A 144,179-nucleotide genomic window follows, 5' to 3' on the forward strand; every position below is an offset into this window, starting at 1 on the left:
ATTGCAAAACTTCAATCAAATGAGATTATCCAAGCAATTAGTAGAAAAAAACACTTCCTCCTAGGACTGTTTAGAATTTAAAAACAAGAATAGAAATAACATCAACAGATACAATGGACATACTTCAATCTTATTAGGACCTCTTCAGCAAAGCATACTCTACTCAGCTTGCAAGAATAAATAATCTCTCTCTCTCATATACATATATATATATATATATATATATATATATATATATAGAGAGAGAGAGAGAGAGAGAGAGAGAAAAAAAAAAAGAGAGAAAGAGATAACAATGCTAGTTTCAGTGAGCATAGTCACATGACTCATGATCCGGAAGAAGGGGCCAATTAGTCCCAAAACCAATAATCATGTTAGTTGCTGTTTATCCCCCAGATCAGCTCCATTCAACCAAATCTATGGTCCAAGGAGTTCCAACCATGACCATCCTATTCTTTTATGTTTCAGACCTACCTCCAGTTTCAAGACAGAAACTAACAACATATCAAGCCAAAACGGTGCCTTGATGTGATTGCTTGACCTTGCTTGTTAGAAGTAGCAGCTAAATCTCCTTCAAATCACATCCTACCATCTCCAGGCCACCATCTTCATGTAATGTAGGTGAAGACAAGTCAATCAAGCAAATGTCAATTATTGAAACTAGAGTGATTAATAGTAAAGAGAAAACAAAACAATGACGGTAATAGTCAGGAATACCTCACCACATTTACTATATATATATATATATATATATATAAATAATGATAATAATATTAGGGATAAAAAATCAAATTTACAGGTAAAAACTCAATTAAATTCAATTTATCAAAAATTGTTTTCTCTAAAATTATATCACCATCATCATCATCATCATCATCATCATCGTTTAACATCTGCTTTCCATGCTAGCATGGGTTGGATGATTTGACCGAGGGCTGGCGAACTAGATGGCTACACCAGGCTCCAATCTGATCTGGCAGAGTTTCTACAGCTGGATGCCCTTCCTGACACCAACCACTCTGAGAGTGTAGTGGGTGCTTTTACGTGCCACCGGCACGAGGGCCAGTCAAATGGTACTGGCAATGGTCTCACTCAAAAGGTGTTTTTTACATGCCACCTGCACGGGAGCCAGTCCAGCGGCATTGGCAACGATCTCGCTTGAATGATTTTCTAATGTGCCACCAGCACAAGTGCTAGAAGGAGACGCTGGTAACGATCGCGCTCAAATGGTGCTATTTACGGGCCACTAGCACAGAAGCCAGACAGCTGCTCTGGCAATGAACACACTCGGACAGTGTTGTTAGTGCTCCACTGGCACAGGTGCCAGTCATCGAATATGGTTCGATTTCGATTTCACTTGCCCCAACAGGTCTTCACAAGCAGAGTTTAGTGTCCAATGAATGAGAGGTTGGCACGGGTGCCAGTCGTCGGATTCAGTTCGATTTCGATTTCAGATTTCAAATATATATATATATATATATATATATATATATATATATGGGAGAATATACGAAAAAACAACAACAGACGAGGACAGGTGGTGTAAATAACAAAAGGATGTATTAGTATGACGCTCGGGAATACGGAAAGTCTTTGACGTTTCGAGCTACGCTCTTCAACAGAAAGAATACGGAGACAAGGAGAAAAACACAGAGAAAAAAAATTGAATAGTGTTCAGTCAACGGTCAATCATATGTATATATATATATATATATATATATATATATATATATATATATATATATAGGGTACTGTTCCATTGTTGATAGGTTCAACACAAAAAGTACTCCATCCAATGAGAGATAAGAATAATTTAATAAACACACGATTTATAAGAGTTACTTTAGGTTTCATGCTCTTTTTGAGAATGAACAATTGCATAATGGAGGGTAGCATGCTATACGAACACATTTGATTATTGTACAATCTGAGCAAAAAACTTATAGTTGCTCACATATAAATCCTGTGTCCATTAAATGAAATATATATCATCATCAACATGCATTTTTCCATGCTTGCTTGTGTCAGACAAAACTTGTTAGAGATTTTTCTATAGCCAGAAGCCTTTCTTGTTGTCACCCCTCATTTGTTTCCAAGCCAGGTAATATTTTCCCAAATTCTTCAACCAACAAACAACTCAATGGCCAAACAGGTTTCCATAGGAGACAACATTCTTTGTATGAATGGTTGCTTTCTTTTCAATCAGTGTACAAATATCAATGTTACCATTGGGAGGATTGTGTGTGACCCAGTGATAATAAAAAGACTCAAAGGAGGTTTGCAACCAAATAACTTTACTGAACACTTTGCAACTGAATCAGTGGAGGCAAAGATGCTTCTCATTTACTTGACAATTTATGCACCACATTGCAGAAATCACAATCTAAGTATATAATTTTTGCTTAGATAAAATGACTAAATTGTGAGTGTTAAGTCTGCATGAAGGGGTCTTTGAAACTGCTAAGAAGATGAAATTTTAGAAATATTACTTCATTTGTGTCTAATATATATGGTTAAAATTTCATCAACAGCAAAAATAAATGAATTTTCATAGGGGTTATAGCCCTTATGCATAGAATATAATTTCGAAATTTCATAAATAGTTTCAGTATTAAAGAGAAAATATCTGACATTACAATAGAGAAATGTTATTGTTTCACTTTTGACACGTAATACTGCAATAGTGGAGGAGATATGATATTACTGTAGGCTCACACTAGGCAAGAAGTTAAAAAGGCATGTGTAAAATTTGAATGAAATTGGTTGTGTAGTTCTCAAGTTTTAGGGATTCACACTGACAGACAGACAGACACACATTCTCATCTTTATATATATAGATGGCCAACAACACACGGCATAAAACTAACAAGACACAGGATGATAAAGTTTTTTTCAAATAACTGTATTAACATTTGTTAAAAATTTACCAATGTAGTAAAGCAGAATAATATTATAGATAATGTTTTTGATTTTGCTCCATAGTTAATACTGTTTACTTTTTAACATAAAGTGAAAAATAACAGACAACTCACAAAGCAGAAGACATAAGAATATAAAAGCAGTGACTCCATTTAAGAATATCTGAAGAAGGAATTGTATTCCGAAATATCATCAGACTATGGATAACTAAATTACAACAGGTATATAGTCCATTTTTTGTATTATAGTGCATTGTTGTACCATTCAAACCTTTTTATTCTTTATAAAATCTTTTAGATGTTTCTTGAGATTGCACCTTTAATACTACTGAAATGGACTTTTACATCATCTCAAGGTTCTAATGGCTCAAAAAATTATACAATTCCATCTTACAATTTTCAAAATAATCATGGATTGTTATACTACTAGTATAACAATCATTTGAAATAAATATTCTTGCTGTTGGTTAAAGAAATTTAGACAAAATGAAAACAAAAAGAAAAACAAAAGCTTCTGTCATTAAATCAATCCAACTCTGTTGTCAAATTAGCCAAATATTGAAGTTTAAGGTCTTCTTGAAGTTCTTGGATTTGAACAGAATATCTGTCATTTGGTCTGAAGAATATCTCATTCTGAACATCAGTGGCAGTATTTCGACTACTACTACCTTTGTTGAATTTTTTAAATTTCAGATCTTCCTTTCTTGACCTCTTTGGAGCTTTTGTGCTTAGTTTCTCTGGCACTTCCTTTTGCAACTTCTTCAGATTTTCCAGTTTTATCTTCTCTGAATCTTCTTCTGTTTTCAAACTTTTCTGATCATTCTTCTTCAATTTCCATTTTCTAATCTGATTCTTAAAAGAGATTTTCCTAATACAACAAGTTTTCTTTACTATTTCTCTTGGAGATTGTCCTTGCATCCTCTTTTTAAACCAAATATGTTTCTTTTTAGCAGACTGGTTTTTCCGTAAGTAGGTTCCAGTAATCTGATTTCTTGAGCGGTAATTCAGAGAACAACATGTTAAATATTTTATTACAACTGTCTTAATTTTTAAGCAGCTCTTAATCTTTTGTGCTCGGTCAAAAGCAGAAAAATGATATTCTGTGTATTTGCAAAACTGTGAAGCATATTCTTCAGATAATTTGCACCGATTGATTAATAAGATAAAATATTGCAAAGAGTTGCTCTCTTTTGTCTTAGCAGCATTTTGCTGCAATTGTATTTTTAACAAGTCACCTATACTGTAATTTTGGTTTTTATTAAATAATAATGAATTAAATGAATTAAGATGAGCACTTGAGTGTAATTTAGGAGCTGGTTTTAAATTATTTTCATTGTGGCTATGTAGAAATAATGTATTGCAATTTTCAGTGCCATTTCCAGAGAACAGATCAAGTCTTCTAAGAGCTGTTGAGTTATTTTGAATATTCAGATGAGCTAAATGTTCTCCTAGGTAGCTTGAGTGGCTTAAGAAATGTTCTTTGAATGAGGCATCAATTCCACTGGTAATCAAATGATGCTTCTTTCTCAATTTCATATTCCTAAGATCTGCCAGAGGACCTTTGTTACAGAAATACCTGTTTGAGGAGGAAGGGGAAGAAGTGGGGGGCAAGGGAAATTTCTGTTTCATTTTACAATCACTAATGTTATTAACAGTCATATAATTAATATGCATTGACTGATTAGAATAAATGGATAACTTAATGTAAAATTTACATTTCAGTTTCTTCCCATTTGAATAAAAATTTATCGTTTGAGTAATTTTCCAAAACTTAAATGAAATATCAATCAAATAATTTAAGGTAAGAATCTTACTTGGCACTTGTGCATCTGTCAGAAATAAATTTAATATAGCACGAATAACTTCTTCAATTTCACCACTGTTTTCAGTTCTAGCTTCAACATTCGTCAAGGGATTAGTATCTTTATACATTAATTTGATTTTATACAAATGTTTATCATATTTTACTAAGCAACTTTGGTTATAAACTCCAGAAAACATTTTCATAACTAGATTTGAAGGAAAATAATGTAAATTAAATGCAATCACTTCCTAATATAATTAATGAATTCAATTTGGAAAACAAAATTTGATTTTATAGAAAAACTGAACAAATGAATGAAAATATAAGACCTTAATATATACTCTAGTGACTGTTTCCAGATGCGATATCTTATTCCATGAATGCTCAAAATTATCTGAAAAATAATGAATAACATATAAAAAGTGCCATGTAACAACCAGCTTTATATACTTGAGAAATAACACAAGTTTATACAAAATTGGTAAAAATAGCAATTAATTGGCAATTATTTGAAACCAAATTTTGATAATTTTTAAGGAATCTTGTTATTTGAAAATTTAGTCAAATTTGTATCAGGTCACCATAAGTGAAAATATTTGCATTAAAAATTTAGAGTATAATACTGACTTGTACATTAAGGTTGTCATTAATGAAAGGGTTAATTAAAATTGTTGTTGCCGCTTAGGTTTGGAAACTTGACCCAGTCAAAACAAATCTCAGTTTCATGGTTTTGGAGAAGTGTTTATATATATATATATATATACTAGCAGTATAACCCGACCTTGTCCGGGTGTGACTTATTATGCCATCTACGATAAGTCTTGCTAGCTGAAAATCAACTAAAAAAGAAAGCCTTACAACGAAAAAACCCTTATGATGTAAATATGTTCATAATTCAAAAGACGATGAAATTAATAGGGAAAGTCTGAAGGCTGTTTTGCGTAAAATTATTAAGCATACATAAATTTCATCCGTGTAATTGGCTATAGAAATGCTTGTGCAAAACAACTTTTTGCGCTACCCTGATTATACATAGCAGGGTAATCCCTTTTCACAGGAGCTAGGATGGCAATTTGTGATGAAGCAATTGCTGGCGATCTGTTGCTAAACAGTTTTGCCAGAATTCTATCAGATTGGGCAGAAGGTGTTGATGCACCATTTTGCATTATGTTCAAAGTAACTACTGGAATGTGGTGAATTGCTGCAGTCTGTGGCTGTCATTTTAAACTGGTTGCTGTCTTTCCCCAGCAAACTCTCTTCTTTGGAGGCATAATCTATGTATATATTAAACAGAACAACAAAAGTTATAATAGATGGCAGGGTCGGTACTTTTCACATATCTGTAATTTTTCAGATTAACACCCGCACGATTACCCAACCTTAATCCTAAACCTAATCCTAACACTAACCCTAACACTAACCCTAAACCCTAACCCTAAAAAACGTAACCGTAACATTAATCCTAAACCTTAACCCTGACCCTGACCCTAAAACCCTAACCCTAACACCCTAGTGAAAATCGTGGTAAATTTACAAAACATTGACGAACATGAGTTATATTTTACTGAATGATTGTGTACTTGCACATGTATGCTTTTGAGAGAGCGAGAGAGGAAGAGGTAGAGAGGGGGAGAGAAAGGAATAGGGGTAGTTAAAAGTTTTCTTATGACTGCTTCTCTTCACTGCCTATTACTTCATTAGAAATCTAAGGATGCACATAAGCATATAATAGAGAAAAATGAATCAAATATGGACGACTTGCTCCGAAACACGACCGAGTGGGGAACACTTCTCAAAAATAACCTGCAGTTGTTTCCTTCAAAATTTCTACATGCTTGAAATGTACATACATCAAGGTACATTTGTACAAAATTTCATGAAAAAATATTCATTTTCCTGGAAGTTAAGAGGAATTTAAGTGGAATTTCCGAATATTGTACCCCACCCCCTTCCAAAACACTTTCACCGAACATTTTTGTATATTTGGAATCTACATAATAAATAATATATGCATAGAAAATTTCATTAAAAAATATTCATTTTTATGAAAGTTATGACCTTCCAAATTTGGGGGATACAACTCTGTAGTTATGCCATCAATGTTTTGTAAATATACCACGATGTGAATGACTGTGTTTACTTGGACGTGTATACGTTTGAGAGAGCGAGAGAGGAAGAGGGGGAGAAATGAATAGAGATTGAGAGCAATGTGTATGTTGTTGTCACAGGTCAAGTATGTGTGGTTGTGTGTGTTTTTACGTATCTATGTTATGAAAAATAGGTAAAGAATACTGAGATGAAAGTTTAATCTATGACGTTGTATGTATCACTTTCTCTCTCTCTCCCTCTTTAACTCTTACTCTCTATATTTTTATGTTGAGCGCGTGTGTAAGAATTGCGTTCCAGGTAGAAAGGATGAAATATAAAAGTTGCTAGAAACAACAGCCAAATCTCCCTTAAATCACACAAAGTAAACGGAATTTAAAAAATCTAATTACTGCACTGGAAAGTTCAGATCGAGAAAATTCCATTGATGTAAAAACTTTTACGAAAAAGTGGAAAATGTGGATTTCTATAAACTTTCAAAAAGGCTTCACACAAACACACAATTTCAGATTTATATATTAAGATATATATATATATACATATATATATATACTCTTTTACTTGTTTCAGTCATTTGACTGTGGCCATGCTGGAGCACCGCCTTTAGTCGAGCAAATCGACCCTAGGACTTATTCTTTGTAAGCCTCGTACTTATTCTATCGGTGTCTTTTGCCGAACCGCTAAGTTACGCGGACGTAAACACACCAGCATCGGTTGTCAAGCGATGTTGGGGGGACAAACACACACACACACACACACACACACACATATATATGACAGGCTTCTTTCAGTTTTCGTCTACCAAATCCACTCACAAGGCTTTAGTTGGCCCGAGGCTATAGTAGAAGACACTTGCCCAAGGTGCCACGCAGTGGGACTGAACCTGGAACCATGTGGTTGGTAAGCAAGCTACTTACCACACAGCCACTCCTGCGCCTATATATATATATATATATATATATATATACATACATACATACATAAATACAGTGAAATGGTATCAAAAAGTTCCCGGACTAGTTATGTTTAATAAAAAATAAGTTAGTAATAAAATAACTTATTCATAAAAAGTAGCTTATTAATAAAAATAACTTATTTAAAATATAAGTTTTAACCTCATCTTTGAAATAGTCACCTTACACACCAATACACCAGTTCCAGCATTCCTGTCACTTTTGGAATCCAGCTTTCAAGGACCTTCTGCGATTCGTTCTGGATCTCAACAACGGTTTTAAAACGACAGCCTTTGAGCTGCATTTTCATCTTGGTGAAGAGACAGAAGTCTGCAGGTTCTAAATCTGGTGAATAGGACAGTTGTGGAAATGATACGATGTTGTCTTTGGAGAGAGAGAGAGTCACCTTTGAAGAGAGCTTGGTGACAAGGTGCATTGTTGTCATGAAGAATCCAATTCTCTGTGCTCCACAGATCTGTTGGCTTTCGCCAGATGTCCTCCCTCAAATGCTTCAAAATGTCGCAGCAGAACTCTCAATTGACTGTCTGGCCCTGGAGAACAAATTCTTGAAGCACAATACCACAGATGTTGAAAAAAACCATGAGCATGTTCTTGACTGAGCTGCAGCTTTGTCATGCCTTCTTCAGTTGTGGAGATGAAGGGTTCTTCCATTGCGATGACTGCTGCTTCATCTCAGAGTTGTACCCATAGACCCAACTCTCATCACCAGTGATGATCCTCGACATGGAGGATGGGTCATCAGGAACATGCTGATGGAGCTCTTGACAGACTTCAACACAATGTTCTTTCTGCTCAGTGGTCAGCAAGTGAGAAACAAACTTGGCAGAGATATGCCGCATGTTCAATTCAGACATTGGGATTGCCTGCACAGACCCATACAACATACCAACAACATCAGCAATCGCATTGATTGTCCTCTGACAATTCTCATGCACAAGCTGATGAATTTTCTCCACATTTCTGGGGGGGGGGGGTGACACTTGAAGCAGGCCTTCCAGTTCACTCATTATCTTCCAGGGATATTCTTCTGCTTTTGAAGCACTTGTGCCACTCGAAACATTGTGTACAACCCATTGCCTTATCGCCATAAACTTGCTGATGCATACTCAATGTCTCTGTAGTAGACTTCCCAAGTTTAACACAAAATTTCTCATTGGCTCCTTGTTCCAACTTCCTGTTCATGACAACATTGCACACTACAGCTTGCATGTGATCACAAAAACACAAATTTCACTTGCAAAGTAAACACAATGACATCACTGTTTCATGAAGGTCACTGCTAACTCTCGCTGCACACGCAACTGTGAGGTGCCATCTTTTGGCACACTCTAGAACTAGTCCAAGAATATTTTGATACCACTTTGTGTATATATATATATATATATATATATATTACATCATATGTAAACAAACTTTAAGTTTGCTTTTGAAGTGCTGAAATGTATTGTAGTACAAGTAGAAAGATATTTTTTCCTTTTACAAATTTAAAAAAAAAAAAAGAAAAATTTATCTTTCTATTTGTACTACAATATATATATATATACATATATACACACACACACACACACACACACACACACATATATACAGGGGTTGGACAAAATAATGGAAACACCTTAAAATTTCAAACAAATCTATTTTAATATGGGGTAGGACTGCCTTTGGCAGTAATTACAGCTTGAATTCTATGATGTATGGACTCTTACAAAGTTTGATTTGTTTCCAAAGAAATTTTTGTCCATTCTTCTGCTAAAACAGTCCCCAGTTCTTGTAGTGATGACAGTAGAGGATATTGACTCCTTACTTGTTTTCTAAAATGCACCATAAATGCTCACTAATATTGAGATCTGGGGACTGTGATGGCCAGTTAAGATGTTCAACTTCACTAGAATGTTCCTCGTGCCATTCAGTAACAACTTTACCTATGTGAATTGATGCATTATCATCCTGAAAGATTACGTTTCCCTCCAGAAACAGTTCCACAAACATAGGATGAATTTGATCAGACAAAATACTTAAATAGTCTTGACTGTTAATTCTGCCATGAAGGGAAACAATTGAGCCAGTGGATTTCCAAGATATAGCCCCCCAGATCATCACAGATCCTCATCCATGTTTAACAGTTGGAAGAAGGCAGTCTTGGTCAAATACTTCTTTTAGCTGTCTCCACACATATACTCGGCCAGTGGCCGGAAATAAGGTAAAGGATGACTCATCTGAGAAAATAACATTCTTCCACTGCTCTAGGGACCAATTCTGTAGGTTTTTACTCCATTCCAAATGCTTTACAATGTTTGTTTTGGAAAGTAGTGGTTTTCTGATTACAGCCATCCCGTGAAATCTGGCTTTGTGTAGCTCTCAGCAAACTGTTTTTGTGGAAACTGGGTTCTTGAGGTGGTCATTAAGATCTGCAGTAATTTTGGGAGCTATACTTTTTTGATCCTTTCTAACAATTCACGTATGAGTCTGACGGTCCCTATCTGAAAGTTTTGGTTTTCTTCCTGAATTTTGTTTCAATGAGGAGGTTTTACCCTCTTTCTGAAAGGCTGTCATTACTTTCAAAACAGTACTTCTTGATACACCAAACATTTCAGATGTTTTTGTTATGCTAACACCTGCCATAAGAGCACCAACAATTTGACCTCTTTGAAAGTTCGATATATCTGTCATTTTAATGAATTTTAATTACTTTTTTCTGATGATATCTGATAAGAAACAGCAAGTTTAGCAAAACATATTAAGCAACACTAATAATAAATCAAAAAACATAAAAATAAACAAGCTTTTGATGGTTTTATAGATATTTCAAGATTATGATGCTATGGTGCTAGGTGTTTCCATTATTTTGTCCAACTCCTGTATATATTCCTTTTTTCATTTTGTGAACAACAGTGTTGTTGATTACAGGTTTAATAGGCCAATCGCTGCTTCACAGCATTTCTGGTACTGAGAGTTACAAAGGAACATTATTATTACAAACATCACATAAGGGATTTTAGTTTGAAAGCATTAGTCAATTGGATTTATTGCCAATATTTACATCTTTCTAAGGCAGCATGCTGGCAGAATCATTAGCATGCTGGACAAAACGCTTAGCAGTATTTCGTCTGCCTTTTTGATGTTGATGGATGGTAGTAATCTTTTTACCTTTTATTTCTTTCAATCATTGACTGCAGCCCTACAAGGGTACTGCCTTGAAGGCTTCAGTCAAACAAATCAACCCAATACTTATTTTTAAGTCTGGTACTTATATTCTGTTGGTCACTTGCCAAACTATTAAGTTATAAGGATATAAACAAACCAACACTGGTTGTAAAGCAGTGTTAGGGAACAAACACAAGGCATTGATTGGCCCAGATCTATAGTAGAAGACACTAGCCCAAAGTGCCTAGCAGTGAAACTGAACCCAAAACCATGTGGATGCGATGCAAGCTTCTTAACCACAGAGCCACATTTGCCTATCAAATTAATTTTATTCCTTTTTTTTTTCCTATAGATTATCTTATTTAACTGCAGATCAGCTATGATTTAGCAGAAGCATGATCAAAAATATACCAGCCATGACCATCCAGTCTAATTTATATGTCAATGATTACATCTTTCACTGTAATTCTTCCTATTTCTTTTGTTTTTAACGAGATGGTTGAGTTGTGAGTTGATGGAGATTTAACTACTATTTGTAGCAAATCAAGCAACTATATGAAAACTACCATCAGTGTATTTTTCATTTAATTTGTTTTTTGATGGTTCTTGAAGCCATATATAACCTTTCAACAGGAAGCAACACAAATTCTTCTCTTTTCAGAAAATGACAAATATTTATTAACATCTTTTAGTGGCAGCTATCAAAACTAAAACTGATAATGATCATGCACTAATTACATTAAAAAGGAATAAAAAATGATACAAAATACTTAATAAAAAAGAAGTTTGTACAAAAATATTTTATAAAAAGAAATTTTAAAAAGTACAAAAAAAAAGCAATGAAAAATATAAATTGATGGAAATAACAAGGAATAGAAACAAAGAATGCACTTTTCAAGTTTAAAGTTTGAGGGAGAAAATAAAATAAAATATAAACACTGATAAAACATTGATTTCTGCATCAATGTTTTTGGCTTCTATTTTTTAATCAAGAATTTCACAGATGTTTAATTGAATTTATTTTTTGTTCGGGTGGGGTGGTGGGGTGGGGGGGGTGGGGTGGGGTGGTGGGGTGGGGTGGTGGAGGGGGATGTGTGACATAGCACTCTGAGTTCTTTGTATTGTTGATGTCACAATACACTCGAGCAGCATAGTAACTATAAAGTATGTCACTTCTATTTTAGGGAAAATGAATCTACATCCATACGCACGTGTGTGTGTGTGTGTGTGTGTGTGTAAACACACACACGTTTACATTAATACATGCACACACATATAGTTTGCATGAAGCATTACCTGATAAATGTGTTACCTTTTTTTTTTTTTTAAGAAGCCAAATCAATGCAGGTTATAAGAAACAATATAAGTTGATGGTTTGTACTTTTACCTTGTATCTCAATATTTTGGAATCAGGATTCAGACACTACAAAACAGAGAAGTCAGCTCACAACATCATATCTCCAAAGATTTCCTTAAGGATGCGGGGCCCAAACCCCAAACTTTTGAAATACAAGGTAAAACCACAAATCAATAACTCATACTATTTCTTAAAACTCACATTGCTTTCACTTGAAAATAAAATTTAAAACATTTACTTGTGTGTATATATGTGCATATATGTCAATAAAATGAAATTGGAATAAGATATATCTGTGTGTGTGTATATGTGTATGTATATATACACATATGTGTATATGTGTATGTATATATACACGTATGTGTATATGTGTGTGTGTGTTTGTATGTGTGTCTATATACATACATGTACACACACATACACACTCGTACTTTGTATTATAATACGCTTCAATTGATAAGTTAAGACAAGTTTAAAGCTATACTCCAGGCAATTTTCTTATTACTCTGGGCAAATATAATTTATTTAACACTCTACACGAGTCAAATTCATCTCGCTGTTGGGTAGGAATAGCTATCTGATCTACAGAAATCTTCTGGAAAAAGAAAGAAGAAACCACTGCTATGTATTTTCTCTCTAAGAAAAAAAAAGGAAGGAAAGAAAAAGAAAACAAGAGATGCTTGGCTTTATCTATAGTATTGGTTTCCAGTCTTTTACCATCACGATCCATTATTTTGGCAAATCAATAATCTCTCACGACTTACTTTTTTTTTTCAATAGTTAAATAAAAATAAACAATGGGGTGCACTTAACATTTGATACTTTTCTTGGGGAAATATTTCTCAGTTTTTGTTTGCAGTAAATGTTGTGTTGTAGCTTATTGTATAACATACTCATGAACATTTTATTTTTTTATCAAATATTTGTACAATAAAGGATTCTAAGTTTGCAACCACTCTTCTGAATTCAACCAAGTGTATTCCAGTTATAAGTAATGTGTTGTAATAGGTGACTAACAGAGCCGGCGACAGGAGGGGGCATCCAGTTGCAAAACTTTGCTTCAGAAAAACCATCCAATCTGTGTGTATGTTTGCTTTGACTGTACATATACAGTAATTATACAGAAAAGATGATAATGATGAACAATTCCTTCCATAAGCAAACCACTGCAACCAATAGGTACAAGAGCATCTGTCACTTTCAGTTCTTTGTCAAAATGGGTGCGTGGAGGTTTTTATGATTTTACATGTGGAAACAAATTGCAGGGAAACGAATATGAATTATAAAGGTATTTATATTTTACTAATCATTTCAGGCTTGACTGGCGAGAACTGAGAGCCAAAATTCCCTGCTAATCACATCCTAATATCTTTAAAATAATAATAATATAATGATAATAATGAGCTTATTGTATATAAAGCTTAGATGCATTACAGCTTGTCAGAAAGCTTAAAAGAGGGGACAGGAAGCTTAAAAGAGGAAACAGAAAGCAGACATATAAATAAGATAACAATGAAATCTTAAAATACATGTACAGTACACAGAATAAAACACCAAAACAGTGAACATTAAATGAGTCACAAAGAATAAGGGTGCATAGATGTGCACCTCATGAGTAATTAGCAAATTTCAGAAAGTAAGGAATTTTTGAAGGATATGGTGTTCTGAGTGAACTATGAACACAGTTTATTCCAAGCTTCAACACTTCTGAAAGTGAAAAGTATATTTCCAATAGTGTTGAGTTGTATTTTGATTTTATAAACATCTCCACAAATAGGAGAAATATCGAATTCAAAAAGATGGCCAAAGTTCTAGGAAAGATGGTGGATAATCTAGTGACCTTCTACCAAGTCAGCTGCTAGACATCAAAACTTTAGTGTGTTGATGTATAGGACACATTGGCTAATATTGTTCTAGGTAGACAGTGCTTGGAAGAGATGGACTGGGCATGGTTGGAGTGTCTTCAACTACAGACCAACCTAATCAAGGCAAACCTAGATTTTAACTGATAACAACTGCTACAATAAAATTATGGGTTGAATGGTATGGTTGCCATGTAGCAGTTCCTTTGCTGTTTCATTTGCATTTACTTGAGTAAGTTGCAATTCTCCCAGGCTTCTTTGGTTCCAAACATCCTAAATTATTTTTGACTTTATTATAAACCTAATTTTCAGTCTAACTAAATTTGCAACTTATCAATCCCATATACATTACTTCATCTGATGTAAACTAAGGACCCACTGCACAGTTACTCAACCTTCTGATAATTTTGTTGTTGGCACTCCATCGCTTACGACGTCGAGGGTTCCACTTGATCCGATCAACGGAACAGCCTGCTCGTGAAATTAACGTGCAAGTGGCTGAGCACTCCACAGACACGTGTACCCTTAATGTAGTTCTCGGGGATATTCAGCATGACACAGTGTGACAAGGCTGACCCTTTGAATTACAGGCACAACAGAAACAGGAAGAAAGTGTGAGAGAAAGTTGTGGTGAAAGAGTACAGCAGGGTTCACCACCATCCCCCTGCCGGAGCTTCGTGGAGCTTTAGGTGTTTTCGCTCAATAAACACTCACAACGCCCGGTCTGGGAATCGAAACCGCGATCCTATGACTGCAAGTCTGCTGCCCTAACCACTGGGCCATTGCACCTCCACTCTTCTGATGATAGCAGGTGGATATACCTCAAATGGCATCATGCAGCCTTAAAAATAAAAACAAACAAAAAAATAACAAGAACACTGGACAATGTAGTCCGAGATACACAAAAATACAAGATGGTCATGGTTGGCATGCCTTTGATCACAGGTTTCTGCTTGTGTAGGAGCTATACAACAAGCTCATAGCTTTGTTTCTTTGTTCTACGATCAGGTAGAAGTCATAAATCCACTATTCAAGATTGTCACACCCAGTTTGGATAACATCTATCAAGATACCAGTAGGAAATTCTTGTAGGGATATAAAGGACAAGTTATGGTAAAGTAAACAAGAATATAGGCACAGGCTTGGCTGTGTGGTGAAGAAGTTCACTTTGCAACCACATGGTTCCAGGTTCAATCCCACTGTATGGTACCTAGGGCAAGTGTTTCTACTTACAGCCCTAGGCCAACCAATGCCTTGTGAGTGAATTTGGTAGACAGAAATTGTATAAAATACACCATTTTGAGCGTGGCTGTTGCCAGTACCGCCTGACCGGCCTTCGTGCCGGTGGTACATAAAAGCACACACTACACTCTCGGAGTGGTTGGCGTTAGGAAGGGCATCCAGCTGTAGAAATTCTGCCAAATCAGATTGGAGCCTGGTGTAGCCATCTGGTTTGCCAGTCCTCAGTCAAATCGTCCAACCCATGCTAGCATGGAAAGCGGACGTTAAACGATGATGATGATGATATGTGTGTGTGTGTGTGTGTGTGTGTGTGTGTGTGTGTGTGTGTGTGTGTGCGTGCGTGCGTGCGTGCGTGCGTGCGTGCGTGCGTGCGTGCGTGCGTGCGTGCGTGCGTGTGTGCGTGCGTGCGTGTGTGTGTGTACGTACGTATGTGTCTTTGCATTTGTGTTTGTCTCCCCCACCGCCACTTCACAACCAGTGTTGATTGTTTACATTCCCGTAACTTAGTAGTTCAGCAAAAGAGACTGATAGAATAAGTACTGAGGTTGATCTATTTGGTTAAAAAAAAAAACCTTCAAGACAGTACTCCAGCAAGGCTGCAGTCAGTGGCTCAAAGAAATAAAAGAAGAAATAGATCTTCAGTCAGTTTTGACAATGGGGATTCCAGTTGTTTAATCAACAAAACTACATACTTAGTAAATCAAAGTGTAAATGTGACAGAGTATTCCACAAACACTTCAGGGAAATTTTGTTGCTATTTCTAGGAAGTTGAGAAACTGCATAGAGGCTCCCTCTGTGCTTCACATACATGCAATTTTGTTGATTGGAAAGTCATTGAGCTATGCCACCATGCAATATCACAACTGTATGTCTTTTACTGTAAAATATCTATCACATCATCGTGCTGTTCACCAAGTGATTTTGTCTGTGTATTTATCTATTTATTTATTATGCTGTACGTGCAAAACCATGATAAATATATCAGCTTACTATAACCATAGGGGGGGGGGGAAATATGAAGCATACACTGAAAAATATTCCAACACACACACACACACACAGAGTCATTTAAATGAATATGTGTATGTGCATGTGAGTATGTATGTATGCACAAACACACACATATTTATACAAACACACACACATATGTATGTGTGTATATATATATATATACATACACACACACACACATATATGTATGTATGTATATATATATATATATACACACACACACACACACATATATGTATATGTATATATATATATATATATATATAGGCAGAACAGGGCAAACTGTCTGAGTATGGAAGATAGTCCATCTAGTCAGACTAAAACTATAAATATTAATCATTAAATATAAAAAGAAAATGATTTCCAATATAAAAATGCTAATTTTATAGTATGAAATTAATTCAGTGAACAACCTTCTATTTGGACATTAGATATGCATAATATCTGCCACCTTTCAAGTTAAATGTATACACTAACTATACTACTATTCTAGTAGTTGATAATAATACTGCTATGCCAATCATTGGGTATTCCACTTTCCTGCACTACCTGATTAACTATGTGAGAAACTAGCATCTGTCCTACTTCACTGGAGCATCTCAGAGTTTATCTCTGATGATCTAGCTGCTTTTTCTACTATCATATCCTCTCTTGCATTTCCAGTATATATATATTGATAAACTTCAATAGCTGGACCTTCTGTTAGTTCCAGTTGGTAACCTCACATAAAAACATTTTCATGCCTCTTTCTTTTCAGTATTAATGAGGGCTAGTGTGTTACTATCACTACACATTTTCTCCATCAACATCTTGATACTGACATTTTTGCAAATGTATGTGTACATATATACCCCACACCATGATGTGGGTAAATGTCTTCTATTATGGATCCAGGTCAGCCAAAACATTGAGTGGATCTGGTAGATGGAAACCAAAGAAAACCATTGTATCTATCTATCTATCTATCTATATATATATATATATATATATATATATATATATATATATATATATATACACACACACACACACACGAATTTGTATATGCATGCATGAGTATTTATGTCCACTTATCATAGCATGATTGTTGTAAATGAATGCCATTCATTTCCAGTATTCTAGATAAACATTAACTTGCTTGAAAACAGGTAAGAGTTGACAACAGCAAGGGCATCCAGCTGTACAAAATCTGCCTCAGTAAACCCTATCCAATCCATTCAAGCATAGAAAAGTAGATGTTATAACAATGATGAAGATATATATACACATAAATATATGCATATATACATACATGTTATACACTCTCTCTCTCTCTCTCACACACACACACACACATATATCATCACACCTACCACCATCATTATTTGACATCCTCTTTCAATTCTGGCACAGATTGGAGAAATCATCAAGGCCCAAGCCAGTTCTTATTTGGAGTTACTGCCTTCCTCCAAACAGGCTGGATACTATTTACTTTTTGGCATGGCCCCTACAGCTGGATACCCTTCTTCTCACCAACTAGTTGGTGATAAGTTGGTATGCAGTGGTACTGAGTACTTTTTCTTTGCACAGCACCTTGGGCCAGTATCTTCTGCTATAACTCCAGACCAAACATGTGAATGGATTTGGTAGACAAAAACTGGAAGAAGCTTGACGTGTGTGTGTGTGTGTGTGTGTGTGTGTGTGTGTGTGTGTGTGTGTGTGTGTGCTCTCATTTGTGTGTGCCCCTCTTCTGACAGTACATGATAGATGTAAATGAGCATCACCATCATACAAGTGATGTTGTTTATTCCCAGTCTTCTGTGAAAAATGTCTGGCCATGGGGAAATATTACCTTACCTGAAAATAGGTGAGGGTTGGTGACAGTCTGAAGTACGGGGCTTGATGATTTATGATGATGTTCCTAAAGAGTACTTGACTAAAAACAATAAGCAAATAAATAAACTTTTGATAACTAAAAACACAGGTTTCCTTTTTATGATTTTTTCCCTTTTACATGAGGACATGAAACTTTTATTGTCTTTTTTGGATTTGTTTCTGCAAAAATATAAGATATCCCCCAAAAATAAGCCCTAGTGTGTTTTTTGGATGCAAAATTAATATAAGACCAGGTCTTATTTTCGGGGTAACACAGTAGGAGAAATATTACCTTACTTGGAAACAGGTGAGGCTTTGTGACATGAAGGGCATCCAACCATAAAAAATCTGCCACAATGAATTTTGCCTGACCCATGCAAGTATGGAAAAGTGGATGTTAAATAATGATGATTTTATATATACATATATATGATGTATATATACATATACACATATATATGATGGATATATATATATATACAAACACAAATTGGTGTATCATATGATTGAACCTGAATTCTCACCTACAACCATACACCAAGTAGAAAACATAAGAGATGTAATGTATTCTGAACTAAAGTGTACAACACACACACAAAATCATCATCAGTTAATGTTTGCTTCCATGAGTTGGATTGATGATTTGACAGGAGCTGGAGAGCCAGAAGACTATACCAAGCACTATTTTCTGCTTTGGCATGGTTTCTATGCCAACCACTTTACAGAGGTACTGAGTACTTTTTATATGGCATATATATATATATATATATAGATATATATATATATATATATATATATATATTTCATCTTTTGCTTGCTTCAGTCATTAGGCTGTAATCATGTTGGATTTTAGTCAGATGAATTAACTGTCATATATATATATATATATATATTTATATATATATATATACACACACACACACACACACACACACACGCAACAGGCTTCTTTCAGTTTCTATGAATCAAATCTCACAAGGCTTTGGTCAGTCTGAGGTTATAGTAGAAGACACTTGTCCAAGCAAACTTCTTATCATACAGCCATGTCTATCTATCTATCTATCTGGATAGACAGACAGATATACATGCACATATACATACACACATATAATCTTGGCAATATGTTCCAATTTAGAACATTGTGTATAGAAATTCCCACTCTAAGATAGGTAATTTGTAATTGTCAAACTTCTTGTGTCTTGTCACTTGTTAAATTATAAATCGGATGAAAGTAGTTGACTTGTCATTAAACAATGTCTGGAGATTCTCTATTTAATATCATTTCCAACATATTGAATAAGTACATTATTTCAGATCTATATATTTTCAATAAAGTAACCATTAGTAACCATAGTTACTATATTACTTTCATAATCTACATGGAGTATGTATGTAAATATACATATATATTGTTATATTTTGGGATGGTAATTTTTTTCTTCCTTTTTTTTTTTTTTTGCCAAATAAACACACATACTATATATTTGTTGTTCACTTCAGAATTATTTTATTATTGCTCTTATTTTATGTCTTATGTTAGGAAATCTCCTGTCACATGTCCTGTGATATCTTCAGTGACTCTCCATCCCACATGTCCCTTCCTGTCCTATTTAGTCCATTTGGACGAAAGATTTCCAGACATAGGACATAGAATAAGAACAATAATAAAATAAATCTGAAGTAAAGAACAAATATATAGTGCATGTGTTTATTTGGCAAAAAAAAAAAAAAAATTACCATCCCAAAACATATTTGTATTAACACATGATTCCGCATCAGGAATCTTACAAAACAAATAAATAAACCTAACATATACATATATATATATATAAGTTCAAAAACGGAAAAAAACAAAACAACAACAACGTGAGGACTTGATACAGATTGTGTAACTAGACGCTCAGGAAAGGAAAGAGAGAGAATATGACGTTTCGAGCAGAGCTCTTCGTTGGAAACAAGGAAAGTCCAAAGAAGAGAAAAACGGAGGAAGAAAAAATCACCACCGATGTCCACGAGGTTACTGACTAAATGCAGTGCTCCAGCATGGCCATTGTCATATGACTGAAACGAGTAAAAGAATAAAAGAAAGAATAAGAACATATATATTCTTAAACAAGAATATTAATGTCTGAATTTTTGGCCAGCTAAGTCATCTTGGTTTTATATGGTTTCTGTTGAGTTAAAATCTTTCTTGGGTTTGTTTTGTTTGTTTCTCCAAAACGATTCTTCATCACAATTCACCCTTCAGCCCAATAACCACTTCACTCAAATCCAGATACCCAAGAAAGATTTTAATGTATTAGAGACTAGATTAACTTCAATGCACTGCAGTCCAACAATGGCTTAGCTGGGTGAAACTTTTAAGTCACTTGTCAAATACTATTCTTTTTTTTAAGAAGAGTAAATTTATACTCAACAGATTATAATGTAAAATTGTTTTTAGCATAACTGAACATAAAAACAATCATTAAAATGTGTGTGTGTGTGCGCGCACACACTCAGTTGAAATATAATTGGGAGATGGGACTACCTTGAGTAGTGGTTCTCAAACAAAAGTTCTGGACTAATTACACACCCCTCATTTTTAATGAGAATACAAAATGAAGTTTGCATCCATATAATTCTTCTTTCTTCACTGTGGTGGTGATCTGGGCAAATATTTTCTTCTAATGCTCCAGGGCTAACCAATGCCTTGTGAATAAATTTGGCAGACAGAAAGTGTGTGTGTGTGAGTGTATACATGCTTTTGACACCCACTACCTCCATTTGACAGCCTGTGTTGGTTTGTTTATGTCTCTGTAATTTAGCAGCTTAGCAAAAGAGATTAATAAAATATATAGCAGAGTTAAAAAATAGGTATTGAGTCAATTTGTTTGATTAAAACTCTTCAAGGTGGTGCCCAAGCATGGCCACAGTCCAAAGACTGAAGAATAAGTATGATTGAAATATAAGATGAAAGATGTCAATTTGTTTTCTGCCTTTTTAATCCTCACAGGCCTCTCCATAGGGATAGCCCATTCCCCCACATCTGTGAAAAACACTGGGTTAGCAGGCAAAAGATCAGATCAATATCTGCAATATGTTGTATACAAGGTGTTCAGCCTAAACTTGCTTTTTTTATCTGCATTTTTTTTTTCAGGAATAGCTTGATGTATTGATGAATAGTCAAGGACGTTGGCACGCAGAAAGACTAAAGTTGTAGTTCAAAAAAAGTCAGCTGACATGAGGGACTGGTATCCTGAAAATTGGAAAAGAGTTACCTGTATCATTTTGATTCGCACTAGGTATCAAAATGCTGACATCATGACTGCTGCTCAATGCTCTGTGAACACTGTAAAGGCAGTAAGACATGACATAGACATCGTGAAAACCAAGTTCCTCCAAATTGTAATGATTTTGGGTGTGTCTCCAGTGAAGGTGATGTCATGCCACCCCACATCTTTGAATAGGGCCTTAGGCTCAATTCAAACAGTTATGTGAAGCTGCTGAAGACTTGTGGTCTAATCCTGGCTGAAGGAAGTTGCTACTGGAAGGCCATATGTGTAGCAGCAGAATTCAGCTCCTTGCCATACCTCCAGAAAGAGTCAGAAGTGGTTATCAGAGAATTCTGGCTTTCTAATTCCCTCAACTGTAATCCCATAGATGACAATGTGTTCAGTGTGGTTGAGGACACCAACTGCTCTACCTGCAGCACCAAGGCCAAGCTGGTGGCCAAGATCAAGATGTTTAAAGATTTTCCAGGGACACAGTAAGAACTTGTATGCACAAGGTTCTGGAACCATCTTGAAGCCATAATTGAAGCTGTAGGGTGGCTACTTTGGGTAAACTGTTATCTCCCAGCCATAATCTAGTCGATATTTTGTGATTTAAAATACTTTTGTTTTTGGATGGAAAATTGTATTTTCTTTTCCTATTATCCAAACTGCCAAATTTAACATTTATACCCTGTAGTTAGCAATATTACGATATGGTCAAGTGGTTAAGAAATTCAATTATAAACTTACATAAAATATTGAGCAAGTGTCTTTTGGTAGTTTCAGGAAGATGACAGAATGTGATAAACTGAAATAAATCAGAGGTGGGAATGTCACGTGGGCGTGCCTTAGGGTGTCTTTAGTAGAATCCCACAGTCATAAGCATTCAGACCAAGACTTGAATATAAGGATAATCTATTACATTAGATGTGATCTTTATCCAAGTTTCTTCCAACGATATTTAGAAGTTTTGCAAAAACAGTTAACGGTGCTGCTTTGTTTCATATGATTAAACCATAAAATAAAATTTAAAAAATATATATAGACATATAGAATTTGAAAATGTGGCCTATAGATGCAGGCATGACTGTGTGATTAAAAGGAGGTTGCTTCCCAACTCACTTGGCTTTAGATTCAATCCCACTGTGTTGCACCTTGGACAAACGCCTTCTACTATAGCCCCAGGCCAATCAAAGCCTTGTGAGGAAATCTGGTAGATGGAAACTGAAACAAATCCAGTGTGTGTGTGTGTGGATAGATATACATGTGTCTGTAATGTATAAGTGTGAGTGTGATCTTGTGTGTATGTGTGAGAGAGAGAGAGATATAGAGAGTTATTATCTCATTGTCTTGACATTGTGTGATTTGGTGTAAACAAGTGTCACCATCATACAGGTGGTGTCTTTTGTTTCCAATCTTCCATGGAAAAATATCCAACTGTAGAAAATCTGCCTCAATTCTGCCAGATCTATGTGAGCATGGAAAAGTGAACATTAAAATGATGATGATGATGACAATGATGATGTGAGCAAAGTTCAAATTAAAAAGTTAACATGCTAAACTTTTTCAAATTTCACATCTGATTTTTAGTTCAGTAAATCAACTTGGAAATACAAACTTGTGAGATTTAAAAAAAAAAAAACGTAACACACATCATTAAATGAAATAAAAGGCATTTTGTCAGAATATCAACTGGATATATTTATTCATCTGATATTTCAACTATTATAAAATTATACAAAAATATTTTAATACCAAAAACAAAAAATGCAGCTTAAATTTAAAAAAAAAAAACAGAACAGTAATCATAAGTTACATCTTCAACAATGATTTACAATTTCTATCACTGTGTAGACAACTAAGTTAATGTATATATATACTCCTTTGTTTCTGGATAAAAAAATATAACAATTTCCATCAAGCAGATAAATATTGTACACACATTTTACTATACTATATATATATATATATATATATATATATATATATATATATATATATATATATATATATATATATATATATATACAGATATAGCTATCATGTACATGAATACACATACATATACTTATATACATACTCATATACACATTCATACATACATATCAACAATCAACACACATATATATTTACATATCTATACATATATATATATATATATATACATATATATATACACACACACACACACATATACACACATGCAAATGCAGACATATATATGTATATACACGGCTATGTACATTTATGTGTGTATATAAGACATACGTACATATATACAGATGTGTGTGTGTGTGTGTGTGTGTGTGTGTGTAGCATGTCTTTAAAATTATACACATCTATCTACAAATATGATCGATATATTTTCAATAGACAATACAATAGACACTATGACAACAATAGATAACTCTAATCAAGCAATTAGTGAACTTTTAACAGAGTTGTGTGATCACTGAAAGCAATCGATAGTTATACATAAACGAATTTGGCGCTGATTGTCTTGTGGGTGACACATTAACATAGAACATCTATTAACACTGTGAGATTTCCACAATGAATCTTTTATCATATCTTTTCACCCGATATAGAAGACACCAATAAAATAGGTTATCTAGCTAGGGTGTTTCACACACACACACACACACACACAACTTAGGGAGAGGAGATTGGGGGAGAGGGATCCTTTTCGTGCTGGAAACAGCAGCCAAATCTCCCTCGAATGAAACCCTGTTTTCTTAAATAAAGGAAAGGACACACTGGATATTGTAGTGTTACATAGCCTGAAAAAATAGGATCATAGGTTTGTTCCATCAGGGTTGACAATAACAATAATGACAATAACAACGAGCAGGGTGGAATCGAGCTTCTACGTAGTTGTTCGATCTGCTGGGGAGTCTCTATACGGTCGCTAGCAACCAAATCTCCTTCGAATCACAAACACTACCACCACCACCACCACCACCTCAAAGAAAAGTGGACTCATTGGATATAACAGTCCTACCTTGTTAAAAAATAATAATAATAATAATAATAAATCTTATGATTAAGATGTCTTTATATCATTGGTCTGTTCGATCAAGGTTGACCAAGGGTTAAATAACACCAACAAACCGCTTGCTGTTGTACAAGCAGCTCCCCCCTCGCCCTCTCCCCCAAATCACCTTCAACGAATTTCCCTGCCGTCTTTCAAAGGAGGAAATGGGGTGTGCTTGAAATTTTGAACAATAGCACGCCCGCCCCCGCAATAAAAGACATTATTTTTAATAACATCTATCTGATTAGTAAAATGCCCAAATTTTCCCGTTCAAACAAAACTGCGTGCAACAGCAGCAGCAGTAGCAGATTAAACAAAATCAATTAATGATCAATCGACCACCAATTAAGAGAGATTAATCACAAATAATTAATCCGTTTTGCAGAAAGTTGATGAAAAGCAGAAGGATTGCGGTTTTTTTGTTTATCTTTTTTTTTCGATACTTTTTAGTTTTAAGCCATTTCTATCAATAATTATTCGCACGACAACAGAGTAATTAATAATAGATAACCACAATAACCATAAGATGTTAGCGACTAGCTTACTCTTTGACAACATTTCATTAACAACATAAATATTCTTCTTAAATAAGCATTCCAGAAATATACATGATTTATATATATATATATATATATATATGTATATACTACAAATATGTAAAAACAAATTTCAATTTTCCCTTTGCTTTATCTAAAAAAAAGTATAGAAATATAAATATATAATAATATATATATACATAATTCGCAATGAGAGACAATATTCACAATAAATTCGCAATAAGAATTGTTATAACAATGTAGTGTCAATTTAATTATTATATCACATGCACACACCATACACACACACACACACACACACACACACGTGTATGTGTAATCAGATACACATGCAAAAGAACATACACACATACACACATGTATGTGTGAATGCATGTATGTATATGTATGTATGTATGTATATACCTGCATACATTAGTATTTAAATATATGCAAACAAGTGTACATATATATATGTAAGTGTGTGTGTGTGTGTGTGTGTGTGTGTGTTTCATACATGCATACATACGTACATACATGCATGCATACACATGCACGCGCGCACATATGCATGCAATCGTCATACAAATACACGCACGCGCATGCATACATAATATATACACGCCCACATATCAATCAGACGTTTACGCTGAAAAGTGCGCGTGCATATGAAAGTGACGCGTGCGCGAATCATGCGAACGAACGCACACACGAACGCGGTGCGCGTGCCTATGTATGTGGCATGGTTGGTTTGTAGGTCTGTGTATCTGCGCGCGCGCGCGCGATATATATCAAAAAGCGGCTGACACTCTACAGCGCTGAAAACTACTTTTATCTAGTGTTAATTGTTTATGACAAGCACCAATATTAAACTGAGGAATAGCGATATCATTCAGTGAATTTCGAATGGTCCATCAAGTATAAAAATATATATATATACATGTTTATATAAACATTGGTAATAAAAACAATAATAAAACTAACACTACATACATACATACATAACATACATACATACATACGTACACATATATGTTGGTTTAACAAAATCGAATTTTTTAAAACTTTATAATGTATATATTAAGATAAATATATACAAAAAAAAAGATTTCACGTTAATTACTAACATAGCTTCTAAAAATAAAAACGAATAAATTTTTTTTTCCTCAATTTTCATATAAATTTTCCCATGTACAAAAATATATTGGTTTAAACTTAGAATTGTTGGGTTTGGGGGATGCGCTTTTTTTTTCAATTAAAAAACATGTTCTTCAATTTTTCTTCTCTCAAACAGCTCTCATGCGATATATATATATATATATATATATATATATATATATATATATATATCATACACACATGTATTCATACATACACATACATGACAACAGTTGTTGAAGAAGGAGACACTACAACAAAAGGAATGTTATTTCCACGATGATATGTTAATGATGAAGGACAGACAGTATCACTATTTATACAAAGATATTTCACTATGCTGTAACAATGCTAATAGTTATGAAGTATGTAGCATTTACAAATGTGTACGGTAAAACAAAATCAAAGATCAACATTTCAATACTTCCAAAACACTTTTTTTTTTTCTTCTGTCTTTTACACTAGTTGCTCAATACAAGATTCCTAGCCAAAAAAGAAAAAAAAATTCTTTTAAAAAGGCCGAAGAAACTATAAAGACTCATGAAGGTTACACTGGATATATCGACTTTTTCTATTTTTAAGAATTCGCAAAACAATCCAAAGAGAACCGAATACCACGATGACAACAAGTGCCGCCGAAAAGCCAACAACTAAACGTATCAACAGTTCGAATTTAGTCTTTTTATTAACGCTTAGTGCTACCGATACTATTTGAGTATACTGTCCTACAGTCACCACACATTTATATATACCCTTGTGTTCCCTGCGGACATTTTTGATCACCAGAGAATGATTGGATGTGACGAAAATGTCCTTGCGAAAGTCCCCTGCGTAAAGATCCTCAGATACTTTCTCCTCCCTTGAACTCATGCCAGGTATAGTCCAGTAGATTTCTGGGTTGACGGTCAAGTTTGATGTATCCACCTCACAGTCGTAGGTCAGTGTGTTGCCGATTTCTGACGCGTCTGTATTCGGAGGTTTCTTCACAAAATAGATATCAGTAGGTGCCATGTCGTCGTAGAACTGATCGAGTCCGATTTCCGATGTATTATCAAATGTTAGCACGGTAACAGTAGCACTCGCCACTAAGGTAGTCGCCGCCGATTCCGCTATCACACTCTGGATCTTTTGTCTGGTTATATTTCTTGTATTAGTAGTTGGTCGTCTGCTTTTGCTGAGATTAGTTTCGAAATACATCTTTTTTGTTTCATTAGATATCGATTTGAAAGTATTATTCTTGGCAACTCTTTTATCTTCTCTAACTTGTCTGTATCTGCGTACTCCTCTTCGCGGTTGATGTAAATATAACATTTGTGGGCTTTCAACAGTTAGTTTGTGTTGTTTTTGGATGCTTATGTTGTTGCTTCTCTCATTTTCGGAAATTAGTTCTTGTCTTATTTTGCCAATATCGTTGATAAACTCTGTTTTAGTTGTCACTGATTCCACTTTCGCACAAGGTGAATCCATGCAGTCAATTAAACTGCTCGATTTATGGTGAGAAGGAGGAGGTGAAGAACGTGCAAACATGTTCTTCTCTTCATGGGGATTACTGTTCGTTCCATAAACATCGACAACCAGTGGTAACAAGTATGCAATGCTGAGCAACACGAGAGATGCTATGTTGATGCTTCTTTCCATGGCTTTCCGGTGAGATACTGACAGATAAACAGGAAAAGGTGTTAGGAAAGTTTTGAAATAATCTTCAGCAGTAATCCACGCATTCTTACATCTTATGTCACTGATGCCAACTACAATATAAGTTCACCTGCGCAGCGATAATACCATAGCAACCAGGTTCTCATTGGTTGCATTAGCCGGACTCTCCTTCTATGTTAATACAAGTCTGTTGCTGTCGATGACATGCAAGCAGGTAAATTCACGATTATTGCATTAGCTACTATGACCTTTCCAATATATTTGCCAGACTATAAATAAATAATTACAATACCAAACTATTCACCGTTTCAGCCAGACAATAAACAAATAAATAAACAGAATCTTCGAAATAATTTTTTCTTTCTCTCTCCAAAATCTTTAAATGGCGGTTTCTTTAAATATAACGTCTGCAACTAAGAAAGAAAAGGAGAGAATCTTTTTTTAAAGTGGAATTCACCTAATATAGATTCAGTACATTGTATGCTGTAATTTTCAAATTAAAGAATATTTGCATCTTTACAGTCCTTTCTCAAAATGCTAGTCCGTCAGTCAGTAAACGAAAAACACATTTCTTATAAAAACACAGTTATTGGAAACTTGCTAAGAGCTGCCGCTTCGGCCGACGAAGACCGCAACCTGAAGCTATCCAATAACGCGGCAAATTTTTTTTTTTTTTTTCCCTCTCCAAGATGACGTACGAAAAGGCTGAAAAAATATCGAACTATAATTGTCATACGTACCAAACGTATAGAAAGTAAATTTAAATCTGTTCCAAATCCTTGTTTTATTGGTTATTTGGCTAATTCCGTTTCATCAATAGAATTATTTCAAATGAAATCAAACTTTCAAATTAAAAAAAAAAAGTACTTTGAATCCGAGGACTTGTTGCAAACTAAATGATTTCTATACGGAAAAATTTCTGCAGAGAAAATACCATCAAAGGAAGATTCTGACATGATAGGCAGATTCCATCAAATATTTTGAATGTTGTGACATTTAGTTGAAGATATCGATCTTCTCCCTCTATCTGAAAACTTTCCAGCTTACAAAACTATTTATGAAGAAGATAAAAAGAATAATCAATAGCGCGTTTAAACGAAAATATCAGAGTTCTTCCTCGTTTGGATAATGCTTTCGGTGCGATATAGTTATTATACAACGTGTGTGTGTGTGTGTGTGTGTGTGTGTGTGTGTGTGTAAAATGTACTACTTCGTTTCCCCCCTCCCCATACAAGTTATTCAATCGATCGAATACTATAAATATTTAATCTAATTTATAACTGTGTTAACAACGTACGAAACGATGATATCATCAAACATTTATGGACACTGTCCTTTAACTACACGGACCGACTAACGTTGAAATAACGAGCAAGCGAAGAAACCTCTTCATGTGAGGACGAGGTCCGTCTCGACCACACTCAAAATTTGAGACTGGTTATCAACGAAGTCTCTAAAACCAATCTTTTATCTTTTACTTGTTTCAGTCATTAGACTGTGGTCATGCTGGAGCACCGCCTTAAAGTACTTGTGGTCGAATGAATCGGCCCCCAGTACTTTTTTAAAGCCAAGTACATATTCTATCAGTATATTTTGCTGAACGCTAAGTTACGGGGACGTAAACACACCAACGCCGGTTGTCAAGCGGTGGTGGAGGACAAACATAGACACACACACATGTGTATGTGCGCGTGCGCGCGCGTGACGAGCTTCTTTCGGTTTCCGTCTACCAAATCCACTCACAAGGTTTCGGTCGGTCCGAGGATAAAGTAGAAGACACGCAAGGTGCCATGCAGTGGGACTGAACTAGGAACTATATGATTGGGAAGCAAGCTTCTTACCACAGTCACGCCTATACGTATAAAATAAATAAATAAATAAATAAAAAGTGGTCTAAGCCTTTAAAACTAAAAAACCTTGTATTTCGGGATAGTCATTTTATTTTTTCATGCCAAATGAACACGCACTACGTATTCGTTCTTCACTCGTTTATTATTGTTGTTATTTTATCTTATGTCCATTGTCTGGAAATCTTTTGTCGCACATCTGTGACCTCTTCAGCGACTCTTCCATCCCATCTGTCTCCCTCTGGTCTGTTTAGTCCATTCCCATAAACGTAACTAAAAAAAACAATAATTGAATAGAAGTTGTATAGCTAGGAATTTGTCAAATTAGATTCTTTATTTTCTCATCACATATGCGCTCCCATTACAGCTCCTCACACATACAGTACGCCTCTGATAGTAACAAGCTTTTCAACCCTTGCTGTACATACATAGTCACTTGACCTGCTAGAAATAGTAGCCGCACCTCATTCAACTCACACCAGCTGTCGTTTTCTTTTAAATATTTTGTTTTATTTTTAAAGACGAGGAGGCGCTGAATAAAGGAGGTTCTTTGAAACTAATGCATCAAAATCTCCTATTAAACAGTCTCTGAAAAACAAATCAAGCAGGATGGTTACGATAGGAATGTCTTTGATCTGAGGTCTGCTTGTTTAGAGCCGATACAAGTCTAATCAATAACACTAGTAATGAAAGTAAAAGTAGAAGTAGAAATTAAACACACACACACAAAAACAAGAATATTTTGTTTGCCGTGGGGAAAAGGAATGCTTATAGTTCCTCCCATCTTGGCAAACTAACATTTTTTTTTGTCTCTAATTTATTGATAATTGCCAATATAACCTTATAGTCCAGTAATTATTAGATTCTGTTATGATTCCACTATTAGCATGAAATCGCTCATTAACGCACTCTGACTTCTACCTCGTAGACGTACTGTCTCCTTACTGTGCCCTTCCTACCGCTGCTAGTGACCCTCTGCACCTCGAAGCTGGTTGATCTCGTACTACCACCACTCAAACCCACCCACCCTATTCACTCACGTTTCCCCCTTCCGTCGTTCATATTGTAATCACTACTCCAGACATCGCTTTAATCCTTTATCCAAGCCCATTTTTTTTCTTCTGATATCAGCCAACGAGAATTCTCATTCTGCTCATAATTTTTCCGGCACCCTTCAACTTGCATTGCTTTTTTTTTTTTAATCACTTACTCCGAGTGGAGAAAAGGAGTGTCCATGCTCCTTTTTCAGGGTCTCTGAGATTGGTAGGAGGAGAAGGGGAAATTATCTGTAAACCGGAGACCAGACCAGAATGAATGCCTGCAATAACGTGGACTCAATTACAAACACTGAGTGACCAGATGTGGTGTTTAGCTGAGCGATGGTTTAAATCTTCCACATCAACTAGCAATTGTTCAATAAGAATGTCGACCATACTGATCTAACCAGTCTCAGAGGGCTTACAAAGGTCACAGGTACAGTCATTTCCTTCCAAGCTAAACCATTTAAATCTAATTAAAATAAAATTTAAAAAAACATCTAGTATAGGGCTTTCCTATAAGTAGGTTATCTCCCTTGGCTAGGCGGCGCTCCATGTAGATAATTAAACTTCCGGAGGCTACCCACGCCATTGTTATTGTTTTACGTCTTATCATGGATATAAAGCAGCTTGATGATTCAGCTATCGAAGTACTTACTGTGCCTGAGTTAAAGAAATATTTAAGATTATATGGACAGTATGTTACTGGAAGAAAGGCGGACTTGACTGAAAGGTTGAAAGGAATAAAAATTCTGTCGATGAAGAACGTCAACGAAGTAAATTCATCGGACGATAAGTCTGAAGTATCGGACGATACTTCAGACAGGAATAAGCAGAAGCTTATATCTCCTCTCGGTGAAGTATTGCCTGATCTAAAGATCTTTGTAAGTTGCCGAATTTCACAGATAATGACATAATTACCTCGTGCTACGGATGAAAGCAAAGCAACAGTTAAGGAGTGGCATATTTTACCACGACAGACACGTACACAGCATCGAATACCACGATGTGAGTGAAAGCTGCTCTCACTGTATTGTCCGGTGTCTGGTAATCCCTTCGATACCGACATCAAACCAAAAAAAGAATCCTGACCACAGAGTGTGGGTAATTATGTCAAATGTCACTGGCAATGTGCATTCAGCTGATTGCAACTGTTAAAGCAAGTCACTGAGCATGCGTACATGTCATACGGGAGAGTTCCAATCAGGGGTGGATAACACCTTATAGGAAAGCCCTATAAAGATCATAGCCTTCTTTTGATAACTATTTGTCACATATAATACGGCAGAATCGTTAAAGTATCAGACAAAATGCTTTACTATATTAGTTCCGGTTCTATGTCTTTTTGAGTTCAAATCCCGCCGAGGTAAATTTTGTCTTTCATCTCTCCTGGGTCGATAAAATAAAGTTTAATCGACTACACTCCTTCCTCTCAAAACTGCTGGCCTTGTGCCAAAATTAGAAAATTATTCAGAATAATCATCCGATTTAAGACGGTAGAGTGAACTTTGAAGTAGATTTGGCTACTAGTTCTAACAGATCGAGCATCAAATTTAGTGTAACGGTCACCAAACCAAGGAGGAAGCTTATAGGTGGGTGCTCGACCATCTAGAAACAGTGGCCAAATCTCCATCAAGACACCCTGCATTTAAAAAAGAAAGGACACAATGAGTAAATGTAGTTCTAGATACTCTGTTTGGAAATATATGCGGGATGGTCAAGGAAGGAATATTTTTGATCAAAGGCCTGCACGATCAGAATTGATCTGGGGTAAAACAACAAAAAGAAAAATAATGAAACCATCAGACTAAACATAAAAATACCAACACATGTAGAAGGCAATAACGAGATCTAAACGACGCACAAACATATTTAGGCATATTTCCTATTATCAACCGCTTATATATATATATATATATATATATATATATATATTAGAAATATAATATTTCTAAATCTCTCAGAGAGATTTAAGCAGTAGTGGAGCGATAAAGTTGTAGTATATTGTCAACTTAATGTGACAATCCCAATAAGGGAATACACTACTGCCGTTTAGCCCTATATATATAATTTAATAAAGAGTTAGTAAATAAACTATTACACTCATGAGACTGGTGTAACAGTAGTTGACAGATGAACTTTCGGAATAGCTGCCACTACCTTATGGAAAAGGAAAACAGCAAGGAATTGGGTGATTGTTTTATAGTTTATTTACTAATTCTTTTATACGTTCTAGTTCAAAGGCTGTGGCTATGCTGGAGCACGGCCAATGTAATTGCTTTTTCAATGGTAATTCTTGTGTGATTAACTTTCGGCGAAAGAGGGAGTTCGACATTGCTGCCTTCTTTTGAGTTTCTTGCCGTGATATAATCCCCATCTGGGACCTTGGACACCAGGAGGTCAAGTCGTTTATTGAAAACATTTGCCCCTACTACATGAAGATCTCTCAGATGTTTTGGTAACGGCTGCCGATAATAGGGAAGTACCTATATTTATATCACTTAAAAGGTAGCCAACAGAAACAACAATAGTAAACAAACAATTCATTAGGCCCATCATTAGGTGCCCTGCCTGGCACAATGCCACAAATATTGGGAAAGTGATGAAGTGGTTAAATCAATCTTACTTGAACCGGTACTTTAATTTGCCAACTCAGGAAGGATGATGAAAAGTAAAGTCGACCTCAGGGAATTTCAACTTGGAACCAAAGTTCTCTCTTATTTGTTGTTGTGAGTATGCGCAGATATTTTCTTGTGTGCAAATTTTGTATTCCTGTGTATGTGCGCATCCAAACGAGTTATCATCACTCAAATTTCTTCAAATAAAAAAATCCGATTTCATGTAAAAATCGGATTTTACATCGTAGTTGTAAAAGGTGTGAACACAAACGGCCGTAACTAAATAACCACAAGACATTCTGTTCGCTGCAATTCACCGTCCTGACAGTGGAAGTAATACAACTTGTCCAAATTACGATACTGTCTCCCCATTATATTAACCACTACATATCGATAAGTACAATATAGTCCTCAGCTGTCTGTGCTATGGCATACCTGGAACAACAGATCTGTTGATTACACCTCATAATCTGGTTGAGTACCTACGATGAGGGCTGACTTGCCCCACAATAACTGGTAGTACGATACGAAAAAAAAAGAAAAAATACAAGTTAAATTCCTTTCTAACCTCACCTTACCATAAAAGAATTGCAACTAGAAGGAAATGTTGCGAATATAAATAGGATTTGTATTGTTCAAGAGACAAGGAAAAAAATTAAGATCTTGGCTATTGACGTAAATTGAGTGTATACCACCCTGGGTAACCCGTGAATTTACCACCCTAATATCCCCCACTTCTATACACGCTTTTATACAGCAGACTCAAAAGTGTCCCCTCCCCCATAAAAGCGCCGCCCAGGGCGAACCGTCCTCTTCAGCTGGACCGTAGTAGGAATTATTAATCCTAACTTATCACTTATATTGTACCTCCGTTCTTTTTCCGTATTAACCACAATACCCCTTTCTTTTATAACCCATATATCAAACCACTGAAATTTCATTTTCGTTCATATTTTTCCTAACTTCAACTGTATCAATCTTAAAAGTTTTGAAGTGGAACCTGTGAAGTTTAAGCGCGTGAACTCTTCCTCTTAAAAATCAGTATTTTGTGGTAGTTCTAAAAACGGTAAAAATTCCATTGACCTCTTAGTCATCTTAAAAGAAAATCGTCTAGGTTCCCCACACAAAAACACAATTTCAACTACTAAAACACAAAGCGCGGTTTTAGAAAGTTCACCAGGAGAGGTTCAAATACGAACATCTTTATTTTTCATCCTTCTGGTATCGATAAAATGAAGTACCAGTCAGGTATTGGAGTCTATATAATCGATTAACCCCTCCCCTCAAAACTGTTGACCTTGTACCTAGATCAGAAACAATTATTATGCAACAATATAGCAGTAATAATGAAGGCGGTGAAAGTGATAAAGAAGATTTATTAAATTATCTTTCCCTGGGGAAACAGTGAGAAATTGCTACTAATGATAAAATTAATTACGCTCCGGGAGTACATTCCGCAGAGATCGATATTTGACCCTCATCCTTGTAGGGTCGATAAAACCAGGCGTCTGTCATAAACTGAAGTCAATTTAATTATCTATACACATACACACATACAGAGTAACTAGCACTACATACGCATGTTCAATAATATATGTAATCCAGGTAGTCGTAAGCTGGAAAGAAAGTAGTAGAAATCAAGTTAGAAAAAAAAGAAGCTTTTAATAAAACTAAAACTATTTAATGGTTTGAAACGACTGCAGAAATACTTGAAGTTTTAATTACATTTGAAAGTTCCTCCAGGTGTTGTTTAATCCCGTGTCAATTGTGATTGAGCAAATAGGTCTGTGCTGATCAAAGGAATTCTAGCCATTTCAACATCGTCTTTCTCTCAGACATTGTGTATCTAGGACTACTTTATCCAGTGTTTCCTCCCGGCTTTTGCAAGACGGCAGGAGGTTATAAAAGATTTCACAGCTATTTCTAGCAGGTCCGGCTTCGTTTAAGTTGTCTACAGTTTCGAGTAGTTAGCGATACGAACCTCAAATTCGTGATCTGTACAATCAATTTAGACAAGACCAATGGTCAAGGACATGGTTACTGGAATCTGAACGGGTCTTCCTCAGTACGGAAATATTTCAGGGACAAAATTAGCGAACTGGGTAAGCAGGAATTGATGGAGACTATCATCAACTATAAACGATTGGTTTCACTAAAGATGAAAATTAAAGCAGCATCAGTTAACTGTAGTAAAGAAGTAGCGATAGAGAAGAGTAGCTGTAAACAAGGTGCTAGCGGCGAAAATGGTCCTTGACCATGTGAAACACGAAATTTGTGTGGTGTGTGCTACAGAGTGTGCGTTGAAACACGAGTACGAAAGCCGTTTGATAGGTCCCGGTGGTGGGGGCGCGGCGCAACATCAGTAGCGTATCGAGAGTGTACCGCCCAGGACAATCCTTGAGTTTGCCGCTCATCCCCGGGCCCCCAAGCCGATACAGGCTTATACAGCAGACTTAAAAGTGCCGCCCCTATAAAAGCGTCACCTGATCTAGTAGACAACATTCTAATCAGAGCCATCCCACCGTTCCTCTTTCAGACACAGTGTATCTAAGACTGCAATATTCAATTTGCTTTTTCCTTTCTTAATCTAAGAGTATGCTTTGAGAAGTTTGGCCGTTGTCCCAAGCAGTTCGAATGACCGTACCGAGGCTCTTCCGTGTTCGGTTGAAATATGGCGAAAATGCACGTGATAGTTGTCAATAATCGCAACTCAACTCATTGTTAGATACTTTGAACTCAAAGTGTGAACCAGGTACACTTTCGTTTTAAAAATGCAACCAAGTTTTCAGTAATGTGAACCATCAAATTAAATATTGAACATTTAGTTTCATGATTGAATGGATAGTAGACAACTAAACCGGCCCCACTTGATGAGGAGGCAGTAGCGTAGCTGGGGAATGGGTGGAGCAGTCCGTTCTGGGCGACGCTATTATGGGGGAGACACTTTTAGGATTCCTGTATAAGCTTGTATAGGCTTACACAACAAAATGAAGTAGCAGGTTGCACACACTCTAGCTACGCCACTGTGAAGAGGGTGTGTATTGGATTGAAAATAAAACCCATTAACGGTCAGAAAAGCTTCTCCCAGAGAAGGCAACAGCCAAGCATACCTGGAGAGGATACAGACACCATCAAGTTATTTCCTCTTGAAATACGCATTACTGTGCACCTATGATATCCTTAGGTTATAAAATTTGGATTTAGAATCATATCTTTACGTTTTGATCCCAACTCTCACCAATTCTTTCACACCCACTCCACTCCAGGGTCGTTAAGATAAATATCAGCAACATACTGTAAGTCAATTCAACATCTATTCTTTTACTTGTTTGTCATTTGACTGCGGCCATGCTGCAGCACCGCCTTTAGTCGAGAAAATCAGTCTCTTTTGCCGAACCGCTAAGTTACGGTAATGTAAACGCACCAGCATTGATTGTCAAGCAAAGTTGGGGGGACAAACACAGACACACAAGCATATGTATATATGTTTATATGCAACGGGCTTCTTTCAGTTTCCGTCTATCAAATCCACTCACAAGGCTTTGGTCAGCCCGAGGCTATAGTAGAAGACACTTGCCCAAAGTGTCACGCACTGGGACTGAACCCGGAACCATGTGGTTAGTAAGCAAGCTATTTACAACACAGTCACTCCTGCGCCTATGTATAAAAAAATTAAAATAATCGAAAGATACCAATATTTAGGTTAACTATAATGAAGATAAGAAAAAACATCAAACTAGATGTTACATTGACCTTTGAACTAGTAAACTAAATTCAAATCTTATTGGATTGGACCTTAGCTTCCATCTATTAAAGAAATCGATGAAACAAATACTGGTAAGATACTTGGGATCGATTCAAGTATAAATGACTCCTAAGTCCCGAAGGAATTTCAATGGTTGATGCTTGCTTCCAGTTTCCTGGAGTTAAGCAGATAGATATGTGAAACTTCTCAACCTGAATAGAAAATAATCCATCAGTCTACAACCACAGTAAAGGTTCTCGTATGATTATATATATATATCCAAGCACGCATGTATGTATGTCTGTCTGTATTCTCGACATCTTGGTTAATTTACACCAGTAATGGACAAACTGCAGCTTGTGGAACTTTCTGAATGGCATGCCTAATAAAAAATTACCTTGAATATTTTTTAGTAGTGCGGCCTGCTTGATATCGAGTCAGGTCTCACGCGGCCCGCTTCTTGAACAATGTTGCCAATGCCTGATTCAGACAATGCAGAATAAAGAGCTAACAAACTACAAACAACCAAATGCCATCAGCCGATTTGATCTCGCGATGTCATAAAACGTAGATGTCTCCGATACCTAATCCACTCTAGCATTTCATTTCAACACTCTCAAAGTATCGATTTCTTTAAACTGATCACAAGGTCAATGTTGGGCAAAAATAGATCGATACAAAAATCAATACTCTGGCCATACTTTGCTAACAAAAGGTGGGAGTAATCGTGTATTTTCGTACAATAGTTACAAAACGTGATAAATAGAAGTTATAGTGATAGTTGTTGTTTAGTCTCGTTTCAGTCTTCATTGAGCATTATAGCCGTGACCATCACATCTTTTTGTTGTTTTTGGATAATCTAGTCTTAAATGTACTATATTATCTAACATGTCCTTCTTAGCGTAGAGTATGATTTCAAGTTAGTTTTGGGGGGGGGGGGGGTTGGGGGGGGGGTTCTCTCTCTTTCTACATGAAAAGATGATCGCGTCAAACAGGAATAGGAAACGCCTCGTCTGTAGAAGAAATTTCGTCTGTATTTAAATAATGAAACAACTCAGGCGAAGTCTGAAAATACACTGAAAAAAAAAAACTGTTCACGCTTTATACCCAAAACATTAATTTAACAAATTAATTACCTACGGATTTGTAAAATTAAAAATTATTTCTCTCAGCACAGATGCACTCCTCCAATAGGTTCTTATGCGCTACTAGAAAAAGCAACCAAGTCTCCCTCAAATCATACTATAATGTCATAAAATCGGAAGGATACATTGGATAATATAGTCCTAGATAAATTATCCTAATAGTTCAAGCATAAATATGCAATCATACATTTCGATTTTATTTTTTTTACTTAAACTGTCCTTTATAGCACGCAGCGTAGTACAACTGATACAGGATTAGATTATCTACTATAATGCAATGTATTAATTTTTAATATGTCATTTTATATGAAATAAATTAACATATAACAAAACAAACAATGTTAAAGCCAAATTACTTTATAGGCGCAGGCACGGCAGTGTAGTAAGAAGCTTCTTGCCACAAGATTGCTTGCCAAAAACATGGTTCCGGGGCAAGTGTCTTCTACTATAAACTGAAAGAAGCCCGTCATGTGTGTGTGTGTGTGCGTGTGTCACCACCGCTTGACGACTGGTGTTGGTGTGTTTACGCCCCCGTAACTTAGAGGTTCGACGAAATTTTGGGGGAGGGGGGGCAGTCGATTAGATCAACCCCAGTACGCAACTGGTACTTAATTTATCGACCCCGAAAGGATGAAAGGCAAAGTCGACCTCGGCGGAATTTGAACTTAGAACATAAAGACAGACGCCCGGCGTTTCTTATTTCTTTATTGCCCACAAGGGACTAAACATAGAGCGTAAATGGATACGAGACGAATATGTTTCTATACTATATTTATATTATGTAGTTATCAATGTCAGATACCAAGGCCATTTGGACTAAAAATTTGTTTATTATCACTGCTTCATGTGCCAACTGCACACACATATACAGAAAGGCGGCGAGCTGGCAGAAACGTTAGCACGCCGGGCGAAATGCTTAGCGGTATTTCGTCTGTCTTTAAGTTCTGAGTTCAAATTCCGCCGGGTCGACTTTGCCTTTCATCCTTTCAGGGTCGATTAAATAAGTACCAGTTATGCACTGGAGTCGATATAATCGACTTAATCTGTTTGTCCCCTCTGTGTGTAGCCCCTTGTGGGTAGTAAAGAAATAACACAAATTACACACACACGACGGGGTTTCACAACACTGTATCACATGCACTCACTGTATCACATGCCCGTGGCTATAGCAGAAGATACTTGCCCAAGGTGCCTTGCAGTGGGACTGAACCCGAAACCATGTGGTTGCGAAGCGAGATTCTTAACCATACAGCCATAAACCAAACAAAGTTCATTTTAATGGATCGAATTTCTAAATATCTCAGATGAATTCCCAGTGCACATAAATGTACAAAAAGAAAATGTATAGTTATTTGTATGAAAATCAGTCTGTTTGTTCTCTTCTTGAGAAATGTCTCTAAATGTCTTTATTCTTCCTCTGTATTCAGCAGTTCTCTGGCACACCATTATTCATATTAACCACGTTGAGCTATTGTCGATAAGATTACAATTAATTATATTAGTTATTGTTAATAAGCTTATTAGTTTTCGGACTATTAACCTCATCTTTCGAGATGAGGTTAATAGACTGTGAAATTATAATCTCATTAACTTCAAGTTAGTTGCTTCTTGATGTTCACCTTCATCAATAATTTCTTTTCTACTCGTGCCAATGAAGAAGCATCTATGTGGTTGCTCGATTTACTAGAAACAGCGACCAAACTGTCTCAAATTACACTCTACAATCTTTAGAAAGTGAAAGACACAGATAACGTGACCCTAAATACACTATATCTGAATAAAAAAGATGGGATGGTCATGGCTGAGATGCCTTTTGATCATATGCTTACTCGATCAGGGCTGTCTTGAGTTTTAACAACAGGTTCCTTTCTGTTCGTCTTATAATGCCATCAAGATTATCTAGAACAGTGGTTCCCAAACTTTTTAGAGACGTGACCCACTATTTATGACACCAGTTTATGGCGACCCATTTAACTCTACTGGGTCAAAACATTAATGAAAGAAACAAATTTATTTCAGATTACATTTTCATTGAGGCCTGTGAGAAGGATGAGCCTGTTTCTTGCTACGCTCAAGAATAGAATTAACATCAGGTTCAATGCGTGATAGTTTCAGCCGTAAAGAATTTGAGAGCTGCAGTTTATTTCGAAATTTGCTTTTAATCCCAACCATTGCTGAAAATCCAGCTTCACAATTATAAGATGACGCGAAAGGGAGAAGTACTTTTAATGCTTCGGTGGAAATGATCGGGTACGGGGTTTGAAGAGACGCCCAGAACTGTACCAATTTTCGGGTGTTAAAGGTCATTTTCAAGGAAGAGTCTTCGGATAAATCGATAAGTTCCTCATCAGCTTTTGTTGATATTCCAGTCGTCGCGTCAGGTTGAAATGCGTAAATTTTATAACTTTTTGGGACCCACTAGGATTCCGTTCGCGACCCATCAGTAGGTCGTGACTCATAGTTTGGGAACCACTGATCTAGAATATTTTATCAGAATATTAAATTTATCCTGGTACTTGCACTCTAATTGACCTCGGAAGGATGAAAAGCAAAGTTGACCATGGTAATTGCTTGCTCGGTAAATGTAGCATTCTGTAACGTTCGTAAATTTGGAAACGTTTGCATGTTGAGAGGAGATGACAATCTTAAATTTCGAATAATGCTGCCCTTCATCAAAATCAAATTAAAGCCTTTGCTAATAATACACATTATTGACGAGAAAATCTCTCAACGACACAATTTCATTGAATAAATTAAGGATCGCTGATTCTTATTATATTTCTTAGAAACAATATCTCTTATGGGTCAATATCGGAGAATATGCGCAGGCACACGACCTACTAGAAATAGCAGCTAAATTTCCTTCAACTAACGTACCCTGCTGTCTTTTCGGGTGGTAGAGTTAATCCGTTGCTCGGTTTGGTATCACCCCAGGGCATTTGGGTACCTTTACCGAAGCCTATTCTCTCTCGCAAACATTCACACCAAATCTCCGATCTGAAGATAACCCTGTTATCTCCACAAACGGTAGACAAATACCCACTCTAGGAAAGTTAAAAATCTAAAAATAAGCATGGGTGGTAACTGCAGTAAAATCAACTGACTGAAATTTTTTGGAAAATATGTACAATGCAGTTTGAGAGTGAATGCCTGAAAAAAAAATACAGTTACAGTAAAGCTGGAGCGCTTTTTCATCATAGGTCATCAGGACAGACCAAAGACTAAACATCTCTAATTGAGTTAGTGTATGCTTATGTTCAAGATACCCAATGATTAATCCTAAGATCAACGCTTATCCCCAGATTTATAGTTGATAAGCGCATTCAAGATCAATAATCGTGGTGGACAGGATGCTAGTCTATCTCTCATAGCTTTCGCATAAATATCGAACCAGCATCCGACCTTACATATAGTATGAAGCAGAACGCCAACAAAAGATCTGAACATAAAACCCGTCAACCAATAATCCGATATCATATCCACTCGGCTGTTTCTGAACACAGCGAAAACAAATCTGACAAAGCATTATTTTTCTTTCTAAATCCCAGAAGCACTTTACATTTGAACAGTTATTGATCCAAAGATTCTACGTTGTGATATCGTGTTTGTTCTCCTGTCTCAGACAGTCTAATCCCATTATTCTTCAAGATCTTAATCTTAGCCTGAAAATATGATGGATGGATTCTAGTCTTGATTGTATCAGTATCGGTGTACTCCAGTTAGTATATCAACGAAACTACATACTCTGTTTAAATAGCTAATATGAAGTAGCTGGGTATTCCATAAACATACGTATCTTTATAGCAATCTTCAAACAGATCTGGGTACCTCTAACCATGGATACAGTGCCTCTGACGGGCTGCTATAGTTTCAGTAAACCTAATATCTCTAGACTGAGTCAATCGAGGAAATGACCGAGAACACTTGACATCTACTCCAGTAAATTATAAAAATAATAGTTAACTTGGCAACAGACACAAATTTGAAAGAGTAGAGAATAGCCAATGTTGAGTCAATCTCAGTATAACTGATAACTTTTATCAGCCCCAGGGGGAAGAAAGGCAAAATTAGTATGGTGGAATTTGAACACAGATTATAAATATTAAAATAGAAGTAATGAAAATACTGAAGATAAGTTGTTAAAGTAATATGTTAATTTATTAATGAAATCTTATTGCTTTTTACCTCATATGTAACTAGTGTATTGCAATTATTCATACTCGCCCGCATTAAATGGATCGGTTAGCATTCAATAGCGCGCAAGTCTCTCCCTCTCCACCAAAAAATGACAATAGAAATGAAAACCAAATCGTTCAATCCAATTTCAAACGTGTAACTTTGAATTTGATGCAAAAAAAAGTAAGAAAAATGGATCGTGTAAAGCTCTTATAATAATTCGACCGTGCGAACCAAAGGAGATGGCGACGTAGACGGAAAAGGCTCCTTTTTAACATGTCGCACGGTCGAACACAAACTAACATAATATATAAGATAGAAGGCTCATCGTGAGAGATACGAGCCATAGTGCCAGTAAATGAACAGATTAGGACAGACAACCGTTATGATTTATAATGAGAGTAAGTTTATTAACATAGTGAAACGGTTTGTGTCTGTGTGCGTGCATGCGACATATATAATTAACACAGTAGATAAGTCAGGCATAGAAGTTCGAATGCTGTGACCGTTTGCCTGATACGGAATATTCTCGCTGGTTAGTTCTGACTGTTGCTCGTGGTGGAAACATCCACTCAAATAGGGTCGAGATAAAACCGAGTGTGTTGATATTGGTGTGTACCTGGTGGTGGGGTTGCTGGCGCAAGACATTGTGGTAGTCAGTACATAGGTGGTGAAGACGTCGGCGTTGGAACTGGCTGTAGCTGTGTTCTGTACGAGTGGTCAACGACCAGACCTGTGAGAGATCTGAAATCGAAGAAATTTGCCGTCGTTGGATCGGGCTTATTTATAGGCGAAATAGTGCTCACCGGAAACCCAGTAAAACTCTCTCTCACGTGACCTTATCTCAAGGCCACGATTGGACGATAATCCACCGTTAGCAAGCAGAACATGGGGACAATTGCCGCGCAAATAAGAACCAATCAGGATGGAGGACAGAAGGATCCAAGGCAGACGAAGGCTAGATGTTAGCAGCTTCGTTATTTATGATTGAATGCCCGAGAGAGAGGTTTCACTACACTCTAAAAAGAAATCAGTACCCGACAGAAATGAGGTGAAGTTTTACTATCACACTCATCTTACATTGAAGGTGAAATGTAGTGTGTGATGGGGGTCCTACAGTTTTTGATGTTTTGAACGAATATGATCATCAAAACCGCCGGAAATGACTCGTTCTTTAGGTAACCAGGAAGGACTTTCTCCCCAATTTTTTTTTTTTTTTTTTTGCCAAAAACCCCCGTTTTCCTCAACATTGCGGCTCTCCTTTCCAGCGCCATTCAACCGTTCGCCGCTGACCGTCAAACACAGTCTGAAAATCCTTATCTACGATGGTGTATGCAGCACATTTCTCTCCAGGGCTATCCCAACTCACCTGTTGCAGACTCACGGCGCATGGTTCTCCCGCACCACCAAATGTAACCCCGTCTTCACTAACAGAGACTTCCTAAGCGGTCGATCATAACCATACTCATTACCACATCTCCATACACAGAGTCCATACACAGAGTCAATCACAATTGCTCGCAGCTTTATTCTTGCTCCACACACCACCATCTACATTTTACTGCTACCGCTAGATCTAATCGGATTGCTATCAACTGCCCTTACACTATACATCCCATTCCACTCTTTAGCCACCTTTGGGTCACTAAGGTCGTTGAACAGCCCGTGACCACGAGAGTTATTAACACCTTTTCCCTATCTAGAACCTCCAATATAGACAGCGAGTGTACGAGCGCCTCTACTTGCTTGCAGGGGTAGCTAGCGAGAGCAATAGCTTCCCTTTGATCATTTCCCTGGCTGCAGGTGCTGACGATATGTCCTGCTCGTTCGCATCGGTAGCAAATTGGTTCGAGCTTCGGTTCCCTACAGTCCCTTGCCATGAGCGGGCTCTGACACCTAAAACATTGGCCTTTAAACGGTCACGATTGCTCCACAGAGGCTCTTCTCTCCTCGGTATTCGTCGATTGCCACAGCTGCCATTGCCACTGCATTCTACCAGACGTCTCGCGTCCACACAGGAGATTGAGCGCGGAGTCCGCTCATGGACATCATCTCGCTACCCGGCAACTATTGCAGCCGCACCAATGACTCGTCGGGAAAACCATTCACGAACGTCAGGCGCACAGCCCTTTCCAGATTGTGTGGTCAACTTTTGAATTCCTGCCGCATACACATCCACGTGCTCTCCCATCCATCTCGCCTTTCATAGTTAGGCAAATGCAGTGTACGAACCTTTTATGACCGCTTCCTTTAAGCGCTGTTCGATCTTCTCCGCGTCTAGTTGGTCTACTTCGTCTATTTTCAGGTACAGTGCCAACGTGTTTCCCTCCAAATACAGAGAGACCTGTCACATCCTAAGTTCCTTGCAACCTGGCCACCACCTTGATATTCCGAATCCAGGCGATATCATAGTTCGTCTGTTATCAGTCCTTAGGCAGTGCCCTCCACTCCTCTAGTTTCCCCCAATGAAACAGAAAAAGCGTAAATGGATACGAGACGAATATGTTTCTATACTATATTTATATTATGTAGTTATCATTCTACCCCACAAAAGAACAATACGAGTGTGCGACCAATTGAAGCACTTGGTGTTGAATGGGGTTTTTTTTCCTTTTTTTATCTATTTTTCTTTCTTTTTCCATTATTTCTCCTGGTTTTGGATTGATATTTTTAATGTGGTTTTGTATTATATATGTTTCATATACACACATACATGCTATATTCCAATAAAGGAGGAGCATATACCCTTAATAATAATAATTGCACTCCTGGGCACTGCACACATCCTACGCAAAACACTTTCAATACAGTAACCATAAGAGCATCACAGCACATACCCAAGGCACACAGAGCTGCGCTCGGTAGTGAAATGAAAGCACGTTATAAAAATAAAACTACTGAACAATAATAATAATAATAATAATAATAATAGCGAGTATACATTCGGATAAAATTTGAGGAAAAAAATAACCCTGATTTAGAAGAAACTTCGTAACTTGAAAGACAAGCTAATTTAAGAGGACGATACCAGAGATAGAAATAGAATACTTGAATACGTAAAGCAAGAATATAATACACAAAATTAAGATACCAAAACAACAAAATCAAACGTTTGAACACGTACGGGATACTGACCAACACAAACCGGACAAGAACAAAGATGCGAATGAAAGGAAATATGAGAAAGATTTAAGAATAGAAATTTCTAAAGATGAGAATTATGAATATGATAATAACCTATATAGATGGAAATAGTTAAAGAATTAAAATCGATAGATCTTCCTATGGACCAACGAAATCTATACTAAAAATAAACTTAACGATGAAATACTAACAATAAAAATGAAAACCTGGCCATCGCAGACATATTGAAAATAGATACAAACCTCGTTAGCACCAGATAAATGAAATAATATATGCAAAGTGATAGTAGGTACAAAGGAAAATGGGTGTTTCCTCAGATCTACCCAGACACAGGCGTGGTTGTGTGATTAAGAAACTCACTTTACAAACACGTGGTTTCGGGTTCAGTCCCACATCGAGGCACTTTGACAAGTGTCTTCTACTATAGCCCCGACCGGCCGACTAATGCTTTGTGAGCGAATTCGGTAGATGGAAATTGTGTAGAATTCCATAATACAAAAATGTGTGTGTGTCTTCATTTGTTTCATACACTCACACACCGCTTGATAATACGTTAGTCGGTTTACATCATCGTAACTTAGCAGTTCGGCAAAACGCAACGATAGAATAAGTACAAGACTTAAAAATAAGTACGAGGGTTGATTAATTTGACTAAACCCCTCAAGATGGTGCCATAGCATGACCTCAGTTCAATAAATGAAACAAGTTAAGAAAAGATTTAGTAATACTGAAACCCAAGCAACATGGTAAACAAGTATACAGACAAATAAAACATCGCTCAATACTAAATGAAATCAATAACGAAAAGACACAAAAATGAAAGACAAATACTACAGAAATATACCATAACAAAAAATACTTAAAAATCAAAGAACGCTCGAAACAATAGATCCTCATTAAATTACAAACAATCTGCCGTTATAAAAAAGGCAATAACTGTTTGCGTTCTCTTTGAATAACACAAACAGCTAGACTCCAACCCAGGGACGAAGAAAACATAAAACAGAAATCAATACAGCACCAACAAGAGAAGTATAATAATTCTAGGGGGAAGTAAAGGCAGCAAAGGAATCACTATGGGTGAGATCCTTAAAACAACAAACTAAACATTTGAATAATTGTAGGGAGGCCTCATCATTCTAGTCATTAAACTAAACAATGCAAAATACAAACAACAGGAAGGTACCAAGATATACTGGTTTCAAATTTTGGCACACAGCCACCAATTTTAGGGTCAGGGGTTAGAAGGTTACATTGATCCCACTGCTTGGTATTTGAACTCAGAACATAAATAGCTAATAGAAATGTTGCCAAGCATTTTGTCTGACTCCCTAACGGTTGTGCCAGCTCAACACCTAAAAACAAAGGGTCAGTTACCATCTGCACCAAAAGTGCTACACCACACCAAGAAATAATAAAATCCCAAAATTTCTGGTTAAAATATTTAACAAGGACATATAAAAAAAATATGTAATAGCATGCTATAAAAGAACCAAAATCATCTGATTGTTTCACTGTCTTAAACTCCAAGAAGAAAGAAACAGCATACACTAAAAGCTAAACCCATTAACTGCCTTCCTACAAATTTCAAAGCCTTAACTGCAAAGTAAAGAAATACAAAAGCAACTTATTTCTTTCAGAATAACAGCAAGGGTACTCCAAAGGCTTCATATGTAAGAATCAACCACTGATGAACAAAATCATAACTAAAGACTAAGGTTCTGAACAGGGTAGGGACTGATTACAAGAACAGAAGGCTTTGATAGTGTTACCCACATGCAGATCCCAGAAACACTAATAAAGTAATATCAATACAAAGTTATATTAAACACATCATGAGTAAATAGCATGAGTAAATTCCCGAGATACAGACAAAAAGAGGGAATTAAAAAACTAGCTCAATCTCTCAAAAGAAATTATTCCAAAAAGTCTCTCTCACCCTATCCCCTTTTCTGCCTGGAATTAATACCATTAATGAATATTGGATATAACTGTTACTGGAGGACAATCAGTTATCTTTAGTATATGGATAGTATAAATAGTAAACAACTAGAGACACTGCTATAGATAGTACAAAGATGTACAAGTGGAACTGAGGTGAGATTTAACAAAAACATGTGATAAGGCTGCTTTGAAGAGAGGAAAATTGAGAATGCTAATGTCTTGTTAAATAGAAAGAGAGAGAGAAATAACAGATTAAACACATGCAAAAATGTGAATAATAATGCAGCGTAAATGTCCCAAAACTGAAGATGTCCCAAAACAAGATAGACAGGAAAAAAAAACAAAACAAAAAATTATTGTATTTAAAATACACCACCCAAAATTTGACAAAGTCCATTTATAAATACAAAGTACTAAGAGCTACCTACAATAAAATACTTTTATAAAATATCCACTATAGCACTTCAAAAATAACTAGTAAAAGATGGAAAAACTAACACAAATTTCAAAACAAGAACAAACTAGAACTATTTTCTCTTTCCAAGGAAACCAACAAAAATTATGAACTGTAGACTAAGCTAAAATGAAAAGAAGAGGGGGATCTCCAAAATATCCCCTTAAAACAATGGCTAGAAAAACTCCTACATCTTAGAAAAAAAATCCCCTGAGGGGAATAGTTAACAAAAAACTACATACTGGCTAAGAAGTATGAAACCAAAGGATTTTGATTAATATATAGGATGAAAACCTTCCCACTAGAAACTACCTAGAGTATATGTTGAAGCAGAATATCAACAACAAAAAACTATAGAGTTATGGCTTGCATGCACTGAAAATTATGCCAGCATTATGAAGTACCAACAGAAAGGAAATTTTATAAACATACATCAGAAAAGTTTCAAAGAATGACAAAACAACTATATTCTGAGAAATGCCAATACATACAAACAAGATCGAGATTAATCAATTGAATATTGTTTTCAAGAACAACAACGAAAGGAAATGTCTCCTGACATTTAGAAGTACATTATTGTCCTAGAGGACAATAATTATCCAACTATAATGATATAGATATAACCAGAATGTGGGCATTGAAAACAGAAACAATCCCTATACAAAGAGATACCTTGAAAATAATTTTAAAACATGCACATGATACTGCACACAAATAGAGTATTAAATAGAAAATGCTGCATGTACACAAGAAACAGAGCTGCAATCAATTGTGCAATAAGAACACTAAAACTGAGACTACTATAATGATAATGATTTCTTAATTTGCCAAAAGGGCATGAAGGGACATTACAAGGACAAATTTTAAAACCAGTAGGGCTTTACACAGAATCAATGATGAAAAAGATATGAAAAACAACAGGATATAAAAGGAATGAAATGGGATGCTTCAAGCTGAGAGTTTAGCCACCTAAGTCAATAAAGAAATTCCATAGATCCAGGATTACTCTGACCACCAAGGGCTATGTTCTCTGGCCTACAGGCACATTCTGAGAGTAGATTTACTCACATTCAATGTTCTTATCCACCTTTTATCAAATTCACTGGAAGGCAACATCTCCCTCTCTACTCTTTTTTTCTATCCAAGTTAATGAACAGTTAACCATAAAAGAAAAAGTCAGTTTAGTCCTTTTTGGTCTTCTTCAAGCAATCACATTTTCCATAAGCACCAGTTAGTGGAAAACTGCTTGCCCATTTCAGTCAAAGGAAGGTGGTGGTGTGATCGAATGCATGAAAAACAGAAAGACTGCATACAGAGCTTAAATGCTAGCAAATATCAGCAATTAATAAATAAAGCAATATTAGAATAGTATGGACAGAATTATGATCTACATATTGTCCGGATAGATTACAAAAAGCCTACCACAGTGTCTTGTATTCATGAATTATGAATCACTAGAAATTTCTAAATTATCACCAATGGTTACAAGGTTTATGAAAGTTAGTATGAGATTGAGAACAAAAATATCTAATCTGAGGGAAGGAGTTCTAAAATCAGATACAATTTATATCAGAAATGGGATGTTTCAGATTTCCCTATCATCACTGCTCTGGCTCTCACTTTCATTGAGCACATCCCTAAATTCTACAGGGTGTGTAGAACCAAGATGTGTTATTTGCTGCTATATAAAAGCAGTGCTGATAAGAGAGTGTGCTAGCCATAGTATTTATCAGGGATCCCATCACTAGTTTAAAAAATAACAAGTACAGAAAAAATTTTCTGTTGTAGGTGGTAAGTATAGTTTGTGTGTGTGTGTGTGTGTGTGTGTGTGTGTGTGTGTAGCAGTTAGTTGTCTAATACATATATCAAATAAAACCATCCTTCTGCATTCAGTGAATTTCAAAATAATCAATGATACAGTAATATGTTTACATATATTACCATGGGTCCCAGCTACACTATACACGCGAATATATTGAAAACATCAAACTAAATGTCAGTTCAAAGACACAGCCAGAAAACAGTTTCCAGCTTGTAAATCAATATAAAGTTTGGGATTGACAATCTAAGCAGGCTGACCAAGTCAGTAAACACTGACAACAAATTTATAGCAATTATCTGATATTAAAATGACCTTCATGATCGGTGTTCCACCTCTTGCATGACCAGATATATCTTTGCAAACAGGATTACATCATGATAGGTTGCACCCTGTTTTACAAAACAAGTCAGTCATTAACTTCATCAACCAATGAGTGATTATTAGTGTTTCTACTCAGAAGAACCAACTTCACTTTCCAACTAACCTTCACATAGAGTTGAACTGTCACAGCACACATTATGCATTTTTCTATCCACCAGAGTTAAAAAATCCTAATTTATTCAGATTAGACATGCTCACACTCATACACATCTCTTTCTCTCTATTTTTCTCTCTCTACACATACACATATATTTGGAGATATATGGTACATATATATATGCACACCCCTCATATATAAAAAATAAAAGACTAGTATCGTATTTGATGGCATAAAAGATGCATGACCATAATAGATGCAACCCAATGTCAGCAGTGCATATTTAGGGGGAAAAGCTTTCAGTGCATTAAAGCTTATAATGTAGATCCAACATTACATATAGAATCCAGGGTAAATTTTTTTAGACATATTTTTTAGAAAAGTGTCTTCTATTCCATCAAATATAAGTGACTTTCTGTTAGTTTCAACAGTTAGTGTTCTAATTGTTCAATAGTGTAAGTAGATGAACATTCCAGACAAATATTACCTTCATGTAATCCTTTGATAGAATCAGCATGACACAAGTGTGAGACAAGGCTGGCCCTTTCAATGGCAGGTATAGTCTAATCAAAGACTTACAGTTTCTAGCTACCAAATTTCCCTCACAGAACATAGGTTAATATATGTGAGTCTATGTGCATGTGTCTATTCATGCACATACAAAAAGTTAGTGTCTCCAAAATTTTATGAATCTGCTTTTCCAAAGTATAATATACACACACTGTAAAGCAGCTGGCAAACAAAGAGACTCTTCAGTCTTGGTAGTGACAAGACAACAACCTTTTGTATTGACACCATGATTAAATGCACCCGGTGCATTTTGTAATGTGATTGTTGATAAGAAATGCATCCTACTACAGAAAACATAAAAAACAGAGTGTATGAGTTAGCCATGCCCCTAATCCATATAGGACGGCTATAATTCCAAATAAGGACTGATTGAGTCCGTAACAACAAATTCAACTGAAGCCAGCATGGAAAAGCAGACACCAGATGATGATGGCATGTGCATCACTTCTTGGACAAGGGTCTTATATTGGCATTTTAGATATGCTTTATGCTTTGTAAATATTTAGTAACAACCCATGATAGAACATTGATTTAATTGAACTGTCTGCTACTTGCTATCTATGGACATCCGTCAACATTCAGTCACCATTAAAAAATAAGATTTCTTAACATTGAAATTTTTGTTTATAAAATTTTCACCTCTTGGACTGGACTTGGCCAACTACAAACATTCCAGTGGTAAGTAGAGAAATGTATGTGCAAGTTTATTAGGTACAGAAATGTATGTCTGGGGAAAGGAAAGTATCCAACAGACTATAACAGTCCGAAATAGGGCAACAAAAAACTTGTTTAGCAGAAATACAATAAAGTGGAACTCATGCAATAAACAATACAGACCCAGAAACAAGTGAATGTGGAAGCCTTTATAAAGTCACTCAATATGCTTGAAATAGCAACCATTTGTTGTCCTCAGTGCATCATGCTTGAAATAGCAACCATTTGCTGTCTTCGGTACATCATGCTTGAAAAGCAGACAGGGAAGCAACAGTTGCAAAATCTTTAATCATTGGTCTACTCAGTCAGAGTTAAGTCTGGGCTAAATAACAGCAATCTATGTGGCACAGGTCTACTGGATTGAAGCTGACTTAGAGTTAAAGAACAACAATCAAAGGAGATATATGCAAAACGAATATATTTTTCCTACTCTCTACTAGAAGAGCTGAAAGCAGGTTAGATGAGAATGGTTTTCCTCTTTAGTATAGTAAGGTTATGCTATCTCTCTTCAATGAATCAACCTAATAAAGATTTAAAAAGGTATCAGAATGTAATAATTTCTAGCACACCAGATAAACCATCTTCAAATAGTTACAGCCAAAGCAGAGTAACATTCAGCTAATGGAGTCAAACATAAACCTTAAGTAGGGCAGATGGAACCAGCAACTTAAGAGTCATTCCTAAAAGTCATACCCCAGTGTACAATAGCTTTTACGGTAATATTTTTTGAAACAAGCCCACCTGAGATTGCCTCTGGTGCTCATAAATTAAAACTGTTATAATTTTATGCACAAACCATTTGTTCAGTTCTGTTCCAAATACTAATTGAATTATGAAAAAGAAGTTAGTTATTTGACTAAATACCACTTCCTCTTAAAGAAAATAGTTCCTTTGAAAATTAATTAAAACTCATAGGCAGTATATTTCAAAAGAATAATGGAACCAAAATAAAAATTTAAGAAAGGAAAATACTAAAGGTAAAAATGTATGTTTAGAAAACAATTCTTTTGCTCTATTCTACTTAATTACTGGATCCAGCCTACAACAGCAACTCAGAATTACTGTGTTATTAGAAGTGGCAGAATTCACATTAAATTCCAATATATTAGTGCTATAGCATGAATTTTTTTTTTTTTTTTTGCACCTGCAATCTTAATTAGAAGAAAATAAGTTTTTGCTTGTTTTTTTTTTCCTTCTTGCACTGGCAAACCTAATTTTTTCCTGAACTGCTCAAATTTTTAATAAACCCAATAAAGTAGAGATACCCAACATAGTAGAGATAAAATGCATGTCATATTTGTGTAATTAAAACAAAAAAGGATTTTATAATAAAATGTAAGCTCTTTAAAAACAAAAGGTGGGATTTTCCTTTTAACAATTAATGAAATAATTGATTCCTTCCCACTGTCCCTTTTAAATGTTTTACAGTTTTCATTTTCATCCAATTCTGTTTTCAATTCAAAAACTGAATTTGTATTATATTCTTTCAGGCATGATAAAATAAACACAAGTTATATTTTAAATTTAATTGGATACATTTGTTCAGCTTCCTCCTAGCAACCAACAAACATCCACTATCTGTACCACAATCATTGATTTAATATCCACTTTTCCATATTTGCAAAGGTTCGACGGAGTTCTTTTAAAGCAGATTTTCTATAGTCAGATGTCATTCCTGCCACCAACTCTCAGCTGTTTCCAAGCAAGGTAATATTTCCCCATGGCTACTGCATGTTTACACAAATATTTCAGAAATTAATGACATTGCTTGTACGATACTGACACTCATTTACAATCATCACACAATACCAAAACCAGGAGACACAAACATATACACACCTACACACCAATATATATGCATTATTGTCTACCAAATCTGCACACAAGACTTTGGTTGGCCTGGGGCTATAGAATACACTTGCTCAATATGCCAAGCAATGGGACTGAAACTATGGTAGGGAAACTTCTTAACCACACAGTCATGAATGCACACACACACACACACACACACACACACACACACACACACGCATGTGCAAGCAAAACACATTAGGAAGTATGAATAGTATTAATACCAAAATAATATCAATTTACCAGATACACAGCATTAGGTTTCAGTTACTTCAAACTCATCAGTGGAGAGTTAAGGACATATAGGGGGATTCTTTTATGTAAACATTATGTTATTAATTTTGCGATTAAAACAGAAATCAAAGCACAGTGGTGTGTTTCTGATAAATTGATATTAAATATTTGAACTTTCTCATGTAATTTGTATATCATTGTGTGTGTGTGTGTGTGTGTGTGTGTGTGTGTGTGTGTGTGTGTATGTATGTATATATTAAATCTCTGAGTGAGATATAAACGGTAGGAGTATGAAACTGTAACATATAATTGCCAACCAAGTTTGGTGTCCTATACAGGACAGTGCTACTGACATTTATAACCCCAGGAAGACATCTCTTCTGATGTCTTCCTGCGGCTATAAACGTCAGTAGCACTGTCTTGTATAGGACGCCAAACTTGGTTGGCAATTATATATATACATGAGATTACATTAACTCTAGAGTACTTAGTATTCTGTATCTATTACATAAGGATATACTTAAAAATGTATCAGAATATATATGAATGTATGTATGTGTACATAACGTGTGTGTGTGTGAGATCATTATCATCATTTTAACATCCAATTTTCCATGTTTACATAAGACAGACACACCTTTATTGAAGCAAATATTTTTATGGCCAGATGCCCAGCTTGTTACCGCCCTCATATTGGAAATGTATGATATTCACAACAGTCATGCAAAATGTCAAGCTAAGGAGACCTAAACACATACATATGTGTGTGTGTATATAATTGTGTGTGTATGTGTGTGTATATATATACACACACACACACACACACACACACACACACACACACACACACACACACACACACACAAGCTGCTTTCAGTTTCTGTCTATTAATCCATTCACAAGGCTTTCGTCAGCCAGGGGTTATAATAGAAGTCTCATGCAGCAGAAATGAACACAAAACCTTGTGGTTGGGAAGCAAATTTCTTAACCACACAGCCAACCCTAAGTGTGTGCGTATGTATGTATATATATATATATATATATATATATATATTAATAGTATGACAACAAAAGAATGAATGAGACCTCGATATTATGTAAATAGAGGAATCTATCTGTAATATAATATGTAACAATTATTCGGTTGCCATAATCAAACTCCCGATGTCCGAAACTCAGAGTTTTATTATGGCAACCAAATAAATGTCACATATTATATTACAGATTATATATATATATATATATATATATATATATATATATATATATATATATATGTATATATATTATCCAAAGTGTACAGTATTATACATCTGTCATGGCTGATCTTACCAATCAGTTTTGTGCTATAGGTATGACAGAGTGTTACGTAACAATCTGATTATATAACCCTACGCTCATCAGAGGTAGCTGATGTGGAATAAAATATGGTGACTGCTCCATATCAGTTACCTAACACTCTGTTGTACCCCTAGCACAAGACTGATTGGTAAAATTGGTGGTGATGGATGTATAATACTGTACACTTCAGATAATATACCCACCCTATTGACAGCTATGCAAATGCATCTTTTACCTGACTTAAGGACTTTTAGACAACTTACACGTGTGTGTGTGTGTGTGTGTGTGTGTGTGTGTGTGTGTGTGTGTGTGTGTGTGTGTGTGTGTACACACATACAGGGTAACCCAAAAGTAGGTTTACAATTATTCAACTATCTCTTTTGCATTCATATATTAACAGTTTAGATCTTAATTATAAAAAAATATGAAACAATTATTCTATGTTAATTTAGTTAATTTTGTCAAGCTCCCTTTTCAGTTTGTAAGATAGAAATTTTAATGGAATAAAATGTTTTAGAAGAAATTTTAAAGTGCCTACGTGATAACTGTAAACCTACTTTTGGGCCACCCTGTGTGTGTATATATATATATATATATATATATACGGAGATGTACTTACATAGCAAGTGACCTGATCTGAGATCGTGTGCTGGAACAAAAACAATTGCAGGATGCAGCACAGAATTTTGTCAGTGAACAGGTCGCGGTCTCAAAGTGATGAGAATAGTTTGATAAATTGAATTTAAATGTTGAAGTGAATCTAACGGTCTTTGTGTTATTTTAAATGGCTTATAAACACCTTCCATGCTGCAATTATATATATATATATATATATATATATATATACATTTTTAATTAAAGCTGCAAAATTATCACAGAACTGTTACTCGGAGTTTCATATTCCTATTTGTCAGACAATGTGTGTGTGTGTGTGTGTGTGTGTGTGTGTGTGTGTGTGTGTGTGGAAATAGATGTACACACGTAACCTAGCTGAATGAAAATATAAAATAATTATGAGAAAAACATTAAATTATTTAAATTATCAATAATTCAATCATAAAAACTATATTTCTTAATTAAAAGAATGCATGTTTAGTTTCTTATGCTGTTATAAACATAAATGTCAAAGAAGTTTAATTAGACAAATTAGTAATTTAATAACTGTTAAATGATACCTTTGCTTTGTCACTTTGAAGCAGTGATGTTGTTTAGCACTGATTCAACCTTGGCTGTTCAGTACTAACCAAAACCATCACAGGCGTAGGCGTGAGGGTGTGAAGCTTGCTTTCTGTGCAATCTTAGGTTCAATCCCATTGTACAGCACCTTGGACAAGTGTTTTCTATTATAGCCCCAAACTGACGAAAGCCTTGTAAATGGATTTGGTAGATGAAAACTGCAGGAATCCTCACACACACACGTGTGTATGTATTTGTATGTATCCTTGCTTTGTCATCAGGTGATGGTTATAAGCAAACATTACAGCCATACAAGCAATGATGTATGTTTCCAATCTTCTGTGCTGGCTGTAAAAAATCTGCCTCAACAAATTCTGTCGAACGCATGCAAGCATGGAAAAGTGAATATTAAATGATCACAATGATGTTGATAGGATATATAATTTGTGTGATATGGCTTCTATTTTTAGCAGGTGACTCACTCAACAAGTTTTGTGGTAAGATAATTTATGGTATATAATTTCATGTTCTGTGATCAAATCTTGACAAGACTGACTTTCATCCTTCAAAGGTCAACAAACTAAGCCCTCACTTGTAAATTATAAGGTGTGACTGATTCAACTAACAGCACCCTCTTGGAAAAAATGCATTGTACGAATGCATGCAAATACAGTATGAAATATTGCTTGATGTTTGCAATTTGATTGCTTCATGTAATCAGCAATGCCCAGATCAGAACAATCATCATTTTGAAAAAAGGCAGTCATAAAAATTCAAATTCTGCATGTAAATTCTACCAAATTAATAAACACTAACTTTACAACAATTCAATCTGTGTACCCATTTTTTGGAACTCTCTCTCTCTCTTTTATATATATATATATATATATATATATATATATATATATATAAATATTTAAAATGTTTCAGTTTTAAAGCTGTGGTCACGCTGGGGCACCACTGTTGTATAGGTACATAAATATATTAGATGCATGATGATCTAAGTTACAATACCTTTGATCATAAGTTTGTTTGGTTGGGGCTCACCTGGGGTTAAACAACAGTAGACACAGTGCTACAGAAAGATTAAAGAACCATGAAATCATAAATGTTATCAACTCTATTGAAGCTTACAGTATTAAACGATTTTTGTATTTTCAATAAAGAATCCATTTCCTAAAACAAAACCAAGGTAATATTAAATATAGCATATTTATATTTATAACAATTTTAGGTGATAAAGTGATAATCAATAAAAGGGAGATTTCCAATAAGTAGTGTTATTGGAAAATGTAGCTAAAAGAACTGTATTACTGGATATTAATCAATCAAAATCCAAAACAGAGAGAGGTATTAAGTACACAGCACAAGACACAATCTAGTTAAACTGCACAGTCATGCTGTATTTCAATCAGCATATAACCTGGTAAAATCTATCTCCTCATCAGGATTTATGTATACATGAGTATGTATGTGTATGTGTGGATTGGTGAACATGTACTCTCTTTTACTCTTTTACTTGTTTCAGTCATTTGACTGTGGCCATGCTGGAGCACCGCCTTTTAGTCGAGCAAATCAACCCCAGGACTTAATACTTTGGAAGCCTGGTATTTATTCTATCGGTCTCTTTTGCTGAACTGATAAGTTACGGGGACGTAAACACACCACCATCAGTTGTCAAGCGATGTTGGGGGGACAAACACAGACACATAAACATATACACACACACATATATATATATGACGGGCTTCTTTCAGTTTCTGTCTACCAAATCCACTCACAAGACTTTGGTCAGCCCAAGGCTATAGTAGAAGACACTTGCCCAAGGTGCCACGCAGTGGGACAGAACCCGGAGCCATGTGGTTCGTAAGCAAGCTACTTACCACACAGCCACTCCTGTGTTTACAAATCAAGAAAAATGAATGCAATATAAGAATTAGTGTGTATCATTTATTAGAAGCAGACTGAAACTAAAACCATGAACTTCTTAGCCATATCACTATGCCTACACCTGTATAAGAAAAAACATTTGTAAGCATATCAAAAGAGGATAGAAAATATGTCACACATTCATCTACTGAATTGCCATATGCAGAACATGTGGTATTTTTAGGTATTTTTATTATGTGATTATGGATGAGAACATCTGTCTAAAGAAGTACTGATTTCTAACTGTGGAGGGAACCTGCTGAAGAGGTAGACCCAGGAAAACAAGGGATGAAGTGGTGAAGCATGATCTTCAGATGTTGAGTCTGACAGAGGTGATGACAAGTGATCGAGATCTTTGGCAATCTGCTGTGTTTGAGAAGACATGCCAAGTAAAATCATAGTTGTGGCTTGTGTTAGTGACACATAAAAGACAGCCACTACACTCTTGGAGTGGTTGACATTAGGAAGGGTATCCAACCATAGAAACTAACCCAAAACAGACAAACCTGGTGCAGCTCTCCAGCTTACCAGTTGCAATCAAACCATTTAACCCATGCCAGCATAGAAAATGGATGCTGAATGATGATGATGGGTATCATGAGTATGAAATGTACAAAAGAAACAAAGACAACTACTGTTAATGACAACATGAATGCTTTTCCTTCCTGTGATCATCTTTCAAAAGATGGTAACTCTATTTTGTGAGGAATAATCTATTTAAGCTGGTTGGTGGTTGGAAATTCTTCAATAAATAGAGACAGATGTTTCTGAAAGAATTCACTAATTCTGATCTTTTGTTTGCAAAAAGGGAAATAAGAAAATATACTTCTCCAACTCTTTGTTTCACAGTTACCTGCAAAGGAGAGACCTTAGCTGTCCTGCTGCTACTGTGACTGCCACCCTCATTGCAATTGCTCCAACTGTGGTGTTGGAAACAGCAATGAAATGTAATGAACTACCCTTGACTTGTTGGTGAAGGTGAGAATACTCTGAGGTGATGTGTTCTACTACAATTGTAGCATTTGGGTCCTTCCCCTTCTATGGCTGTCCATATGTGCTCATATTCTCTGAAATAATAATCTGAGATGCCAAAAATATTTCCTGGTGTAACTAACACCTCAAATGCCACTGACGTTCCTCTCCAATACTGCTGGAAAAGGGGTAACTTGAATCCTGTAATTCCTCTGTGTCCTAACGTTGCTATTACTCTGGCCTTGTCTCTGTGATTATGATTATGGTCACTCAAAATTCCATGTCCATTTGGGATCATGATAAACTGCCGGGATGTGCATATTGTTGTGGCTACTTTGTGCTTGCTGTCGCATATAGCTACCACCATCTTGTGTTGCTTACCACTCGATATGAAGACTACTAAGGGTCTTACTTTTTCCAAGTATTTCCCTATTTCTGTGAGAGATGGGGTGAGGGTGTAATTTTCAGGCTTTATGATTTATTCACTTGTAAAGAAAAGGGGACTCTTGAGTCTTATTTCTTCAGTAGAAAGCAGCATAGCTGTGTGGTTAAGAAGCTTGCTTTCAAACTATGTGGTCTTGAGTTTAGTGCCACTGTGCAGCACCTTGGACAAGTATCTTCTACTATAGTCCTTGGCTGACCAAAGCCTTGTGAGTGAATATGATGGACAGAAACTGAAAAAAGCCTGCTATGTGTGTGTGTGTGTGTGTGTGTGTGTGTGTGTGTACCCTTGTCTTGACATCACACAATGGTTGTAAACAAACATCATCATCATACAAACCAGATTGTTCATTTCTAGTCTTCTATGGAAAATTTGTCTGGCCATGGAAAATATCACTGTGCTTGAAAACAGGTGAGTGTTAGTGACGGGAAAGGAATCAGGTTGTAGGAAATCTACTTCAACAAATTTCGTTTGACCCATGCAAACACTGGAAAGCAGATATCAAATGACAATGATGAAAGCAGATGTACAATATCATTCTTGTAGTTTTTAACAGCTTTTCCTTTGAACATACATTGCCAATTGGTTTGCAGTGTGGGCAAAAACATGTTCTTTATAACTTTGTTGTTTGGTGTTTTTATTGTAGTTGTTGCACCAATTACTAGCGATATCTTTCCACTTTATTTGGTGATTGATGTCTGCACTTACAAAGCTAACACCTTCGGTTGCTATGCATCAACACCATTAGTTTCAAAAGAGTTGTTGACAAACTTAGTTGTCATTCTCTCTTCTTTCCTCAGATTCAATCTATCCTTCTCTTTTCTTTAAACATAATGATCATGGTCAGAATCTGTTTCTTTCTTTTTTTAGGTGTGAATTTTGAAATCAGAAACTTTTAAAAAGAGGAGAACTGATAGTTCCTGTTTTGGAGGGAAATGCTGTTATCATGCTGCATTAATGATTTATAAGTTTAATGATAACTTTAAGAATATCTTTTTCACTCAACTTTATCTTAAGAATAATTTTTTAAATGGATTCTGAGTGTATATAAGTTTTATAAATAGTGCTTGCATTACATAAACATGGATATTTGATTTTGTTGTTCGATAACTCTAGAAATATTTGGAATGTATTTCTCTGAGCATTGACATACTAATGTTTCAACAACTTAATAGGAGTCTACAAGATTATCCACCATCTTTCAAACAACTTTCACCACCCTTTCTGAATTCAGTACCTCTACCACTCGTGAACATGCTTCTAAAATCAAAAAGCAGCAAAGCACTCTTGACTTTTCAAAATATTTTTTCATACTCAGAATTGTTGAAGCATGGAACAAACTACCTACATCCATTGTTAACTGTCAGGATGCTACATTCTTCAAAAATTCCATGCTTTCCAAAATTCACCAATACTACTCCAATATGCCTATGCCCCCTTAATAGAAATTTAGACATAAGTTGAAAATTATTTAATTTAATTTGTAGGCACAGGAGTGGCTGTGTGGTAAGTAGCTTGCTTACCAACCACATGGTTCTGGGTTCATTCCCACTTGGGCAAGTGTCTTGTTCTATAGTCTCGAGCCGACCAAAGCCTTGTGAGTGGATTTGGGAGATGGAAAACTGAAAGAAGCCCGTCATATATATGTATATATATATATATATATATATATATATATATATATATATGTGTGTGTGTGTGTATATGTTTGTGTGTCCGTGTTTGTCCCCCCCCCCCAACATCGATTGACAACCGATGCTGGTGTGTTTACGTCCCCGTAACTTAGCGGTTCGGCAAAAGAGACCGATAGAATAAGTACTAGGCTTCCAAAGAATAAGTCCTGGGGTCAATCTGCTCAACTAAAGGCAGTGCTTCAGCATGGCCACAGTCAAATGACTGAAACAAGTAAAAGAGTAAAGAGTATGTCTATAAATATCTGAATACTTTAAAACTCTAGTACTACCGTAGAGAGAATCAGTATGTCCAAAGTTGGATTTTTTTGTTTTTTACTTAAAACTAGTTTCAGGACTGTTTCTAAGTTTTCAACTTTACTAGAATGATGACTCAACAAAATACCATAGCTAGATCAGCGATTCTCATAAGGGACGAGCAATAGTGCTGTGAAGATTGAAATGCATGAGCACTAATTGCCACACTTATAAAGTTAAGAGGGTTTTTTTTTTTTTTTTATTTGTCCAACACCTAGTGAAGGAAGAAGAATTATATAAATGTAAACTCTACTTTGTCTTCACATTAACCAAGAATTGTAGGAGGGTGAGTGACAAAAAAATTTCACTAAAAATTTGGCGGGAAGATTTGATATTTGGCAGTTTGAGAACTAGTGGTTTGGATCACTCGTAAGTTTAATAATATAAGACTAATAATACAAATAAAAATCTGACATGTTTAGTAACACATGTCTAAGAAAATAATATTTTGTGCAAGATAAGTTACCAATATTATTGAATGTTCACCTGCAGGTTAAATCAATATGTAGTTTTCATTTAATATTATCAACAAAGCTTCTTAGAAATTTAAAATAATCAATATATTCTGTTCTATTACTGTCAAATTCAAGCTGTGGGATTGAGTCCAGGGATTTGTGTTTCCGATGATGATGGTGAAAGAGCATGCACTTTGTTTTTGAGATGTTGAGTAAGAGTTTATTTTCCATTAGTCAACCTGATACATTTAAAAATTCATTGTTTATACTGTTTTGTTTCTGCTCAATACAGATCTAAAATCAATGATGCGTCATCTGCACACAGCATTAAATTAAGTAATTTTGAGGCTATAGAAGTGTTTGTCACAAACCTAATAAATAACAAAAAGTCACAAATTGGAACCTGTGGAACATCTATGGAAAGTGGTAAGATTAGATGTTATTTCACCATTGTATTAAGCAAATTGTGACTGGTTAGTAAGGTGAATGTGGAACACAGGTTGTATTTCATGTCTAATTTCATTATGATGTAGTTTAGCAAGCAGAATATCAGGATTCAGAGTCAAAAGTTTTTGGCAAGTCCAAGATTATGCCAACTGGTGAGGTTTTTTTTTTTAGCTATCTTTATGGTTGTATATTAAGTGGAGTAATTTCTGCCAAAACTGTATTTTCTCTCTGTAAAGTAGGTCATTTCCACAAATAAATAAAATATATATATATATAAAAAAAGAGTTGAAGAAAGATGGCTATTTCAAAAACTTTAGTTATGTTGGTTAGTAGAGAAAGTGAGTGTTAGTTCAAACACACATTCTTGTTATCTTTTTTTGAAAATAATAACTTTTGTGAATTTTAATGGATTACAAAAAACATGTTTGAAAGGGGATTTATTAATAAACAAAGGGATTTAACAAGAATCCTTTTCAATGACTAGAGAAAATACAGATGCAGTTATAACCAAAACTCTGCTTCAGCACCAAACCATTGATAATTTTTCTAGTTTCTTCAACAAAAATAGGTTTAAAAGTTATTATAGTAGAAGGCATTATGTCTTAAAAGTTCTAATAGCCATTTGAGAAATAGAACATGTTTGCAAAAATGTGTCCCTCTCTAGTGAAATATATTTCAAACTTTTGTGCCAAGAAACAAATTTGTTTGCTCCAAAAAAATCACCATCAGTATTGAAAGCACAAGTGTAAGCATGTTCTTGGTTATTGAAAATAGCTGGCTAGCTGTTAGTTTTCAACCAAATTGAACAAGACACCGCAACCAGAACGAACAATAAGGATTTCATAATAGTCACCAGTACTTTTAAGTACTTTCTCGATTCTTTTTGACTGATGAGTAAATTTGAGGGATGAAACTGAGATTTCCCCTTTAATAACCAGATCAGTGTTGAATTACTTCTATTCATATGCTTGCTTAACCTGTTTTCTAAGTATGTCACTTCAGCAATCATTGACAGAACATTCATCAGCAAACCCAAAACATGCCCAGGTCAGATTCTTCAACAAGTCAACATTGTAGCGATCACAAATGGAAGATGCTTCAGAGGTACCAGAGTTTAACCAATTTCCTATGGAGTATGGCCTTTCAGATAAGGCTATAATCTTTGATTGAAACAATGTCAATTTAGCCATCTGGATAGTTGACATGCACAGTGACTTATAGCATGAATCAGGTTAGCAGTTTAATATGGATAATCAACATCATTTGATGTCCCTTTTTTCATGCTGGCATAGGCTGGACAGTTCCAACATGAAATTTTGATGGAAGGTTTTAATTTAAATCCCTTTAATACAGGAAGTTTGTATCATAGAATCAGAGACAGTCTCAGGTGGGTTGGTATCAAAAGGATTAAAACAAATGATTAACACATGTTTTTTTTTTTATTGTAATAGAAAAACATGAATTAGAATAGTTTGAATTAGTTCTGCAAAAGAAGAAAATCGAAAATTCAATGTAGTAATTAAATAAACATAATGGTTGTTGCAGCTGTTTAACATTACTCGGCATCAAGTAACCAAGAAGGGATTTCCATCTTGCTGGATCATGCTGCAAAGTATGAATTTCTAGCTTGTAACCTAGGTAACTAATGAGTATTTGGTCAAGAAGATATTTATCATCATACAATATAGTAATGAGAGCCTTAGTATCTGAAATAAAGCCAAATTCCCATCATGCTAATGAGAATAACATCTACAAGAGAGGCATGAACTCCTTTGATATCATCATTAGTAATTATACAATCCATCATGCTTAAAAAAAAAGCTATTATATCAATGGTCGCACCAAAGGGTAACTTTGAATTGTGAATTGGAAAAAGCATCCATTAGTTTGGAATGCAGTGCATCTGTTATCATCAGTGTGGAGTGAAATCTGATAGCATGTTGTTTGCAAATGTAGTTTGCTCTAGAATTTATGGTCAGAAATAGTACGCATGAGATATTCAATATTAGAAAGTGGATACGCATCTAGAGAGCAGTAATGATTTATCATCTGCAAGTAGTTGATAACAAGGCATTGTTTACCAGTTTCTACTACCACTTTTGCTCACCATGGAGAGATTGAAAGATCAATAATACCATCATCAAGAAGCTATTTAGTTTCATTTCATCAAGTGAAGACAAGCAGTGAGATTTAATAGCAATTGATTTCAAATCATAATAGAGATGGGAATTTATAAGGAGGGATCACCAACAAAGGAACAAGTTGAGCAATAGTTTTCTTTTTTTTTTTCAGTGATCTTCTAAATTTAAATATAACAAAGTCATGTCATTTAAGTCTTGTGTTATCATATTTCTGTTGAAACACATTGCTTTGCCTTTGTTTCAATTAATTTTGAAAAAAATGAAGAGTTCGGTAAAATAACATTATCATTATTAAGTGGTGTTTGGCACATATATTAACATGAAGTTTGTGCCATAGAACTAGAGAAGTTATGGGCAGGTTGGTATTAAAAGGATTAAGGAAATCATATTTCTGAATTATAGAAGAATGCAAGTTATGCAAAACAATAAATGTATCTTTTCACTAAAAGAAAAAAAATCAGATGTTTGAAATATAGAAAGCTAAAGAAACATCTATTTAGATCAAGTTGTCAAGGATTGTAAATGTATAGGTTTCTGTCACTTTAACCACCGTATGGTCATAAAAAATGTCCCACCTCTTTTGCAATTGTCAAGATAGGAATCAGCACAAACATAGCACCTTCATCTACAGACAGATTTGTAAATGTTGTTGTCAAAGGAGCTGGATTCTATTTTGGCTGCTGCTTCAAATAGGACATTGAGAGGAAGTTTAAACATGCTGGTAAACCTTTGGAATTTCTTTGAGTAGCTACCAGTGGACCAGCTTGTGTGATAGCTTGTCCCAAATTCAATTAAGAGTTTTCAGGGAGTCTTTGTCACATACACTTAAAAGAAATCTCAAAAGAAGTCTCTAATGGTCTCTTCTTGATTACATATATCAGCAGTTACAGCCTGAAATTTACAGCAAAAGCTTTGTAGAATTGTTACATAAGATTCCATATCTACTATACCTTGTTAATGTTTTTGTGACTGCAATTGGAATCTGCAAAAAATTATATACTGTTGTTTAATGAAGCTGTGATAGTAACTTTTACAGTATTATAGTAAATGCATCTATAATATGGCTGAAGACTGATGGGACTATATAAGTGAGCTGAATGAGTCCTTGATGTTCAGTTGGATCTAAGAATTCTGGAAGAAAATTCAGAAATGTAGTTTTCCAGTATGCTCATACTGCTTTTGTATCTGATGACGTACTGTCAAAGCAATGTGAACAAAGATACTTTTCCATTAATATTGTTTTATTTCATTGCAGAAAGATGTCTCCAGAAATACTTTCAGGTTGAACATAGTAAGAATAATTGTTTAAGTTTGCACAGAAAAAGAAATTATTGTGACAAGAAACAATTACTGAGAATGAAATCGTTTTATCTGGTATAAATAGGTTCAGTATTTGAAGCACAAGTGTAAGCATGTCCAACTTTATTGAAAATGGCTGACTGCCAGCCTTTAATCAAAGTATATTTATCATAAGGTACCTGAACCAAAACTAACAACAATGATTTCATGGCACTTGGGTTTTCCAATCTTTACCATCATTAGCAATGAAATAATCTACCACCATCATCAATAAATTAATCGGGATATAAATTTGGTTTCGATTTTCTATTTAGAGTTTAGTTGATAGTTTGCCATGTCTTTTTTTTTTTTTACCTTTTTCTAAGGGGAGGGAGGTGTTATATCATTTATTTTTACATTAGGAAAATAGGCTAGAGTTCTGCGTTTAGTATGCATTTCCAATAAGTCGATTGTTAGATTGAATATTTGTTTTTAAATATCTTTTCCTTCAACTCTGTGGATCCTAAATCTTCAACTGTTCAATATGTGAACGCCTCATTCATTTAATTTTCAAAAAAAACTAAGATAACATTTGCCATCAATAATTCTTTTCTTGTTTATATTTATTAAACTTAATGTTTGAGAGTGCTAGGTGATTTTTTTTAATATCTTTTACTTTTTTGATAGTTAAAAGAAGACAGGCAGTATTTACATTAACACAGTCACTATTCAACATTTAATTTTGTCTGAATAATAATCCATAGTCACTATTTAACATGTAATTTTGTCTGAATAATCCATAGTCACTATTTAACATGTAATTTTGTCTGAATAATCCATAGTCACTATTTAACATGTAATTTTGTCTGACACTATTTAACATGTAATCTTGTTTGAATAGTCACTGATACACCGTAATTTTAATGAGGACAGGCTTTATCTATTCATCCAGAAATGCAAAACGGGACAAGCGATCAGAAAAACGTTTGAACAAAATTCCTAAATAGAGGCAATAATGATAGGAGAAACTCTTCCACATAAGTGTTCAATTAAGCTGGCATTTTTATCAGAGAATCATGTTGGCAACGTTATTTTGGGACATAAATTATTGTTCATTATGTCGCAAATTTGCTGCTATCAATCCAAAGAAGATTAATGTTAAAATCACAAGTGACTATAAATGAGTTCACTATCTTTTTATTTAATGCTTTGGCAAAAACCATTATGATACATTTCATGTGTATCACATGGTGAACAATAAAAAAGGAAAATTCGATAGAATTATTGATTTTATTCCGGTTAATATCAATAATTTCACAAACTTGACATTCTCAAGAATCAAGGTAGATTTAAGTTTTAGATCCTCAACATTAAAGCACGCCTTCATATAGAAAATTAGGCCACCATTTTCTCTTTCACCAGTTTGATTCTGTGAGAAACAGTTATAGCTGCCTAATTTTAGATTATTACCAAAATGTTCATGTATATGGTTTTCCTGAAAATAGATTATGGAATATTCAAAGTTTAGGCTTCCTAAATCATTTATAAAATGATCTTTTACTTTGATCATAAATAAAAGATTTGAGATCACACAGAGAAGTAACGTAAATTGGAATTGAAAATGTAGGAAGAATCACTCACTCCAACTTAATCAGCTTTTGTATATCTGTGGGATTGAATTATGACCAATTGTTTGCCAAGGAGAGGAGTTTCTATAACATTCATGTTTTCAATCAAAAAAGAACTTTTTGCTAAGACTGCTTTCTCATTCAAAAAACTAAGCATGCCATAATACAGAAAATCAGGCAACCATTCTCCCAAGCTTCAATCAGAGAAAAACAGAGCCATCTACTTTAAGATAATCACTAAACTGTTTATGTATGTGGTTTGTCTCGAAGACAAATTCCAAAATATTCAGAGTTTGTTTTGCCTAAACCATGTCATATACATATATGTCAGTTTTTATGTCAAGTTATATATAAAAACAATTCAACATTAAACTGAAGGATCAATCAATAGTAGAGTACATGCTTATTAAACTTTTACAAAGAAAAGTTGACAGTGACATCAGACAGTCTGCCAAAGACAAGCTAACTGAAACATCGAAGTTACTGTCAACATTTTCCTCATAAAAAAACCAGACACACATTCTTATATATCTATATACATATATGTTGTTGTTGGCACTCCGTCACTTACGACGTCGAGGGTTCCAATTGATCCGATCAATGGAACAGCCTGCTCGTGAAATTAACGTGCAAGTGGCTGAGCACTCCACAGACACATGTACCCTTAACATGTACGGGGATATTCAGCTTGACACAGTGTGACAAGGCTGGCCCTTTGAATTACAGAAGAAAGAGTGAGAGAAAGTTGTGGTGAAAGAGTACAGCAGGGTTCGCCACCATCCCCTGCCGGAGCCTCGTGGAGCTTTAGGTGTTTTCGCTCAATAAACACTCACAACGCCCAGTCTGGGAATCGAAACCGCGATCCTATGACCACGAGTCCGCTGCCCTAACCACTGGGCCATTGCACCTCCACACCATTCACCACAATTAAACAAAACCTCCCCTTACTCACCACAGACCCGAAAATGAACAATATCATTAATACACACAAAGTCCTTAAATGCAAAAGGCAACACAAATCTTTGAAAACATTATTAACCAATTCCAAACTACATACACCACTTCCACCCCCATCAGTTAAAAAATGTGCACGCCCTAATTGTGGCACCTGCCCCTACCTACTTGAAGGCTCTGAATTTACCTTCAAACGAGGAACAAAGTTTAAAATTAAAACCAATTTCTCTTGTTCCTCGGGTAACCTCATTTATGTCCTTACTTGCGCAGGTTGCCAAAACTTCTATATCGGACAGACAGGCCTCCCATTACGTAGAAGAGTAGCTGTCCATAAGGAACAAATAAACCTCCCTCAATACCGCCAAATTCCACTCAGTGGCCACATAGACTCTTGCGCCAGAAACAAAAACCCTAAATTCATTATATTCCCTTTCTATCAATGTAAAGACAGAATCTCCACACAAGAAAGAATCAACAAGGAGAATCTTTTCATAGAGAAATTCCAACCATTTCTTAACACACACACCCCTCAGTGACCTTATTTCTCTATGAACAGACACAAACTTCCTGTTGGGAAAAAAAGAGTTCATAACTCTAACTAAAAACACTTGTCTCCCCTTACACACACTTCCTGTTTTGACACCACATTTCCTGCTTAACACAAACTTTTAACCCTTTTTTTAAACCTAACAAAACTCTCAACACTCATGCATCCTTATTTTTCCTACCAATTTATACATGAACTACTATTGAACTACAAAAGCTCAAAGACAATATAATGTATGGGTATATTTATTTTTTTATATATTATTGTTTTATATATTATTTTCTTCATTTTGTACTTTTTTGTACTTCTTTGTAAAAAAACATTTTCATTCTCCTTCTTGATAATTTGCTTCATCGCAATGAAAACCGGTTAGAAAAAATCTTTATTAAATTATGCTTCCAGTTCAGCATTCTGGCTTTTTTTCATTTTCCTATATATATATATATATATATATATATATATATATATATATATATATCAGGTTAAGTGAAAAGCAAATAACATTTTGAACCATGAAGAATTTGTGCTGTATTTTCGCAGAGTTTTGAATATTTAAAAAAATATTTTTTGCAATTGTCTGATAAGACATAGACTTACCCAAATGCATCAATAAATTAACATTGATATTTTTCTCACCATTGTTACAATCTGATATGGAACTGTCAAAGCACGATATTCAAGCAATTTTGCTATTCAACTTCAATAAAGGACGTAAAGCAGCTAAAACTGCTCGCGATATCAACAAATTGTTTGGTGAGGAAATAACCAGTGAGTGGTCAGCTCAAAAATGGTTTAAACGATTTTGCAGTGGAGACCTGAGCCTTGAAGATCATGAGCGTAGTGGACACCTATCTGTCATTGATGACGGTAAATTTAAGACTGTCATTGAAAAAGATCCACGTAAAATCACTCGAGAACTGGAAAAGAACTTCTAGTCAGAAAACTATATATCGCTAGAACAGTGGTGTACTACAAGGTGGCGTACTACAAGCATATCTGGAGTAGCTGTGCCATGGATTTTTAAAAATACGATCAGACTTCAGAAACAACTTAAGCTTTATAAAATATTATTTAGGGTTTTAGAAAATATAATTTAAAGATTTAAGAAACTTATACTAATGTTTAAGTGTCTTGGAAAAAACAGGTAAATTTTTAGATTAACACCCGCACGATTTTCACTAGAATGTTAGGGTTAGGATTTTAGGGTCAGGGTTAGGGTTTTAGGGTTAGTTTTAGGGTTACGGTTAGGGTTTCAGAGTTAGGGTTAGGGAATTCTGTCCCTAACCCTAACCCCAACCATGACCCTAACACCCTAGTAAAAATCGTACGGGTGTTAATCTGAAAATTTACCAAAACATATTGCTCATATTCTTACATACATCCTTAAGCGTGCACCCCCACCCGATTTTGGTTCCTCACAAACTTTCAGAAATAATAGATATTGTCTTTTAATAAAATTTTCAACAAATATTTTTCGGGTGGTGTTGTTAAACAAGAAACAAAGTCGATGGGAGGGTCACTTGTGTAGGTATTCACATATTTTTGCTATATTTTCAATGAGATTAATAAAACAAGGTTTTCTACAAACTTTTTTTTACAAAAATTTTAAAATATAATTAACTCAATGAATCATATATTTTCTCCATTATTTATCAAAATAATTTCATTTGCAATAATTCAGTAAAAAAAAAAAAGAACATAATTTACAAACAAGAACAAGAAAATGGAGGAGAAAGAATAAAAGAAAATTAATAACACATCTCTGTTCGAAAAAATTAAAGGTATGAAATACCCGAGAAATATCTTGTTTGATCTCCAGAGAAGGGGTTTTCAAACTTTTTGACTTGCGGACCCCTTTATATTTCAGGCTTATAAACGCTTATGAAATTTATACATAAATATTTGCTTAAAATAACATATATTTTTACATTTATTTATTTAACAGTATTTAACAAATAGGTTTATTGTCAATTAAAAGATTTCGATTAAAAAACATATTTAAAATCAAATTGCTCATAAAAAGTATTTGCTGTCTACGGACCCCCTGTCTTGTCCTTGCGGACGACCTGTGGTCCGCGGACGACAGTTTGAAAACTCCTGCTCCAGAGCACCATGAAATCAAGAAGACCACTGAAATTATTAAATGTCGAAATATTTTCGCTAGTTTCAGATGTTTATATATGGACAATGGCTTGTTTGAAACCATGTCATAGTAAAACCCAGTGTTTTTGTTTTTTTTTAGCGGGTAAAACGAAATGATTCATTTTAGAATGAAAGAAAATATTCTTGAATAACATTTGGTCGAAAATATATTAAATAAGTGGTGTGTGAAAATTTTTCAGTGAAAAAAAATACTCACCAAACTATTTTCCGAAGACTACGTCTCAAGAGTAATCCAAAAGCAACGTAATGATATATAGCAAAGACGGAAATTACTTGAGTTCGTCAAGAACGTAATCTCTCTCACTCACTCTCTCTCTCACTCTCTCTCTGTCACTCACTCTCTCTTTCACTCGTTTTCTTTCTTTCTCTATCTCACTCTCTCTCTGTTTATTCTTTGTACGTTTTCAATTTTGGAGATGACGATGCCGCAAAGTTTTTTATTTTTCAAAATTTGAACTTTTTTTTTTTGTCCCTTCCCAACTAATCTTCACTTTCATGTTTTCTTTTCTTTTTTTGTAGATTTTTTTTTGAAAATATTTTTTCAAATTTATGCTTTAACATCTAAGATTATAATTCTGTATTAAGAATAAACACAAAAAGAAAATTCCCCATTATTTGATCCGTTCATCTCTTGCCGTAAATGTTTAGTTTTGACCATTACTTTCAGAATAATTTAAAAGGCATCTATCTATATAGAGAAAATTGATGTATAAACATCGAAAACTATTATCTACGGTAACTAAGAACTCAGTAAAAAATAGATCGCTAAATTCTCAACAGGTTATAACATATGCATACATATATAGCAAAGATCCTCCAAAGTTAATATAGCTTATGGTTTTAAGTTTATCATCAGGCATTGCACACACTACTGTCTTAAGGTATGGGCACATTGAGCAGCTCAAGAGCCTCTCGGGCCTCGGCGCCCAACTCTAATCTATGTGTGCTGTGGCTTGCAGACAAATTAAAACTATTGGTCCCAGTGCATTGATTTGCCTAAGGTTCTATAATACTGTTAAGATGACCCTAACTGCCAGTTGACCTTAAAATAACTATTCATTTGCTCTACAATGCAGGCGTTCTCTCAGGAATTTTTCGAAGGGAGGGCGCAAGGTCAGAAGGGAATACAATTCCAGGAGAAAAGGGCGTGATAACATTATTTAGAAGGGCGCATTTCTTTTCTTGAAGGGAGACGTGCTCCTCAGCCCCTCCTCCCCTTGGGTCCGTTCTGCAATGTATGAAGAGAAATTCTACAAGTCGTTCGGTTTGCTAGTATCAAGAAATAGAAGCTAAATCGTACTAGACTTTCAAAAAATACCGAGGTCGATTTCCTTGACTAAATCTTTCAAGGTGGTGCCCCAGCATGACCGCAGACTATTGATTGAAACGAGTAAAAGATAAAAGATCTGCTCAGTCTATTGAACTGCTTACTTTTCATTTTGAAAAATAAGCAAGAAAATTCTATTTCAGGCGGTATCTCTGAGATGATGTAATACAAAGCATTTATTCTTAATAAAACTAATTTCATATTGAATAAATTGCAATAAATCAACATAAAAATAAGAGTGAAACTGGATACCTGGTTTTCTGCCAAATCTAGATCGATTCGTAAAATCGTTTCAGTGCAGACTTATTTCTTATTTCTTTTATTTTTATAATCCAGAAATTGACAGAAAATGGTAACATGGGTACTAAATGTTGAAATCCAATAAACGAATGACAGAAATACATCGCAGCCAAGATAGAAATTGGGAAGGAGAGAGATCAGAGGTTTAACTGCCAATCTATAAATTTATTTATTTCAGAATCGTAATCTACGATATATAAAACACATGTCCGAAATTTTACGGTTTGGTGGCAGGGGACCACTAGATAATTTCCGACTATGTTCTATAGGAATGCAGCAAACTGTTTTTATCAGAAAGACACAAAATCTCTTTCACAATTGAATGTTTCAGTGAACTGTGGGATGTTTCATTTTGAGTTGAACATCACTGAAGTCGACGGAATTTCATTTTACAATTCCTTTTTAATTTTTGACACAAGATCAGCAATTTTGAGAGGTGGGTGAAATCGATTACATCATCCCCAGTGCTCAACTGGTGACTCCGAAAGGCGAAGTTGACCATAGGGGAATTTGAAGTTGAAATGTACAGAGCCGGAATAAATGTTGTTAAGTATTTTGTCCGGTGATAACAAGTGGTTTGATTTTACAATTATCATTCTGTTACTTTAGGTTTGTATCACTTTTGATTCACTTCAAACGAAAATACATTTTCTCATTTTAAATTTTTGTCTCTGTCGAATTTCCAGCAAATTACGATCTCTGTCAGCTTCTGAAGTTCCGCTTTCTCAATAATATGAAAGTAAAATGATGAATTTTCATTTGTACTCAATTCTAACTCGACGATGGAATGTAAGTGAGAGAATGATTTACTTTAAATAAAGCTGAAAGTTTATTTTGAAATTGTTTATATGTAGAAGAAATGGCTGAACTTGTTACACTGCAACAAGCACTCATGATAATTATGATCGTCATCAACAGCGATGAACCGATTGAAAGGAATTATGTTGTATGGGATATTAGTATTAATACGATGAACGGTGGAGATGGAGTATATGTAATCTGGGTATACCCCCCCTTTTAAATTTTGTTTTTTTTACGGAATCCCACGTTTTAGGCTATGGAGATTCCGATTCTGAAAATTTTCAAAAATCTCAATTTCAAAATTTCGATCCCCTCCCCCCCGGTTTTATATAGATCCACAGGGTAAACCTAACCCTAACTCAAACCCTAACCCTGACCCTAACCCTAACCCTGACCCTAACCCTAAACCTAACCCTAACACTAGTTTTGTGAGATTTGGCTGTTTTTTCTAGCATGTAAATAGCCTGCTTGGTGGGGGGGATTGAAATTTTTCAAAAATTTTTTTTTCAGAATCGGAATCTCTATAGCCTAAAACGTGGGATTCCGTAAAAAAAATTAATAAATAAGGGGGGGGGAAGGTTCAGATTACATATAGTCCATCTCTACCCGATGAACTTTAAAAGTATAATAATTTTTCTTGCTTCGTTGGGATTAATTCAACATTCTGGGACCTTTAGTAATGTTAGGCTGCAGTTAAATGGCTGCCACAATAATTATCTTGTCTAATTCTAGTTTATTATTGAAAAATTTTAAAAATAGATCAAAATCATTTCCCCACAAAATTTGAATTTTACAATTACATCAGTTTTGTATCACTTCTATTTCATTTCAAAGAAAATTCTTCCACTTTGGTTTCAGTGATGAGTTTCCGGAAAATTATGATCTCTACCGACTTTAATGGTTTCACTTTCTGCCTTTACTTTTTCGTTTTTGGTGAGAGATGTCAAGTTTAATTGTCTAAAATATCTTTTAGTGGCGTATAGTTTTCAGTTTTACCTTTGTCACGGCCAGGAAAAAGGAATCCAAATTTTGTTATGATCCTCGATGTTCCCGTAAGGGAAAAAATAAAATAAAGTGAGAATAATTAAAGAGATCCAAGAACTGCTTGTATTATGAATATCAATACTAATTTATCTGTTGCTTGTTTCAGTAAAAGGACTGAAGATCCGATCTTTTATTTATAAGTACTCTGGACGTATTTTTATGCAATATAAAATCTTTTCTGTTTGGCTCACACTTTTCAATTCTTTTAATTTTGTTCCAATTGATTTCAAATTTGATGTAATTTTGTATGCTAATTATGGAAATGAAATTTTGCCATAAATTAATAAATGAAAAATCTATAGCTTTTAAAGTTTGCAAATTTTGGGTAATTTTAGCCAATTGAAAGCCAAAGACATATTGGTGCCTATTTCCATTGTAACAAACCAAGGTATACGGAGGTGGGTGCTGAAAAGCTCCTGGCTCTGGGTAAAAGAAAATACAGGAAGATCAGTTAATTATGATTTTATTCAGTATTCCCGTTCCAGATTCATACACTTATTGCAGCTGTCCTTCAGTTTTTCTAAGGCCTGTAAAAGAACTCAGAAGATTGGGCCTCTAACCAGACCTTTCGTGATACCCTTATAGCCAGGGACTTTTCAGCAACCCCTCGTAGTCTGCTTCACCTGTTTTATATATATATATATATATATATATATTTATTGAGAAACAATGACCTCTGGTACAAAACAAAAGGTGCGTATTGGATTGCACAAATGTCTCCAAAAATTCTAATGTATGTTCCACATTAGTCAGAATTTCTGTTTTCTGGGGGGTGGGGGGTTCTTCAGGATTTTTCCAAATTTTTTAGAATGCCACATTTCAAACCAATAAGAAGAAACCTTAAATTTTTTTCATGTGTTTTATCATACCAGCCCCCCCCCCCCCCCCCCCTCATCATGACTTGGAAGCGGCAGCCACCACTAAAATGCTTTTTCTTTTCTTTTTTAGTCCGTTTGTGTTATTTTTTTATTTTATCATATTCCACATTCTGAAACACTTGTTATTTGCATTTAATGAAAGAAAAAATACCCCTTCCCCCACCTTCATCCTTCATTGTACCTTTCAAGATTAAAATTGATTTTTGGTTTCTGTTTTCATTATTTTTTGTTTGTTTCTCTTTGCACACTTTTGCCAATCTGTAAAATCTTTTTCCTTTTTGAATGCATCACATAAAGTAAAGAAACCATATTTATCACGTGTTAATTATTTTTTAACTCCGAAATTACATTTTTTTCACACTTTTTGCCAGTCTGTAAAAAAAAATTTTTTTTTACACGACAAACATTAACTGAATTAAGAACAAAACAAGAATTTATTGACAGTTATCTGATTTCAGTATTCGTGTTGATAGCAAACTTTCCATTAAGATGTTTCAACACACAGACAAGAAAATTATGACCCCATTTCTCCAAGAAAAAAATATTCACTTAGAAAATGTCCAGACAGAAAGAAAAAGTAATTGATGTAATTCTCATCACACTAAATTTTACATAGATTTTTTTTTTTTTTTCATTTCCCAATTGAGACAAAATTGTGGCTTGGTCACCCTTCACTTCAAGACACCATTAAGATGCCAGTGATCAGTTCCTGTCCTTCTTTTCAAGGTATCAATATTTCTTGACAGGTAAAGTAGAGAGCTGTTTTAGCTTGGTTTCTACGACTGAATGTCCTTCCAAATGCCTGGCCTTCATAGGCCGGTATGCATGGGCGACTGCTGGTCTTCCATAAACAACCTTGCCTGGACTTGTGCCTTGGAGGGTAACTTTCTAGGTGCAATCCCATGGTCAGTCATGACCGAAGGGGGTCTCAGCAGCAGGACCCATGAATATTTCATGGAATTAATGGTAAACCTATTGAGTTATTTCTGGAAACTTTATCCCAAAAACCTGAAAGCATAACCTGTGTTGTGTCTGTATGGAAAGATAGTCGCTCATCTGCTATTCATTGAAAAGTGAAGGAAATTGGAATACGATGATTACTTAATGCACTTTGTATATATACTTTATATACTTTAGGCACAGTTTTATAGACTTAATACACAGCACTCATAAAATAAATAGTCACTCTTATTTTTCCATTTTCCCCCATAAACAACAAAAAACAAGTCCTGTGATACAACATTTAGTTAGATTTCATATATCTGCCATGTAAATAAGTGTGAATATTTCATGGAATTGCACTTATATGCATGCATTAAGTGATAGATGATATATAAAACTTCAATTAAAAAGAAAAACTTTACACCATACAATTACCCCACCCCCATCTCCACCACCATCATCTCTCTCTCTTTCGCTCTGTTTTTCTTTAACTTCACCATCAGAACCCTCTGCTAAAATTATACTTTTAACCATCCTCCTCTATATCATCACTACTTTCAACTAACTTTTTTAACCACATAAGTATTATGTTCCCCCCCCACCTCACATCATGGACGCTTCTTTCTTCCTCGTTGCTTTATCCTCTTTTTCTCTCTCCTTTTTCTTGCTCTTCTCTTTCCCTTCAACTAATCATGTGAAAGTGTTACAATTACATTCCCTCTACCTCACATCATGGACGTTTCTCTCTCTCCCTCTTTCTGTCCAACTCTTTGCCTTATCCTCCTTTTCTCTCTCCTTTTTCTTTCTCCTCTTTTCTCTTCAACTAATCATGTGAAAGCATTACAATTACATTCCCTCTACCTCATGTCATGGACGCTTCTCTCTCTCTCTCTCTCTCCCTATTTCTCTCTAATCACATGACAGCATTACCAATGGGCTAAGTAATGGAATGACAAGCAGATTTATTATAAGATATTCTTCATTATTTTTTAGAATCGATTGAAACAAAGAGGTGTGTTTCAGAAGTAATGCTTGTCTTGTGACATTAATCCTAAGTCAGTTCAAGTACATATTGATGATGTAATATTCATACTCTTATTATGACCAATTAACATTTGTCCCCGTCTCTTCTTTTTTTATTTTTTGAAGTAGTGGCTTAAGTCAGAAAGTAGCCAAAAATAAAACGAGAAGGTCAAAGTCGCAATTAGTGAGAATAAATAAATTTGCCATTACAAAGAGAAACAGTTTGATGTTTCAAGCAAAAAAAACCTTCCTAAAATACTTTGTGGTTTCATCTTTCATCTATTAACAAATCTTTCATCATATTTTTCATTGTAAACAAGCTTTTCCTTTTAAGGTACAACTATAACTTGGAAACAAGTTGAATCACTTCATACATATTCTATCCGTAATAAACAAGATAGTACATTAACAGTAGTGAAGGCATGTGATTAGGGAGTTGGGTTTGATCATTGTTAGGTCATGGGTTCAATTCTCAAACTGGGGAGCAAAGTGCTTCTTTTTACATTCAGCTGAACCATTCTCGAGCCATGCCTGGCTCATAAGGGCCTGGTTTCATTGGCATATAGGTTCTCCACCTGGACGGGACACTGGTCCGTCACAAGTGAGCTGCTAGATGCAGGAAGAGTGAGAGAAAGTTGTGAAAGAGTCAGCCATTTGCTTCTACCAGAGCCGCATGGAGCTTAGGTGTTTCGCTCATAAACACACACATCGCCCAGTCTGAGATTCGAACCTATGATCCCTTGACTGCGAGTCCACTGCTCTAACCACTATGCCATGTGCCTCTACTATTTTACTATATTCTTCCTTATTTTTGAAATCAATTGAAACCTTAGCCACAATCACAATAATGACAAGAACTATAACACCATCATATACTAACCTATACTTAATGTTCACTTATAGTATGGTGGTGCTATGGTAAATAGTCACTCATATCAAACTAGTACGTGGAAGTAAATTATTCTGGCCTGGTATTACATGTTTCTATATTACAATGGGAAGAGAGAGTGTTGGATCATAGTAAACATGAGGCTGAAAAAGTGTAAAGGAAAAGGAGCTGTTGTTAAAAAAGTTTGTGAGGCACTGCACTAAACATTTGATAACACAAAAACTGAAACATTATCCATTTCCAGATGGTTATTGATTAATTGTCTTTGAACATGAGAACTTCTTGTAAACCTTGTAGGATTATCAGTGGAAGCTTTTACTTCTTTATATAGTGTTGTAATACAGTCATGTCAGTGTGGTTATTAACCTGATAGATACAAAGAGAAAGTGAAATAAATTTCCTCAACTGAAATTTTGAAGCTCTATCACAGAATTGGCTTGCATGGTATTTAATATGACTACAGTGCTTGTTCTTTGATCTAACACTTTCATCATCGGCAAAAACATTCTTGGTTTATGTTTGCACTCTTTTCTCTCATTCAACTCATCCACCATTGATGTTACTACTAGTTACTCTACAGATCTTGCATAAAACATAAAACAAGTGCAGGTAATGGCTGTGTTAACAAGATCACTCAGGACAAAGTAGATAAAAAAATGTTTAAAGTTATGGACTATATCAGAAAGTAGCTCAGAATGAAAATTTTGCAGGAGAACTGAAAGAAAAAAAATGGGCCTTCCACTTCCAATGACTTCAAAAAATATTTTTTTCGAGAAAATTTCTTCAGATATCTGTTTTAAACATCTAAAGATTATTGTACTAGAATAAAAGAACCTGAAATTCATGAGAAAGTTAATAATTCCACAAAAGCCTTAGGCTCCATCATTTGCTGTGGCAAGACTATTTTTAATATTGATTTATATTTATTATTAATTCCAAAATCACTTAAAGAATTTTTTACAATTTCATTCAATACTTTAGAGTGGTTTTAGTACAGGAATTAAACCACAAAAAACTAACAGTTTTATTCTGTCAAGGTTTTTTTTTGTTTTTTTTTGGGGGGGGGGGCAATATATAATACACACATACACACAAAATATGCTTTTTACAAGCAATATCATTTGATTCATCCAAAATCAAAGAGAACTATTACTTGTCTTCAATTTGTTCTTTCAGCTAAGATGGAGCGATAGCATTTTTTAATAAGTACAATGCATGCTGTTATAAGCAGTCTCAAATCAGCAGCAATTGATGATGACAGAATTCCCTTTTAGAAATGATTGATGCTATGGATATTTGCATGACAAGCTACAAATGAAGTTAACTGTTGTAATTTTCATATACAGCTATATGAATTTGAGTTAAATACTTTATACAGGGTGCCCACAAAATCTGGGTACATGTGGATTAATACATACTTTAAAAAATTATTATTTCTTATATTTAATTGTTTATGTTATGATTTTATTTACTCCATGTATCCACATGGGGATTAACACATACTTCAAGAAATTATTATTTCTTACATCTTACAATAATGATGATGAATTCAAATCTCACTGAGATTGACTCTGCATTTATCCTTTTGGAATCAATAAAATAAGTATCAGTTGAGCACTGGGGCTCATGTAATTGATTAACTCCTTCCTCCTAAAATTGCTGGCCTAGTGCCAAAATCTGAAATCATAATTAAACCAGTTTTGTAATCTCATATTTAAACATTACACAATTTACAAAATGCTTTATTACTATCATATTTTATATCTCTCACCTAATTGCAGATCAATTAACCAGGTTTTAAAAATATCTTATACTTTGATTACTTTCTCAATGTATAACTGGGAATAGTTTAAGAATAATTAAGTTTTATTTTAAAAAATCAGCTGGCCCTGTGCCGTCAAAAATGACAGCTAATTGTAGTATTTTATATATAAATAGGGTACATAATGCTGATACAAACATTCACATACTTCCCTTGTACATGTACACATATACTCAGAGTTGAAACGCTGTTTGATTTTTCTTTTCAGGGTTGAATGTTCACCATCCCACTTTCATTGCACACACACACACAAACATTCACATGACTCCTTTTTATATATACACACATATACTTATGCAGAGTTGAAACGCTATTTGATTTTTTTTTTTTTCTCTGTAGAACTTCCATCATCCCACTACCAAGTTTACCATCACCCCTTCCTTTCTCATTCATATGTTGTGACAGAGAAAAACACAAGTGCATTATCATAGTAAATGCTAAGCTTCTTCAGACTTAGCTTATCTTTGAGTATCAGATACAACTTTCACTTTGTCAAACTGGAATGAAAGTAACATCATGTAATCAATAGATTACTCAGACTTCCACTTCATGACTGAATAATTGTTCCACTTTTCACTTAATTTTAAAATTTCCAAATCTGTGACTAACTGAAAGGATTCCTTTCTTCTTCACCCTCACTAATCTCAAAGGCTCTGCAAAGATTACAAGCAATTGCTATTACTCCTCATACTAAACCTTTAAAAAATATAAAAATGAAAAAAAAAAATCTTGCTAAATATTCACATAAGAAACTCAAAGAAGATTGTTTTTTTCATGAGCAAAGTTTATTGTATATAAGACTGAAAATAAAATATGAAAATATATAAATGAACTTAATTCAAAAGAGAATAATTACAAGACAATATTCATGTGAACAATTGTCATCAGAAGTTCTATGCTGGAAATACTTCAAACACTACATTTGAAGAGATCTGTTAAAGATTTTTCCAATTGGATTTGGTAAGAATGTTGATGTTGGTGATGTAGTATGATGAAATAACTGCAAAAAGAAAAGTGAAAATTTGAATAACAAAAAAAAAAAAAAGAGAGAGAGAGATTATTCTTCTTTATTTAGTATGCTTATACTTTGCCCCTATTCCGTCGCCTATGATCCCTCACTCTCCCTGTATACTCTTGCAACTTCCCTGTTCTTCTGTCCTCGTGGCTTATCCTGACGCTTCATAACCATCATCTTAACCCTTTAGCATTCAGATTACTCTGTCCAATTTAATATTTACTCTCATTGTTTTTAATTAATCATGCATTATCCCATAGCTTCAAGATTTCAATGATGCAATTGTTTTATTCTTAGAATGACATTGTAGGGTAGGTGGGAAAGACTTGATCTAGTCAGTTTTACATAAAGCAGGTAGAATGCTTTGGCTGGATATGGCTGGTTTAAATGCTAAAGCGTGAATGTCCCACTCCAGCTACACCCACTTGCAGGAGTATCTGAGCCCTTTCTCTCATACTTTAACTTTTTGTCACCTAGTATAAAGCTGCCTCTCAACTGTGTGAGCCTTGTGAATCAGAGTGGTTGTTCCAATGCATTTCTCTTGCCATTCTCTAGGGACAACACCTTTTCCATTTTGTCTGCTGGAACTATGAGACAGTCTGACAAACCTTTATAGAAAATTCAGAAATACCAGTTTGGAAATTGATTTTTAGGTTGAAAAATTCTATTTTGTCCTTAGAGTTTTTGTTAGAATTATTTTCCTTATACAGGCATGGCTGTGTGGTAAGAAGCATGCAGAAACGTTAGCACGCATGGCTATGTGGCGAGCTGGCAGAAACGTTAGCAGGCCGGGCGAAATGCTTAGCGGTATTTCGTCTGCCGTTACGTTCTGAGTTCAAATTCCGCCGAGGTCGACTTTGCCTTTCATCCTTTCGGGGTCGGAAAATTAAGTACCAGTTACGCACTAGGGTCGATGTAATCGACTTAATCCCTTTGTTTGTCCTTGTTTGTCCCCTCTATGTTTAGCCCCTTGTGGGCAATAAAGAAATAAGAAGCTTGCTTCCCAACCACATGATTCCAGTTTCAGTCCCACTGTGTGGCACCTTGGGCAAGTGTCTTCTTGTGAGAGGATTTGGTGGACCGAGACTGAAAGAAGCCCATCATATATATATATGTATAGGTCATCCTATAAATAATGCAGTTCTTTTCAATTGCATGAATTAAAAGTCGGAGGGGGATGAGAAAACAACCTGCATCAATTTGCTATAAAAGCAGGTAGTAATTTTACCTTGTACTTATTCTTTGTGCAAGTTTTGAAGAGTGCACTTTGATTTTAATGGCTATAATGGAAGTGACAAAGGTGCATATTCGGCATATTTTGCCTTATGAGTTCAATAAAGGCAACAATGCAACGGAAAGTGCAAGGAATATTAATGCAGTATATGGGGATCAGACAATAAGCGTAAACCAGTGTCAACAGTGGTTCCAGAAATTCTGAGCCAGAAACTACAGCCTAGGAGACGAGCCTCATCCTGGAAGATCTGCAGTTCTGAGTTCAAATTCCACCAAACCCAACTTTGCCTTTCATCCTTTCAAAGTTCATAAATAAGTACCAGTTGAGCACTGGGGTCGATATGATTAACTGATCCTCTCCCCCTGAACTTGCTGGCCTTGTACCGAAATTTGAAACCAATTTTAATTTAGAAATTTACATGCTGGAGGCGGGGGTGGGGGTGGGGCAATAAGTTATCATCAATGTATGCTGACCCCTACTCTAGAGCTTTTCACTTTGCTTTTTCATTCTAATAAAGCTACTAAAATGAATCCCAAGTAATACACAGATCAATTTCATCACAAAAAAAAAAGCAGCCTTTTGTCTAGGTTAAGAAATTAATTTACGACCCAATGATGGAAAAACTATATATTATGTAGTAATTTAGTAACTATCTTTATTGATTTTGTTTATCACTTCTGTTATAGCTCAGTTATGTAAGTATTGATATAACTCTGGTACATCTATGGTCAATACACTTCGAAAATAGACTGTACTCTTGGTTCAATTGAACTTGTCGAAGTCAGTATTTCATTTAATAATATCACAACCAAATCCCACCCACCAAGCTTGGGAAGGAAAACTATAGAACTAGTAAACATACAATAATTTATAACAGACGGGAAATCCTTTCATAAATTTACCAACAATTAAAAAAAAACTTCAAGCAAAATAGCTTGGCTTGAATCAAAGTAATCCAATAGTGGAAGCAATGGTGCTAGTTAAGGCATTCGGAAATTTTTTGTATTGTAAATGTATACAACTAAATTTAGTTATGAATGTTGAAAAAGCGGGAGATATTGATTCACACATACTCACATATATGTATGCATATGTGCGTGTGTGTGTGTGTGTATATACATATATATATATTTATGTATATACCAAGAAAGAAATACAGGGTTGGCCAAAAGTTCATAAATACTTAATATTCAACCAAGCTAAAATCAGACTGGAGCCTGGTGCAGGTCTCCGGTTTACCAGTTCCAGTCAAACCGTCTAACCTATGCCAGCATAGAAAACAGACATTAAACAATGATGATGATGATGATGTTAATTATTTTAAAATCAGTTAATCAACACAAAGAAAGAAGAAAAAAACTTTACCAAACAACTTACTTGGAATAGATATGGTTGGATATCAGGGTAACTTGTATCAAAGACAAGATCCAAATCTTGTAAATTTGGTGTTTTGGGAACATACTCATGCTTGTTCATTGCTTCTATTATATGAACAACCTTCTCTGATAATTCTTCTCCTAATTTTTCCCTCTGTTCTTGACGATCTAGAAATCCAAACAGAATTTATCAATTGCTAAAACCTAATAAAAGTGCATTAATTTTTCTCTGGGGGAATAAAGCAGACATCTTAATGGGATATAAAATCACATTTTTACAACACACACATACAAACAAATATATCCAGTACAATGTAGTTGAAACAGTATTGGACCATGAGGCAGTGTGAATTACAGGAAATTGTACTTCTGCTCCTTAATATAAAGTTGTAATATTAAATATATCAATATTTTAGAACACATTCACAAAGAATCAGTTTAAGATGCAGTCACACTGACTACACAGCAGCTACTACAACCAGTAGACTGCTGAGTAATTAGAATGTTTGAACGAATGAAACAAAGTTGTTAGGAAGCTCACAAAAATAACCATCTAGATACTTAACCCTTTCGTTACCAACCTGGGTGAAATCGCCTCTGGCTCTGTAGTACAAATGTTTTGTTTTCATAAGTTTTGAATTAAAACCTTCCACCAAACTTTAGTCACAACTAATGTTCCTAACACTAGCTTAATGATAACTAAGTTATTTTACTAAATTCTTTGTTATATTTAAAATAATTGAAAGAAACACAGAGCATTTCAAAATAAATACGGTAACGAAAGGGTTAATGTATATACATTGTCAATAGACCAGTTACTGCAGTTACCTTAGGTAGGCTACCTTCTTGAGCCATGCCAACCCATAAGGACCAGTTTCCCGGTTTCCATGATGTATAAATTCCATACCTGGATGGGAGACTAGTCTGTTGTAGGGTTACTCATTTTTGCCAGCTGAGTGGACTGGAGCAACGTGAAATTAAGTATTTGGCTCAAGAACACAACACATCGCCTGTTCCAGGAATCGAAACCGCTATCTTACGATCAAGAGTCCAACATCCTAACCACAAAGCCATGTGCCTCCACAATTACTGCAGTATTAGTCCTAAGGTGGCCTCTCTTATGGACTTGCTGTGTTAAAACAATAGATAGCAGAGAGAGGGAAAAATTTATCCTAGCAACAACCAGCAAGAGCACCAGGTACATTTTGGTCATTACAATGACAGGTACTCACAGTCAGCCACATGCTCGAATAAGCATCTGGTGCTCCTGCTGGCCGCTGCTGGGATGAATTTTCATCTCCTTCTGATAATCATTGTGTTTTTAGCACAGTAGTTACATGAAAAAAAATGCAATCTCAGGGAAAAGACATGTATACATTAAGTATGCTAATAACTTTATCATTATTAAGCTGGTGGTTGAGACATTAAAAGATTCTTATGTTTCATAAAATGAAATGGAAAGTTTTAATTTAAATATGAGCACTTTAAAATGGGATGTTTTGTATCAGAAAAAGATGTAGTCCCAGGTAGATTGGCATGTAAAAGGCTTGTCTTAATTGTTACTTTAGGAAAAAAACAAAACAAAACAAATTACTTACCAGATTCTTTATCTAATGTAACAACTTCTAACTTTAGAGTCCAAATTTCCCATGGAACAGATTCATGTTGAAATAACCAGCGACTTCGCCTCTTCTCATAGAATTCTAATGAAATCTAAAAGGTGAAATTAAAAAATATGTTGATAAACTTTTAGATCGGTTCAAATATGTTTGACATAATCGACCTGTGAAAAAAAACCCATTGTGGTTTGCTTTTGGCAAAAGATGTAAACACTCAAGTCATTTCAGAGCATCCACAATGGACTGATATATGCCTCTGGAGCTCTTTATGCTATCATCAATGTCAGATACCAAGGCCATTTGGACTAAAAATTTGTTTATTATCACTGCTTCATGTGCCAACTGCACACACATATACAGAAAGGCGGCGAGCTGGCAGAAACGTTAGCACGCCGGGCGAAATGCTTAGCGGTATTTCGTCTGCCGCTACGTTCTGAGTTCAAATACCGCCGAGGTCGACTTTGCCTTTCATCCTTTCGGGGTCAATTAAATAAGTACCAGTTACGCACTGGGGTCGATATAATCGAGTTAATCCATTTGTCTGTCCTTGTTTGTCCCCTCTGTGTGTAGCCCCTTGTGGGTAGTAAAGAAATAACACATATACAGAAAGAAATAATTTAAATGTCACAACAAAATACTTGATGGGATATAACTTAACTAAACAAAGAATGAATTAAAGAATTCCAGTTTATAAGGTCTTGTCTTGTGTGAAAGGCCTTATAAAGGGGAGCTGGGAAAACTTTTTATGATCAGAATAGTAGAAAATAGCAAATACACAAGGTGTTAGAAATACAGTTCTTATGTTTTACCCACACTTGGAAAATTTTAACTTTGGTGAGGCATCAACAAAATGTGGTATTGGTTTTGAACATAATGTTAGTGTTATCTGCATTGCAGATTCTTTAAATGATTCCAGATAAGCTCTTGCAATAAGACAAAGACATAACAGTTTGCTCTATCTTCTACTTAGTGCATCAGAGTGGCTGTGATTTTATATGATGAACTAGACATTTGCTATTTAGAAAACTAGTTTTGGTGTCTTGTTTCTTAAGTGTAAGCTGTAATATTGTTGCAGATCATTTTGCCCAATGTTGTAGGAATTCAACAATAATTAAAGCTGCTAAAGCTTATAGAAGATGAACATCATAAAACTTTAATATATATATATATATATATATATATATATACACACATTCCAGTCAGCGCTTCCTGCTGCCAACCTTCACCTGTTCCAAGCAAGATAATATCTCCACATGGCCTGACATGTTCTCGCAGAACATTGAAAATAAATGAGTTTGGATGACAGCGTCAATCATTTACAACTATCATGCAATGTCAAGACAAGGAGAGAGACACACACACACACACACACACAGAACAGGCTTCTTTCAGTTTTCATCTATCAAATCCACTCACAAGGTGCCATGCAATGAGAATGAACCCACAACCATATGGTAGGAAAGTAACCTTCTTAACCAGACAGTGCCAAGTGTAGATATAAATATTTAAAACATTTTTCATTTTCAAAAATAACAGTTAATAGCTTGAAAAATGATAATTTTTTTACTGACAAAAGCTCATGTTGGACACTTAAGCAAAGTTGTTGCTGTTTACCCCCAGGTTAGTTCTAATCAAGTCAAGCAATAACCATTCCATCATTTTTCAAAATATGTCCAACCTTTTCTTAAATGGTAGGGTATGATTTCAGGGAGATTTGACTGCAATTTCTAACAGATCAAGTGACTGCATTGATTCAAAGTATTGTTGCTGTTCAACCTCAGGTTAGCCTTAATGAAGCAGACCTACAATTAAAGGTATTCCAACCATAACCATCCCATCTATTTTCTATATGCAGAGAAGCCAGTTCTATATTATCCACTGTCACCTTTTCTAAAATAGTGGGGTGTGATTTAAAGGAAATTTGGCTGTTATTTCTAGCATATTGAGCGATCACATAAAGACTCCCCTTGTTATTTAGAATGAGACCAATCCTGATCAATCAGATTATGATCAAAGGTGTTCAGCCAAGATCTTTCCACTCATTTTAAAAATTAGTCATAGTGTCTCTAGGACTGTATTATCCAATGTGTCCTTCCTTTTTTTTTTAAGACACTAGTGCATAGTTTCTAGCAGATCAAGCAACCACATAAAAATCTTGCTTGTCAGCTCAACATAATTTATATCAGAGGAGAAACAACAAAGCAAAGATGGCAAAAGAAAAAAATATACAAAGTTCAAAAATAGACATGAAATGCTATCATGAGATGTAGTATCCAGTATAAGCAAAGAACCAAATAAAAACTAAGGAAAAATCAATGAGAGTGAACATAAAGAGAGAAACTGTAGATGTAATCAATAACTACTATCATTACTGGCATGAGTTTAAATAGTCTTAATTTGGATAAAGAGATAGCTGAATTAATTATGGTATTGGAGAACTAACGAGAAAGTCTACAGTTCATATATTTAACAGCTGAATACTACAAAGCTCTCAAGTACAACAGAATAGAAAGCTACATGAGTTTTAGGGTTTTTTTAAAAATTTATCAACTCAGGAAGAAGGACTGTGTCCATGACTGTATCCAAGGGTTCTGAGAGGGAGGAAGGACACCTAGCTTAAATGCTTGCATCAAAGTGGGCTCCTTTGCTAAAGGCACCCAGGGCCCAACACAATAAATTAAGTCTAGTCCCCGATTAAGCCATGGTAAGATTCGAACTCAGAAAGCAAAGAATCAGAACAAATACCACAAAGCATCTCACCCAAAGCTCTAACAATTCTACCAGTCCACTGTCCTAGTCTGCTATTTTATTTATCGACCCCCTCCACTCTAAGAAGGATGAAAAGGCAAAATTGACCCCAATGGGATCTGAACTTAAAATGCAAGAAACTGGAATAATGCTTTAATGGCATTGCTAAGAATAGCAACCAAATCTTCTTTAATCATACTCTATTGCATTAAAAAAAGGGGGGACATATTGGATGGATATTACAGTCCAGATATTACCTATTTACTTACTTAAGCCTTTTTCCCCCAATGGAGTATAGGCCTTTCTCTCTCAGCTTTTGTTGGTTTTGAATCATCATCAATGCTTCTGTAACTTTGTCTTTTCCATATAGGGGTGTTGGCCCTATACAAACCCATTTTTATCTCCGAGAAGAGGTGGTCCATATTAGTCAGGCCCCTATCCTTTGACCTGTCTAGCATGGAAGGCTCTATCAGAAGCTGGTATAGCTGCTCTCAAGGTCAACGAGGTACACAAGCTACCACACTACAACAATGACTGGACCCTACATGTTAAAAAAGAGGGGGACATATTGGAGATATAATATAGGTCCAGATATACTTTGAATAAAAAATAGGATAGTTATGACTTGAACAGACTCCACCCTAGACGTGCATGATCAGAGTGGACTGACGTGGACTAAATACTTTTTCTTGTGTGCCAGACTCAGCTCATTCCATGGGAGAAAGTATCCCACATTTGGAGAGGGCTGGGGTTAGGTTCAATAATAAGCGAATGCCTCTACATGGTCACTTGACCATGTAGAGGAATTCTACAGCCAAATATCCCTCGTATAACACTCTACTGTATTAAAAAAAATGGGTAGCGCATGGGAAATAATAAGGTCCTAAACGTGTTAGAACAATAAAAGGCAGGATGGTCATGTATGGAATACTTTTGATCATCGGCAGTGACTTAGTGCTCACCAACAACAATAAACTGTTTTGCTTTCTTGCAGTGCCAAGTTTAACTCATTCCAAGTGTCTGTCATTTTGTAACGTGGGTAAGGCTTTGATCCAGCAACCCTTCTTTGTAAAACATACAACACTACAGAAATGAATGACCATAAGCACCACAGGATATTCAACCCTTTAGCATTTAAACTGGCCATATCTAGCCCAAATATTTTACCTGTTTTATGCCCAAACTGGCCAGATCTGACCTCTCACACCTTCCCTACAATGTCATTCAAAACAATATGCAATCACATCATTTAAACCTTGAAGTTATAAGATGATGCAAGATTAATTCGTAACAATATGAATGAATAAGATTTACATTTGCCAAAGGATTAAAGAATAGAAATGGAAACATTGTTTATGTATGATTAAGAAACTCACTTTGCAATCATGTGATTTCGGGTTTAGTTCCACTGTGTAGCACATCAAACAAATGTCTTTTACTATAAACCTAGGACCAACTGATTCCTTGTGAATGAATTTGGTAGATGGAAATTATGTGTGTATATATCTATATGTATATGTATGTGTGTGAGTTTGTTTGTTCTCCACCATTGCTTGACAGCTGGTGCAACCCCATAACTTAACAGAATAAATGCCTAATTTAAAATGAATACTGGGGATGATTTGTTTGACTAAACTCGGCAAGTCAGTGCCCCAGCATGGCCACAGTTCAATGATTGAAAGGAGTAAAAGATAACAGATAATGGAAGTAAAGCAGAGAGGATAAGGTTACAGTTTCTTTGAAATCTTCTTCTCTTTCCTTAAGATGTTGTCCATAGCCTAAGAGATGTTGTCCAATTCTAAGTTCAAATTAAACTGAGGTCAAAATTGCCTTCCCCCTTCCAGGGTTGACAAATAACGGTGCAGAGCAGTGAACTGGTAGAATCACTAGAGCATCAAACCAGATGACTTGTGGTGTTTGCTTTGGCTCTTTACATTGAATTCAAAATCCCCTCTGGTCTAATTTACATGGGTGTTAGACCTAGAACCCTTCTTTTCCAGTTTAACTCAACCACCTGGCCCTTTCACCACTGGGCCCCATCTGCAGCTAGATCAACAGCTTTATTTAATCTAATATTACATCTAACTAGACCCTCATTAACCTGAAAAATGTATGTTTTTCACTAAGTTGCTCCAATACAACAAGCCTGTGTAGTTTTTATTTCCATGCTACATGTTTATTTTCTTTTAACAATTAGTCAGAGAGAAGGGAGTACCTATGGACCTTTACAAGGTCCCAAGACTGGTAGGGAGTGAGAAAGAGGAAGGTTTCCTCAAATTGGAAACCCAACCTCAATGCTTGCAATAGGGGCTAGGTTTCTAATCCACTAAATACAAGAAAGGACCAGTAGGGATGTTAATTAAACTGAGAGCGGGATCAAGTCTACCACCCACATAGACCACAGTGGGATTTGAACTCAGCACAAAGAACCAAAACAAACACCACAAGTCCTCCAATCTGATGCTCTAACGATTCTGCCAGTCACCATCTAGACTGATAATTAATTAACCCCAGAAGTATGAAAGGTAGTGTTGATCTTGGTTGGATTTGAACTCAGACTGCAACAAACCAAAATAAATACTGCAAGGTATTTTTATCCAGTGCTGTAATGACCCTACAATTTTACTAACCAAAATCTACAATTTGGAATATAAAATGTTATCAGTTGAAAAAGTCTAACTTTGCAATAAGCCATTTGTTATTTGAGCAACTAAGTGATGCAATGTTAGGGAAAAATATTGCATTCAAACCCAGCTAAAGAGAAAATACTGACTGAAACAGTGCTGACGAGATTAAATGTTTAGAACAGTCATGAGAAAACTGTGGCCGAGAGGACTTTCTAAATGGCAATGCCAATATTTTTTAGTGGTCTGCTTCCTGATAAAGTTTCCCAAGCCTGATTAAGAAAATTCAAAACTAATGATGTGGCATTGCAGTTTTGTCGGTGAGCAAGGCAGATAACTCTGCTTTCTCGAATTAGTTTGATTAAAACAAAAAACTGAAACAGGTTTTATTCCTAATTTGTGGTTGAGTGGTTAGTGATAGGAAGGGCGTACAGTTGGGAAAATCAATTGATTTAACATTGTGATAAATCAAACAAGCACAAAACATCTCATCTAGTCATGCACTGGAAAATCAATACAAAAATGCAAAAATAACCAGGGCTGGTAAGCTGAAAGGCTGCACCAGACTCCAGTCTGATTTGGCATGGTTTTCAACAGCTAGATGCCTTTCCTAACGCAAACCACTCCAAGAGTGTAATGGGTGCTTTCATGTGCCGCCAGCATGGGCACCATTTGCATGACACTGGTATGTAAAACGACTGCAATTTTGCTCAGCTTGATATATATCCTATATATATATATATATATATATATATATATATCGTTGCCAGTGCCGCTGGACTGGCTCCTGTGCAGGTGGCACGTAAAATATACCATTTTGAGCGTGGCCGTTGCCAGTACCACCTGACTGGCCTTCGTGCTGGTGGCACGTAAAAGCACCCACTACACTCTCAGAGTGGTTGGCATTAGGAAGGGCATCCAGCTGTAGAAACTCTGCCAAATCAGATTGGAGCCTGGTGTAGCCATCTTGTTCACCAGTCCTCAAAAGTCAAATCGTCCAACCCATGCTAGCATGGAAAGCGGACGTTAAAGATGATGATGATGATGGACCTCAGTTGTGAACCAATGCTATAACACATCTATGATTAAAGATGCTCCAGCCATGACCAGACTGACTTTTTTTCCAGACACATTATACCTAAGACAACATTATCCAATGTCTTTTTTTTTTTAAATATAGTTGTGTGTGATTTGAGGGGCATTTGCCTGTTATTTCTAGCATGTTGAGCGATTGTATAAAGGCCCGTAATATATCACTATTGATGTTTTTCTTTTAAATTAAAATATATAATTACCTGACCAGTAGTTGCACCATTTGTCTTCCTCAAAGCATCTCGAAAAGATGCAATTTCTTTCTTTAGGTATCTATCCAGTTCATCTGATGAAACACGAACCTATCAAAAGACAAAAGTTACCATTTTAGAATCACACAACTAGTTAGGGAGAGGTAGTTCTGTAATACTGACTATTTCCCAAAAATAAACTACTACGACATGAAAGGGATAATTAAAATTAACTGTAGCTTATAATATGAACTAACAAACAGGATTTCTCACGACGACGAAGAAGAAGATAATGATAAAAACAAAGTTTTACTTAAGGCAAAAGAAACAGAATATGTTGATTATTCTCTGTGTTTGTAAAAGAGATGTCGATATAAGTGGAGATATAGGTCATGCAGTAATGTAGTTTGGTGATGGTGGTGTTGAAAGGTGTATAACTGTGTGATGTTAATGCAGTATTGATACAGGCGTAGTGTGATTGTGTGGTAAGAAGTTTGCTTTCCAACCACATGGATACAGGTTCAGTCTCTCTGTGCGGCACCTTGGGCAAGTGTGTACTACTATAGCTTTGGGCTGACCAAAGCCTGGAGTAGATTTGATAGACAAATTGAAAGAAGCCTGTTAGATATATATGTGGCCGTTGCCAGTACCGCCTGACTGGCTCCTGTAGGATTTTCGAGCGAGATCGTTGCCAGTGCCCCTGGACTGGCTTGTGCGGGTGGCACATAAAAGACACCATTTCGAGCGTGGCCGTTTTCGTGCGGGTGACACGTAAAAGCACCCACTACACTCTCTGAGTGGTTGGCGTTAGGAAGGGCATCCAGCTGTAGAAACTCTGCCAAATCAGACTGGAGCCTGGTGTTGCCATCCGGTTTCACCAGTCCTCAGTCAAATCGTCCAACCCATGCTAGCATGGAAAGCGGACGTTAAACGATGATGATGATGATGATGATGATGATATATATATATATATATATATATAATTGTATTAATGAGGGTAGAAATTGATATTAATCAATTAAAACCAGTGATCTAGCATATTAAAAAAATCCGAAGATTAAAATTATATTACATACACAAATAAAAGGAATGACCAGCAAAAGTGGACTCCTATATGCTAGAAATAGATGCCGAATCATGGCATCTATTTCTAGCATATAGGAGTCCACTTTTGCTGGTCATTCCTCTTATTTTTGTATATATAAACGCCGGTATTAAAATGGAGGTAGCTGATGAAGGAGAATGTTCTCTATGTGGCTTGTGTGTTTTCTCGTCTACGTTTTGTTTGCAATGTCCTGTACCCAGATATGCACCTATACATACAGGTGGATGTCGGTATGCACATACCTGTACGTATATATGCATATACTCATTTACTATTTGTTTTTATATATATATATATATATATATATATATATATATATATATATACACATCCAACCCATGCTAGCATGGAAAGCGGACGTTAAACGATGATGATGATGATGATATATATATGTGTGTGTGTGTGTGTGTATGTGTGCGTTTGTCCCCACCACCACTTGACAATAGGTGTTGGTGTGTTTACGTCCCCATAACTTAGTGGTTCAGCAAAAATGATTGATAGAATGAGTACCAAGCTTAAAAAAAGACTAAGTACTGGGGTCAATTCATTTGACTAACAAGAAATTCTTCAAGGCAGCGAGCTGGCAGAAACGTTAGCATGCCAGGCGAAATGCTTAGCGGTATTTCGTCTGCCATTACGTTCTGAGTTCAAATTCCTCCGAGGTTGACTTCGCCTTTCATTCTTTCGGGGTCGATGAATTAAGCACCAGTTACGTACTGGGGTTGATGTAATCGACTTAATCTCTTTGTCTGTCCTTGATTGTCCCCTCTATGTTTAGCTCCTTGTGGGCAATAAAGAAATAAGAAATTCTTCAAGTGGTACTTCAGTATGGCCAGTCTAATGACTGAAGCAAGAAAAAAAAGAAGTTGGAAATATTTTTGCAAAAGAAGGATGGGTCAGAATGGGTGGGGGTGGGAGTGTTGGGTTCAGAAATAAAATACTGCAAAAAAAAAAAAAAAAGCTGTTGTTGGTAAATGTAAGTGTTTGGGTGTGAAGAATTGTGATAAACAGTCAGGCAGTTGAGTGAGTCAGTAGTTTTAAATAGTGGAAAGGCAGTAGGGAGTGAATATTTGGCAAGTTTAAAAAGAGCACATTTAAAAGTTGTTGCATTGCCAAAAGAATGAATGTGACAATGTAACAAGAGAAAGAAGAGGAGGAGGACAGTGTAACTGTTGCACTACCATTAAAAAATTTATACCAATCTCATAAACTTTTTGGTTTCTTTCCCCTATAACAACACTGACACTTTACAAACTACTCCAAAACACAGATTTTATATTTACAAGCACATAATGTTATTGTTGTAGGAATTATATGGGGCAGCAGAGCACCGGAAGTTTCGTTCTTCACTGTTCTGAATTCTACCCTTTCTGTCTATTTACATCCACACTGGTTAATCAAAAGAATGCCAAGCAAGCTAATGTTAATTTCTTTCTACTACTGTAGAGTCACTTTAGCTGATGAGGTGGTCAAATTGAAAATTTTCCTTTGTTGTGCTCACAATACATGAGTTTTAATTTGCCATTAATAATTCTTCTACACTTTGATACCAAATGCATCCAAAGTAGTCAACTCTTGAAAATTCTTCAGTATCATGAGTCTTTTCAATCCTTACTCTGTAAGTGTGTGCAAAAATTATAAGAAAGCAAGCCAAAATTTTAACAAATTGGGTTTCGATTCCCTATCTTGATCAGCAAAGACCAATCATCTTGAGTCAATTTACTTTTCCAATGGATAAGTTTTTCTAATGTTTGCAATCTTCGAAGCCATCCAGATACCTTAATTCTTAGAATTCCAAACTCTGTCCACCTGAGCACTCACCTGATTATTGAATGATATTTGTTTTTCATATTAAATGTCTGACTGGCAATGGCTACTGGCTTTTCCACTCTGTACACTATGTGCATCCATTTAGCTAGAGCCTCCATCCTTGACTTCAAGAAACAGCTCTCAGAACATTTATATTCATTGCTCTGGAATCACTTGTTACACAGGTGAAAGATCCCCATATTTATACAACTATATATAAACATATATAAATGAATTAACATACCCATTATCAATTTCAATGATGTTTCTGTCTTACAATTTATGGAACTACTTACTTTCTGAATTTTAGTGTAACTGGCTGAATATTCCACAGAAACTTGTACTCTTAATGTAATTCTAAGGTAGAATCAGCATAGCACAGTGTGACAAGGCTAGACCTATGAATTATAAAGACAGTTCAGTCAATGGACAACAAACGCTCCGCCAACCCAGTTTCATTCACAAGGCTTGGGCTGACCTAAGGAAGACCTGGAAATAAGTGGTGGAAGCTGATCTCAAGAGTCTGAAGCTAACAAATGAGATGACAAAGAATCACAACAAATGATGAGACACTGAGAAAGAGAAGGCCTTTCTAACTATTACAAGTATAGAAAAGCAGGGAAGGTAATGATGACGATGATGACAATGATGATGATACACTTGAAAACAATACAATACTACTTACATATGTAAAGTCAATGAAATCACAATCTATATCTGTCATACCAACAGTACCAATTGAATATCCATCCTCTCGCCATGTAAACTGAAAATAAAACAGACAAACACTTTAATTTTGAGTTCATGATTTTCAATGCATGAATCAGAGAGAAGATTAATAAGACATTTCTTTAAACTTTAAGAAAAAGGAACAATCTCTAAATCTTAATAAACTGGAAAAGAGACTACACAAATATAACATTAAATTCTAGGCCCTCATGTACCATCACATGGGGGTTATGAACTAATACAGAGTTGGACAACTGACCAAATGTTCACCAATTCTAGATTCAGTTTCACAACTATGAAGGGCACATAACTAACTCTAACATGTGTGTGTGTATTTTTCTTTGATATTTATTTAAGTCTTCTTCATAGAATTCAAGCCAATCACTAACAAAATGACAAGGCTTTTTTGTCTAAGTCTAGAAGAGTCCCATGGATTTGTAAATAGGTAAGTTAGTATGCATATACTATCGTTCAAGTAATGGGTGCACATCTTTTTAGTACAAAATGTGTGTGAGAGACACCTCTTTATGTATGTGTGTATGCCATATATATGTACACATGTGATCCATCCTCATCATCAACATTGTGTATAATCATTCCAAGAAACTCAAATGAAGAATATTTGGAATGTCTTACAAATTTTCACTATACTACTAACCAACTGGATGTTAAGGAAATAAGTCCATTTACTTTGTTCTTTCTTGAAGAACCTTAGCATTCTCAGGCTTTGAGTAAACCTGTTGTCACATAACTTAATGCACCTACAATACTAGGTACAAACGAGAATCTATATGGCATTGATACAAGAGTTATAAATCCTGTATTAGTTCACCATAGATATTCTCTTTTCCCATATCCTTAGACAAGACATTCACATTCACCTGGTCAACTGATCTCTACACTAGTGCTAGACTTTTCTTCTCTGTCTCACAGAACAATATCAGGTCTATTGTGTCTGAACCAGAATGTTGCTTTTATTGGAATGTTTCACTAGTATTCCTTACTTTTAAAGGTGTGGATAAACTATGGTTCCAGTGTATTGCTTGAATGACTGTCAGGTGTTGCAGTTGTGGGTGATATCTTTCACACTTTAATGGCACAAGTGGTATTTTCTATCAGATGGAGGGTGTTTTCTGCAAAATTTTATTAAACTATACTATATATGTATATACTATAATATGCCTGTGGAGGCACAATGGCCCAGTGGTTAGGGCAGTGGACTCATGGTTGTAGGATCGCGGTTTTGATTCCCAGACCGGGTGTTGTGAGTGTTTATTGAGCGAAAACACCTAAAGCTCCACGAGGCTCCTGCAGAGGGTGGTAGCGAACCCTGCTGTACTCTTTCACCACAACTTTCTCTCACTCTTTCTTCCTGTTTCTGTTGTACCTGTAATTCAAAGGGTCAGCCTTGTCACACTCTGTGTCATGCTTAATCTCCCCATGAACTACATTAAGGGTACACGTGTCTGTGGAGTGCTCAGCCAACTGGAACCCTCGTTGTCGTAACTGACAGAGTGCCACAATAATATGCCTACTTCCATTGTTGACTTCACTTGAGCCTCTAAGAGAGTCAGCAATTGCGCATTTTGTTTGCAGTACTCCCCCTCCAAGGTACTTTCCCTCCACACTTTTGTTGATATTTATAATTAGCTTCATTAGTATTTCTCTATTACTGATCACTTCTAAATCTTGCAGGTCAGCAGGTCTGTTTAAGTAGAGCATGACCATATCATGCAATGACACAGAAGCATCAACATTTAATGTCTGTTTTTCATGCTGGCATGGGTTGGATGGATTGACAGGAACTGGGAAGGCCAGGGGCCACACCAGATTCCATAATCTGTTTTAGCTTGTTTTCTATGGCTGGTCGCCCTTCTTAACACCAACCACTTTACAGAATGTACTGGGTGCTTTTTATGTGGCACCATCACCAGTGCATTTTATGTGGCACCAAACCTCACACCAATGCTTTTTACATTGCACCTTGGTTTTAGGATGTCGATTTTGTTGTGATGAGTAGGTCTTCTTCAGTACAGCAATACACCACATATCTTGATCCTCTGTCATTGCCTTCATGAGGTTCACCATTTTGATATATATATATATATTGATAGAAAGGACAACAAAAGAAAGAAAGAGACCTCGATATTATGTAAATAGAGGAATTTATCTGTAAAAATATGTGACACTTGTTCGGTAGCCATGATAAAACTCAGAGTTTCGGATGCCGGGGTGGGAACCCACGCCAACATCTCTTCATTTTTCACAGGAATTTTCAATGGCCGGATGACTGAAGAGATGTTGGCGTGGGTTCCCACCCCGGCATCCGAAACTCTGAGTTTTATCATGGCTACTGAATAAGTGTCACATATTTTTACAGATATATATATATATATACACACAAACACATATATGTACATACACACACACACACACACACACATACATATTATATAATGCAAGATATGAATTTCATTTTATAACAGACAAATAATGGGTAATTATATCTTGAAACTGGAAATAAAAAAATCAAGAAAGCAAAGTGTTTCTTTATTTTGCCTTTTTATCGACAATAATTAATAACCCATTTTCTAACTTTAATACTTCATTGATATTAATTAATGCAAGGAATGAAAAAGAAACACATTTTTCTTGTAGATGATATTATTTTAATGAAAAAAAAAAAATCAAGAAAACAAAGCATTTATATAATTTTCTTTTGTATCAACAATAATTAATAATTTATTTTCTAACTTCAATAATGCATCACTTATATTAATGCAAAGAATGAAAAACAGCATTTTTCTCTTCATTTTTTTTTTGCTGATGATGATATATTATTTTAAAAGAGAAAGAAAATTCATTGATCATAAATAAAAGAAAATACTTACCTTTCCTAATGTTCTATGGAAAAGTAAAGCATGAAAAATACCTGCAAGAAAATATAACACATTATCAAAATATGCTAAATATCAATATAAACATAATTCAATGTTCTGTATTATAATTGTTTGTGAACAAATTTCTTAAATTACGGAAAGGTACTTGCATAGCAAGTGACCTGATCTGAGATCATGTAGCTTATAAACACCTTCCATGCTGGTGCCATCTAAAAAGCATCCAGTATACTCAGTAATGTGGTTCATGTTAGGAACAGCATCCAAATGTAGAAACCATGCCAAAACAGAAACGATTGGAGACTGGTGCAGTTCTCTGACTGGCCAGCTCCTGTCAAACCATCCAACCCATGCCAGCACAGAAAACGGATGTTAAACAATAATGATGAAGATATTTCTGTTTGAAAGCACAGGTTTATCAGCTTACTTGCCAATATGTACATCTTCAGACAATACACATTGATGACTGAAATACACAATAGCCAAGACTATCAGGCTAGCCTGATAGACTTGGCTATGTCAAGATGGATTTTTATGTATTCTTCCTCCCACTTGGATTTGAAATGTTGCCACAATTATAATATGTCTATTCTATTGTCATTTTCTGCATTTTCCTGCAGCTGAAGATTGCTCTACATATTGCATTTAATGTAATGCTCGCATTACTTAAATAAATGGAGTAGCATGAAACGTGCGTACTGCAATCATCTTTGAAATCCGTGTTGCTTATTTTGATTTTTTGATCACCTAGTTTTTTAGAATGGTTTTTGTATAATACCATACCATACTATATTCTGGTGCCTAAACATAAGTACCATATTCAATCTTGAATCTAAATCTAAACCTTCTATATATATATATTAGCATGGAAAGCGGACGTTAAACGATGATGATGATGATGATGATGATATATACATACACAATATGTGCATCCATTGATCCAAATACTTTTTTTCTTTCCTCATTCCTTTCTATAGAAGAGCAAATGCTTGAAGCATCAAAGACTCCTCTGTTTGTTCTGAGAGTGAAGCTAATAATACACCTTGCTAGTTGTCCCTCACCTGTCTCTGTCTTGTTTTTTAGTACAATTTCAAACCAACCATACACACACACACACCCATATACAATCACACATATCATCCCTGCAACATTAAGTTTGGCACTTTAAATGAGATACTATTAGAAACACTAGCCAAATCTCACCTCAATCATACCCTGCCATCTTAAAAAAGAGAGGAAGACATTGGCTAATGTGTAGTTTTAGTTATCTATCAAAAAAACTAGATGGAATGTCTTTGTTTATAGAACTGTTTGATAAGGAGTGAACTGGGGCTAACAAACACAATATAAAACCACTAATGTGCTCTGAATGATGAATGTACTTACTGGCAACAGCTTCTTCTATCTGACGACCCTCAACTTTCTGAAATATTAAAAAATAAAGGAGAAAATATTGAAAAATACATTAATAATGAAATGAAACTTGAGATAGTAATAATAATAATAATGGTTTCAAATTTTGGCACAAGACCAGCAATTTCGGGGGAGGGAGTATGTCAGTTACATCGACCCCAGTGCTCAACTACTCTTACTTGTTTCAGTCATTCGACTGTGGCCATGCTGGAGCACCGCCTTTAGTCGAGCAAATCGACCCCAGGACTTATTCTTTTGTTAAGCCTGGTACTTACACTCTCGGGCTCTTTTTGCCGAACTGCTAAGTTACAGGGACGTAAACACACCAGCATCGGTTGTCAAGTGATGTTGGGGGGACAAACACAGACACACACATATATATATATATATACATTTACATATATACGACGGGCTTCTTTCAGTTTCCGTCTACCAAATCCACTCACAAGGCTTTGGTTGGCCCGAGGCTATAGCAGAAGACACTTGCCCACGGTGCCAGGCAGTGGGACTGAACCCGGAACCATGTGGTTGGTAAGCAAGCTACTTACCACACAGCCACTCCTGCGCCTGGTACTTATTTTCTCAATCCCTGAAAGGATGAAAGGTAAAGTTGACCCCAGCAGAAGGTGAACTCAGAATGTAAGATGGACAAAATGCTAAGTATTTTGCCCAGTGTGCTAACAATTCTGTCAGCTCACCAGCTTAATAACAGTAAGAGTAACAGCTTCAACTTTTGGCACAAAGCCAGTAATTTTTTTTTTAGGGGTTTGGGTTTAGCCAATTACATTGACCCCAGTACTGAAGAGGTACCCCAAAGGATGAAAAGCAAAGTTGACTTTAGTAAAATTTGAACTCAGAATGTTAAGAGCCAAAAGAAACGCCACTAAACATCTTGCTGATGATTCTGCCAGCTTCTTGCCACTTTCAGAATGTGGGTCAACTCACTTGCTATAAATAATCCTCAAGCTGGAAGTCCTCCAAAATAGGTCATTCGGTTGATTTTCACTGATGTCGGGAATTTCTCCAAGAATGTGCTCTTGCCTATCAACAATCCTCCATAGAATGAATAGGTTGAAATATCAATGGCTACATTGTCCAACCAATAGAAAACTGTGAATGCCTAGCAACATTTCAGAAGCTCAGGGCTTAATCTAGATTTTCACACCAACTAATAACACAAAGCAGTTTGGTCTATTCTCTAAAAACTCTGCCAATATGGAAAAAGTTGTTTAGGTATTGGACAAAAAGAATTGACTTCATCAAGCATGCTAGTGAATCAGGTGACATATACAAGAGCAAGTATGTTCTACAACTACACTAAGTAAGAGTTTGACTAGTTTACTAAGCTTCTGCAATTAAAATAAACTTGTTCTCTTCTCCCTACATCAGTTGTGCAAGAATTCTTGAAGAGGATGATGGTCTGATGGCCTGTGAGATGACATCTGTCCTGGCCAGAGACTATTGTTGGCATCACCATCATCATCGTTTAACGTCCACGTGAAACCAGATGGCTACACCAGGCTCCAATCTGATTTGGCAGAGTTTCTACAGCTGGATGCCCTTCCTAATGCCAACCACTCTGAGAGTGTAGTGGCTGCTTTTACGTGACACCGGCATGAAGGCCAGTCAGGCGGTACTGGCAATGGCCACGCTCAAAATGGTGTATTTTACGTGCCACCCGCACAAGAGCCAGTCCAGGGGCACTGGCAACGATCTCGCTCGAAAGTCCTTACACATGCCATGGGCACAAGTGCCAGAAAGGCGACGCTGGGCACAAGTGCCAGAAAGGCGACGTTGGGCACAGGTGCCATCAGGATCAATGTGACACAAATTAGGATGTCTTTCAGTATATTTTTGAAACTTTTTCGAGTACCCCACTACACTTGTGTCTATAGACAGTTCATCACACAAAAGTCTAAAGAGGGACGGTCAGTATCACGAAAATAAATTTCTTGCTGCTTGAACCAGTGAGGAAGCCTCTACGTGGTTACTCGACTTGCTAGAAACAGCAGCCAACTCACCTTCATATCACACATTGCCGTTTTATAATGCAGTCCTGAATTCATTGAACCAATGACAAAAATGACATGTCATCGTTGGAATGCCATTGATCATGGGTCTACTGGATCAAAGCTGACTCGGGGCTAAACAACAACAAAGATTCTAGGAATTAGGGTGTGTAGCCCGGCAGCATTACAAATTAACTAATGTGGTATCAATGCTTGTAACATTCCCTATTTTTTTTAATAGCCTTCAGTATTAACGATGAAGTTTTGTTTAATATGTACTAAATCAGGGGTTTTCAAACTTTTTGACTTGCGGACCCCTTTATATTTCAGGCTTTACCTTAGGGACCCCCTTATAAACGCTTATGAAATTTATACATATTTGCTTAAAAAAACATATATTTTTACATTTATTTATTTAACAGTATTTAACAAATAGGTTTATTGTCAATTATACACACAGGATTTTTTTAATACATACTTAGTGAGAAGGATGTGCTTGCTTGGCTCTGCACGGACCCCCTGTCTTGTCCTTGCGGACCCCCTGTGGTCCGCGGACCACAGTTTGAAAAACCCTGTACTAAATAGTACTATGAAAAGTGTTAGTGGTAACACTCAATATACAGTGATGCCCAAAATTATACAAGAAACTGGTCAACACGAGAGCCTCGTGTTTTTGTAGAGATTATGAGATAAATTAAAATAAAAATGTAATGATATTTTAAACTATAAATCGATCGTTTTTATCACTGACAGTTTTAAACACTATCAGTCCCTGCAAACTAGAGTCATTCAGTTCAATAAGCACAGTCCGATCTCTCTAATCAATACACATGCTATTTTCCGAACAATACGAAATCACTGTGGTCGCTCGATCTGCCAGAAATCGTTGCGAAATCTCTTATAGGTCACATTAAAAAAAAAAAAGTTTGAGTGGCTGTGTGGTAAGAAGCTTGCTTACGAACCACATGGTTCCGGGTTCAGTCACACTGCGTGACACCTTGGGCAAGTGTCTTCTACTATAGCCTCGGGCCGACCAAAGCCTTGTGAGTAGATTTTGGTAGACAGAAACTGAAAGAAGCCTGTCGTATATATGTATATATATATATATATGTATGCGTGTGTGTATGTTTGTGTGTCTGTGTTTGTCTCCCAACAATGCTTGGCAAACGATGCTGGTGTGTTTATGTGACCGTAACTTAGCGGTTCGGCAAAAAAGGACCGATATAATAAGTACTAGGCTTACAAAGAATAAGTCCTGGGGGCCGATTTGCTCGACTAAAAGGCGGTGCTCCAGCATGGCCACAGTCAAATGACTGAAACAAGTAAAAGAGATTAAATGATATAGTCTTCGATACACTGTGTCGAAATAATAATAATGAAAAAAACAAAACAGTGTAGTAACGCTAAGAAAATTTTAAACACTTTTCCTCCAGAATAGGTGTTTAGGGTTAGGGTTGTTTTACCTACACACAGCAATGGTTTTAGATAATTCATTGTTCTATGTCCAGGTCCCATATACTCGAAGAAGATAATAAAAGAAACCAATCTCGTCATTATTCGCAGTGGTAGGTAATACAACTAATATTGGAATGACTCACACTGGGAACAAAAACTGGTCATCAGAATTGGAAGACATAATAAATAGAAACATTTAGAGATGACTGAAATAAATGCGAGAAAAAAAGAAAAACTACGATGTTTATGGATAGGACATTATTGACTTACCAATTCTAGTACCTGTGCCCGTGCATTCATCATGGACAGCAGATAATACGTGAGAGAATGTTGCTTAATTAGTCACTCACGACGTAGCCATTATGAGATGACAACAGTAAACAGTAGGTACGAAGAAAATGTTATTTTTAGTTTAATATTTTTTTTTTGTAACTTTATACATAAAACATATTTTGGAAAAAATTACGATATTATTTTAAATATAAAATTATTGTATGAATTTTCAATTTTGTAATCATTTCATTTCTCGTAAATAATTGAACATATGAGAATGTTGAAATGTATACAGACAGTTCACTTCTGCAAATTGCTACAAAGTCCGTAAAATAATATAATAATAGAGAAGTAAAGTCGTTAAAACAAAATTCTAAAAGTAATATATTCTGCTTAAAAATAAACGAGAATAATTATTTACAATTGTTTTTAAGGGTCATTTCCTGAATGGTATTGAATAAAACTACTTCTTTTACGAAACTAAGAAATACATTATATTAGTAAGTATGAGAGATCGTTATATAATATAAAATAGACCATCGTTTAAATATTTAATACTAAAGTTTCAATGAATTTTAAAAAAGCTTTGAAGTAATTCAATAAAAATAGAAAGTTAGGATACACCCAATGCAATAGATCATTTTTTTTTGTCTTAGTTATTATTTGCTAGTCTATCAGGCGTTTACATTTATCGTCTGCTACTGGAGGACGACTATATCTTTCATCCTTCACCTTTTACTTGTTTCAGTCATTGCGGCCATGCTGAGGCACCACTCTGAAGGGCTAAGGCGGACAAATCGACCCCAGTACTAATTTTTATTTTGGTCAGTCAGATACACATATATCACCATTATCCTCCTCATCATCATTTAACATCCATTTTCCATGCTGGCATGGGTTGGACAGTTTCTCAGGGACTGGCTAGGCAGAAGACTGCACCAGGCTTCACTGTCTGTTTTGGAAGAGTTTTTACAACTGGATGCCCTTCTTAATACCAACCATCTTACTGAGTGGATTGTATAGGAAGGGCAAAGTTGACCCCAGCTGGATTTGAACTTAGAGGGCAGAGTGTTGGAACAAATAACACAAGGCATATTGTTGTCACTGTTTTGTCCCAGGTCAGACATAAACAAGCAGACCTATGTTTAAAGAGATTCCAACTGTGGCCATTAATTTTATTTCATGTTGCCTTTTTCTTTCCAGATGCAGATTCTCTATGACAACATTATACATGTTCTCTCTTTTAAGATATTCAAATATAACTTGAAGGAGATTCGGTTGCTGTTTTCATCAGGTTAAATGAATCCCCCATCTCACCATACAGGCTTCTTTGTTTAATGGCTACCTCATTGTATAAGCAATGAGAATAAATAATACATAGCTTTAGTTAAGCTATAGTTAAAATAACAATAAACAGTGATTTATTGAACCATTGTTTATTGTGTGTCAAACATTTACAAACATGAGAAAGAGCAATCCATCCCTAAAGCCCTGGTTTTGTTATCTGCCTCAGTGGAATGCCTTTTCTCAATAACTAGACTGCAGTAAAGGTCCTCATCCACAATTCATCTTTTGCAAGCTCATTGGGCAATGCCCTATAATATGGTCATATAGTGGGAAACACTTGATGAGTTGAGTCTATAAACAATTTTCTGTTTCCAAGCATGTCAGTGTGGTTGTTTGCTTTGCAACCATGTGGTTCTGTTTCAATTCTCTATGCAGCCCTTCGGGCAAAATGTCTTCTGTCATAGTTTTAGGCTGGTTATTGCCTTATTAATGAAATTTGGTGGAGAGAAACTGTTTGGAAAGCTGTTGTGTGTATTTGTGTGTGAGTATCTATCTATCTGTCTGTCAGTCTGTATGTCTGTCTGCCTGTCTGTCTGCCTGTAGAGATAGTTAAATAGACAGACAGACAGAAGACGGACAGATAGATTCATTGATACTCACACACAGCACACATACATACATTCATACATACACGCATGCTTACAAAGCATCTGTTCATATTCATGTTCAGATGTTAAGAAAATACAAAATCTGCTTTGTGATCCTTTTCTGCAACAAAACCTATTATATGAAAATTTTCATATCTAAATTAAAATCTTCCTCCAAAAATGTGTTTAAAATCCTTTTGCTAAATTATGTTCTGAACACTAACTGAATAGTGATTTCTAAGTTAGGCAGAAGGCCAGTAATTTTTGAGGTACAGTACTTTTATTTGTTAACTCTGGAGGGATGAAAGGTAAAGAAGGCCTTTGTAGAATTTGAACTCAGAATATGAAGAGTTTGAAGAAATATCAGTAAGCATTTTGATTCTGCCAGCTTGCTGCCCTAAACATCAGTTCAAGAATGAAAATGTTAGCTATTTTATTAAATCTCTCCAAATTCATGATTATTTTCAAAATTAATTGTTACAATTAGCAAACTATATAATTATCATTATATTATTATTAACAAAATATATCATAAAAATATGGTGATGAAGGGTTAAAAGATTCTGTATTTTTTAGAATGCAAAATCTTTATAGATTTATTTTCACTTTGTAGAGTTCAAGTATGCTAAAATATTTCTCTTAAGAGATTCTGCAGCTGTTAGATAGAACTGATCATCTTCAATTTCATTTATGCGAAAATCTACAATTTTGCCTCATTCTGAATAATATTGGTTTCAAATTTTGGTACAACGCCATCAAGTTCGGGGAATGGAGTAGGTCAATTACATCAACTCCAGCACTCAGTTGATACCTATTTTATAGACACCAAAAGGTTGAAAGGCAAAGTTGGTCTTGGCAGAATTTAAACTCTGAACATAAAGACAGACAAGATGCTGCTAAGAATTTTGCTCAGTAAACTAACCATTCTGCCAGCTCTCCACCTTCTCATTTCAAAAGATCTTAATATCAAATTTCTTCCAAATTATTTATTTGGCTGCACCAAAACACATTAAATTAGTTCAATTGAGAGATTCTGTTGGAAAAACAAAATTTCAACTTTTCTGCTATGTAAACATCCATTATTTTTCCACAGTAAACATACCTGTTATAAATTTGGAATTTTTTCTAATTTATCCAACACAGACAGTGTCAAATTTATTTTAAGAATTATTCACTAAGCTGCACAGAAACAAACTGAGAATCTCCATCTGTTACAAAAGAGAATCTCCATCTGTTACAATTCATAATTTTCAGATTTTTTAATATTGAAAAAAAGGGAGAAAATACCATTTTCACTGACTCCACACTTGCAAGGAATTTTGAATTTTGTTTTATTTCATCCACCTCGCAAATGCTAACTCCAGAGCAGGGTAAATTAAATGCAAAGAGCTGTGATAGTTGACATCCCCTATTGTTTTAATGTCCATTTTCCATGCTTGCATGGGTCAGAAGGAAATGCCTTGAGGCAGGTTTTCTGCAGTTGGATGCCTTTTCTGTCACCAGTCCTGAGTTGTTTTCAAGAAAATAATAATTCCCTTGGGATGGACATGTTTTCATGGAAAATTGGAAATGGAAAGGAATGACACTGCATGTATGACAGTGACACCAGTTTATAAGTATCACACAATGACAAGACAAGGAGGTACACACACACACAAAGCTTCATACAGTTTCTGTCTACCAAATCTTTTCACAAGGCTTTGTTTGGCCTGGGACTATAGTAGGAGAATACAAAACACTTGCCCAAAGTGCCACATTGTGAAACTGAACCCAAAACTAAGAAGTTGGAAAACAAGCTCTTAATCACGCAACCATTCTTGTGACTTACAGTTGAAGTATATTCTCACCTCACATTTTGATCCTTCAGATCAATAGTTAAGTTATGATCTAAGTTTCTGTGAGTGACAAATTTTCTGGGGACTGAGTGTCATATCAGTGGCTTACTAAGCCTGGATTAGTACCGCATTTCCATCACTTTTAGAGGTGATGAATGTTGGAGAATGAAATGACAATCTGAGAATACCATATTTCTGAGGGTGACACTCATGGCAGGTCTTCCAGGGACATTCTTCCGCTTTTGAAATGCCTGTGCCACTTGAAACATTGTGTATGCCCCATTGTCTTGTCACTGTAAGCTTGCCAGTGATGCATGCTCAATGCCTCTGTAGCAGACTTCCCAAGTTTAACGTAAAAAATTCTTTATTCCTGTCCATGACTAAATCATACTACAGCATAAATGTGACCACAAAAACACAAATTTGACAACTCGTGAAGTAAATATAGGGATGTCACATGGCACACTGCCATCTGTTAGCACATTACAGAACTAGTCTGAGTACTTTTTGATATCACCTCATATGTCAAAACCTGAAGCTCACACCTCACAAAAAATTTTAAAAATAAGAAAAACACTCTCTTTTTTATTTATTTTTTATTAGAATATCTTTTATTGATGTTTTTTTTATAGCAAACAATACAAATAAAATATAAACTGTTATTGTAAGTAAAATGTTATAAAAATATCGAAAATGAAATTTTTAAAAGGCAAAAGTTGGTGTGCAAGTAACACTATATTATTAAATACGTAACTAGTTATTACATAATAATAATATTTAAGTAAGACAAAAAAAAAAAAAAAAACTATCTTTATATCTCTTCATACTTGAAATAAGAAAGATTTTTAGAAATGAGAATAAAACACATTAATATGTTTTAACACTTTAGAAGTAAAAAAAAATTTAATTTTAATTCTAATGATGGATGTAAAAAAACAAAAATCAAACAAACAAACACAACCTCATGCAATGGGAAGTAATGAAAAATTTGGGGGAAAGAAATTTAGATTTGAGTGCATTTATTCGTATATAAGCAAGGGAAGGAGCTTCTAAGTAGCCATGCAAATTGCTGCGGTTGCAGTCTAATCTTTTTAATGCGAGGACGGATGAGTATAAAGTATCTGTGTGTCTGTATGTACACACATACACATATACATTTTCATGTATGTGTATATATACATGTGCATGTGTGTGTGTCTATATTATATATATATATACGTTATAAACGTTTGTATATACTAATATGTATGTATATTCAGATACCTAAATATGTGTGTGTGTGTGTGTGTATCACATATGCATTATATACACATTTGTATATAATAATGCCTCGATATATGAGTTAATTTGTTCCCAGAGACCATCGTAAAGCAAAAACTCATAAAGCAGAGCAATAATTTCCCATAGAAGCAATGAAATTTTATGCCGTCCTTTTACTCCGTTGCTGTGTAGACGCATCAGGACCAGTGTTGCTACATGTTGTGACATTGCCACATTCACAAAATGGCTGTTTAATCTTTTATATTAATTATAAAATAAAATTCGTAAACCTGTGGTCTTGTAAAGCGAGGCATTACAGTATGTATATTCATATACATAAATATATATGTATACATATATATATATATATTTGTATGTATGTATATATACACACATACATATCGTCATCGTCGTTTAGCGTCCGCTTTCCATGCTAGCATGGGTTGGATGATTTGACCGAGGACTGGTGAACCAGGTGGCTACACCAGGCTCCAATCTGATCTGGCAGAGTTTCTACAGCTGGATGCCCTTCCTAACGCCAACCACTCTATATATATATATATATATATATATATATATATATATATATATATATATATATATACACATACATATATATGTATATACATACATATATATATATACATACATATATATATATACATACATATATATATATACATACATATATATATATACATACATATATATATATACATACATATGTATATATATATATATATATATATATATACATATATATGTATATATACACATATGTATATATATACACACACATATATATGTATATATATACATATATATGAGTAAATGGAAAGAAATATGTATCTATATACAGATATGTCAAGAAATATAGAGACAAAATTAATATCTTGTTATATAATCATTAGAAATAAACGAAACAAAACTGCATCCGTTTATATGCGATTAATTACTCACAGCTGCCCTGTTTTGCTAAGATTTAGTGGGAAAAACACCCCAATTCTAACAAATAAATGTGGATGATGACATCATGCAATAAAGTAACAAAGAATAAAATTACCATAGCAAATAAGGGTACACCTGTGTTAATGGAAGCCAGAGCCGAAGAGGGTACCTCTGAATCAGAGGTCAGCAAGATGTAAGGTACTGAGGTGTACCGTGAGGGCCTCAGATTTTTACTAAAAAGGTTTTCATATTCAAAAGATGGTAGGAAGCGGGATTGTGCAGCTGATGGCTTTTTGATAGTTTGTCATGATTTAACTTTTGATTATAGAAGTATTGTCAGTGATTCAAGTAAGGAATACATGGGGAAATTTTTATTTATAAATAAAATGATATAATATAGGGTGGGCCAAAAGTCACGCACCAAAACATTTGACATTTTATTCACATTATCTCTTTTACAGGTTTCAATCATTAGACTGAGGCCATGCTGGGGCACCGCCTTGAATTTTTAGTCAAATGAATCGACCACCAGTACTTATTTTTTTCTTGTTTTTGTTTTTAAGCCTGGTACTTATTCTATAAGTCTCTTTGCTGAACCGTTAAGTTACGGGGACATAAACACACCAGCACCGGTTGTCAAGCAGTGGTGGGGGACTAAGACACAAAGACACACACACACGACAAGCTTCTTTCAGTTTCTGTCTTGCGAAATCCATTCAAAAAGCTTTGATTGGCCTGAGGCTATAATAGAAGACACTTGCCAAAGGTGCCACGCAGCAGGACTGAACCCAGAACCATGTGGCAGGAAAGCAAACTTCTTACCACACAGTTACACCTGCACCCAATTACCTTAATATTACTACTATTAATTTTGTTCATCATGTACAAGCACTGCACCCTTCAAAACTTCCATGCTTCCTGAGGTTCGCCAACACTACACCTGATTTTTTCCCCTCTATATACATATAAGCATTTATCTGACTCAAAGATTGTTCACTTTCCAGACATTTGTACATTATTGCATATGCTTTATAAGCGCTTTTGACAAGTTGTAGGACACCTGAGCACTGAATACAATAATTTCATTATTATAAGTATGTGTGTATTCATCATTATTTTATTCAATTTTAGAAGAATTGAAGCATGTCCTTGACAATTCCGGAGCATATTGAACTTATTTTGTGCGTGACTTTTGGCCTATCCTGTATATATGGGGGCCATGGGCAAATAGTAAAAAAACCAGATCCATTACTTATTCATTGTTAAAAGAAGTTGCTGATTCCCTGCTCTTTGTGGTTGCTTAACCTGCTGGAATAGTAACTAAATCTCCTTCGAATCATATTATTTAAATATTAAAAAAAAAGCAAAAGAGAAAAGCCCAAACAAACAAAGAAATGATGGTATTGGATAATGTTAAGTTTAAGATAGAATATAACAGAAAATAAGGAAGAGTCATAGACGAAATAATTACAGGTTTGTCAAAAAAAACCTTTTCCACACACACACATATGTGTGTGTGTGTGTGTGTGTGTGCATACAATATATTTGAGACAGAAAAGAAAAACAGTCCTGCTAATGAGGCTTGAAGCATGCATCTACCACTTGTAGCCACAGTTCATGAAAATGCTTCCATATATGGTCAAAATGTTATTACGCTTCTCATCTAATAAAATTTGGCAATAATTAATGCATTTATACTCTTATTAAGATTTAAAAATTTTCAAAGTACTGTAATATACAGAAGAAAATTCCATTCAGAGACTTAATTTAAAGGGTTTATTTTGTTTCTTTGTTTGTGGCACACATGTTATAAGGCATTTTAATTGTAGCTGCACAGTCAACATGCAAATCGCTAGTGTTTACAGGAAGTTCTCCGTATATGTGGCACAGGATGAAGACCAACACTCAGCATACAAATTATTCTACATCAAATCTGTACCATCCTTATTCCATCATCTCTACTTTATTTTTATTTATCATTGGCACTATCGTGTTGCTGAAAACTGGGTCTTCAGGTTACTTTTTATCACAGTCCAGTTAATAACGTCTGTTAATCAACTCATCTTCTCTAATCATCTCTTCTTTCACTTCAATATGTCCTTCTGTGTAAAAACAAAGCTTGGAGGGAGAGGGCGAATATCCAACAGAATATGAAACATATCGCAAGCTAGAGGTGTTAAGTGATTTGACAAGTCTTTACTTGCAATTGTAATATTCAGCTGGAAGCTTATTTGAATTTATTACTGTTAATGATTGCCCTTTATTACATATAAAACAATTCTAAAAGGATAATCTGGTATTACTAATACACACACAAACACTAACATAAACATATATACACACACTCTTATAAATCACATACACACACAAACACTAACATAAACATATATACACACACTCTTATAAATCACATACACACACAACATAACACAGAGAGTAAAACTCATTTGTACAAACACTTAGTCAAACATGGAAGGAAACACATATGCACATACTCAAAAAACACACACATAGATAAATACGCACTCACACATACACCTAATCACAAATAGTTACTCACACAAACATGCAGACAGAGAGACAGACATGCACACACACACTGTATAGCATACACTTACATAAACATACCTAAACATAAACACACACAGACATAGTCAAACACATAGACAAACACAAGCAGCCAAACACAAACATATGCTGGCAGATACATACAGAGTCAAAAACAAACATATACACATAGATAAAAATACAAATAAATACAGAGAGAGTCAAAAACAGTCATAAACATATATACTAAGCCGTAATTTACAATATTTAAATTTGTAGTTGAAATGACAGAGACAATTGTACTGAGAAAATATTTTGTTATTATGCATCAAGGAAAAAGAAAAAGAAAGAAGCAGAGTGGAAGCAGCTTATAATCATGGATAATGTAATCATACAGTCACCATTATCAAGATTAGTAGATCCCAAACATGTTCGTGATATAGTTGTTCTCTCTGTTTATTGTTATCAGCCAGATATTGTTACCTAAAAGGCTTTATCTCAAAATGATCACAATAAATAGCTTTCACTATATATAATATAGGATGCACACATATACACGAGTGTACATATACATTCATCATCATCGTTTAATGTCTGTTTTCCATGCTGGCATGGGTTGGACAGTTTGACTGGGGACTGGCAAGCCAGGAGGCTGCACCAGGCTCCAATTTGATCTGGCAATGTTTCCACAGCTGGACGCCCTTCCTAACGCCAACCACTCCAAGAGTGTAGTGGGTACTTTTTACGTAACACGGGCACGGAAGCCAGTCAGGTAGCACTGGCATCGACCACATTTAGATGGTGCTTTTTATGTGCCACCAGCACAGGGAGCCAGTCAGGCGACACAGGCAATGACCCAAGCATGAATTGTGCTTATTGTGTGCCACCAGCATGAGAGCCAGTCAGGCGGCACTGGCATCGGCCACAACTACAATTTCCAGTTTTGATTGTGATTTGGTTTTTGATTTATATATATATAATATATATATTTTCTTTTTATATATACATATATATAACAGTATGTCAAAAGGCATATAATAGAAATAAATTAGAGTTCAGACAAACTCAAATGTCTAAAATTCAATATCTATATTAAAAACATAAGTATGTTCCAGTTTAATCATTATTATTAGGGGTCTTTCATATTTCCATGTAAGTCCCTTTGGAACAATTAAACCCATTCATTTATTATTAATGTCTTCAGTCTATCTCAGCCCCATCACCAGGATATGAACAAGGGTTTCATATGGAAATATGAGGAAACACCCTAAAAAAAAATGAATAAACTGAAATACCGTAAATCCTCGAGTATAATACGCAGGAGATTTTTAAGGGGCTGTACCTCTGAAAAACCTAAACCTTGTTTATAATACACACTCCTTTTCTAACTTGAGTCAAGGAGGTCTATATAACGTCCTTGGCTTGTAAACATATACACAGTAATGTCCTTTATTATTATTGTATATATAACATAATGCAAACGTGTAGCTTTTTTACTCTTTTACTTGTTTCAGTCATTTGACTGCGGCCATGCTGGAGCACCGCCTTTAGTCGAGCAAATTGACCCCAGGACTTATTCTTTGTAAGCCTAGTACTTATTCTATCGGTCTCTTTTGCCGAACCGCTAAGTTATGGGGATGTAAACACACCAACATCGGTTGTCAAGCGATGTTGGGGGACAAACACAGACACACAAACATATACACACACATACATACATATATACATTTGTGCACTTTGTTTGCAGAAAATAAAGAAATAACAGTAATAACATCAGTGAAAAATAAATATTAAGTAAATTGACTTTACATATCTATCACTATCAGTTACAAGCCCGACATCACAAAATGCATCTGAATAAACATTGCCGGACAGCAAATAGAGACTCGGACATTACTTAGAAAATATTTTTCATTTTTAACCTTGTATATAGTACGCACTAGGGATTTTGACCTTTAAATTTTGGGAAATAAATGCGGATTATACTCAAGGATTTACTGTACAACTGTTTTTTAATAAGATACACACACATGATCCAACGAAGGAGTCATTATTAAGTCACACAACCTTCTAGAAAAAAAGCACACCATTCCATCCTAAATAAAGAGAGAATATATTGGGTAATGTAGCCATAGGTATCTTACAAATATGGAGTGATCAAGGCTAAAATACCTTTGATTATGGGCCTGTTTAGTAACAGTTTACCTGGGGCTAAACAACAACAACAACACACACACACACATATATATATATATATACAATAAAGATATGTACACACACTCACACATATCTATACATACATATATACAGGCTGTTGAATATTCATATTGATTTTTCCAAATAATCATATTTTAAATGATTTCCAACTTAGACACAAAAACTCAAGATTAGGCGAGGAGGAAAATATAGCTGTTACATCAGACACCCTGGGGGTATTACAGGTACTTCAACAAACACTGAAAAGATAACAAGCAAAGTCAACACTCAATGGGATTGGAATTTCAGAATATAAGTAGATGTAACTACATATCTATACAAGGTGTTATATGTATAAGAGCAAATTCAAAAGAATGTAGAATATGTATATATATATATATATATATATATATATATATATATATATAGATATAGATATATATATATATATATTGACTGCTAACAATAAATTTTACAGACAAGTATGTATGCAGGCTAAATTTCCAAGATGAATTATTGTTAATACAATTACATTTTTTTCAAACTTTTAACATTATTTAAAAAATGTTTCAATTTTTATATAATTGTATTAAATTATGTACATTTTTTCTTTTTCTTAAAAAAAAAAATGGAAATAATTTTTAAGAAAAGCTAAATTACACATCCTGATGGATTGTTTTTTTTTTTGTTGGCACTCCGTCGCTTACAACGTCGAGGGTTCCAGTTGATCCGATCAACGGAACAGCCTGCTCGTGAAATTAACATGCAAGTGGTTAAATAAAAAGAAATTATTTTTTAAAGAAGCTTTTATTTTTTTATTTTTTACTTGTTACTGTGGCCATGTTGGGGTGCTGATTTGAAGAATTTTAGTTGAATGAATTGACCACAGTACTTATTTTTTCAAAGCCTGATACTTATTTATCAGTCCCTTTTCCTGAATTGCTAAGTTACATAGATGTAAAAACACAGCAACACTAGTTGTCAAGCAGTGGTGGGGGACAAACACAGACACATGATGGACTTCTTTCAGTTTTTATCTACCAAATTCACTTAGAAGGCTTTAGTTGGCCTGAGGCTATAGTGGAAGACACTTGCACAAGTTGCCATTCAGTAGGACTGAACCCTCCCTGAAGCATGTGGTTGGGAAACGAACTTCTTACCACACAACCACTCCAATCAGGAGAGAAGGCAGTACCTTAACCCTTCACGAGGACTCCAAAACTAGTGAGATGGAGAGAGAGGATGGAAGGTATCCTCAAACTGAAGACCTGGTCTCAATGATTGCAATGGAGTGAACTCTGCTAAAGGTGCCTAAGGAGATGGAGTTAAACTGGGCTATGAATTAAATCAACCACAATTCAGGATACAACAGGAACTGAAGTCAGACTACAAAGAGCCAGAACAAATACTGCAAGGCATCCAATTTAACCCTTTAGTATTCAAACCAAAGGCCATCATCATCATCATGATCATCCTTTAACATCTGTTTACCATGCTGGCATGGGTTGGACAGTTTGACCAGAGCTGGCAAGCCGGAGAGCTGCATCAAGTTTCAGTCTGATTTGGGCTGGATGCCTTTCCTAATGCCAACTACTTTACAGTGTGTGCCCAGTGCTTTTAATGTGGCATTGGCACATCAGGCCTAAATATTCTACCTGCTGTATACTCAAACTGACCATATCAAGCTCGAGTATTCTACCTCTTGTATTTTCAAACTGGTCAGATCCGGCCTCTCACACATATCCAAAAGTGTCATTCTAAAAATAAACAATCGCACCATTGAAATCGTGAAGCTACCTGATAATGCATAATTAATTCCAAACAACGTGAATGAATAAGTATTACATTTGACAGGGTAATCTAATGCTGAAGGATTAATGTTCATACAGCTCTACTAATTCACTGCTCTGGATTGGTACTTTTTTTTTTTTTTTAAATCAATTCTGGAAGGATGAAAGGCAATACTGACCTCAGCAGAAATTGAACTCAGAGTAGCAAGTGCCAGAACAAATGTCAGTCGGATACTCTAACAACTCCTCTGATTTGTCATAGAATAAGACATATATACATAAAATAAGCATTAACATATTTACAGGAAAAATAACAACAGCAAAAATATAAATAAGAAAAACAAAAAAGAAAGCAATAAGCTATCAGTAATATATAGAATTTAAATATCTTTATAGACCATTTTAATATTGTTATCAAGATTAATAAATTTACATAATTTCTTGTATGATCATGAATTGTCTTTTTTTTTTCATCATAGTTTCTTATATAAAAGGTTAAACAAAAAACTCAACTGAAAATACATTTAAAAATAATAATGATAAAAAAAAAATATTTCATTTGTTTTGTCACATCTCACCCTTTACATTAAAAAAAAGAAGACAGATGTCCTTTGATATATATGCGTACATATATGTGTGGGTATACATATACACACATGCATATATATATATATATATATATATATATATATATATATATATACACACACACACATACATATATATATGCATATATAGATATATATAAAAGTTCATATTTTTTTCAACATTGTTAATGTTTGTTTTTTGATTAATTTATAAACAGTTAATAAAAATGTCAACCATAAAAGCAACAGACAAAAACATGTGTATTGCTATATGCACATGCATCACATAAATTCACAAGTTTGGTCACATGTACAACAGAATAGTATTTTTAATATTTCAGTCTTTAATCAGATCAATAATTCAATCAAAATAAGTATAATACTGAATCTTCAGAGAAATATCTAAAAAACCCTGAAGACATGAATACTTATTTATCACTTCTAAATACCCTCTAAGTACTAACATTTAATCTAAATTTCTAAAAACCCCCTAAGCCCCAATATCTATATTCGTCTCACATTTAAAATAAAAACAAATTCCTCAGGCTTTAATACTTAATCCCCCTTTCTAAAACCTCTCTAGACCTTGAGATTTATTTAACAGTTCTAAAAACCCTTTAAGCTCCCAGTCTTATTTCACATAAAAAAAAGGGAACCCAAAGATCTATTTCTCATTTCTAAAACCACTTTAGGTCCTTAAGCACCTAAAATTACATTACATTTAAAAAAACCTAAATTAGAAGATTTATTAAACATTTTAAAAAATCCTGTATGGTGTAAGACTTATTTAAACTCTTCTAAATAACTTCTAGGTTAAATTCACATTTAAAAAATCCTTCTAAGCCCTAAGATTTATTTCACCATTTTAGTTGTCATGAAATACTGTTTGATCATCATGGTTTCAAAGCTATAAGGTTCCACAGTTTTCATCTATCCAATTTTACCTCAAAAGGATTGGGTCAAATTGAGGCCACTGGAAAAGAAACTTGTCCAAAATGCCATCCAGTGGGATCAAACCTGGGACCTCATGCTTGTGAAGCAAATTTCTTAATCACACAACTACACACATGCCTCTACGTGTGTGTATGTGTTGTGGGATCTTTTCCCTTTCAATGGCAGATCAAGAAATTAATTTTTTGTAACTAAGCACTTTCAAACTTCGGACACTGGTAGAAATGTCATATAAAACATCTTTTACTCTAAGTGTTGTTGAGAAAAGTTTCTATTTTCAAAGTTATTTTGTGTTAAAGTGGTTGTATTTCAGTAATTTCAACCAATCAATGACATGTATTCAGCTGAATAAAATTACTGCTGCTGTTTGTCAACAACAACTTCCAGCGGTGGATATTTTGTTTGTCACTGTTATTTATGACATATTTCATCTCAGTTATGTTAGTATGAATAAACGAGTGTATCTGAAGCATATTTACCTCATGGCACCACCAAAATTGTTCGTGCATTTCTACTGCTTTTAGGTTTTTTTTTCCTGCTTATCAGCTATCATTTTTGGAGAGACTTCCTCCTCCCTCCCACCATTTTCTCGCAAATTATTGCTTTAAAAAATTTTTTTTTGTCAAAAACCCAGCTTTCCAGATACGGAGATTCCAGAAAATTGCCAAAAATCAGAATCTTGAAATTCCCCCCCTCCCCCTCCAATTTCTTCATTTTTTCACTTTTTCCCATAACTCTAACCCTAACTCGAACTCTAAAACCCTAACCCTAAAGCTAAACGCACAAACGATGTCATAAATAACAGTGACAAATGAAATATACGCTGCCGATAGTTGTTGTTGACAAACAACAGCAGTAATTTTATTGAAATTACTGAAATATGACAACACAAAATAACTTTGAAAATAGAAACTTTTCTCAACAACACTAAGAGTAAAAGATGTTTTATATGACACATTCTAGCAGTGTCCGAAGTTTGAAAATGTTTAGTTACAAAAAATTAATTTCTCGATCTGCCGTTGAAAGGGAAAAGATCTGTGTTGTGTGTGCACACCATGCATAAACAGATATATGTATGCACAGACAGTTATGTCCCTCATACATGCTAGTGAACAGAACACTTTATTTTATAGTCTTTTCAATGCTTATATTATTGAGTTATAATTACACATGACACCAATTTACATGAAATCATAATCCACTCTCTTAAGAGACACATAAAATGATCCAATGAGGAAGCTGTTATGTGGTCACACAGTCTGCTAGAAACAACAGTCAAACTTTCCTCTGATCATATCACCATATCATTTTAAAGATTATTGTATAAGGTGTTGAGCTGGCAGAATAGCTACCATGTATACACACACACACACACACTGAAATGTCTTAACTGAAGAAGATCGTGTATAAGAGATGATTTTCTTTTTATCTGCTGTACAATGATCTGAAACATGTATTACTACATTATCTTATAGACACACACACACACACACACACACATTTGTGGATATGGAAGAACATGTATATATAATTCTATATATATTTATGCATACAAATAGATATACACATATATGCAAGCATACAGGTGTACATAAACACAGACACATGTATAGCACATAAGTATATCTTTACAATCTCATTAATCATTTCCCAGTGCTTGCATGAAATTTGCAAATTTAAACATTTGCATATTGTTAGAGTATTTCTTGCAGTTATAAGTTTCCTTAAATTGTAAACCACTCAAATAAAAGTCAGGAGTGGAAGCTGTTTATCGGCCAAACAGACTCAGACATGTAGAGTTATCTGCCTTGTTCAGTAGTGTCTAACACAAATTGAGCTAATGACCACATTGCCAGTAGCTAGATGCTCTTAAGCTCCCAGCCACTGGAAGTATATCATAAATTAAAAGTCATTAATATAGTAAAAACAAAAGGTAAAAAATAGAGATTAAAAATGAATTAATAAATGCTCTAATAATCTTTTACTGGTTGTCGCCAGTGGGCTGTAATCATACTGAAGTACTGATTAAATTTAGTTTTCTTTTAGAAAAAAACTAATTTTGCTGTTACAAAATATGAAAAAAGCAACAAGATTCAATTTTCTGACAAAAACAGAAAACATAAAGAAAAATGCTTTATACAAATATATATAATGTAAATATTGAAAAATATTGCAATAATAATAATGATGATTTCAAATTTTGGCACAAGGCCAGTAATTTTGGAGGAAGGGGTAAGTTGACTCCATCAACTCCAGTACTTAACTGGTATTTATTTTATTGACCGGCAAAGTTGACCCAGGTGGAATTTGAACTCAGAATGTAAAGATGGATGAATTGCTGTTAAGCATTTCACCCAGCACGGTAGCTATTCTGCCAGCTCAACACCTTATCGAATAATAGACTAAAAGGCAAAGCCGACCTCGGCAGAATTGGAACTCAGAACATCAAGATGTTTTACTTGTACGTTAATGATTCTGCCAGCTCATTACCTTGATGATAACGACAGTATTTTGTTTTTAATTAGGCAAAAGGCCAGTAATTTTGATGGGAGAAGATTGGTCAATGCCATCAACCCTATACTTGACTGGTATTAGATTTCATCAATCCTGAACGAATGAAAGGTAAACTTGACCTCTGAAGGGTTTGAACTCAGAACATAAAACAAAAAAACAACCAAAGTATTGTAAGGCATTTTGTTCGCTGCTCTAACAATTCTGCCAATTCACAATAATAATAATAATAATAGGCTGCCCAGTCCTGGCTAAGAAGGAATATATTCACAGACACAACAGAGCTGGGACCTATATACACTGGAAGCTATGCCAACATTATGGAATAACAACAGAAAAAAGATGGTATAAACACACGCCAGAAAAGGTCACAGAAAACGAGAAAGCAACCATACTCTGGGATATGCCAATACACACAGATAGAGAAATTAAGGCAAATAGACCAGATATAGTTGTCAAAGATCATGAAGAAAAAAAATGCTTTCTAATTGATGTATCAATACCAGCAGATGACAACGTTTCTCTAAAAGAAATGGAAAAACTTTCAAAATACAAAGACCTGGAAATAGAGATAACTCGAATGTGGAATCTAAAAACAGAAACAATTCCTATCATAGTAGGTGCCTTAGGTATAATAAAAAAATATTCAGACAAATACATAACAAAAATAGCAGGACTTACAAATATATATAACATACAGAAAATTGCACTACTGGGTACTGCACACATTCTACGCAAAACACTTTCAATACAGTAAACATAAGAGCACCACAGCAAACCACAGCACATACCCAAGGCGCACAGAGCTGCGCTCGGTAGTGAAGTGAAAGCACGTTATAAAAATAAAACTACTGAATAATAATAATGATGATAATAATAATAATAATAATGCTTTCAAATGTTGACACAAGGCCAGCAATTTTAGGGGCGGGAGTAAGTCAATTACATTGACCCAGTACTCAACTGGTATTTTATTTTATCAACCATGAAAGGATGAAAGGCAAAGTCTACCTCGGTAGCATTTGAACTCAGAATGTAAAGCCAGAAGAAATGCCGTTAAGCATTTTGTCCAGTGTGCTAATGATTCTCCAGCTCATCACAGAATAATAAAGATTTCTTTAATTGGCCACAAGGGCCCACAGCATTGAAGATGATATGAAAAGACAAAATAATTCTGAACATCCTTATTAACTTTGAACACTTGTATGAATGCTCTCCAAGGTGTACATAATTCTTGTTCCTAGAAAGGAAACTTTTGGTATAATTTTCAAATCTTGATTAATTAAAATAATAATAATTCTTTCTAATTTTGGCACAAGGCCAACAATTTTGAGAGATTCAATGCAGTTGATCCCAGTGGTCAACTGATAGTTATTTTATTGACCCTAGTGGCATATGACCTCAGAATGTAAAGAGCTGGAAGAAATACTACTAAGCATTTTGTCTGGCGCAGTAACAATTTTGCCAGCTATAACAATAATGATAATAATTTCTAATGTAGGCTCTTGGCCCAAAATATAGGGAGCTGGAATAAGAGTCAGTACCATGAACCACAGTATATGACTGGTACTTACACCAAGTCCAGAAAGATGAAAAAAAGAAACAAAGTTATCCTGGTAAGATTGTAACTCAGAATATGCAGAAAATATCTAAATACTGTAAGGTAGTCTAGTACAGCACTAATTTTATCTTGGAAGCAATAATTAAAAAAAAAAAAATTTTTTTAAATAATGAAAATTTTTCTTCAACTAGAATTGGCACATTGCTATAAATTTGGAAAGGTATAGGCTATTAGTTTGACCCAAGAACTTTGACTAGTACTTATTGTATGAACCTTAGGAGAATGGCAGGTCAGACACTTGACCAATTCTGTCTTTTATAATGAATTAATTTTTTTTACTAGTTAAGAATGCTGATATCTTCTTTCTAAAAAAAAAAAGAATGATATATTTTTATGTTTACATAATATTGCTATAAGAAACCCATTTTTATGTTTACATAATATTGCTATAAACAAAAAAGAAAGGGAAACATGTTCTTATGTTTACAAAACCAGGATTTTTGTTTGAAACAAGGTAAGAATATTTAAAACCAATTTGAAGAGAATGCATTGCAAAATTTAAGTAGAAACAATTGTTTTGGATCAAAACAATAATTTTGTTTGTTTCAACATGAGATTCAATCTTTAGTTTCTTTCATTTTTTTTTTATACTGAATAAAAATAAATGAGAATATAAAAATGATAATAAAAAAATGTCCAAAATATATTTTACATTTGACAATTCTCACTGAAAAAGGTTTTTTTTTTAATTAAAAAATCATGATTAAATAAGAGAGAAAAAAAAAACAACTTTTTGCTAAAGTTTCAGATGATACAAAATCTGAACATTATTATGAGCAAAGATCGTCTTGTAAAAAAAAAAAAAAAAGGTAAAACAAGGGGTGATAAAATAAAGAAAATGTTAAACAAAAACACAAAATAAATTGCACAATAAAATAATAAAAAAATGAACAAACAATAAGTTACAGATATTATAAAAACATTTCAATATGTTGTACAACCATTTATGCCTTGCAATAATATAATTATTAATTAGGCAGTTTCGTCTGGAGTTGAGAAAAAATTTGGTTTACGCCTACTGACTCCTTCAGATGGCGGCCGATCTGGTTTGTAATTTTCTACTGATAGTGCTTCTTCTCGTGCACGTTTTAGCTCTTCGTTCATGATAATCTTCTGGGTTATGTAAGCTTCCTGGCGAATAAGTTCTTTCGTTTTACTTGAAACATCAGGAATTAACCATGCAATTATACTTGTAAAAACGACGACGAAATTCTGAAGAAAAAGAGAAAAACAAAACCATGAAAATATCAGAAAACTCTCAATGAATAAAACTATAAAACTGGACATCATTTATTACTCATGGCTTTTCAGACAAGTATCCAATAGTATATTAATATTTTGGGTGGAATTCTTTAGCATTCAGACTTTTGTCATGTGTAAAGCTTATTTATTCACATTGGTTTGAATTAATCATGCATTACCTCATATCTTTCAGAGCTCAGTAATGTGATTGTTGCATCTTTAGAATGATATTGTAGGGTAGGTAATAAAAATCATATCTGATTGGTTTGAACATAAAACAGATAAAATGTTTGGGTCAGATATGGCTGGTTTAAATACTGAAGGACTAAGTACCCCATATAACCCCTCATAACTTTTATTTATTATTTTTTTTTTTTTCAGAAATTTTTTGTGAATTTGTATTCTACACATGGGAATTCATATGATTATACAAAAAAGAAATTTGTGTGTGTAAGTTAAGTGAGATTTAGCTGTTATTTTTAACACATCTCATGACCACCTGATATCTTCCTTGTTTCTTTGTCAATCTGATATGTTTTTCAATATTTTTCTCCCCATAAACATATTTAATGAAATTATGATGCCTCTAAGGGTGGGATAGAGGCAAAAAAATTTGGAGTGTCTGTATTTTAAACTCTGATTTAAGAAAAAAATCAAAGAATGGAAATTTAAAGACTTAGGTAGGGAGTGGGGCAAAAGAAATTAAAAGAAAACATTTTTTTTGAATAATTCTATGAATTCCCATGTGTACAACACAAATCCGTAAAAATTTTCTGAAAATTCCCAAGAATAAAAAAAGTAAAGTGGAGTTATATGAGATGCTTAAACCAGAAATTCCACCAATAATTTACATGGAAGCATTTTATAATATGATAATATATATTATGGTATATGATAATATTTTACAAACCTCGAAAACAACAACAAAAGCCATCCTTGCCGCAAAGATATGCCAGAATTTCTCAGAATATTCATATTTATTGTCATCCCAAGGTGGATTTCGATAATCCCGGTAGCTGTGAAAAATAAACAGAACACTTGATAACAATCCTTTCTCCTGAAATTTTGGGGAAGGAAACTAGTCAATTACATCAACCCCAGTGTTTCACTGGTACTTAATTTATCAACCCTGAAAGGATGAAAGGCAAAGTCGACCTTGGCAGAATTTGAACTCAGAACATAGTGGCAAGTGAAACACCGCTAAGTATTTCATTTAGCGTGCTGGTTAATTTGAGGGGAAAGAGATTATGTGATGCTCATGCAGGAGAAGACCTACACACTAGTGCAAGCATGGCAAAATAGTCATTAAGATGGCAGTAATGAATGTTGGGATAATACACCCCTTCCACAGGTTCCCTCTATCGGGAGCCTGTGGAAGAGGTAAACCCAGGAAGACATGGGATGAGATGGTGAAACATGATCTTTGAATGTTAGGCCTCACAGTGACCAAGACCTTTGGCAATATGCTGTGCTTGAGAAGACCTGTGAAAACAAGTGAAATCACAGTTATGGCTGATGCCAGAGTCGTATAACTGGCACCTGTGCTAGTGACATGTTAAAAGCACCCTTTGAACATGGGGCCTCATGGAGGCAATGATAAGTGACAGAGACCTTTGGCGATATACCATACTCAAGAAGACCCATCAAGCCAAATGAAATCATAGTCATGGCTGATGTCGGTGTCATGTAACTGGCACCCATGCCAGTGGCCCGTAAAAGGCCCCATTACACTCTTGGAGTGGTTGGCATTAAGGCATCCAGTCATAGAAACCATACCAAATGAGATTGGAATCTGGTGTAGCTCACCAACTTACCAGTTTCAGTCAAAACACCTTACCCATGCCAGCATGGAAAACAGATGTTAAATGATGATACACACACATATATATATATATACATACAAAATATATTTATATAGTATCCTTAATAACCGAGTATAGTTAATTACATCTAACTTGAGTTTCATCAACATTCACTGTGGCTAGTCAGCATTGATAACTGATAATGAGCAAACATGGTATCTGCTAGGATTATAGGATTATATATCCCTCTAAACCATTTTGGAAATATTATTTCATCATCATCATTTAACGTCCACTCTCCATGCAGGCATGGGTTAGACTCTCTCTCTATCTCTCTCTCTCATATATATATAAGAGGCATAGGTGTGGCTGTGTGGTAAGAAGCTTGCCTCCCAACCACATGATTCTGGGTTCAGTCCCAACACATGGCACATTGGGCAGTTGTTTTCTACTATAGCCTTGGGCTGGCCAAAGCCTTGTGAGTGGATCTAGCTGATGGAATATGAAAGAAGCCTGTTGTGTATGTGTGCTAGTGTGTGTGTATGTATATATATATATGTGTGTGTGTGTGTCTTTGTGTCTGTTTGTGTACCCCATCTCCGCCACTACTAGACAACCAGTGTTGGTGAGTTTTATGTCCCTGTAACTTAGTGGTTTGGCAAAAAGAGGCCAATAGAATAAATACTAGGTTTTAAAAGTCCTGGGGGTCAATTTGTTTGATTAAAACCCTTCAAGGCCGTGCTCCAGCATGGCCACAGTCAAACAATTGAAACAAGTAAAAAATAAAAGATATATATCTTGTCTATTATTCCCTTCTCCCTTACCCTCCCATTTATCACTCACTCTTTCTCATTCACTTACCATACCACTTCTTATCACACAACCACATGCCTGTTTGTGTACATTAGTGTAAAATGATGCATCAAGTTGTATCAAAGGGCATCTTTGTTGTTTGATAAATAGAGATGGATGAAAGAGTGAAAGAATGAGAAAATAAAGAGAACTTACCGACAAATCTCTACCACTGTTTCATTTGGCATACTGAAAGGACGGTGATTCAGTTCAAAATCACTGGTGTTGAAATAGGACAAGGAATTCTCCACATAGCCACTGAGGTTATCATCTAAACTGTAGCCTAGTTTGTAAACTAACTGAGGTATAAAATCTGATGTCACACATATGATGAATGCCTGGAAATGAAACAACGATAGATAAATAAATAAATAAATAAATAAATAAGTAAATAAATAAATAAAGAAAGAAAGAAAGAAAGGATTCAGCAGATGTAAATACCACAGTGGTGTGGTTCAGAAAACTGCTTTGCAAACCATAGAGTTTCGGGTTCAGTCCCAACAGTTTGGCACCTTAGGTAACCCAAATCAAACAGAATTTTGTGAGTGAATTTCGTGGACAATCTATGTAGAAGCCCATGATATTGTGCATGTGTATGTGTGTGTGTGTGTGTTTGTTCGTATGTTCATGTGTGTGTCTGTGTGTCCATGTGAATATGTGTGGATGTGAGTGTTTATGGGTGTATGTGTCAATTTTATTTGATTGCACCATTCCCACTCAATGTGCCTATGTTAAAGAATGAAATTACTTTATCAGCTCTGGGAGTGTCAGCTTAAACAATATATTATTTAAACACCACATCTAGTAACTGTTATTTTGTGATTTATACTCCTTTGTATATTCTCTGATATCAATTCAATTTATTGATTTCAACCACAAACCGAAGAAAATTTTGAGTAAATTCCATGAATATTTTATATATATATATATATATATATATATATATAAAATTATTCAATATTAACAGCTTTGTATTAGAAAACTAATAGAATTTATACAAGGCTGTAATAAGAAGTGCTCAAACTAGTTGAGACAAAAGTACAAAATTAATTGCAGAATAAAACCATTAGGTCATCGACTCAAAAAGCCACAACCCACCAATAACCACATATAGGAAGTACAGCATAAACCACAAAACCAAAGGGAAGTAGTCTATTAATAAATTCAGTGGTTTTGTGGATAAGTGACTCCATATATGCTTATAATATTATCATCACTATTGTCACCAGCGCCTCTCTTGTCATCATCAACCTCACTTTATTTCCATTTTTCAGGTTGGCATAGGTTAGTCAGATAGTCACAGTTCCTATCAGTTCTTCTTTGGAATTATTACCTCCTAAATGAAATGGAAGATCACAACCCCATTTTCCTTGTACTTTCCATTTAAGCATGGTTTCTGTACCTGGATGCTTTTCATAACATAAACCCCTTAGCCGAGTCTACTGGGTACATTTTATCATGGTACCAGCGCTAGAAAGAAATCACATCCTCTTCAACCTATTCATAACATAAATCCCTTAGTCGAGTCTACAGGGTACATTTTATCATGGTACCAGCGCTAGAACAAAATCACATCCTCTTCAACCTATTTAGTCACTGTTTATTTTTCAAAATATATAATATATTAAAAAAATATTAAATATATAAAAACAACTTACATTTGATAGAATTGCAATTCTTGAGATACCGTAAAGTACACTGTACCATATCCCTATAAATTAATGAAACAACATTGAATAAAAGAATTTGTATGAATATCTATATGATCTCACTGCAGCCTACTTGTAGTGTAGACTTAACATAATAATAATAATAATAATAATAATAACAATAATCTTTTCTATTATAGGCACAAGGCCTGAAATTTGGTGGGAGGGGACTAGTCGATTACATTGACCCCAGTACTCAACTGGTACTTATTTTATCAACCCTGAAAGGATGAAAGGCAAAGTCGACCTTGGTGGAATTGGAACTCAGAACGTAAAGATGGATGAAATACCACTAAGTATTTTGCCCAGCATGTTAATGATTCTGCCAGCTCGCCGTAATAATAATAATAATAATAATGATGATGATGATGATGATGATGATGATGATGATGATGATGATGATTTCAAATTTTGGCACAAGGCCAGTAATTTTAGGGGAAGGAGTAAGTTGATTACATTGACCCCAGAACTTGACTGGTACTTGTTTTATTGACCCTGAAAATATGAAAGGCAAAGTCAATCTGAGTGACATTTGGACTCAGAATGTGAAACTGGGCAAAATGCTAAGCAACATTTTGCCCAGATTGCTAATGATTTTGCCAGCTCACTGCCTTAATAATCCTGTAAGGGACGACCGTGCGAACTCATAAAAGGAGAAATGGTGACGAATGGAAAAACAGAGGACTCCTTTTATTTAAACGCGTCACACGGTCGAACACACAATAATATATCGAAGATGATATACTAATATGTTATGCGACGATAACATAGATGACCAGTAATGAAAGACCACAACCGTATAATATGAATAACAGAGATATTTATTGTAGCGTTAAAGATGTATGTCTGTGTGAGAGTGTGAATGCGACATATAATAACATAATCAAAGACAGGCCGTCGTACAAAGAAAAGTGTGTATGTGAGTGATACATGTGTGTATGAGTGTTTACAGCAGATAGAAGGAGAGTCAATAACACGTGAGCGATTATACCAGTTCGTTAGTACACTATAGGAAAAGTTCTGTATGTGAAAGTGAGGGGGCTGAGTGTGGCAGAGCTGATCACTAGTTATGATGTCGTGGCATCGATGCCGGGCCGTGATTCTTGTTATACAGATGTTCGTCGCTGGCTGAAATTCTTGTTTGTTTATTTATCGTGGTGAAGCTGAGTCACCTAACAGAATCGAAGAGAGAGATGTGCCGCGGAGGTTTGGTTTGGTGTACATAGTAAGTCGTGTTGATGCTGGTGGTGTAGAGGCTGCTTGGTAGTAATCGTGTTGGTCATGACGATGATGCTGGTTAGTAGTCGTAGACTCTTGTTGCTGATGTGGCGACGGCGGTGGTCATCGTTGGCTGGACGAAGCTGTTGAAGTGGTCGCTGGAACTGCTGCTGCTGTCGTGTGGTACACGGAACAGTTCTCAAAGAGAAACTGGACCGAGACAAATTTGTGGGGTATGAGTTGATCTATTTAAGGCGTTAAGAGGGCTCCAAATGGCTTCAGAATTTTACTCTATCACGTGACCTTATTAGGGGCTGTGATTGGTCAGTTTGCGTTCTGGCGGGAACGGTTCGAAGAAGTTGCCGATTCGAATAATGATCAGCCACGTGATGACAAGGAATGGGTTCTCTACTACGCTCGCATTTATTTATATTTAAATGAGAAGATTGTATGTAATGGCGATAGTAGTTTGTATCTAATGGCGGGAGGTAGTTTTGTATGTAATGGCGATCGAGGTGTTAGTTTCACTACAATCCTTTCTACTAAAGGCACAAGGCTTGAGATATGGAGGGAGGGGACTAGTCGATTACATCGACCCCAGTGGTCCACTGGTACTTAATTTATCAACTCTAAAAGGATGCAAAGCAAAGTCAACCTTGGCAGAATTTGAACCCAGAACATGAAGACAGAAGAAATACCGCTAAGCATTTCACTCGGTGTACTAATGATTCTACCAGCTCGCCGCCTTAAAAATAATAATAATCCTTTCTACTAAAGGCACAAGACCTGAAATTTGGTGGCAGGGAGCTGGTTGATTACATCAACCTTAATGTTTCACTGGTACTTAATTCGTTGACCCCAAAAGGATGAAAGGCTAAGTCGATCGCAGCAGAATTTGAACTCAGAACATAGCAACAGGTGAAATACTGCTAAGCATTTCATACAGCATGCTAATGATTCTGTCAGCTTGCCACCTTAACAATAACATAATAATCCTTTCTATTATAAGCACAAGTCCTTGGTTTCAGGTTCAGTCCCAAAGCATGGCACCTTAGGCAAATGTCTTTTACTATAGCCCCAAGTCAACCAAAGCCTTATAAATGGAGGTGGAAGATGGAAACTGAAAGAAGCCTGTTGTATGTATATGCATGTATGCTTGTGCATGTCTTTGTGTGTGTCCTCTCCACATCATTTGACAACTGATGTTGGTTTGTTTATGGCCTCCATAACTTAGCAGTTTGACAAAAAGAAACTGATATAATAAGTACCAGTCTTAGAAAAAGTGAAATACTGGGGTTGAGTTGTTTGGCTAAAGCCTTCAAGGCAGAGCTTCAGCATAGCTGCAGTCACTGACTGAAACAAGTAAAAGATAGATATTTCCTTTGTGAAAAAGAAAGAAAAAATGCATATATACAAGTATATATACTTGGTCTTCAGTTCAGCTTTCTTGTTATTCTTATTTTAGTGTTCTTTGTCACATGTATTAAGAAAACAAAAGTATGCGAAACATTTAGGAAGACCAAATTTTAGGCTTACAAAACCAAGATTTATGTTTAAAAGGAAAGGTAAGATAATTCAAAACAAATCTGAATTTAAGTAGAAACAATTGCTTTGTATCAAACCATAACTTTGTTTCAACATACGCTCTTTTCTTTCATTTTTGTCATCATAAATAACAGAATGAAGTATTAGATAATGAAGTCTTTTGATACCAAACTGCTTGAGGTCACTCTTGGTTCTATGACATTAACATCCTGTTTTAAAGTGATCTATATTTAAAAACTTCCATCACAATTTCTTATTAATTCTTCATCATCATCATCGTTTAACGTCCGCTTTCCCTGCTAGCATGGGTTGGACGATTTGACTGAGGACTGGTGAACCAGATAGCTACACCAGGCTCCAATCTGATTTGGCAGAGTTTCTACAGCTGGATGCCCTTCCTAACGCCAACCACTCCGAGAGTGTAGTGGGTGCTTTTACGTGCCACCAGCACGAAGGCCACATGTTCTATATTTCACCTCAGTTATGGCAATGTTATTTTATTAAGTTCTTCCTTCTTTTCGGAATTAATTGAAATAAAGGCAGTGTATTTCAACAGAATTATGGTAAAAAAAAGAGTTATGTATCCTTAAATAGACGGACAGGAATGCTTTCTATTGTGGGTCTACTTGATCAGGTTATATATATTCGAAAGCAAAAAGATTATCAGAAAATTGAAACACTCACCAATATTGGTTGCAATTTGTGGAGTTGGTCGTTTTATTGTAGTAACAAACTTATTGGCATCAGCTCTGATTTCTATTATATTGTTGATTAAACAGAACAGTGGACCCATGGGGAAAGCTGCTACAAATAGGGTTAGAAACCCAAATTGAAGAACTGAAATAGAAAGCATAGAGTATAATTAAAATCTCACATATTTAATTAAATTTGTATAAATATATTAGGTGATCCAGATGAGGTGTGTAGCTTAGTGGTTGGTGTGTTGCACTTATGATTGTATGATTGTGGTTTCAATTCCTGGACTGGGCGATGCATTATGTTCTTGAGCAAAACACTTACTTTCGAAGTCATATATTAGGACAAAGCAAACAACTCTGTGTGACTTAGTATGTCTGGCTGAGCAAAACAGGTTTCACTCCTACTTCACAGGTGCAGTATTTATTTCACACAACATAAATATAAGGGCATCAAGCTATAGGCAATCACTCCAAAAGTATGTGTACCATAAAGGGACACAATCCCTCTGATGCTATCATGGAAAACTATTTGTAAAATAATTGTTTCTAACACAGGAAGTAAGAGGCTTGAAATTTAGGAGATGAAAATGGTCAAATTATATAAGAGGCACTTAACTTGTAGTTTACTTTATTAACATCCAGAAGGAAGAAGAACAAAGTTGATCTTGGTAGGATTTGATCTTAGAATGTAGAGAGACAGAACAACTATTGTAAAGCATTCTATCTCAGGTTCTAATAAATCTGCCAATTCAACGCTCTGTTAGTCAAGATAAGGACTTACACATTCACAAATATATTATTATCATCATCATCATTTAACGTCAGTTTTCCATGCTGGCATGGGTTGAATGGTTGGCATAGACCTGGCAAGCTGGGAGTTGCACCAGGTTCCAGTCTTCTGTTTTGGCTTGTTTTCTACAGCTGGATCCCCTTCCAAACACCAACCACTTTACAGAGTGTACTAGGTGCTTTTTATGTGGCACCAGCATCAACAGGGTCTGTCTTTAATTATATATTTTTAAAGCCAAAACAAGGCAAATTATATGAATAATACAGGTTGATAATTTTACCTGGTCTTGCAATATTTCAGGGTTAGGATCCACTTCTTCAGGAAATCTTTGCTGACCTGCTCTGTTCAAAGATTTCCTGAGGGAGGGAGCCTAATCTTGAAATATCGAAATACTAGGTAAAACTATCAACCTGTATATTTTTATAACTTCAATTGTTTGGGCTTTAAAAAATATAATTAAAATTTATTTATATGTATATGAGACAATGTTTCATGAAAACTATATATATATATATATATATTACTTTTTTTTTTACTTGTTCCAGTCATTAGACTGTGGCCATGTTGGGGCATGCACCACTTGAAGAAGTTTAGTTGAATGAATCGACCCCAGTACATATTATTTTTTCTAAAGCCTGGTACTTATTCTCTTGGTCTCTTTTGCTGAACTGCTAAATTACGGGGATGTAAACACACCAACGCTGGTTGTCAAATGACGGGGGGAACAAACACATGCACAAAAGCACAAACACACACACACACATATATACACATATATATGATGAGCTTCTTTCAATTTCTATGAACTGAATCCACTCACAAGGTTTTGGTCAGCCCGAAGCTATAGTTCAAGACACTTGCTCAAGGTGCCGTGCAGTGGGATTGAACCCGGAACCATGTGGTTGGTAAGCAAGCTACTTACCACACAGCCACTCCTGCGCCTATAATAATTTAATAAAAGAAATATATTACCACTAAAAACAAAACAAAAGCAAAGTATTTATACTCACTCATTTCTAAATATTCATAAAACAGAGTCGTGGTATCAACATCAGTCAGAAGGAGATCTTTCTCCCAAGGGGTATTTGGTAGTTTCTTCTTGGCAGCTTCTTTCCATCGTTTCATGCAATATTTCCATAATTTCCTGGAAATTATGAAATGTTATCTCATGTTCTAAGACATATTGATACATTCACACAAAAGATACAAGTTTGTAAGAGACATAGTAAGACTAAATACAGAGATAAACAAAGAAGCAGATATTATTTGTATGTATATATGTGTGTATGTATATACAGAGATAGATTGATAGACAGAGAGGGGGGGGGGAAACAATTGATTCACTCAATTGGTCATAATATGCCATGTTCTGGTTTTATCTGTAGCAGGAATATTTGGCAGTAGCAAAACACCTTGAAATTGAACCCAGGTCACTGTATCCGATACAAAAACAACAATAGAACACGAACATAATTTGCTTAAATATTGCTGATATCTTCAAAATATTAACCATTTAAATTTCCAGTGGAACAGAATCTAATTAAACAATTTCCTCTTTGACGTGATTTTCCTGTAAAAGACATTGGCTGTATATTCAGCACATTTTAGACAGCAGACAGCACTAGAGAACCAGAAATCAGACAAGAGAAGTGTTTGTAGCACCAAGACAATGGTCAAAGATGACGACAATGATAATAATGGTGGTGGTGGTGGTGGCAGCAAACACAGCTTAACGAGCTTAATGCCAAGAAACATATCATGGTGACTACTGTTATATTTGAACCAATAATGAAATTTCAAACAAACTTCAAATGATCTTACTTGTCACATCATCATCATTTAACGCCCTCTTTCCATGTTGGCATGGGTTGGATGGTTTGACATGGAGCTGTCCAGATTCCAACTGTCTGTTGTGGAATGATTTCTGTGGCTAGATGCCGTTCCTAATGCCAATCAGTTAACAGAGTGTGCTGGGCGCTTTTTACATGCCACTGACATGGGTGTGTTTACATAGCACTGGTATGGGTGCATTAATACAGCACTAGCATGGGTGCTTTTTAAGTGGCATCAGCACCTGAAAGGATTAAGCCTGTACGTGTGGAAGATAGTTCTTGTCATTACTAGTAACAACATTTAGTCATTGATAAGAATAAATATTTTTGAATTTTAAATATCAATAGAATCTGTGTTCATTCGATTTGTATCAACTCTATACCAAACCATAACACAATCCACACATGCAGAAACATCTTATCGTAACAGATCAAGAGAAACAAGAGCACTCAGAGAGCACAAACCTCCATCAAGGTGCAGCCCTGGTCAAACCATCCAACCCATGCCAACAGGATAACAGATGTTAAGTGATGATGATGACAAACTTTGACTTGGGATTAAAGATGTGTGGCGTGGCACAAGTAGCCAGCGCCATTTTGTACAAGATCTTGCTGGCAGCCATTATCTTGTCCGAGACAAGAGCGAGATCTCGTGTACAACCATTGCCATGTGCAACACCACAACAAGGCTCTCCTCAACAACGGCTATTTAAGCAGGTACGAAAGACATTCAACCTCTTAGTCTTCTCCAGCTTGCTTACGCTGAGGGACACTATGAAGCAGGCAGCTACAGTGGACTCTAACCCACTCTAACCACATACGTTATTCTCCAGAGGTAATATACTTCACGTGAGTGGAAATGTCACGCCATGCACTACCATGAAGATGGACACCTAGAACGGGACACAAGAGCGGGAATCACAATAAACGATTATTGAATTGCATCCACTTGTGAGCTTCTTCTTTCGCCATCCAGATCCTTAAGACAGAAAATAATTATAATGGGAGGTGATACTCTACCAGTATCATGAACCTTTCTTTTCCCTTATAGACGTTAAATAGCATAGTGATTTACTTGTAGGAAACCACTAAACTAACTGAAGAGTCCAAAGCTCAAAAGATTAAGAGTTGAATTAATGATAGCATTTTCTGAATAAAGAAACAAATCAATTTAAGAGACTGTTTATCTGGCATGACAATTTCAGTTTTTTTTTCTTTCAATTCTTAAATTTCCAGAAAACACCACAAAAGACTGAGTTACAGTTGACCTAGGTTGGGTTAGGGTTAGGGTTCAATCTTAACCCTAACAACAGCAACAGGAGTAACTAATCTATGTGGACTGACTACTGAGATGGGTTTTCTTGATTATAGTTTACCTGAGGCTAACAACAACAATCGCAGTAGCAGCAGCAGCAGCAACAACAGAAACAGCAGTAGTAACAACAATGATAGCTAACTATTATTGATTAATGGGAACTGTACTATTACTGAGAACTTCAGAACAAGCACAACAGACATTGCTCAACAGAAAACTAGAAAATAAATAGATCTATAAATAAGAAAGGACATTTATAGAGATATAGGATATAAATAGAATGTGAATTATGCAACACAAACAAAGACAACAAGCAAAATCTTCCCATGTATAATAGAGAGAGAAGAGAAGGAGAGAGAGAGAGAAAGAGAGATTAAAAACATAGCATCTTTAGAACTTTAGAAAAGATAATAAAAGACAAAGATGAAATAAAATAAAAGACAGAAGTAACCATGTATCAGAGAAGATGGACAAACATTGCTCATTAAGAAATTGTAAGCAATTGTTGCAGAGTATATAAAAGAAAATTCAAAATTCATAATTGCAAGATAAAGCTAGTTTATTTAAGTCTAAAAAACCTAAAGTAGTTTTTTAAAGTATATTGTGTTGTTTAAATAAAGTTTCCATCACTTACGGAATGAGAATTTCTACTAAGTTGTTTTGTAGAAGTTGTTTTCCAGTCATGATGATACCAAGCTGGATACAAAGCTCAATCAGACAGCCTCCTGGTTCACACTAGCAGCAGATATAAGGAAATAAAAAGAAATCCTTATTTGATTAGATTTTGCTTTAATAGAATGATTGGTAGAGAAAATAAGAGCAAGTAACATAGATTAAGGAAACAAGATTAGGGTTTTATGTAGTTCTTTTACCTACTTGATGTGGTAACCAAATCTCCCTCAACACACTTCTTACAGTTATTGAGATGGAGGGGGCCATATATATTTTAGACTTTAACTCTTTTGTGACTATATTTCTAGTACAATAGGATTAAAGGTTTGAATGGATCCTTTGATCTGGCTGAGGACATGTCAACCACTCTAGTGTTGGTGCCATAATACAATACACCCAGTACACTTTGTAAAGTGGTTGGTATAAGAAAGGGCTTCCAGTTGGAGAAACCCTGCCAAAAACAGAATGCTTGAGTGAAGCATGATTCTCTCTTTTCTTTGTTTGTCTCTCAGTGTGTGTGTATGTCTGTGTTTTTTTTTGGGGTGGGTGGGTGGGATAACTTTGAATGCCATACTTTTTGGCATACAAGTCAAATACTTCAGGCAAAAATTTAAGCCAAGTTAGGTCAACTTGCACACCAAAATGATTTTTGAAGAGCAAAGCTTCTATGTAAAATGCAGCAGGATTTGGAAAGATACTGATCAATGTTTGAATGTTTACACTATATACTCTGTCAGCTCGTATGCTGGAAAATACACTAAGAAATGTGACAACCTGTCCAACAGATGCCAGTATGGAAAGAAGATGTAAAATGATGGCAATGTGGATATTTTTGTGTTTCAGTTAATTTTGAAATCTGGAGGAATTTAGCAAAAATAACTTGTTTTCATTAGGCTGGTGTCTATAAGTCAGTTGTTGTTGTTGGCACTCCGTCGCTTACGACGTCGAGGGTTCCAGTTAATCTAATCAATGGAACAGCCTGCTCGTGAAATTAACGTGCAAGTGGCTGAGCACTCCACAGACACGTGTACCCTTAACGTAGTTCTTGGGGATATTCAGCGTGACACAGTGTGACAAGGCTGACCCTTTGAATTACAGGCACAACAGAAACAGGAAGTAAGAGTGAGAGAAAGTTGTGGTGTAAGAGTACAGCAGGGTTCGCCACCACCCCTGCCGGAGCCACGTGAAGCTTTAGGTGTTTTTGCTCAATAAACACTCACAACGCTCGGTCTGGGAATTGAAAGCGTGATCCTACGGCCACGAGTCCACTGCCCTAACCACTGGGCCATTGCGCCTCCACCTATAAGTCAGTACTTGGAATGTAACTTAACAAAAAATGATTTTATTTAGATATGAACACTAAAAAAAAAAATTAACAGTTTTATATCATAGTGTCAGAAGCAGTCACAGCTGTTCAAGTATTGTGGTACCAAAAGAATTGATCTTACAATAGTATGGCAACCGTTGGAATGTTAATTAAATGGTGTTTCAGTCAGCTGTTGCCTTGACAAAAAGTTTGCTTAATAACAGCCACAAAAGAATTGGGTAGAGTTGGAAGTTGTTAGGGACTGGAAAGAGTTGTTAGTGTAATTAGTTATTGTACACTAAAATATCTAATGCAAATAAAAAAGAAACTCCATTAATATAGGCGCAGGAGTGGCTGTGTGGTAAGTAGCTTGCTTACCAACCACATGGTTCCGGGTTCACTCCCACTGCGTGGCACCTTGGGCAAGTGTCTCCTACTATAGCCTCAGGCCGACCAAAGCCTTGTGAGTGGATTTGGTAGACGGAAACTGAAAGAAGCCTGTCGTATATATGTATATATATATATGTATATGTGTATGTGTGTGTGTATGTTTGTGTCTGTGTTTGTCCCCCCCAACATCGCTTGACAACCGATGCTGGTGTGTTTACGTCCTCGATAGAATAGGTACTAGGCTTCCAAAGAATAAGTCCTGGGGTCGATTTGCTCGACTAAAAGGCAGTGCTCCAGCATGGCCGCAGTCAAATGACTGAAACAAGTAAAAGAGTAAAGAGTAATGTTTTGGAGTACAGCAGGTTAAAGCTGACCCACTGTATTGATTTCTTCATGATCGTTGCCAGTGCCCCTGGACTGGCTTGTGCGGGTGGCACATAAAAGACACCATTTCGAGTGTGGCCGTTTTCGTGCGGGTGACACGTAAAAGCACCCACTACACTCTCTGAGTGGTTGGCGTTAAGAAGGGCATCCAGCTGTAGAAACTCTGCCAAATTAGATTGGAGCCTGGTGTTGCCATCCGGTTTCACCAGTCCTCAGTCAAATCATCCAACCCATGCTAGCATGGAAGGCGGACGTTAAATGATGATGATGATGATGATGATGATTTTAATCCCACTTTTTTAAAATTAAGATAATTAAAAGTGCATTTTACTTACAGCTCAGATATATTTGAATGTGTTTATTATGTCCTTCAAAATTATTTATCCTTATTTTATAGAGGTGAAACATGCCAAAACAGTAGTGAGGAAGAGAAGAAATTGTGCGTGCATGCTAACTCACATAAGATCTAAGATAAAAGAATGCGAGACAAACAATGAGCTGTATCAATAGGTATAGAGCAATACTTTCTGGGAGCAATTGGATACTAGAATAGTCTTAGGCACAGAGGTCACAAATGATAACAGCATATATACAAAAAGTGTATAAAAGTAGAAGTTATTCAGAAGAATATTTCTCAATCAATCAGAGGAAAAAAGAATGTGTTGAAGACTTAAAAAAAAAAAATCAATTTATTTTACCTCTTCCTGGCGCGCACCAAAAATAGTATTATATTTTCCTGGTCTCCCCACAAATCTTGAATACAAAAAGAAAAATTGTCGTAAGTCTTACTGCGGAAAAATAGCTATCAAAGATTATCAGCTGTAAATACAAATATTGCTAAATCCACAAGCTTTTTTATTCTCTCTCTCTGTTTATTTCCTCATATTCGTTTCTGTTGAAGAGCGTATGCTTGAAATGTAAAAAACTTTCTCACTTTCCCTAGTGTCAAACTAATATGCCTGCTTGTTGTTCATACACCGGTCTTCATCTTTTGTTTTTCTTTAAATTTCAACTATATATATATATATATATATATATATATATATATATATATATATGGCGTTAGGAAGGGCATCCAGCTGTAGAAACTCTGCCAAATCAGACTGGAGCCTGGTGTTGCCATCCGGTTTCACCAGTCCTCAGTCAAATCGTCCAACCCATGCTAGCATGGAAAGCGGATGTTAAACGATGATGATGATGATGATGATGATATATATATATATATATTGCAGAAATCTAAGAAAGAAAATTTCAACATAAAGATTACAAACTACAAAGTTGTGCACATAGAACTCATTAAAATTTTTTTTACTTTAAATATACTTACAACTATGTAGTTTAATATAAAGACAGGTGGAAGGAAGGAAGGAAGGAAGGATGTCTTTTGACTTGAATTCACAGCAGCCATTTCATAGTATTTCTTAGATGAACATTTTATTCTCATTACCTTGGTGTGTCTATCTATTAGGAATAAATGTTAGGCCATCTACGAATTTCTGTTCAAGGAATTAAGTCCTTCCACACTATATACATTAAGTAATGTTATATTGCATCCTTTAAAACCTCCATGCTTCCTGAAATTCACCAACACTACACCTGATATCCCCCCTCCATACGCATGCAGACATGTATATCATGACTCGTACACTATTCACTTTCCTGACATTTGTACATAATTCTACGTACTGTACATACACCTTTGATGAGTTGTAGTGCACCTGAACATTATACACGATAATTTCATTATTATTATTATTATTATTATGGTGATGATAAGGGGTAAATATAATAGTCACTGAGCTTCATTCAGTTCAAACCATTTGTCGATAGTTGTTTTTTGTGTTTTGATTGGAATGGCTTCTACAGGTTACCAATTTTACAGTCTAAGTCTCTGATGGTAACTGCAGGTACATATGAGACAAACCCAATCGTATCCAGAACAAATTCCGTGAGACAGCATTTCATACTAACAGTACCATAATTCCAGAAGATACTGGAAGTCAATGGATAACCAACATCTGTTACTAGTTACCTGCAGGGCTCCAAGCCCAGGAAACAGAACTCTTCCAATGCTTGTTTCTTGAAGTTACTACATATCAGTTAAAGTACAACCACTGCTATCCACAAGGCACTCTTGAGAGAAGAGGTCGATATAAAGCTGGTTCGCTAAGGACCTTCCTAACAGAAATATCCAACCCATGCCAGCATGAGAAACATGTTAAAAGATGATGATGATATGTGTGTGTGTGTGTGTGTATACGTGTACTATGTATATATGAATAATGGCATTATAGTGGAATTATATATATTTAATAATATAAGGTGAAGAAGATAGAAAAAACTGAACAAGTTGAAACATTGAGAAACTGTCTATAATTTCATGAACATACTTACTTTCCTTTAAAGAAAGCTATATAAATTATGGATGAATAGTAATTGACAAATTGCAGAGCGAATAGTTTGAAGGTCAGGCTATTATCATACTCTGTTTGTGTACGTAAACATTCCAAATCAGTCAACCAGAAAGCTGCTCTTCTGTAAATCTGATTTAGAAAAATTGAAAACATATTTTTGTAGACATTATTGGCATATAATGTTGATGATGAAAAAGATAATTAACAACAGAGGGAAAAACTGCCGGGTTAAATGCTTAGCAGCATTTTGTCTGTCTTTGATGCTCTGAGTTCAAATTCCACCAAGGTTGACATTGCCTTTCATCCTTTCTGGGCTGATAAAAGAAGTACCAGTTGAACACTAGGGTTGGTGTAATTGCAACTTAACCACTCCCTCAAAATTGCTTGCCTTGAGCCAGAATTTGAAACCAATAAAGTGGAAGATCAAAGTAATAGTTTCAAATTTTGGCATAGGGTTAGCAATTTTAGGGGTCAGGGTTAGTCAATTATAATGGCTCCAGTACTTGATTGGTACTCTATTTTATCAAAATTTTTGTCACACCACTACAATAACCTGGTAACTGACACAGGACACAGTTTCAAACAACTATAGTGGAAATGTTAGTGACTAGATCACAGGGATATGACAAAAATTTTGTTGCCTGTAACCTCATTTATTATTGATCTGGAATAACATGGTAGATTCATACAGTTCTATATTTAAGAGATGAGGAATTATGTACATTATTTACATTTGATGGATATTTGTCCTCGTCTTGTTTGTTGTTAACACAATGTTTCGGCTGATATACCCTCCAGCCATCATCAGGTGTCTTGGGGGAAATTTCAAACTTGGGTTCTCATTCCTAAAGTATTTTTCAATGTTATTATTATCATTATTATTATTATTATTGTTGTTGTTGTTGTTGTTGTTGTTCAGGTCACTGCTTGGAATCGAACTTGGAATCTTGGGGTTTGTAATGCTTGGTATTTAATGTTTATAAGATTTATACACAACCTCTAGCCCTTGGGTGACATTAGTGGAGTCTAATCTGTTGTGAATATCAGAACCAAGTCTCTGAACTAGGGAAAGCTATGAGTTCTGGTTTCTTTCTTTCTTTCTTTCTTCTGATAAAGCCATTAAAAATATACATCAATAGAGAAACCATAGAGAGCCTCCCTTATGCTTATCATGGATTCATCTGTAATATCATGCATCAGCAATCAATCAAAGACTCTGCTTGTACTACAGGTGAGTTGTGATGCTGAAGTAGAAGACTGATGTTATACTTACTATGTTCAATATCATGATGATGAGTAAATTGATGCAAGCAGAAATTAGTGTTGTCATTAAACCAGCATTTTTGTAAATGATGTTCTCTTCTCGTAACTGAAGGGCTGCCAACATTGACACTCGGAAAGCTATCACACCCAAAACAGCTGCTATCGCGATGCTAACCTAAAATTTGAAAGAAAAAAGAAAAAAAGATGAGGAAATATTTCGGTTTTGGAATATCATTTGTTTGATAAACAAGGTGCAGACGTGGTTGGGCGAAGAAACTTGTTTCTCAACTATGTGGTCTTGGTTTCTGTCCACTACATGGAAGCTTGGGAAAAATGTCTTCTATTATAGCCTTGGATCAACGAAAGCCTTGTGAATCAATTTGATAGATGGAAACTGAAAGAAGCTCATCATGCATGTGTGTGTGTGTGTGTGTGTGTGTGTGTGTGTACCCTTGTCTAAACATCTTGTGATAGTTCTAAATGAGCACCATCATACAAGCAAGGTTATTTTGTTTCCAGTCTGCAGGGGAAAACATAACTAGTTACGGAGAAATATTACCTTGCTTAGAAACTGGTGAGCTATAGAAAATCAGCCTCAACCCCAACATATTCCGTTTGATCCATGCAAGCTTTGGGAAAAGGTATCATTAAATAATGCTGATGTGTAACTTGATCTGACATTGAGTGTTGAAACTAAAACAACAACAACAGCCACCGCCATCACGTAACCGGTATGTGAACATTTTACATTCTACACTGAAATATCAGATAAAGCTTAAAACCAGGATGTTTAAACTCTGCTAAGATTTAATACAAACACTATTTATAATTTAATATAAGAATACTATCTATCCCATTGCTAAACAGGTTTGTCCGGTGAAACAGTGGTGCCTTTGTCAGGAATTCTGAATAATCTGCATATTGTGAAGTGTTATTTGCTAAACTGCACTGGGACTTTAAACCTTAGCTGTAAGCTTTGTCAAGTATTTTAAATAATATAATGAACTTATTGTATACAATACTCAGGTGCATTACAACTTGCTGGAAACAGTTAAAAGGAGAGACAAAGAACAGACGTAGAAGTCAAATAAAGAAAGACAATAATGAAAGCTAGGAGTACAAGCAGAGTACACAGAATAAAACACAAAAATCAAGATAAGTGAACATCAAAATAGTTCTAAAGAATAAGGGAGCATAGTTAGTAGTGTTGGTGGATTTTGAGAAGCATGGAAGTTTTAAGAGATGCAGTACCCTGATTAGGACATGGGTAGTTTATTCCAGGTTTCAACAATTCTGAGAAAGATAAAATGTTTCTGAAAGTCATGGTGTTTTTTGATTTTATAAGCATGTTGTGGTTGTGTGGTAAGAAGCTTGCTTCCCAACGACATGGTTCTAGGTTAAATCCCACTGCATGACACCTTGGGCAAATGTCTTTTACTCTAGCCTCAGGCTGACCAAAGCCTTGTGAGTGGATTTGGTAGATGGAAACTGAAAGAAGCTCGTTATATATGTGTGTGTGTGTGTTGTCCCCCACCACTACTTGATAACCAGTGGTGGTGTGTTTACGTCCCCACAACTTAGAGGTTTGGAAAAGAGACTGTTAGAATAAGTATGAGGCTTCAAAAATTAACAAGTCCTAGGGTCAATTTGTTTGACTAAAACCCTTGAAGGTGGTGTCCCAGTATGGCTGCAGTCAAATGACTGAAAAAGATAAAAGATGTCCACAAGTGGTTGTAGTATTGGATTCAAAAAGGTGGCCAAACTTATAGGAAAGATGGTGGATAATCTTATGGATTTCTACCAAGGCAGTTGCTGGATGTTGAAACTTTAATGTGTTGATACCAGTTTAAAATTGGTAACTTCTTTTATTTACTGATGGCATTTAGTAATAGTGTTGATGGCAGTATTTGTGGTGGTCATGGTAAGAATAGCAGAGTTAACAATGATGACTATATGCATATAAGAGACAACATATTACAAAAAGAATCAATATTTGTCACACACTAAAACCATGTTCAGGGAATGATAGGTGAATTACTATACTGGACCGTTGTCCTGGGCCCACCACCACACAATATATGAAAAAAGAGAGTATTTAATCCTTCTGTTACCATATTCCTGTTGAAATACACAGTCTATGTTTCAATTAATTTTTTAAATAATTTAAAATTTTAGTAAAATAACTGGTGCTTGGAACACAAATTAACATGAAATTTTGATGAAGTCTTTTAATTTAATTTAATTTTTTTAACTAAGATTCACTTTAAAACATGAATTTTGTATCAAAGAACCAGGAGTGATTTCAGGTTGGTTGGTTTGAAAAAGGTTAACATTATATGAGCTTACCATAAACAGCATAAGTGAATAGGAAAAACAGATAACTGGTATCTGGCGAGTCCAAAATGGGAGGTATGGTTCATCAATCTAAGAGAATAGTCAAAAAAGAAGAAAACAAATTTTTAAAGAGATTTAATAATTGTTTGGTTTGCATTTAAAAAAAAAAAGATATTGCAAAATGTTTTTACACATAACTGAAACTCAGTCGTTGTCAAGCCAACAAGAAACTTCTAAATTCTGTCCTATATGTAAAAAAAAAAAGCAATCAGCATAACAGACAAGCTTTCATTCTTCAACAAACAACCACTGCTGGCTCCTCCCTACTACTCCAGCATATTTTATCTCCTCTCTTTGTCTGTTCTACCATGTCCATCAACATTTTCTTTTATGAGCCAATGAGGAAGCCTCTATGTCATTATTCAATCTGCTAGAAAAAGCAGCCTAGAGTAACTAACTAACTGGCTCTCT

At 35.4% G+C, this 144,179-nt stretch overlaps 3 protein-coding genes across 17 annotated transcripts in view; all 3 read right to left on the minus strand.

Annotated features, from left to right (window-relative positions):
- Window positions 1–2,796: 2,796 nt before the first annotated feature.
- Window positions 2,797–71,461, minus strand: LOC106874658 (uncharacterized). The gene is made up of 2 exons (XM_052973181.2): window positions 71,344–71,461; window positions 2,797–5,113 (listed from the first exon to the last, which is right to left on the minus strand). Exon 2 carries the CDS (start codon window positions 4,920–4,922, stop codon window positions 3,441–3,443), a length of 1,482 nt encoding a protein of 493 aa, XP_052829141.1. The 5' UTR covers window positions 4,923–5,113; window positions 71,344–71,461; the 3' UTR covers window positions 2,797–3,440.
- Window positions 71,462–80,936: 9,475 nt separating this feature from the next.
- LOC106874664 (autophagy-related protein 101) lies at window positions 80,937–104,243 on the minus strand. The gene is made up of 8 exons (XM_014922461.3): window positions 103,760–104,243; window positions 99,999–100,035; window positions 98,607–98,647; window positions 95,672–95,752; window positions 92,085–92,183; window positions 85,397–85,511; window positions 83,800–83,966; window positions 80,937–81,173 (listed from the first exon to the last, which is right to left on the minus strand). Exons 1-8 carry the CDS (start codon window positions 103,790–103,792, stop codon window positions 81,090–81,092), a joined length of 657 nt encoding a protein of 218 aa, XP_014777947.1. The 5' UTR covers window positions 103,793–104,243; the 3' UTR covers window positions 80,937–81,089.
- Window positions 104,244–119,907: 15,664 nt separating this feature from the next.
- Window positions 119,908–144,179, minus strand: part of LOC106874663 (anoctamin-4-like) — a 97,617-nt gene continuing 73,345 nt past the window's right edge. For all 15 annotated transcript variants that reach the window (XM_089363432.1, XM_089363430.1, XM_089363442.1 and 12 more), the window contains 11 exons: window positions 143,721–143,798; window positions 141,385–141,549; window positions 140,092–140,240; window positions 138,396–138,450; window positions 135,580–135,680; window positions 132,809–132,942; window positions 130,995–131,147; window positions 127,497–127,549; window positions 125,995–126,176; window positions 124,095–124,200; window positions 119,908–123,154 (listed from right to left, as the gene is read on the minus strand). In XM_089363432.1, the coding sequence (XP_089219558.1) occupies window positions 122,915–123,154; window positions 124,095–124,200; window positions 125,995–126,176; window positions 127,497–127,549; window positions 130,995–131,147; window positions 132,809–132,942; window positions 135,580–135,680; window positions 138,396–138,450; window positions 140,092–140,240; window positions 141,385–141,549; window positions 143,721–143,798 (1,416 nt within the window). In that variant the 3' untranslated portion in view covers window positions 119,908–122,914. The remainder of the gene's footprint in view (window positions 123,155–124,094; window positions 124,201–125,994; window positions 126,177–127,496; window positions 127,550–130,994; window positions 131,148–132,808; window positions 132,943–135,579; window positions 135,681–138,395; window positions 138,451–140,091; window positions 140,241–141,384; window positions 141,550–143,720; window positions 143,799–144,179) is intronic.

This window comes from Octopus bimaculoides, chromosome 15 (assembly GCF_046866305.1).
Source record: "Octopus bimaculoides isolate indiv1 chromosome 15, ASM4686630v1, whole genome shotgun sequence".
Lineage (NCBI taxonomy): Eukaryota > Metazoa > Mollusca > Cephalopoda > Octopoda > Octopodidae > Octopus > Octopus bimaculoides.

What these genes read in the sequence shown, in the direction of transcription:
- LOC106874658 (XM_052973181.2), bottom strand. Translation starts at nt 4,922, where the DNA reads ATGAAAATGTTTTCTGGAGTTTATAACCAAAGTTGCTTAGTAAAATAT.
- LOC106874664 (XM_014922461.3), bottom strand. Translation starts at nt 103,792, where the DNA reads ATGATGAATGCACGGGCACAGGTACTAGAATTG. An exon ending in GGGCACAGGTACTAGAATTG is followed by an intron (nt 100,036 to 103,759) that starts GTAAGTCAATAA and finishes TTAATATTTCAG; the next exon opens with AAAGTTGAGGGTCGTCAGAT. An exon ending in TCCAACCATATCTATTCCAA is followed by an intron (nt 81,174 to 83,799) that starts GTAAGTTGTTTG and finishes TTCTTTTTGCAG; the next exon opens with TTATTTCATCATACTACATC.